At 44.1% G+C, this 117,429-nt stretch overlaps 6 protein-coding genes across 10 annotated transcripts in view; 1 reads left to right on the top strand and 5 right to left on the bottom strand.

Moving 5' to 3' along the window:
* The first annotated feature begins 3,353 nt into the window (after positions 1–3,353).
* rab3il1 (RAB3A interacting protein (rabin3)-like 1) lies at positions 3,354–21,770 on the top strand. Of its 5 annotated transcripts, XM_056281331.1 has the most exons (12): positions 3,354–3,530; positions 12,832–13,204; positions 15,793–15,991; positions 16,177–16,272; positions 16,519–16,596; positions 16,869–17,099; positions 17,673–17,801; positions 17,897–18,009; positions 18,252–18,275; positions 20,102–20,201; positions 20,308–20,374; positions 20,555–21,770. In XM_056281331.1, the coding sequence occupies exons 2-12, from the start codon at positions 12,993–12,995 to the stop codon at positions 20,638–20,640; spliced, it is 1,335 nt and encodes a 444-aa protein (XP_056137306.1). In that variant the 5' UTR covers positions 3,354–3,530; positions 12,832–12,992; the 3' UTR covers positions 20,641–21,770. The 5 variants fall into 5 exon arrangements, with proteins under 5 accessions (XP_056137306.1, XP_056137310.1, XP_056137307.1 ...); XM_056281335.1 differs by lacking the exon at positions 12,832–13,204; XM_056281332.1 differs by lacking the exon at positions 18,252–18,275.
* Positions 5,759–11,150, bottom strand: best1 (bestrophin 1). The gene is made up of 9 exons (XM_056282468.1): positions 10,999–11,150; positions 10,713–10,807; positions 10,181–10,414; positions 9,638–9,792; positions 9,436–9,513; positions 7,765–7,917; positions 7,574–7,654; positions 7,338–7,489; positions 5,759–6,842 (listed from the first exon to the last, which is right to left on the bottom strand). Exons 1-9 carry the CDS (start codon positions 11,148–11,150, stop codon positions 5,759–5,761), a joined length of 2,184 nt encoding a protein of 727 aa, XP_056138443.1.
* Positions 21,771–22,448: 678 nt separating the features above from the next.
* Positions 22,449–29,501, bottom strand: epx (eosinophil peroxidase). The gene is made up of 16 exons (XM_056282467.1): positions 29,492–29,501; positions 28,589–28,679; positions 28,309–28,484; positions 27,898–28,030; positions 27,679–27,808; positions 27,377–27,583; positions 26,795–27,170; positions 26,358–26,518; positions 26,001–26,253; positions 25,693–25,863; positions 25,107–25,344; positions 24,720–24,931; positions 23,817–23,981; positions 23,651–23,734; positions 23,407–23,503; positions 22,449–22,695 (listed from the first exon to the last, which is right to left on the bottom strand). The coding sequence occupies exons 1-16, from the start codon at positions 29,499–29,501 to the stop codon at positions 22,638–22,640; spliced, it is 2,562 nt and encodes an 853-aa protein (XP_056138442.1). The 3' UTR covers positions 22,449–22,637.
* Positions 29,502–30,774: 1,273 nt separating this feature from the next.
* Positions 30,775–50,361, bottom strand: hps5 (HPS5 biogenesis of lysosomal organelles complex 2 subunit 2). Its single transcript, XM_056281941.1, has 23 exons — positions 50,264–50,361; positions 43,533–43,662; positions 43,261–43,371; positions 43,029–43,093; positions 42,735–42,927; positions 41,585–41,715; positions 40,757–40,975; positions 40,579–40,650; positions 39,679–39,767; positions 39,072–39,250; positions 37,842–38,000; positions 37,549–37,708; positions 36,366–36,483; positions 35,741–35,887; positions 35,094–35,162; positions 34,380–34,987; positions 34,178–34,298; positions 33,925–34,074; positions 33,717–33,836; positions 33,510–33,623; positions 32,978–33,084; positions 32,563–32,848; positions 30,775–31,344 (listed from the first exon to the last, which is right to left on the bottom strand). Exons 2-23 carry the CDS (start codon positions 43,638–43,640, stop codon positions 31,284–31,286), a joined length of 3,387 nt encoding a protein of 1,128 aa, XP_056137916.1. The 5' UTR covers positions 43,641–43,662; positions 50,264–50,361; the 3' UTR covers positions 30,775–31,283.
* A 254-nt stretch (positions 50,362–50,615) lies between these two features.
* gtf2h1 (general transcription factor IIH, polypeptide 1) lies at positions 50,616–70,925 on the bottom strand. Its single transcript, XM_056282070.1, has 15 exons — positions 70,791–70,925; positions 70,163–70,318; positions 69,883–70,075; positions 69,453–69,615; positions 62,788–62,881; positions 62,495–62,644; positions 61,803–61,882; positions 59,449–59,579; positions 59,279–59,366; positions 59,099–59,187; positions 58,864–58,981; positions 55,334–55,424; positions 54,828–54,943; positions 51,910–52,002; positions 50,616–51,809 (listed from the first exon to the last, which is right to left on the bottom strand). The coding sequence occupies exons 2-15, from the start codon at positions 70,314–70,316 to the stop codon at positions 51,723–51,725; spliced, it is 1,647 nt and encodes a 548-aa protein (XP_056138045.1). The 5' UTR covers positions 70,317–70,318; positions 70,791–70,925; the 3' UTR covers positions 50,616–51,722.
* Positions 70,926–76,182: 5,257 nt separating this feature from the next.
* The window catches only part of LOC130114604 (mucin-2), a 44,612-nt gene continuing 3,365 nt past the window's right edge, over positions 76,183–117,429 (bottom strand). The window contains exons 4-52 of the mRNA XM_056282466.1: positions 108,728–108,818; positions 108,521–108,624; positions 108,214–108,427; positions 107,998–108,123; positions 107,700–107,817; positions 107,467–107,605; positions 107,176–107,280; positions 106,977–107,046; positions 106,687–106,824; positions 106,437–106,601; positions 106,218–106,312; positions 105,881–106,007; positions 105,509–105,764; positions 105,322–105,354; positions 105,091–105,214; positions 104,817–104,968; positions 102,942–103,080; positions 102,748–102,855; positions 102,454–102,633; positions 102,138–102,377; positions 101,380–101,536; positions 98,959–99,087; positions 98,698–98,848; positions 98,074–98,117; positions 97,711–97,917; positions 95,718–97,452; positions 94,906–95,097; positions 94,198–94,389; positions 93,490–93,681; positions 92,782–92,973; positions 91,498–92,498; positions 91,133–91,362; positions 89,091–89,262; positions 88,711–88,955; positions 88,202–88,385; positions 87,274–87,469; positions 86,999–87,177; positions 86,825–86,894; positions 86,497–86,636; positions 86,306–86,337; positions 86,022–86,190; positions 84,284–84,385; positions 84,113–84,153; positions 81,463–81,585; positions 80,806–80,904; positions 80,547–80,675; positions 77,823–77,862; positions 77,583–77,703; positions 76,183–77,406 (exon numbers count right to left, since the gene is read on the bottom strand). Coding sequence (XP_056138441.1) covers positions 77,235–77,406; positions 77,583–77,703; positions 77,823–77,862; positions 80,547–80,675; positions 80,806–80,904; positions 81,463–81,585; positions 84,113–84,153; positions 84,284–84,385; positions 86,022–86,190; positions 86,306–86,337; positions 86,497–86,636; positions 86,825–86,894; positions 86,999–87,177; positions 87,274–87,469; positions 88,202–88,385; positions 88,711–88,955; positions 89,091–89,262; positions 91,133–91,362; positions 91,498–92,498; positions 92,782–92,973; positions 93,490–93,681; positions 94,198–94,389; positions 94,906–95,097; positions 95,718–97,452; positions 97,711–97,917; positions 98,074–98,117; positions 98,698–98,848; positions 98,959–99,087; positions 101,380–101,536; positions 102,138–102,377; positions 102,454–102,633; positions 102,748–102,855; positions 102,942–103,080; positions 104,817–104,968; positions 105,091–105,214; positions 105,322–105,354; positions 105,509–105,764; positions 105,881–106,007; positions 106,218–106,312; positions 106,437–106,601; positions 106,687–106,824; positions 106,977–107,046; positions 107,176–107,280; positions 107,467–107,605; positions 107,700–107,817; positions 107,998–108,123; positions 108,214–108,427; positions 108,521–108,624; positions 108,728–108,818 — 9,360 coding nt within the window. The 3' untranslated portion in view covers positions 76,183–77,234. The remainder of the gene's footprint in view (positions 77,407–77,582; positions 77,704–77,822; positions 77,863–80,546; positions 80,676–80,805; positions 80,905–81,462; positions 81,586–84,112; positions 84,154–84,283; positions 84,386–86,021; positions 86,191–86,305; positions 86,338–86,496; positions 86,637–86,824; positions 86,895–86,998; positions 87,178–87,273; positions 87,470–88,201; positions 88,386–88,710; positions 88,956–89,090; positions 89,263–91,132; positions 91,363–91,497; positions 92,499–92,781; positions 92,974–93,489; positions 93,682–94,197; positions 94,390–94,905; positions 95,098–95,717; positions 97,453–97,710; positions 97,918–98,073; positions 98,118–98,697; positions 98,849–98,958; positions 99,088–101,379; positions 101,537–102,137; positions 102,378–102,453; positions 102,634–102,747; positions 102,856–102,941; positions 103,081–104,816; positions 104,969–105,090; positions 105,215–105,321; positions 105,355–105,508; positions 105,765–105,880; positions 106,008–106,217; positions 106,313–106,436; positions 106,602–106,686; positions 106,825–106,976; positions 107,047–107,175; positions 107,281–107,466; positions 107,606–107,699; positions 107,818–107,997; positions 108,124–108,213; positions 108,428–108,520; positions 108,625–108,727; positions 108,819–117,429) is intronic.

The raw sequence follows: 117,429 nt of genomic DNA, 5'->3' as shown, positions 1-117,429 counted from the left end.
GATTTCAATGACAAGACATCATTCATCTGCTATTAACTGTTGTGATTTATTCCTTATTGTCATGAAGGTCAGTACCTGTGAACAATGCCAGAAGTTTGAGAAGGTGAAGACGGAGTCACCAGAGTTGAAGCCAATCAAACCAGTAGCTCCATGGCACATGATCGGTAAGAAAGAACTTCACATGGATTTACTGGAGGAATGACTGGTTGCTTACAGAAATAACATTACCATCACCCCTCCTCTCTGTTCTCTACATTCCTATGAAGGTGTTGACCTTATTGGACCTCTGAAGGCGTCGCAGAAAGGTGGTAATACCTACTTGCTGACTGCCACCGATTATTTCACCAAATGGGTGGAGGCTAGACCCATTTTGGCGAAACAAGCTGAACTGACCTCTGCGGTATGTACCTAACCGTTTGTCAAACGTTATGATAGTTAGTGAGGCTAGTAAATAACCAATAAAGAACTAATCATTTCTACAATATTGTGTTGTAGGCAATGATGGACATATTCTACAGGCATGGATCTCCCGAGATCATCCTAACAGACCGCGGCCGGGAATTTTGGAACACGGTACAGTTTTGCTGTTGTAAATTCATACTTGTCTTTATTTGTTTAGTGAATTGCTCAGTTGATGATGACTGCTATGAATTGTTTTTTCTTTCAAAGGTGAATCAGACCATGTTCGAGAGATGCGGGATAAAGCACCGGATGTCATCAGCATACCACCCACAGACAAATGGTATGCATATGTTGTGGTAGTTACAGTCAATTACTTGACCGCACACCTGTTACTGTAATACAAATTTCATTGATATTTGTAGGACTTGATGAACGGACGAACCAGACCCTGAAGATGGCCATGGGTAAGACCTTGGAAGGCTTCCAGGAAAGGTGGGAGGATCAGTTACAAGAGATTTTGTTTGCACACAACTCTTCTTTCCAGTCTTCCACCAAGTACTCGCCTTTTCGTCTGATGTATGGACGAGAGCCACGGTTGTTTTCAGAGGTATGATATGTCTTTGTTATGCAGTCATTGGTTGTCATTCAACAGCCTGTCTTTGTGCCTCAGGCTAAGTCGCAGTTGTGGGTATATCCTTTACCAGTCTCATGTCATATTGCTTAAACTTGTTTTAACTTCTGCATTAAGTGACAACTTGAATCTACATGAATTTGTAAAAATGCAGATTGCAGGTGATGGTCCAGCTGCAGATGATCCAGTTGCAGAAGTAGAAGATGAGGACATCAAGGCCTTTGTTTGTGGGCGGGCTGAAGCGGATGCAGATGTCTTTGACAAAGTAATGTGCTTTAATACTGAATTCTCTTTCAATTAACAACATTAAAACTGTCTATGTAGAATCTTATTAAGCGCATGAATTTGTGCAGGTATGTCAGAACATAGAGAAGGCCCAGGAGAGACAGAAGGCAGCCTATCTTAGGAGGAAGAAGAAGAACACGAAGCGGTTCGACATCAGTCCTGGCATGGAGGTGCTCAAGAAGAATGAGCTGAAGCGTGGCAGGTCAGGCATGGCCATGCAACCAGACTGGCCAACCAAGTATAGGTAAGTTAACTTTCAAAACTTTGTGGCAACATTTTAAATATGTCAATATGTGTATAATAATTACATTTTCTTACAACTGTAAGGGTCATCGGTGTGGAGGACAATCTTGTCCAGTTGGAGACCATGGATGGAAAACCCCTGAGTACAAAGCTTTAACCCCTGAGTGTAAGCTTTAGCCTATTGTGTCTGTCCGAATGTGCTCATATACACAACAAACAACAAGAACGATTCCATGCAGAGGCTTCCCGTCAGAGGTTCATAAACAGATGAAGTCCAGTCCAGACTACCCAGACAAAATGTGCAGCTAAGAAGATGACTGAAAAGGATACTTGCTCTTGGCTGTTCCACCCAACCAATTTAATCAGACATGTTCTATTTTTGTGTTGGCTATTGAAAAATATTTCAGTTGTACTTGACATGAAAAAAAGGCGATACATGTTGTTGAAAGTGAAAACGTGTCTGTTCATTATTGCATTATTCAGATAACATACTCTTTACCGTATGACATTGTAAGTCAAAAGATGGCTTAATGTATAGTATAATAACACAAATGGCTTGATATAACAAGATTATTTTTTTAATGTTCTATTCAATATTGATGTCATGCTTCATGTCTATGACTGTAACTTTTATTTAGTATAAACTATTGTCGCCAGTAAATGATGAACATGACTCCAGTATTGACCAGGTGATAACAAAGTCTTGAATTAACGTTGGTTACCACAGCATGCTACTACTGTTAAGTACAGCACACGTTTTTGAAGTCAGACAAGTTTGAAGCCCTTGTGAGGGTTAAGCATTTGGAAGACTATAGCAATAGGCTACGACTAAGGCTAGATCTGAATACTTTGAAAAGGTAAGGGCTTATGTGACTAAGCGATTTTATCTCTAGGTCCATGCCTGTGATCTCAGAGAATAAGGGCATAGTTTTTGGTTGTCATCCATGAATAGACCTATACTTGACCAACGTTTCAAGGTGTCTTCATGTGCTGCTTGATCATCCTTACTATTATTTGCGTAAAATAAACCCACGTTATTAAGTTATATGTTCGTGTACCTGTACGGATATGGGGGGGGGATGTTCAGGGGTCAAACGTTAAGTATGGCATAGGTCTACTATGTGCCAGAAACTGGGAAGACATTTTCTGGGGGCTTACACTTCGGACCCCCCGCAAAGTTCTAGCTGCCTCCGATGATGGGCTGTTTAATCTGCAGGTAGGAGGTGGTAGGAAGCTACTGCTACACATTAAGTAGGCCTACAACTATAAGAGACGTCTTGAGATGACGTTTCACTCGGACTCCCCATTCATTTTTGCGTTTTGAAGCATGGTGTGTGTAAGTAAATACAATACTACGTAACGTAGACTGCTAACAACAAGTGATGGGTAGCCTATTCTGACTTCATTAGTGGCGGAATTATGTGCGTCCATTGGTTTTGCAAGAGCGCTATGACCCTTGTTACAGGCTATGACGTAACATGGAGTAGATCATCCAATATATTTAGAAAATCCCTTATTTTTATGTCTTTACTCGTTCCAGTGTCCTGTGATAGGGCTGGGATGGTTATTAGCGCGAGCGCAGGAGTGCAAATGTTATTAAAGTTCCAACAGCTGATTAGAACGCCATTGTCGCGTCATCCGGAACTTTTTTCCCCGGCCGGAACAAATTTACTGCGACAGGCAGTACATTTGTTCTGGTCGGGGGAAAAGTTCCGGATGACAGCACCATGCGATCAGCTGACTTTCTGCAGTTGTCGGGGGTGTGGGCAGCACACAGGGAATCCCCGGTCGCCATCATCTGACGCAATTTGGGAAGGACCCCGTTATAAACTCCAGACGTTGACTGCTGCTCCGTCCGTACACACCGAGACCAACGACGTCTTCCACTGAGCCCCTAAACCACAAGCATGGAAGAGCTGCCTGCTCCGGTCCGTTCATCCCCAAATTGACCAATCCAAGGAAACCTGAGGTAAGCTCTCCGTAGCTAGACGCAGACACAGTGTGCACAGTTTCCCGCCCCACTCGTGTTATGTCTTCTGATCCATGAAAGAGCACACCCCAAAATTCCGCTGGCTTTAATTTTTCACTCAGTTCTAAACTGACCATGCGATGCTCTGCACGGTGCGCCCCCCCCTCTCGTGAACGATATGCACTCCCGACATTAACTCCAAGCCTCTCGAAAAGGCGCAATACCCTCCTCATATGAACGCATCGGGCGTGCGTATGCGTGTGTGTGTGTCGCTGTGTGAAAAGCCAACAGACAAGTGTGATATCCAGCGTTTGACTCTTCTTCATTCAGCTTGTCCTGCCACGTGTCAGGAGCAGCGAGTGGGTTTGTGATCCTGCTGCACCTGTTGTCAGTAGTTTGTTGTCAGTAGTTTGCACCATGTCCATGTGCTCTTTACTCTGCTCATGCTTTTCAAAAGCTGGGTGACTGAAAATGTTTGTCCTTATATAAAGGGCGCTGCTTTTACCGCGGAACTGGGAGTTTCACGCAGCATGTTTTGCACCACGTCTTTGTGCGGTCGTCATCTGTTCGGAGCCAGGCTACTTCCTGCAGCCACCCCAGGTAGCGCACACATTAGGGTTACGGCACATACTATGTGGGCCAGACGTGGCCCAGATGTAATGAACCGGGCTTGACTTGGGTTACGGCACACACTATGTGGGCCAGACGTGGCCCAGATGTAATGAACCGGGCTTGACTTGGGTTACGGCACATACTATGTGGGCCAGACGTGGCCCAAGTGTGGCCGAGTTGCGGCAGCCACACCCACCCCGAGTCAGAGCCGTCATTCAAAGCCAAATGCGGGCCTCCGTGAGGTAACTGCAGATGTGCACCGTATTTGGGCCAAAGATCCTTTGCTATCTGGGACTTTTCCGCGAACACACGCTTTTTCATGTACGGGGTCAGTCTGGCATTTCTTTGGAGGTGGCGCAATACCAAATATTGTAGCGTGCTTCTTGGACATTTTGATGAATGGAAGAAAATCCTAAAACCAGAGAGAAAAAAACAAAAGGTAACGTTAAGCTAGTTGTGACGTAAACTGCTGGCTGGAGCTCAACAGGTAACCGTGCTGACTTGGGGGGGGGGCTCATCCACTTAATCAAGAACGAAGGCTAAAAGTTGCACGATGAACAACCGATTAAAACTGACACATTTCTCATAATGACTCCCTTAGTAGTGACACGCGGAGAAAAGCCTGTAGTTTCAGTAAGTAGCTGTGTCAGAAACACGTTGGCACGCAAAAGCGCCTCTCGTCACGTTATCGTCTGCGCGTCATTTATTTTGACCACGCATGCGCGCCAGTTATGCGTACCTTTGCGTGTAAATCAATCCTTGCGTGTGTGTATATACCTGAAGATTGTTGTGTTGTAGTGTTATTCTATGGTAAGTACACTGAGCCGGAGTCAAATTCCATGTTTGTGCAAACCTACATGGCCAATAAACATGATTCTTAGAATCCCCAGATTCTTGGCCTCGTCCAGACAAGGCATCGAAAGCGGTTTAGCGTACGCTCCGCTCCCAGAACTAGGCCAACAGTGACACCTGGTGGTGAACTCTGATAACACCGTAACAGTTCCAGGTACCCGCCCCACACTCGTTAGAGACAACAGCAACTATGAAATTAAATTAAACGAATACTGCTTTTCGGGCTATTTGGCTGGTGAGCTATTTTGAGTGTATTTACCAAACTACCGTAAACATAAATCACAATAATAAATGATAAATAATGTCAGGTTTAGCTTTCTGAAGTTTTCAAGGGATTCCTTGAAAGGTCGGTTCCAGGGTCACTATTTGTGAGATGGTGAGTATTGCGTCTTCTTTTGGCAATGGAAAAAGGGTAAAGAGAAACTCGTTTTACGTAAAGGGATGCGTTGATGCTGCTGTGTTTCAGAGAGAACCGGGCAAGAATACTTTTCATACTTTATATTTCATATTTAGAATACTTTTCAGATGTTGGTGGTAAAATACCATTAGGCGCTTGTAGCATCCTAATCAGGTTAAGTGTCCTGCAAACACCTAACTAGCTGGATTGCAACTGAATCTTCCCTAAAGACGCTTTTCATAGTGTGGGGCTACATAAATAGGAGACATTTCAACTACAATTCTTTTTATTCTCATCAAGTATCTTGTCAATGTGAAAGATTTTCAGTGAACAAAGATGGTAAACATGATAGAGAACAAACGGTTAATCATGCGTTGTCCTGCTCCCGTCCTCCAGCAGCCTTGTTCACGCCACTATCCACTAGAACACCCAGCAGGTCCCTTTCAGCCAATGAGATTCCTGAATCATTGGGTGAGTGCTGCTGATTGGCTATTTGCTGGGATGAGCCAGAAGTAGAAATTGTGTTCATGTTGTTGCTCATGCCTCCACTGATTCCCCCATTACTTGCTCGAATGCTGCTACTGAAATTCCCATGGTTAGTGAAGTTGTTGTGACTGGCACCATTGCAGAGACTGGCTGAGGTGTTAGTGCTGGTAGTGCCTGATGCGTTAATGTTGGTACAGCTGGTATTGGGATTACTGGCATTTGCTGCTGAAATACGAGAGGGAGGAGTAAACGAGAATACCCTCTCCCCTCCACTGCCCACCCCACGAGCACTTTGGGGTCCAGGCTGACTATCAGCCGAGGGCAGGGTATCTAGAGTAAGGTGAGGAGGCGGAGGGCGACGAGACAGCAGGCCATGCCCAGGTTTCAGTTTAGATATTGGACAGAGCTCAGGAGCAGGGTCAGGGAAGAAGAAGGCAGGGGCACTAGGCACCTCGCTATCTTCATCCAGCCATGGGAAAGCAGAGGATGGGGGTGGTGCCACATGGTTAGGGGTATCAGGAGGGAGCAACTGTGAACCCACTGTTGGAGGTGCCAGTGAACTGCAGCTACGGTCCCCATCACCTTGTGCTCGCCGGATTGGCCGAGGGCGAGGCACAGCAGGGGGTACACAATGGATTGGAGTTTGTGGGCAGCTGTAGAAACCAGGTCTCTCATACAAAGACATAGAGGAGAAGGCATAGTCTGGATCTCGCTCATGACTAGGAGGCTGGCGGACCTGGCTTGGGGTTGATGGCGCCTCTGGGTGCAGGTAAAGAGGGAAACGGCTAAGAGGAGCCCCAGGGCGCCGGCGCAGTAGAGATACTCGGGAGGAGCGAGGGAAACTCGGGGAGTGGACCCCCAGGAGCCGACCGAGCCCTCCTAGCAGAGGGGTGGAGTAGTTAGCCTCCTCATGTTCCCTGATCTGCTCCAAATTGGACTGGAACTCCATCTCTTCTTTGGGCACACTGGTTTAGATAAATGATAGTTTTGATGCATGCTCAATAATCCAGGTGAGGAAATCACAGGAGGTTGAATCAGTTCATCTGGACATAACGTTTACTGAGAGAAACGTTTCATCACTCATCTAAGTGACTTACTGCAGGTAAGCCACCCTTATAAACAGCACAGCCGCATAACGACCAAACCAATGATCGGTTTCATGTGCAATTTGCTGTGATCATTAACTAGAGGTACCACGCCCATGTGTGCTATTCACAGGAATTGGGGAATAGTTGCAATCACAGCATTGTAAGATCGTGACAGATGTACTTTTAGCCCCCCACCCCCCAGTTCAGGGATGGCCGTTCCCTCTGTGATAGACGAGTGACGAAACCTTTCTCCCAATAAACATTATGTCCAGATGAGCTGATTCAACTTTATGTGATAAATGATAGCTAGCGCTCGCTAGATAGCCACTGTAAGTGTTGTTCACTGTAGAAGAAAAATAAAGATAACTGAACCTAATATCAAGCGCTGATCCCATAAAGGAGGGTTTGCGGTGCTCAGCACTGGCTGCAGTATATGGCGGCTGGGGTTCTGATTCATTCCAGTATTTATCCTTCTGTAGCACTGGCAGGCTGTCATACATCTCATCCACGGACAACAAGGACACCTAAGGGAGAATATTTAGAACAACAGGTGGAACATGGTATGTACTTGAAACAACTGTGGCAAATATTTTGGCTTTGATATAAACCTGTAAATTGCGATCAACTAGCCAGTTGGTCTCAAAGTCGTCATCATCTTCACCGAAAGGATTTATAAGCTGCTCGGCCACCTGAAACCATGAAAAGAAATGGCACTACAGTCAGGCAAACCGGTGATCTCCTCATCCCCTCCAGGCAGATCCAATTTGATTTGATCCCATAATCAAATGGTTCCTCTCACCTTAAGCCAGCCAACATAGAAGAAGAACTGTAACAGGGTGAAAACCGGCAGGTAGAAGTCCAGATCATGACCAGGGTAACCTTGTGCTGGATCCAAGAACTGGCGACCAATCAGACAAGCCAGGAAGAAACTATAGACAGCCACTGTCACCACCTAATTAGAAACATTTGTGCCACAGAAGCTCACAAGTTCCTCTACAAGTCATCTACTTCCGTAGCAGCATCTAATATCAGACTGCTCTCAGTTTTGTGGATAATTTGTAGGTTTAACTGCATATTTTGATCTGAGTGACTGATTATTTCTTTTGCATCATGAATGTTGGTGGACACAGAACTATGTCATACTCTCAAATATAGGAAGAATATTTTAGTTTATTATCATTGTCATTAAAATATCATTGCTTATTTAATTGGCCAATCCTAAACGCCACCTAGCCTTTGTTACTGTTGCTATCTTGGTTATTTCGATATCCTTCAACATTGCCAAAGCCCATCTGCCACCCACCACCAGTGCTGGTGGACACACCAAGTTTCTGGGAGCCAGGGAGCTTTTCTTTTCGTTAAGAGGCTGACAGCTTGGCCTTCAGAATACCGTTGAACGATACTTACGAGACTTACAAGACCTATGAACACATGAGCGATGCACTGATAGCAGCAAACTAAAGATCAATTAGAGGCCAAGCTGATCCGCTTACAACAAATAAGGGAAAAACCTCATCAACTGACATTTGAGGCTGAAGATGATGCTATCATCAATCAATATTAATACTGGTGGCTGGTGTCCGGGTAGTGTAGCGGTCTATTCCGTTGTCTATCAACACGGGGCTCGCTGGTTCGAATCCCCATGTTACCTCTGGTTTGGTTGGGCGTCCCTGCAGACACGATTGGCCGTGTCTAAAGGTGGGGAGCCAGACGCGGGTATGTGTCCTGGTCGCTGCACTAGTGCCTCCTCTGGTCGGTCAGGGTGCCTGTTCGGGGGGGGGCTGAGGGGAAAGCTACCTCCCCCTGGCGAAACACCTCACTGTCAGGTGAAAAGAAGCGGCTGGCGACTCCACGTGTATCGGAGGAGGCATGTGGTAGTCTGCAGCCCTCCCCAGATTGGCAGAGGAGGTGGAGCAGTGGCCGGGATGGCTCGGAAGAGTGGAGTAATTGGCCGGGTACAATTGGGGAGAAAATGGGGGTGGGGGAAAAAATACTGGTGGCTAATTTAGTATCTAAAAGTTTATTTGTTTTAGGATAACCCCCTACTCCTCGTCTAGTGGCAGGATTAGTCTAGCTCTGTTGCAGCCTGCACTGGTACAAAACCTAGCACAGTCCTGCAACAGGTCTAAATTTGGTTTTAGTTTTCGAAATGGATAAAAATCATCCAACCACTCGACTGGGATACCAGGCGTCAGTTTTACATGTTCCCCCAGTCAAATCTTATAACCATCTCTAGCAAGTACGGGTTGGGTACACAGAACGTGGACTGAGGTTATGGCGGCTAGCAGGAGTTGCTCAGCTGTGAGTGGAACATTGGAGAAAAGGGGCGGTGTTTAGGATTGGCCAATAGGAATCACCCAGTTTTATCATTACCCAGAAAAACTACTAAGCATGTCTGAGATCTACTTCTAAGCTTTCAATTTGAACCATTCTCAAAATCCTATATATATATATATATCAAAAAAATAACCTGAGTATAGACAAGAGGCAGACTGATCCAGTCGTAACCGTACAGCTTCATACACTTTGTCCGAAAACTGTTTAGCTCCTAAACAGAAAGGAGAGAGTAGAGCATGCAACAGTATGTTGAAATAACGAGGCGGATATAAAAGATGTTGCGCAGAAAGATTTTGATTCTCCGATTGCCTGAAAACAGAGTTATGCAAACCTACAGTGAGAATGGCGGTGAGTGCCACGTCGTTGTTGATGCGGCCCTCCGTCCGCGCTCTCAGAGCAAGGCTAACAAACCACATGCACGGGACCCAGAACTTATTATGTGGGGAAGGCAAGTCCTGCAGTTGCCTCAGCTCCTCTGCTGTCATTAGGCCTGCGAGGAAGAGACGGCAACAGGTAAATAATCGAAAACCCTTGCGTGGAGATGAATTGACACAGAGAGTGAAGGTTCTGGGACTGAGAACGTCGGGTGTTTTCCAGAATAGACGGCGCCCTGAGGAGAACTTGGCCCCTAATCTCAGCTGTTGCATCACTAAGTATAACGCCAAGTAGGAAGAGTCGATTTCAATAGCAGTTCTCCAGAAGGTCACTCCACAAGAGGGGGACCTTCTTCCAGCTGGGCCAGACTTCTGAGCTGTCAGGCCAGCAAAGGAGTAGACCAGTATCGTTTGTCTTTTGTCTGTCCGCACCATTTGGATACCCGTGTGTTAGGACTGCTGGGGCTGTAGGCAGCAAGATCCTTGGTTTTCGCCACACCATACCTGCCTGCACCAGATGCTCCATGGTGGGGAACCTCTTATACACGGCTGTGCTGATGGAGCGGTAGATGAGCACACCAGAAAGGTTGGCGTATCGCATGAGGGTACGGCGGGTCAGCCTGGCAGCCTCATCAGCACCGCGGACGTGCCCGCCAATCAAGGCCGCAAGGCGGTCCGGCCAGGGCACACTTTCAAACTGGCCCCACCATCGGGATACTACTAAGGTCACGTAGAAACCTGGCACAAAAAGAAACGTAAAAAAAAAAATCAGATATAAACGGCAAGGGACTGTTCGTATTAACTTAATGGCAGTCTGTAACGACAGTTCCCCACTTAGAGTTATTCGATTATATTTAATTTTCTGTGTCAATAATCATCCTAAGGTTCATCTGAGAGTGAAATTCTCAAAAATTAGTACACATTTGCTGGCTTGGTTGACAAGATGTTTGCTACTTGGATGCCCCCCCACCAACTGTGAACAAAGAGGAGAGCAACTGAACTACACAAGGGGTGAAGCAAGCTCACCAAACCTCACCAAGCACAAAGGACACAGGGATGAGCTGTGCATAGCGGTCACAGTATATGGACAGCTTCTCAAACAGTCTCTTCTGATGCTCGTTTAGCACAAACCTGGAAAAACAACACATCTGCTCAATCCCTTCTTCAAAGGAGAAGCTACAGTTAAAAGATCAGCCACACTTATGAAGGAGGCTTAGATGACCCGGACGGCAGCCCGAAACTTAACGGCAGCCGTTCCTACACAGATCGGACGTCACACAGGGTAAACGATGGGATTTACATCGTCTCACATGGGAGGGTACCTGTAGACAACACTGAAGAAGTAGTAGAGAACGCTAAAGATGATGAGCTCTCTGTAGAGCAGCTTGTAGATGCTCCCCCTCCAGCGCAGAAGCAGGTGAGAGAAGGTGCCCAGACCTGCGTCGGCGACCCTACGGGAGTATGTCACCGTCATTGCTGCCGCTTGCTCGCCAGGCTCGCCGACTGCGGCCTGACATGAAGAAAGCCCACTAGTACTGTGATTACCGCAGCTCCAAAGTCACTGTCTTTTGTCCCACTCACAAGCACCGGTAAGCCTGGATTTTCAGGGCGGCTCGGTCACACATCTATAGTTAAGACAAAAAAAAAAAAGAAATCGAGGCATACAGTAGTTTGGATGGCAGCTGTGTTGGATCCTACCTGATATATTTTCGTCTGTCCACAAGTGATCATTCGACCGCTCACATCCCATATAGCAAAACCAATATAACTCCGTTTATTTGCCCTTCTTCTGAAGTTTCCCATCAACGTGAAAAGGAAAAACAAAATTGCGGTGCCTTGATTTTTTTTTTTTTTACCCCGAGGATCAGACAAAATGTTCAATTTCGAGTTCGCTATTTGCCTCGAGCTGTCAAACATTGACGGTGTTAGGTTTTCGACTTCCGAATGGACTCAGAAACTAGTGTCAAGAGAGACCGTTCATCGCACTCACCGGGGCTGCTGAAGCGTGCCGTGACGGCCTCCATCGAGAGTGTTGTTGAAAGGGGGAATGGGAAAGAGAAGGGGAGCGAGGGACACTTACACCTCCGGTCACTTGATGTGTTAATCTGTTCCCGCAACAAAGCTGCATTGTGAGTTGCAGGGCCTGTTAATCTGAACACGTCTTAGTGCAACAAATCAGGAAAAACCAAACGTTGGTTATGACACAAGCTCTGTAAATGTATATAAAGACTTAAACGCGTGACCTTTCTGTCTCACTGTCTCTCACTTTCTCTCGCAAGCACTCACTTTCTTACATGCACACACACACACACACGCGCACACACACACACACAGAAATACAAAACCTTACACCAAATTCCCATTTTAGGTCTCATCAAACCTGCCGTGTGACGATCCAATATTTTGTCCCTGACCTGTCATATTTTTCACGGGACCTGCAGTAATGGTACCTGCCGTGTTTGCCACCATGGAAAACCTTTATAAGGCGGTCCTGTGTGCAGACTCCCACGGCAAGAAATGTGCAGCCGAGGGAGTGAAGGCGTTAGTGATTAACCCTTTATGGCTAACCGAGAGGGCAAGAGAGCCGCAAAGGGTGAGGTTTTGAACAGAGAGCCCAACTTGCCGGACCTCAAGGATGCATATTTCTAAAATGAGGGACACCCTCTCTTGTCCGTACACATTTTGGATAAAGTCGCAGTAACTGGGAATCGAGTTTGGACCACCTCGGTGAGTTCAACATTCCATACTCATTGTTTCTGACATTCCATACTTTTGCAGCAGAGATTAGGGAGGTTGGGAATGGTTATGAAGTTTGGCCAGTAGCACTCGCTGAAGTTTTGTTTTTGTGACTAATATACACCACTTGTGAAATGCCTTGACGAGGCTATTTAGTGGCAGTGTAAACCCCCTCTGTGTGACTGCCGCCTAAGGAACAGCCCTGACCTCGGCTAGATCTGCGGTGATTTCAGAAAGAGGAAGTATGTAACTTGCATCTCAAGGGCAAACAAGGGGCAGTAGAAGTCACGGCTTGTCCACCGACTACCTGTCGGTGTTGGCTGTTAATGTCCTGTAATGGGTTTTGCAGGATTGTCATGCATCATTATCTGTTGCAGTAGATAACAGAAGACATTTTCCTGGTATGTGCGACTTAACAGGTGCATTGACGTACCGCTGAAAAGAGGTAAGAGTGGCATCTACATCAAAAGGAGACTCCGTTGACATAAGAGGAAGAGTAAAATCAATCCTCCAGCTGAAAGCAGAGCGGAGAGCTGCTGAGGGGTCTTCGCTCTGGGAGACTTGACAGTGCCTGAGACATATGGATGCTCTTGAGGGGATTCACAGAGTCCAGCTTTCCTCTTCGCCACCTGCATCCGTGGGGAGCCCAGGGTATAAAGTCCTGAGGGCAGGGAGATCTGGCATAGCCGTATATTCCTCTGACAGCTTCTTTGGAAAACCCAGTGTCCCGGGACAGCAAGCGGACAGACAGGCAGAGAGGGGAAGTGAAAATGAGACGTGTGCCGTTGGAAGGTAAGTGTCAAATCCCAAAGTACTGGAAAAAAAAGATTTTATTTTCTTCATTGTGAGTTAATGATGTGGTTCAAGTAGTTAAAATAGCTATTTGTGACCGCCCCCCCCCAAGCATCACATACTAATAAGTACAGGAAATGTTCTTATAACCATTTATACCTTTAAGGTGATGACATAAGGATCATTATAAGGGCATTTTGGACCCATTTGGGTCCCACTTTGTGGTTTTTGGTCTAGTGAAGTCTATGGCAGACAGCTGTTTCACAAGAAATGTAACAGTTTCATACCCACTATACAGTTTCTATTTGACTATATTATACCTCTGGGTGGAAATCAACTCTGGATCCCACCTGTTATCACTTATAGGCCAGATATTAAAATGGGGTTTTTAGCAAAGGAAACTGTTTTTCCGCTGCGGACGAGGAACACTTAGACACAGCATGCCATTCCATTTCAGTTCACGTAGAGTTGAAAATATATAACAAATACACCTAACATTTTGAAAAATATGTTCATAAATATCAAAATGAACATGCACGCCCGCTCATTTCTGATCAGACTTTCTCTCTAAAAATGTCCCTCATACTAACAAATTGAAAAACTACCAAAATTCAACATATAGACGTTGTCAACCCCGCGTTACCCAGCCAGGTGGTCGCTACACTCTTGAGGTTAAAAAGCCGAACAAAAGGAGAATCTCTCAGTTATCCGGGTCATGCATGAAGATACCGGGGTCATTGTGTCCAGTGTTTCCTGCTCTGAGGACTGGGGGTGGGTGGGATGGGGGGGGGGCAGCGAGTTGTCTGCGTCTTTGCAGTGCGTGTTTGTTACGTCATGCTGTTTTTGTTTGTGTATATTCTATCATTTTGTATTTGTCAATAGGACCCATTGAAAACGAGACGCTCCATCTCAAGGGGCTGTCCCTTCAACAGCTTGGAGTAATTGGTAGAGTTGAGTGCCACGACATGAGTGAAAACCAGCTTTCCCCCCCGGGAGAGAGATGTAGTTTCTTCAGCCAGAAAGGGATTTCCCCCCCTAATTCTTTCCAGTGTTGGGGCCGTGAACTGGGACCCCAGCAGGGTTTGGCAAGCCTTTCTGTGGGGATTGTAGAATGCAGCTGCAAGGCGTGGTGGACCCTGCTAACAAATAAATACATTTACAAACACGGGAAAGTGAACTTTGGTAATTCACAATATCGTCAGAATTGGGAATTTTTGGCAGGAAAATTCCACGGCACACATTGTAAAGCAGAATGACGAAGCTGATCCCCTTTAGACGGGATATGATCCAGTTTTAGCCCTCAATGTCTGGGCAAAACCAGTACACACACTGGAGAGGGGGGCAAATCCAGTACACACACTGGAGGGGGGGGCAAAACCAGTACACACACTGGAGAGGGGGGCAAATCCAGTACATGCACTGGAGGGGGGGGCAAAACCAGTACATGCACTAGAGAGGGGGGCAAAACCAGTACACACACTGTGGAGAGGGGGCAAAACCAGTACACACACTGGAGAGGGGGGCAAAACCAGTACACACACTAGAGAGGGGGGCAAGACCAGTACACACACTGGAGAGGGGGGCAAAACCAGTACACACACACTGTGGAGAGGGCTCACACACACTGCACAAACACACAGCCGCATGTGAAACACCACAGGAAGGCGTGTGTGTGTGTGTGTGTGTGTGTGTGTGCGTGTGTGTGTGTGTGTGGTGGGAGTTAATATGGCCAGATGTTAAAAAGCCATTACTTTCATCACACACACTTCAGTTAGCGACGTAACCTGGGAGGCTTTCCGAGTTCCTGCGCTGAACTTCTGGGCGTTGTGTGTGTGTGTGGGGGTGTGTGTGTGTGTGGGGTGTGTGGGGGGGGGGGTAAGGTTGTCATGTGACTTACGAGAGATTGACGACACAAACTCAGGTTTTTTGTTTTTTTTTTGAAACTTTTTTTTTAACCGTTGAAGTTGAAAAGCGGACGGGCGGGCAGACCGTCGTCGACGCTGAACGACGGTGACTCAGAAGTTGTGGTGAATCTACGTCACGGCCGCGTTGCGTCGTCAGCGTCCGCATTCCTGCGCTGCGCTGCCGCGGCGACCTGAATCGCTGACTGGGCTGAAACGCGCCGCACGGATTTGGCTGGACCCGGTTCGGTTCGGACCCCGATGCCGCGTCGCCATGGCGGTGAGGACAAACTCTGGCGTGCTGCGGACAGCGAGGGGGTAAGGGGCGGATGCGAGACTCCGCGTCTGGTCACTTTGATTCGCGGAAAAGCTTGTAACGTTACCCGGCTCTCGATTAAAGCGGTGGGTCGGATAGTCCGGTCCACTTCCCGCACCAGCCGACGGAACCGCTCTCGTTAGTTTCTCGCGGATTCGTTTATGTTTGGGCGAAATACGAAGCGTTAATGATGGTACCGACGCTCCTCTGACCCTCGGTGCCCTGACATCGCCGTCCCGCGCCTCACAGCCGCCCGCCCGGCCGCCCGGCTTCCGGCCGACGCCGGTTAAAGGGAAGTGAAAAGGAAACGCTTTGCCCCGTCACCTACCTTTACTGATTTACCCCCCCCCCCCATTTTGGTCCCTCCCAAGGTTGGTAGATCTGGATCCAGATCCGGAGCCCAGAGTGGAGGGGGTTGGCCAGACTACTAAGGCCATGCCTCAGGCTGAGGGGGGCTCCTCCACATCTGCCAAAGATCACGACGGCGTCTCTCGCCTGCGGAGCTCCTCCCTGGAAATCCGAGAGAAGGGCTCCGAAATCCTCAGGGAACAGCTGGATGCCGCCAAGAGGGTATTTCGGCCTGCTACACACACACACATGCACATACACACCAACCAACCACACACACACACACACACACACACACACACACACCAACCACACACGCGAGCAACATGTGGGCTGAAGGGAAGTGGTACTGACCCCTTTCTTGTCCTCCCCTACCCCCCTACCCCCACAACCCCCTATCCCTGCAGGAGCTGAAGCTTAAAGACAAGGAGTGTGAGCGTCTCTCCCAGGTCAGAGATCAGCTGGAGCGCGAGCTGGAGGAGCTGACAGCCAGTCTGTTCGAGGTAAAGCGGTAATGAACACTTCAGCAGATCCATGAAGATCCTTTGCCGTTGTGTGTGTGTGTGTGTGTGTGTGTGTGTGTTCAGTGGTTCTGACACATTCGGGTCCCGGTGGTCAGGCCCGAGTAATGTAATCGGCATTGTGCATGGGTTTTCAGAATCAGGATTTCCATGTGAGGATGCTGCTTTTAAAAACAAATTACTCATTGTAAAGATGAAACTGAACTGTCCCCCCCCCCCCCCGATCAGGAGGCTCACAAGATGGTGCGAGAAGCTAATGTCAAACAAGCGGCAGCGGAGAAACAGCTGAAGGAGGCCCAGGGGAAGGTGTGCACAAATATAATCCTCGCTTCACTTTTTTATTTTTTTAATATATATGCCTCCTTCAAGTGTAAACATTGTTTTGAGTGTGTGTGTGTGGCTGGTACAGAAAAGTTTATCGACTATCCTGATTTTTCTAAGATACAAGGTTTAACACTTGTTGGGAGTTGATATGATTATACCCCCTGCTGCTGTTCGTCTTCTTAATTCCCCATTTGTTGTCACAACTTGATCGCGCTGTCAATCTCGTCAACATTTCGTTTATATTTCACTCCCAGATTGACGTTCTACAAGCAGAAGTGACGGCCCTGAAGACTCTGGTGTTGACCTCCACGCCTGCCTCACCAAACCGCCAGCTCCATCCACAGTTGCTGTCCACAGGCACCAGGGGGTCGCACAAGGGGGGCCACACTCGCAACAAGAGTGCCAGCGGCGCCTTCCCACCTGCACCCGCAAAGCCAGATCCGCCATCTGTCTCCATACAGCCAGTGGCCCGAGAGGACCGGGAGGTAAATTGGTTGTCTTCCACATTTCGAGAAAAGAAAAACCTTGTGTTGTTGAGTGAAGTTTGTATTGTTACCTCTTCTAATGCTTCTGCTACCCTGGGTCTGTGCGTTCCTCTATTTCTCGTCCTCAGTCTTGTGCCTGGAACCACTCAGTTATCTTTGCCCTGCTCCATATTCCTCTTTTTTCCTGCTTCTGGGTTTCCTCTCTCACTCCTAATCTCTACCTGTCCTGTTCTTGTTCTCTCTCTGTCTCTGTCATTCTCTCCTCTCAGCCTGCTGTGCCAACTCTCCTCTCTCTGGTTCTGTGCCTGGTTCCTGGCCACTCTGTCAGTGTTACCTATTAGCCTTAAGGGCAAGATGGGGAGGAGGGGCCAGGTACTCGCACCAGCCAGGTAACTACATCTTCTGGCTGACTGCTACTCCTGCAGATTTTAGCTAATTGTTGATCAGCTTAGAGGTTTGTTGTAGTTTTACTCATTTCCCTACTGACAAGTCATTTAATCGCTGGATTTATGATGGAGCGGGCAAGCAGCTGCTTGACAGAATGAATGATAGTGCAATGTGTTCTCTTCACAGTTGGACTCCATTATGTATGCAGAATTTTTGGCGTGGAAAGAAAATCCAAGCCTCGACCGTTCCTCTGCTTTCCTGAGTCGCATCTATAGGGAAGACATTGGGCCCTGCCTCTCCTTTTCAAGATCTGAGGTCAGAATCTTAATGTTTCTCTGTGGAGCAGCCACACTGGTTTTTTTGTTTTTATTGTTTGAATGTAAAGTAAAATAAAATGCCCCCCCCCCCAGCTGTCCCAGTCGGTGCGAAGTGCGGTGGAGAATAACTCTTTGACTATCGAACCTGTGGCCATGTCGACGTTGCCCGTGGTTAAAGCTTCGGCAATAGAATGCGGAGGCCCGAAGTAAGTCATCCCATCTCATAACCACTGCTCAACCGTCTGTTTCTCCTGTCATTCGTCACAACCAATCACTGCACCCCCTCAGATTTCCTTTTACTGAGTTATGGTCTCTCACCCCCCCCCTTTTTTTTTAATGTTTGTCAAATATTTGTCATAAAGCATCTTCCTTTCTTGCAGTGTATCTTGGAAGGGTTGAATTAAAGACCCCACTTTTGTAATCGCTGATTTTTAAAATCTTTTCCCAGTGACTTTAGGGCAGCGATAGAAACGTAAGTCCTCTCAGGAACCAATCATTTACTAACTTTGGCACTAATAAGAATTGGCATGATATGAAGACTCCCCGTTTAATTTTCTAAATAATTAAAATTTCAATACTTGCACAGTTGCCTTCTTAATTGATCATTTGACTTGTGGTAAAGTGATATGCATGTTTTTTGGTATGCAGGAAATGACCTTTTCATATCTGCTCTTGCTGATTAACTCTTCGATCAAACTTATTATCCGTGTATCATTCGATCATTTCATATCTGATTTAGAATCCAAAATATGAAAACCAATAACGACCTGTTATTTCATTGTGCGTTTAAAAATCCAAAATCAGAAAACCAATAATGTTTTTTTTTTTTCTGAGGTTAAAAGTATAATGGGCATCCGGGTAGCGTAGCGGTCTATTCTGTTGCCGACCAACACAGGGATCGCCGGTTCAAATCCCCATGTAACCTCCAGCTTGGTCGGGCATCCCTACAGGCACAATTGGCCATGTCTGCGGGTGGGAAACTGGATGTGGGTATGTGTCCTGGTCGCTGCACTAGCGCTTCCTCTGGTCGGTCGGAGCACCTGTTTGGGGGGGGGGGGACTGGAGGGAATAGCATGATCCTCCCATGCGCTATGTCCCCCTGGCGAAACTCCTCACTGTCAGGTGAAAAGAAGCAGCTGGTGACTCCACATGTATCGGAGGAGGCATGTAGAGTCACCAGCCCTCCCCAGATCAGCAGAGGGGGATGGAGCAGCAACTGGGGACGGCTCAGAAGAGTGGGGTAAGTACAACTGGGGAGAAAAAGGGAGAAAATGTAAAAAAAAAATTTTTTTTTAAAAAGTATAACATGAGAAAATTGGATCTTTGTTGTCCTCGATTTTATTCAGATGGTAGAGTTTGGTAAAGTTGGGAAATATATTCACAGACTCGGACTACCTGGATCAATAACTCATGAGCGAAGCATTGTTAAAATACAAACGATGCCTCTTTCCTACTGTAGTAAGGTAGACGACGAGCTACAACCTAATTTTCACCAAAACAAACCGTCTTCCGAGCTGGAAAAATAACACTGGACTCTATGTACAGCTGGGTGTGCAGGGACCGTCTAAAAAGTGTAGCACTGAAAAGAGATACTACAAAAATATTCAACAACTTCACTCTTACACAGTGCAGTGTCCCCAAAATCACTCCACACATCAACGGTCTCCTGTTGGTATACTACAACACTTACTTTGGAAAATTTGGCTTTTGCATAATTTGGGGAATTTTTTTTTTAATTGGGAAAAATATTCAATAACTTCACCCTTATATACAGTGTAGTACCATCAAACATCTTAAGAGTTATTGACCTGGCAAGTTTGAATCTGAATATATTTCCAGCTTTACCGAACTCTCGTGTCTTTCCAGGCACGCAGGAAAAAAAGTAAATAACTTCCTGGTCACAACAAACCGGAAATGTTAGATGGTAAAATCGAAAGACAACAAATATTCAATTTTCCCATGATATACTTTTAACTTCAGAACAAAACCCAAACAGCGAAAAAGAGGTCATTATTGGTTTTCTGATTTTGGATTCTAAATTGGATATGAAATGAGCAAGTGATACGCGCATATTAATCCCGCTTTCCCTGCTCTGCTCTGCTCGCCATCATGAGACTTGTTTTTCCTTCCCCAATTAACATCTGGAATGAATTCTTTCGTCTTTGTGTCATGCAGCTGAATGTTGTGGTGTTGCTATCCGATGAATTCGTGGTCCTCTGCCCTGTTGTTCGCATTCATGGAAAACAACAGAAGTATGTCTGTAGGTCAGATATTTGACCCCCCCCCTCCACATTGCAGGAAATGTGCATTAAGTGGTCTGTCCCGGCTCTGCCACCATCGCATTAAACTCGGCGACAAGGGGAGCTACTATTACATCTCTCCCTCTAGCCGGGCACGGGTAACTATCACTTCATCTTCTGAAAGCTGCACAGCCTCGGTGGTTTCCTGCAGCATTGTTTGCTAATGCATATGATATGTGTCTTGTTCCCCTTCTACCCTTCCAGATCACCGCTGTGTGCAACTTTTTCACCTATATCCGCTATATTCAGCAGGGCCTTGTGAGACACGATGGTAAGATGGAAAAAGCTGATTTTTTTTTTCCATTTCAAGATAAGTGTGGTTTTGATGACAGAAGTAATAGACACCTCATCTGAGATTTCTCTCTTGCAATTCTCCCTGATTTTCGGGTAGGGGGGTTTGTCAGATGATTAAAGTGCTACATCCTGTCTTCTTGTCTTTGTCTCGGGCCAGCGGAGCAAATGTTCTGGGAGGTGTTGCGACTCCGCAAGGAGATGACGATGGTCAAGCTAGGCTTCAACATCACCGACCAGGGATAGAAGAGGGGACCCGCCGGTCCAAGCAAGCACGCACAACACTAACAAGAACAACATGCAAATTCCAGAAACCTGAGACTGTTGAAGTTTAGGTTTTACTGTGGTAACACGCAGATCCCGGGTCAGTTTTTGTATTAGAGGATTGCTTTCTGGGATTTGCTAACAATTAACAAGGGAAGCAAAAATGCCTTTGTGTCACTTTTTGGTAACGTGATTGGAAAAAAATACATTTATACCAACTTTTCTAGAATGAAGCAGAAATATAGTGGTGCCAACAAATCTTTTTCATATCAAACAGAGCAAGAAGCAAGCTAACCTCACATCCACTCTGGGGGACTTTTTACTTTTCCGTGGCTTTATAATCTCTGAAACCCCCGACCGGAATAGATGCAACTTCTCCTAATAAGAGATTAGAAAAGATTCCATGTACCTTGAGGCAGGCACGAGTCTGAGCCAATCAAAACACTAGACATAAGGACACACGCTATTTTCAGGATTTCAGGGAGATTTCTTTTCACATAAAAGCATATTCATTAGTACCTCCGTTACTCGCCTCAGAAACACTATAGCCAGACATTTTCTGCATGTTTTTTTTTATTACTATTTTGACCCACTCATTGCACTATGTATTCTACATACCTTGTATGGGTTATGGGACTATTCTGATTATCCTTAAGCTTGTGTGATTAGCCATGTGTTGTCGATGAAATATACTCCAAACCACACTCCCAAAGTAGCAAGAACGCTAACATGAAGTTGGACTGTGGACCATCTTTAATGATATAATTGTAAAATGAATGACATTTGCAACAGTAGTTTTGCACCTCTGCAATGCACAATATGTACATTTAAGTCTTTTAAAGACTTGGCATGAATGCAGCGCGTAGCCACAATATGCAATGCATAGTCATTTTACCTCATAGTATAGTGTTGATATTGGCAAAATTCATTGATATGTTTTGGCTGGTTAAAATGAAGGATATCAGGTGTTACAAAGTGCAATAATTGCTTCTTATCCTTATCTAGGACTTAGAGGCGCAATCTCAATGTACTGATTTCTAAATCTAGCCCCTCTCCCATGATATACACTCCATTAAAGAAAAGGTGTTAGAGCCTGACCATTTTACCTTTGTACTTTGTCTCGTTATAGGTCTGGTTTGAATAAAACCTGATGACCGATACATTCATGAGCTACTTCGAACTGCAACCGCGTTTCTGTTCTAAACCTTTGTTGAAAGTCATCGACAAACTTGGGCCGGGGTTCAGCAATAGTGAGTCGGCGTCATAATCCACAAGCAGCCTGTTTGAACCAGATGACACAAAGACCTTTTTAACCTCAGGCAGGCCTCTGATTTGTCAGTGGATTAAGGTCATCGCCAGGAACTGCTCGATCACCCTGATACAAAACACCCCGCTTTACACTCACAGCTGCTTAACAGGTTTATGAGGGGAAGTATAGTGCCGGCATCCGGCGTGAGATCCAGCCGAGAATGTGGCTCTCTGAGCGGCATTATGAAAATCGGTGGGTGAAGCCAGCGCTCGACTAAGACTTCGTTTCCTTGATCATTTGTGAGCCTTCTCACACCGGATACGACAAGACCATAACAACATTCGATGTGTTGATGAATGAGCAATATTTCCCTTTTGAGGATGGCATAACATGTAAGCACTGGAGCGAAACATGCTGCCACTCCCTGGGAGGACATGCCGTTCTGTAGAGTAGTGGTACGTAGTGTAGACCGATAGCCTGCGACGAGGTTACTGATTTAACTTAAGAACCAATTTTATTATTACATTAAATTTGCGTTGCGACCTGTTTTACATTGGTGGAAATACAGCCCAGTTTAGCACAACTCAAACACAAAGTCAGCAGGGCTCTGCTGCAGACTTTGAACTATGGAACAATAAACGTGTAAACGTGAAACACACTGAAGACAAGAAGATATTTATATGACGGGTAAAAACAAACAGTGCATCACATTTTTTTCCAAGATGGTTGATCAACGTTTCCCCTCGCAGCATCCACTATTCACCGGTTCTTGTTTCACTGGGAAATATCTGGTGGGGGGGGAAATCAGACTTGACTATTAATGATACCATTTTTTTTGGGGGGGGGGGGAATTTTCCCCCTTTTTCTCCCCAATTGTACTTGGCTAATCACCCCACTCTCTGGTCCGTCCCCGGTCGCTGCTCCACCCCCTCTGCCGACCCGGGGAGGGCTGCAGACTACCACATGCCTCCTCCGATACACATGGAGTCACCAGCCGCTTCTTTTCACCCGACAGTGAGGAGTTTCGCCAGGGGGACGTAGCACGTGGGAGGATCCCGCTATCCCCCCCAAGTCCCCCCCACCCGAACAAGCGTCCCGACTGACCAGAGGAGGTGCTAGTGCAGCGACCAGGACACATACCCACATCCAGCTTCCCACCCACAGACACGGCCAGTTGTGTCTGTAGGGACGCCTGACCAAGCTGGAGGTAACACGGGGATTCGAACCGGTGATCCCCATGCTGGTAGGCAACGGAATAGACCGCTACGCTACCCGGACGCCCCAGTGATACAATCTTAAACAATTTCAAAAGTGAATGACGACGTCATGAGCTTGATAATTTGCTGGATTTGTTTTGTCCGTTCTCAAGTCAAGGTTTTTGGAGCCAGCCCCTAAACTCAACTTTTGGCAAGAATTCAAGAACATGTACAAACAATAAGGTCTGTGTCAGCTTGAGAGACACCGTCCCTGGCTCACGTACTTTCAAAAAGGCCACCTACCTTTGATAACAAATCATGATCACAGCCAGCATGGCCGCGCCCCCAATCACTGCTGTGACTGCAGTGACAACCGAGACAACAGACAGCGGAGAGGGGTCTATGTTTGGATCAGAAAGAGGAAGAAATGTTCAAAAAAAGGTTTTACCCACACAGTGTGCAGATTAAGAGGTGTTTAAATGTGGTTAGATACACGGGCAGTGCATCAGAAATAACACACTAGCATGAATAAAAGCTGCTGTCCCACCTGAACAAATAAAGGACCCTGGTACATTATGACACTCCAGATCCTGGGCACAAGGGGACGTCAGTTCGTCACACTCGTTAATATCTGCAATATACGTCGAAGAACATGCAATTACTGCAGGAGGAAAAAATGCATTTTGACTTCATTGCAAGGTAAGGCTCGGTACCATGGCAGGAAGGGGGTGCAGGACTCCATTGCTGGCTGTCCGGATCACAGGTGACAGAAGAGGAGCCCAGGAGTTTGAAGCCAGACTGACACTGGTACAGGATCTGAGAATCACAGAGCTGAGAGTATCCAGACTGTATCCTGGGTATTGGACCACAACTGGAATCTGGGAAAAGAGTCAAATCAAAAACTTAATTTATATAGCATGTTTTGTGCATTAAAATGCAATGTAATGGGGCGCCCGGGTAGTGTAGCGGTCTAGTCCGTTGCCTACCAACACAGGGATCGCCGGATCGAATCCCCGTGTTACCTCCGGCTTGGTCAGGCGTCCCTACAGACACAATTGGCCGTGTTTGCGGGTGGGAAGCCGGATGTGGGTATGTGTCCTGGTCGCCGCACCAGCGCCTCCTCTGATCGGTCGAGGCACCTCTTCGGGGGGGGGAGTAGCGTGATCCTCCCACGCGCTACGTCCCCCTGGAGAAGCTCCTTACTGTCAGGTGAAAAGAAGCGGCTGACGACTCCACATGTATCAGAGGAGGCATGTGGTAGTCTGCAGCCCTCCCCGGATCAGCAGAGGGGGTGGAGCAGCGACCGGGACGGCTCGGGAGAGTGGGGCAATTGGCCAAGTACAATTGGGGAGAAAAAGAGAACCCCTCCCCCCCAAAAAAAGCAATGTAATGCATTAAACATAATGTTGAAGTGCACAGTCATAAATAAAGTAGGTAATAGTGGAGGAAAAACAGAATGGGAAAGTAAAGGGATGTGATATAGAGAAAATAAAATGAAAAAAAAACCCAACAAAACTGAAGAACAAGGACATACAATGACATGACAGAACTCGTAATACAGCAGATCAGCAGCCATTAAGCAAGCAGAAGTGTTTTCTTTTGCCATTTTGCTTTACCTGTGTCTGGTTCTTTCCAGGGCCTGAGGTCGACCTGGGGGAGGAGGGGGCTGGAGCAGGCCAGCATGTCCCCGGGCCTCTTCGTGCGGGAGAAGGGGTCAGCGGGGACATGCGTAATGTGGCTGTTATCACATATGATGCGTGAGAGAGATACTGTGTGAAGGCGTCTCCTCTGGCTGCTGGTGAACACCCCCTCTTTCTCCCACCAGAACCTTTGACAGTGACAAATTCAGGTTAAATAGTTCTGTGGATTTTTTATCTTCACATATTTTGATCAGATTCTTGCGTACAAATGCGCTGTGTACATTTTACAGACATCTTTACAATTTTGCAGTCACACTACCTAACTTAACTGTCTCACCAGTCAAATTTAAGATTTTGTTTTACCTGTCCCCATCCCTCAAGGCTCTGAACTGTCTGGCTAACAGACAAGACAGAAGCGGTCCGACCCGTCCTCCTGGCAGAGCGGGCTCGGCGATGGCCCCGACCCATAGGTCAATGTTGTGAGGCGTCCCGTACAGTGCCAGGACCTTGTGAGCCAGGGTGAGGTTTCCTATGGTGTCAGCCAGATCCGATGTCGTGTTTGGAACGGAGAGGCCGCAGAACTTTCGCCATGAGCTGTATCCTGCCCAGACACGGCAGACAGCAGGAGAGTCGAGTGAAAACTGGAGGAATTTTGAAGACTGACGTGAAATATGAAGATTGGTGAAATGAAATAGGATTTATGATTTGAAGAAATAGAAACAGAGATGTGACAATTTCTTACATTTGCTTTTAAATGTATTAATTTAGCGGATGCTTTTATCGAAAGTGGCTTACAGTAGAGCAGATGCATTTAAAATGTCACCAGCTTGCGTTGTAGAACGCCATACAGTAATCGTATCATGTCAGAGTCGAGTCGAGTACATTTAGAGCAGGTCTTAGTCTTATTGTCAGTATTCAATATTGTGCCCAGATGAAAGCAAGCTGTTACCAGGCAGGCCATGGTCTCGGCCCCTCTGAAGATTAAGGGCCCCGAGGTCCAAAGGCATCCCTCCTTGTGCCTGAAACAACCTCTCTGTTAGCTCCTCCACCATCATCTGGCCTGGTATCTGGAGCTTGGCTGGAGATAGCAGCAGACCACGCAACACGGGGTCTATACCACCTGATAAACCCCCCCCCCCGCCCGCCCAGAGAGCAGTAAAGAGCGAAAGAGAAAATAAACAGTAGAAAGAAAGCAGATTAACAGAAAGTGGATGACCTGTCAACTAAGTACAGGACAGTACGGTGGTTGTGCCTTACCCTCCTGCACAACCCTCCAAGAGGCAAACAGGGAATGATGCAGAGCCAGGGTTGGATGCTGGGGGTTAATGGTGTACCCAGGACCCAGCCTGGCCACTACTGGCTGAACGGTGACATGGGCAAAGCGAAATGCTGCAGCTGCAAAGACATTAGTGATGCTAGGGTTGACATCGGGGTTATAGCCTTCATAAGGCGGAATCAGATGGGAACTCTCCCCCAGGATCCGTGGTAAGTAGTGCTCCCACGTCAGGATCTGGAATAGTCAGTTTGAATTAGCAGGTCAGTGTGCTGTGAATGGCCATGCAAAGAGAGCTACGCATTGACAGCAACTGAAACAGTAGTAACTTTTGGAATTACCTGGTGGATTGCTCCCATTATCTTGCGGGCCTCCTGATACAGAGAGTCAGGGCTCCAGTGAGGGTTGAGCATGTGCAGCTCCTTCACCAGCCGGTTGTGTTCTCTCAGAAACAGAGTGTGTAGTGCAATCATTCCCAAATGCTCATTGGCTCTCGAATCCCCTGAAAAAAATACATTATTAACGGTGGGTTTTTTTTGTTGTTTTTTTTGTTTTTTTCCGGCCTAGTTGCCTACAGCAGGAGACTGACTGGTGATACTGGGCAGCTTCCAGGTGTGAATGTGTGTAACTGCGTGGGTGTGAAGCAGGGCATTGCTGATAAAGATCGTGCGTGCTTAGTGAAACTACCCTGGCTAAATAAAGGTTAAATAAATGAACACATATCAAATAAAGGTTGGAAGATTTGTAACATTTACGACATGTACTTGTGGTTGCTTACCTGCTTGAAAGCAGGACGTGGTGTTGTCATGGTGTGTGGATCTAGCTGGTGCCTCTGGGGTAGTGGAATTGTCTCTGTCCCGAGGGCCACAGGGGTCGAGGTGAGCCTGCAAGCGAGGCAGGAAGGGCATGTAGGCCAGGCCTTGGTCTGAGTACTGGGGGTTGATGGCCATTAATCCCAGGGGGGAGGAATGGTTTCGAAGGGCCGAGGCCAGGCTGGCCGAGCTGCCGTACACCATACTTGCATCCACAAATGAGGTGATGGCATTGAGCTGCTCCCGCTGACGACGGGGCGACGCCCCACCGGCACAGCTCGGGGCAGAGCGAAAGAAAGGCATGCAGCTCTGGATGCCGGCGCGAGGGTCTGAAGATGGGATCTGGGAGGAAAAAATCAAATATGAAGTAATTTATAAGGCACTAGTTGAATTAATAATGAAGGGGGTGTTTTACTTTAGAATAGTTGCAAGTTTGTATTTTGTTGATAAATACAGTAAGTAAAAAAAGAACGAAGGAATTGCTAAGGATTGCAGGAGAATGAGAGAATACTTAATCATAAAAACAGCTTATTGTTGGTAGGGTGCACCTGTATAGGGAAGCAGGGGGTTTCTCGGCTGCAAGTGCGGGTGCAGTCAGCTCCTGACCTGAAGGCAGATGTGCTGGGGCTCTGAGGAGTCAGGACCAGATCATGGTCTATCCACTGGCCCCACTCCACCAGCAAATGAGACAAAGTGGAGTCCAGAGAGATGTTGTCATTGTGAGTGTACAGTACTTCCTGGGACACCAGTCGTACCTGCAGGATAGGCGATGCTTAAGTCATGGTAAAGATATTGTGGTGTCGCTATTGGGGCTGGCAGGTGGAGAATAACCAACTGAATGGGCTCTTACCGGGGGCAGGCTGAAATTGTAATAAGTGTGTTCCGGGTCCCAACCTCTCGGCATCCCCCTATTGTCTTCATATTCTGGAGGCAGCCAGCGATAATATGGGATGTTTGCAGCCCCCCATCTCGGATGCTGTCTGAAGAGGGAAGCAAGTCAAATAGACCGTGGAATGAACTTACTCGTGCAATGGGGTTCAACCCAACATTTTTTGGGGCAGAAACTGACCGGTTGTTGCACTCCCCCGAGACGGATCTGTATCTTTCAGTTAGACAGTCGGTCTGACAGCGGGGGATCTGGAGTCCAGAGGAACAGCCTGTTGCCTGTAGCAGAGTCTCCATGGCTCCATCACTCAGCAACTCTTCAGGGACACACAGACAATGAAACAATAACATTGCTGTGGTCACAAGGCAGACATAAGGCAAACAGTGCATGCAAACAATTCCCTGGGTTTGAATACCAGCTAGGAAGGGTTTGCCACATGACTACAAGTGCAAGAGAGCAACGTTTATTTGACTGTGTTCTCTACAAAGAATTGTTGTACTTTTTGACACATACCTAATTACAGGTAGCTCCGTAAAACCGTCTAATTTTTTCTTTTTTTGGGGGGGGGGGTTCTCTCATGTTTATAATCAGTACCATCAGAGCTGGGCTGAGTCATGGTGTTGGTGTAGACCATCTCTCTGATCAGCTCCACTGTGTTGTCCAGCAGCTCGGCTGCCCGGATGTGAGCTCTGGTTCTGGGTCCAGTCTGTTTGAATTGGGCCAAGAGGTCACTGGGTCTCAGAGCCCCCTCCGACAGAGACTTCTTCACTCTGATAATGTAATAACATCCACAGAAGCTTTCTTTACCCCGCGAGCATGTGACCAAAACTAGAGAGGGGACAGGCACGAAAATACAATCAATAATCTCACTTACCTTTCACTTGTGTGGGCATAAGCTGCATCAGTCAGTTCAGCGGCTCTCTGAAGAGCCTCCTCTACATACGAGGATCCGAGATACACAGGTCCTGAGAGTAACACACACACAGAAAAAAAGTTATGTCTTTTCTCCACATGAATGGGACACATATGCCAACACTGCTGAACAGTAACACTTTCTATGACGCTTGCATCTATAATGCCCTATAAGCATCTATTGCATCTATAACGCCCATACTTTCCTATAATGTGTATTACAATGACTAACAGCTATGGCTGAAGACTGAAATAGCACTGAAGTCTCATTGTGCATCTCTGACACAAAACAAGTTGGCTATGATGCATTATGACATTTGACAGAAAAACAGGCTAATGATGACCTATTAATAATGCATAAATCCGTTTTAATGTATCATAAAGGTGGTTATGAGGTGTTGTGAGGGCGTATACATGGTTATAACAAATCTTACAATGACTTATGGCTACACTTACAGGCTGTTATAGATGGTTATAGGGCGTTATAGATGCAAGCTTCATAGAAAGTGTTACCAACAGTTTTAATTCTCAGTTCTTTTCCATCGTAACCTGACATAAACCCCAACCTGAGATATTGTGAAACGCCCCGTCTAGTGGAGCATGCTCAGGGAGAGACAGCAGGAACAGAGCCAGGCTAAGCAGAGAGAGGGACACCTGAAACAAGCCAAAAAAACCCAAAACAACAAACAACCACAATGACAGGAAGGCGTCTTGTTCCACCACATCAGCTCAAATGTGAAAAAACAAAACTTACCATGAGTGCTGTGTCAGTCGAGGGCTCTCTAAATTTCGTGTCCCCTTACTTCAGGTATACATATCGGAGCAGTAGATGCATTAAGTCTAGACTGAGGTATCCACTACACACCGCTGGTCATTTTGAGAGCCAACAGGTGTGTGTGTGTGTGTGCGCGTATGTGTCAGTATGTGTCTTGCTCTGAGCAACGATGTTGCCATTTATACACCGGTGATGAGGCCGACAGGTATGTGCAGAATCCTCTTATCAGTCGTTTGAGTGACAGGCGCCCAACATCAAACACTCCCACTGCCGCAGCCTAATCACATCTCACATAATCAAACGTACTTCTGCCTCCTTGCTCACGATGAAACGTTTCTGTCAGCTTTTACGTGATTTCAAATCAACGACACATTCTAATCATTTCTCTGGAGAATAGTAAAATGTTTCGTTGCTTTGTTGTGTTGCACTAATCCATACGTTATTTCTATGCCATTAACCAACGTGAACCAATAATGTGCAGTAATGTTAATATAACTTCATCTGATTTGATAATTTGAACAAAAAACAAAAACAAAAAAACCCCCCTCAAATTATCTAAAAAAACAAAAGTTCTTGCTCATTAAGGCATTTTATAAGAGATCACGTTGGTGGGAGACTCTTTCAAGAAAGGCTCGCTTATGATGAGAAACCAAAGGGAATTACAAAATGACATCACGCAGACTTTCAATGTAGGGTCTTTTTCATTGACAAGTGGGTCAGTGTCTTTACCACATGCCAAGACCCACAATCTGATTGTCCCTCTGCCAGGGCTTCCAATGACACCAGCAGGTGGGCTGCTGGGTGGACGGCGGGCGGGTGAGTTGTTGGTGTGATGAGGGTGGCAGGCGATAGGAGATGACAGAAGAGAGGATTATGGGAAATTCTGAGGGGTAGAGGATAGGGCTAGTAATTTAAAAAGCATAAAGGGTTTGAAAAAAAAAAGAGTTTAGGTAACCGATGCTCTCCGTCAGCACCGTAGGTCATAATAACAAGTGTGGCGTATGGCTGATTTTAGCCTTTTGAAAACGTGGCAAATGTGAAGCGCCACCACTTCCTTCTTCTCTCTTCCCCTTTGATGGTCCAGGTGTGTGATACCATCAGATGAGTCAACAGTCTCATTTCATTATGGCGTTAGTGTTATCTCTGCTGACCTACCACCAAATCCATTACACAACATCTGCGTGCTGGGAGAGGTGCGGCTATGTCGAGGGGGGGAAATGGAAATGTCTCTCGTACCAGAGGTGCTGTGACTGTGTGTACGGGCACGGCACGGTAGATACTACAGCAGTACGGACACAAACTTCTCTGGGTATGCGCTGTTGTTGGTGTTGACGTGCATTTCATTAAAACACAACACAGAAAATGACATAATTCATACAGTTTATTCACTTAAATATTCAGAGGCAAGCACACTCAGACACTTAATTTGTTCACAGTTTACTCCTTTTTTTTGTCACAGCCATTTAAGTCTAGCTATTCATTTGGCATTTTATTGCAAATATATAGGTATGTTTGCTTAACCTTACATGCCCTCCAAACATTGTTTAATTAGAAAACGTGATTTAAGTGATGTCAGAAAAAACGAGTTTTGGTTAATATAAAGCTTTCTCTCAAATTTCATGCTGATATGATTACAGATTAGTGAATATCCATCCATCCATTATTCAAACCGCCTATCCTGCCCTCAGGGTCGCGGGGTTTGTGAATAAAGGAGAAAAAAAAACTGTTTTCTCTCCTCACTGGGAAGACATTGTGCTTTTACCTGGATTTGAGAAGTTCGACTAATGACCTTTGAGTTTTGTCACATTGTCAACAGCAGGTAGCTTGCTTGGCTAAGCTAAGCAGATCTCCATGCAGTGCGTGCGAATGGCGTTCGCCTCGGTTAGGCGTGCTGAGACCAGAGGAATCGATCACAGCGCTCAAGCATGGTCTGAATCATAGCTCTGTAATGGAGAACAAAGACATCAAAACACATTGTTGACAAAATTACAGAAAATCAGGCTCCATTTCTCTAGTAATGGCTATTTAATGGATTCTTTTTCATTATTTGGGCTCTTAATCTTTATTTTCAAAACAATCACCATTTAATTAGATTGGATCGAGTTTTGTGGCACTCTAGTGATCTCTAAAGGAGAAATGAGTTGCTTTGACTGAAGAACTCAACAACTCAAGAGATGGAAATGGATGATCTGCTGTGGTTACCCCTAACGGGAACAGCCGAAAGTAGAAGTAGTAGTAGTAGTAGTAGTAGCAGTAGATTGAAGAACTCAACATAAGTCGGCTAAAGAACATGAGTGGGTAGGATGTTGTAGGGGGAACATGCTAGCCATCATAGATGTACCAACCCAGGCCTTCTGCTTGAAGAACAGTGTCCCTAATTGCAATGCCACCTCCCTTAAAACTTTGGCAAATAATAAACACTGAAATGAATGGCTTACTCATGATTATTGTTTCTTGTGTTTAGAATTTTCCTAGTCTTGTATAGATAAACAGAACTAAACCATGTTAGAGTATTTACCCCAACCAGTGGGGGAGCCTCCAAGACCCTTGAACTTTTTTTGGGGGGGTGGGGGTTTCCCACTTTTTCTCTCCAGTTGTACACGGTCAATTACCCCACTCCGAGCCATCCCAGTCGCTGCTCCACCCCCTCTGCCAATCCGGGGAGGGCTGCAGACTACCGCATGTCTCCTCCGATACACGTGGAGTCGCCAGCCGCCTCTTTTCAGTGAGGAGTTTCACTAGGGGGACGTAGCACATGGGAGGATCACGCTATTCTCCCCAGTTCCCCCTCCCCCCTGAACAGGTGCCTCGACTGACCAGAGGAGGCGCTAGTGCAGCGACCAGGACACATACCCACATCTGGCTTCCCTCCCGCAGATACGGCCAATTGTGTCGGTAGAGATGCCCAACCAAGCCAGAGGTAACACGGGGATTCGAACCAAAGATCCCTGTGTTGGTAGGCGATGGAATAGACTGCTACGCTACCCGGACGCCCGACCCTTGAACTTTTATGTCTAGTTTTGTTTGACTGTGACTGTACGTGGCATCCACATAGCAGATGTCAGAATATCAAACACTGAAAATACCTCCCTGTCTAGCTGAGTAAAAATTAGGAAGTTTATCTTAAGTTTAAGTACTTGGATGTGAGTACCCTGACTCACCTCTGCCTCTTCTCAGCCACTTTAAGCAGCTCACAAACCAGCGTGGATTGGGCTGGAAGGGCCAGCTGCACCCCGCATTCCTCCAAAGCTGCGAGGGCGCGGTCAGGTCCCATGGCTCGAGCTAGCCTCAGGGTCAGGTTCTCTGGGTTCACCTGGCGGCTGCAATCTTCCGAACTGTTAGGCGAGCCGCCGCCATTGGAGCTCGCAACGGTCTGTGACAAGTTACTGCACTGCTGGGACAGCTGGATGAGGAGCTTCCACTCGTCCAAGGTCTGAGGCACAACACCTGACAAAATAACAGAGATACAGGGAAACAAAACAGCCTACGTAATTAATTTGTGATGGTGAGACTTCTCAAATTTTAGGATACAGACCTTGGAGTCTGAAAGACAAATATTCTGGGAACCAATATTACCATGAGGTTCCTCCAGCAGACTAATGTCATCCAGCCGACAGATGGCAGAGAAAGCCTCAGTTCGATATTGCAGCTCAGAGCACAAATAAAGATAGCCAGTCCAGTACCTACATAAAGAACATACATATCATATAACTAATAATACTTATATTACAGTAGTAAGTTATCACAATTGCAACTGCAAATACAGCCATATTATTATTACCATTGTTGTAAGTGTTGTTGTTGTTGTTATTATGAAACAGTATACTTTATTATTCCCAATAAGGAAATTCTTTTTTGCTGCCCGTCTATGGAGAAGCCAGAATGTCGGGTCAGGTACACACTGCTACCTATAGAGCTGGTAGAGATTAGTTTCTAATCGAATTGCATGTCCGCAACATAGATGCTTTGCTAATATAAGGGCTTGAATTCTGGTTGCTGCAGTTCAAGGCCAAGCAGTCTCTAACTATCACACAACTATATCATTCATTCTTCTTCCCAAATTATTATTAAAACTTTCTCAAATGACAGAATGTTAAGTGAACAGTACCCATGGTTGCGGCAGGTTTCTGCCATCCTCTGTTTGGAGGACAAGTCTGCAGGAAGATGAACTAAGAGCCACAGGAGGCGTCCGTATCCCCAGCTGAAAAAATGGGAATGCCATCTACAATAACAGACACACAAAGCTAGCTTAAAGCAGTCAGATGAAGCAAAATGTCATTTTTATATTATGCTCAACTTGAGAAAAGCACCAGACCTGGGTTGTCCATCAGGGGCTTGGGTATCAGATAGTTTAGGCGCATCATGGGTCAGTGCCAGCTCAAGCCAGTCCTGTCGCAATGATTCTGGTTGAAGTAGGGACCCCAAAAATGACAGCCTACAAGAGGAGATAGTCACCAGATTCAGTAGTAAGGGTGATAATTTTTTTTCTCCTTTTGGTCAAAGAAAAGAAAATGAAGAGGTACCTTTGATCCTCAGCCTGTGAATGAACCAGATTATCCAGGTATGCTAAAAAGTGGCTTTGTTGAGCCATGGCCATTATGTCAGCAGGGGTAATTGTGGGATAGAACTGTGTAAAAGAGCGTACAGCCACTTCCCCGTGTTTTTCATACATCCTAGAAAATACCAAAGTGATCACTTTACATTGCATAGCTGCACAGCACCAACAATGTTTGTATTTATGCACAGAGGGGTTTTAAAGGAGATAAGGGTGCCAACCTGTGAAGGTGAGCGAGGAGTTGGGGAGCACTCCAGGGATGTAACTCTTTAAGGCTGCGCAGGGATTTCAGCAAATCCCCTCTCCGGATCACCTCCACCACCTTGCTAGACTGAGTGAGATCTACAGAGAAACAGGAAAAGTGTTTAATATTTCCTTCAATGATTACTTAGGATGATAGAAAACAACAAGGAAGCTTCTGACCTAGCATGGCCTCAATGAAGGAGCGCTGCACCTCAGGCTGCTGCTGGTAACGGAGCAGGCACATTCTTCTCACACGCTCCTGGTCTAGCAGGAAGAAGTAGCGGCGCAAGAACGTTGTTACCCCCACTGCTGTGACCCCTCCCGGCCCCACCTGTTTACTGAAGCAGCTAAGTTCCAGGTACAACATGGCCAACTGGCTGAGATCTGCTAGGAGGTCTGACGGTAGAGGCTTGGAAGACTCCAGTTGCACAGGTTCTGACTGGCCCCCATTTGAAGCTACAGCCACTTTCTCACAGGACTCAGATGTCAGGTGGCTTTCACTTGGATCCTCATTCTCTTCCAGGTCTAAGGAATTTTCTCTCCTCTCACCTTCAACACGTTCTGTTGGTTCCTCTAATGAGCAATTAGATTGCTCTAACTGCTCTGGAGCGGCTTCTGGATGGTCCCTCTCTAGCCTCTCCTCTCCTGATCTATCCAAAATTGAGCGATCCTCAGCTGATCCCAGCTCCACAGGCCCCAGAATTCTCTCTAGCACAGAGTGCCACTCAAACAGAACTTCTCTCAGACAATCTGGGTCCAACAGGATCAAAGGATCCGACATCTGGGAGCTGATAAAGGCAAAATCAATAATTCAATTCTCAGCTTGAAAAACAAAAGGAAAAATCTCGAGATCTAAAGAGTTTGAATGCTGACAAATTGTTGCCTTGTACTCACACAGCTTGCTGTGTTGCTTTTTCAAGCTCCTGCAGGTCGGTCTCTGTGTTTGATAATTCAATATAAACCCTGGACAAGATGAAACGTGTGGCACAAAAACAAAATAATGTCATTTTTGTGTCCAGGAAATGATTTTTGTGAATTACTTTACTTGGATGTCAGACATAATGGACATGTATAAATCATGTTCTCTGCATTTATTTGATTCTGAAACAAACCTTGTTCCACAGAAACAAATCAGTACCACTTGTTTTGTAAAAAATACAGTTCGGTGCTTCTGTTTGATCCGTTGTAAGAGGTCTACTGATAACAATAATGGTTTTGGGTGTAAGGAGACTGAAATAAGCACCAAGGTTAGAGCAAATTATGTGGGTGCATGCCAGATAACTAAATTATAAATATAACATTCCCTAGCTTCAACAGTGTGTACAGTTTGTCTGCAGATCATGTTCCTTGCAGTTCTCTGAGGCATAAAGTAACCATACTTTGAAACCACATTTCAAATAAAACGCTGGTGAATATCAAAATAAGTGCTCTCACCACACTGTATCTATAAGAACCCAAACGTAATTCTGAAGTTGGTCTACAATATTCTAACACATCAAGATATAAAGATATTAGTAAATCTTTATAGGCCCCGTACTCACTCATTTTCAGGGTCTGCAGGAGACGGTTCTGTGGTGGCTGAAATGTCAACCTGACTGGTCTCTCTAGGGTCAGGGCGTGGCCAGCGGTCAGTGTTCATCTGTAGGGTATTAATCTTTTCCGTTGTCTTCTTCACAAAGCTGGAGACACTGAGAAAAGAAAGTTAAAAACTTTTAAACCCTCATTTACTTTGCCAAGTACACAAAATAATCAACTCATCTTTCTATGAACAATGTGAATTATACAAACAAGCAGGGAAGTAGGCTTAAGACCAGCATACCACTTCACAAGTCAACACCAAGCGAACACTGTCTTCAGGTGAAACAGAACACATGCATTTACCATGATGAAAAATGCAAAAAGAAAAAAAAGTCACTCTGGGTTTTCAATGGAAAGAGGAAGTAAGGCATTAAAAACAGATAACAGATAAAAGTGGAACAGGAGTTTCACTTCCTATAAGAAAAGAAAAAAAAACCCTCTACAAATTGGACAAACCCAACAATTTCATTCCCACAACTCAAAGCGAGGCACTACAACTCAAAGCTAGGCTACTTCTATGGCACAGTGGTTATTAACACGTCATACTTCAGTTACTACGTCTGTTGTTCAACTCTGTGGGTGCGTCACCTGTCTTTGACAGCCTGCAACCCGATGCGGGGGGGTTTGGAGCGGAATGAGAGAGGGAGGTGGAATTGCAAGCCGGGCTCAGACCGCTCACTCTCCATGCGCTCACTGCTCGGGGGATCTGAATAAAGATGGAGGCAAGAGCCAAAGGAAGAATGGAGATGGATGGAGCTGTGAGGAGAAACGATGACAGGGATGGCACAAAATGCGAGCAGATGGTGCCAAGGTGCCAAACACCACTTAAGGTGTGACATAAATGAAATACTGCACAGGGAAACCAAAACACAAAACAGTGATGTGTACAGAATATGGTGAAACAGACAAGAATAGTGATATTAGTGGTGCCACAATGCTTTGGGCCAACAGAAAATTACTTATAGGTCCCCAGGATGTCATTTACCTCCCATCCTCACTCAAAGTGATTTGGACACCATTCAACATTTTTGCCCCGCAAGTATCATAGAGTATGTTGGTAAATCAAAGTTGAGAATTTCCCTGGAAGAAAGCGCACCAGTTTCATTTACAGTTTCATGTATAGAGAAAACAAATAAGTTTTTTCCCCCATACATGAAAACATACAAGCTGGAAACAGAAACTGTTTCATGGTATGAAGAATAGGAGGTAAATTTTGACATTACACTGATAAGCCCTCTGGCTAAGGTTGTACAAAATGTAAACCAATGTTATATCAATAATAAGACCCAAATTCTTTTCAAGACAATGATTAGTTTGAATATGAAGAAAATCTTTTTCCTGACAGTAATGTACAGTGAATTCAATGATGGTTAATCGTTGGAGTTGCAATTTCCCTCCTAACAGTCTTACCCGATCCAGTTGATAATATTTGACTATTTTCATTGCACACTAAACTCTTTAAGTGCTTATAATCTATAAACCATTCAACAAAGTTTACACAGAAATTCATGCAACAGCCTCTTGGAGGTACACTCAAGAGCTTGCAATGCTTGTTTATTAACATTGAAGGAACTGAATCGAAATATTGGCGTTACCAAACAAGAAGGATGACAGCTGAATGGATAAAATCCATTCTGGATATTTCCGAATGGTATTTACTTGTTCAGTTGGAATTTGTTTACAGTTTACTGAAATCTTGTTGTTTTTTTCCTTTGTTTCCCCCAATTCTCCTTTGGAAAAACGCAGATGGTACATTGCAGTAGCTATTTACCGTGTTCCATTTGATCTTCTTCCTGCCCAAAAGTAAAGTCCTTGAGCCGCTCCTCCACCGACATCGACTGGTTGACAAGAGAGCTCGTCTCCTCATCTGACTGGCTGCCCCTGCGGCTGATGACACGGTAGATTCCACAATCCAGAACATTGAAGCTCTCCTAAGTGGGATGTTGAAGTGAATGTGTATCAATTTGCTCATAATCTGCAGATACATCTATCCACATGCGAACCTACATGGCCAATAAACTTGATTCTGGTTCTGATACTATACAGAGAAGACATGAAACTTACATGTGAAGAAATACTGCTTCTGCGGCTGCTTGAGGCCGAATCTAAAGGCTCTAGCTTGGTAATTACTTCCTCCAACTGGCCAATCAGCTCCGTATGTGTGGCGGAAGTGAGCTGGGACCTCAGATGGTCTAGACGGTCGATGGGAATCACTTTCCTTGCCTGAATTTAGAGAGGAGCAATGAACAAAGCTAACTTTTAGGGAATGATCCATGATGGGTTGCCAGATGCTCGGTTTTGAGCTGGAACATCTGGTTTTCAAGTTATTTGTAAAGGTCCAGTTAGTGGGGTCGGCTGGACAATCTAAACATCCTGTTTGAATAGGTTGACTTGATTGAGATTTGACCACCGTATTTATTAACGTTGCAGTCTTTCTAAAACATTTCTTCCAAGACTACCCTAGTGTCTGTTTTCCCCCTTTACCTAACCAAACACAACATTAGATATTACCATCCATCATCTCATCAGAGATCCATGTTAATTCATTGAATGAACGTCATATTAGTGTAATGTTTTGAAAACCAATTTAGGGTAAAAACAGAAGAAAAGAGAGAAATTGTTTTGTCTTTCTAATGTGACCTTATTGGAATTTGGACATTATCAGCAGGTGTTTCATTCATCCCGGCGAATTATTAGACTCAACCCTTCAGAGGAGCATAAAATAAGGTATATCATCTCATTCATGCGGCGATTTCCAAGTCAGGAAACAAAGTAGACTATAACTTATGCAATCAGAATAAACAAACTCGTGATTTAGACTAGTCCGGCAGGCAGTGTGTGTCAGGTGCTTTTTTTTTTTTAATGCATACAGGGTTTTTTTTTAAAAATACATGTAAATGCAATTTGATGATTCTGATTTGACAGTTGTCAAGCTGTCATGTTCATCATTCAAAATGGTTGAATCACAGCCCAAGAAAGTCTGCCGGCTGTGTCATTTCAAAGATGAATGGCTAAAAGACCTACAACACAGCAGCGAGCTTTCAACACAAACTGAAGTGAGTGGCTACTGCGGAGTATACGGTCTACATAGGCCCCAAGCTGAATGACTTCATGGCACAGTTGTCTGTGAGTGCCATGGTAGAACATCTGAGCCCCAAACTCATACATGCACGACGACTGTGTGTGCTCACGTGCATGGTGTTTGGTTTTAACAGATTTTAAATTTGGCAACCCTATTCATGACCTTCTGATTGAGCGGTGTGCAAATACAGGGACCGTAACGGTTCACCTTACTCTGCTTGGGGTGATGGCGTGCTGGAACATACAGCAGACGGCAGCAGCCAGAGGCCAGGACTCCCTGCGCAACAGGCGCTCAATGCAACGCTCTGCAGACAACAAGGACAGCTGGGACAGATGTCCGTTGCCATGGAGACAGAAGAGCTCACTGCGGTAGACTCCAATGTCGACCACATCTGCGAAAGCAGAGAACGGGTTTGATTCGATTAGCGGCGATTCATTAAGAAGACAGATTAATAGTGCTACATGATTACGGCCAATGCTAATCATTAATCTGCGAAAAAATCCCAACAAATCATGATTACTAGTCTTGAATTTTTGAGAATAAAAATATTTTACTGCACTGTTAGTTTCTTATATGACTATAGGAGGGTATCATATCACTAATTACAATAAATTCTGATTGTAAATAAATGTTTCAGTTATAATAATCAAGTATTCCATACTTGTTCATCATGGAAACAGATTATGATAAATACACACTTTTGACTATACAGTACTAAAAGACATGCAGCATGAAGAGACTCTATAAAGACAATATTGCTCAGCTAAGAATTTGACCTCTCAATCTCTTGGAAGTGTTCCAAGTAAGTACTACTCATACCTTGGATTTCAGTCCAGAGAAGTACTTGACCACTTTGTGGTGTGAAGATATAAATAGCTGAATTAGTCCAGGAAAGCAAATGTTGGTCCCTACATGAAAAAGTAAAAACAAGACCATGTTTTTTTCCACATTGACAACTCACATAATTACAGGGTAGTTTCACTCTTTTATCCGAGACTTCCTTAAAACTTTTTTGGGTATAATTTAAATCATACTGACAAAATGTTTTGTGATTCTGTATTGAGAAACTCTTCACTTGCATCTTCATTTATTTTATTTTTATTCAGAACATATTTTGAATTGGAGCAAAACGCGATTTGGTTGGGAACTACTTTTTGCACCTGACGGTAAATCCCAGTTAGCTGAGAGTTTGTGCGCTTGTGATAGCAGAAAGTCCTGTAGCCCAGCATTCCCATAGCGTTAGCTATAGTCCAATACCTCCAGAGTGAACAAACTTGTAGTATGACAACTAATGGCACAAATGTAGCAGGAAAAACATTTTCAGAAGTGCAATATAAAGTTATTTAGCTTGATAGAGAGCATGATTTTTTGTGACTGGCACATACTACAACATGTCTGATCCTTGTGTGGGCTCCCTGTTTTTGAAAAGGAGATTGTGGTAGTGGGGTGCGGTTTAGCTTCGGCTGGAAGCGGAGAGAGGGGGCAGTGGTTCCTGGGAGAGCAGACGTAATAGGGAGGATCAGCCTCAAGTGTGCCTGATTAACGATCTGTGATCATATACCATAGTGAAACTGGGACCTGGACTGACACTGATGTGGACACAGAACCAGAGAAGGAGAGAAAAGGGAGTCAGAAGTGGCTCTGAGGGAGAGAGAGTGAGGCAGCAGCTCTAGCACCAGAGCAACATTCTTAAAATATAGAAAAGATGCTTAATATTACCCCATATGAAGCAGCTTTGGAAAAGCAATGGACTGGGAGGTCCTCTGTGTGGGGTTGTAATGTGGCTCCCTTCTGCAGGTATCAGACAAACCGAAGACAAATTAGGGTACTGGTCTATCCAGCAAATGATCAAAAGCAACAATAATGACCAAAAAAATCCACACAAAATGGAACATGCCTGTAACTGATGAGCGGTAATGGAGGGCAAGTCAGTAGCTGCTTGAATTGATGGGTGCTCAGGACTTCTCCATTAAAATTGGCCTCCCATATGCGAGACCCTGGGCGAGCACAATACAGCAGCGGAGGCTGACCCATTGTTGCTCCTCGGCTTTGAGGAAAAAAGCAGGCTCCGTACTCTCCATCACGCTCCTTGTTTCCAACACGCCAGAACTTCTCCCTGTTAGCCGGCAGACAAAGACACAGAATTACTGACAGAGGATTAACAAAAACCCTGGAATAGCACCATTAAAATGAGCACCAATAGAACATTTACATGTAGACATTCCAGGCACAGGGGTCCCAATTATAAAAATATGATTTTGTCCAATATGTATTTTTTTCCCCACCATGTGATAATTTACAGAATAAATAAAGTATTTTAAGCTTAAAAATACCATCCATTGTGAATAAAATCAGTTTTAGCTTTTCAGTTACCACTGCAAATTGGAGATAAAGCAATATAAACCATTAATTTTGGTCCCAAGTTGAAGTACAGACTTTGGATGTCATTTGATCAAAAGAAAGTGTATAAAAGATGACCCTTTCAGAATCATTACCAATGCCGTGTGTCCAGCAACAACAACAACAACAACAACAACAATACACTCATGGAACTTCAAGGGTTTCACTATTTAGCTCAAGCACACTTAAACCTTACAGATGTTCACAAACATGAGGACTTTAACCTACGTCTTCTGACTGAGAAAAAATGTCTTCTTCTTACTATGCTTCCTTGCTTTCCAATAGACTGATGGGGGTTTCTCTTGTCAATAGTGACCGTCCTCACCTCTCTGTGTCACACAGGTAACAGCGGCTCATAGAGGACACAAGCAGGCGGCCATCTTGGTATCCCAGCTGAACCACTCGAGAGTCAACAATGGTTACAGTCTGAACAGGGAAAATTACAAATGCTGACCCCTGGATATAAAAGAGAGAATCAAATTAAAGGGGTATGGCAAAAATTAATAATGGCAAGAGAAATGCATACAGCAAGTAGTAAAAGAGTTGGGAATGTATAGTGAAATAGGTTGTTTTTTCTGGAAACTCATGAAACTTAAAAGGATTCAAAAAGGTTCTTTTGAAGGTCTATGAGTGAATGAATTGGTAGTCAGTGGATGGATAATTTCATGGTTAGTTTTCTTTACTGTGCTATGGTATTTATCCTTTAATCCTTTAGTCATGTCAACTTAAATATATCTGTCGATCTTCTTACTATTTTGTTAACCTTTTGTACAATGAGAAATCAAGACTGTAAATGGCTGGACTAGTGTGCCCACACAAATGTTTACCTCCCTACCCAGATCCTTCAAAGGGTTACCTTTGGAGTCAGCTTAGCCTAACTTTTCCATATGGAATTCTTTGGGAAACTAGCTTCAAGGAATGCTACTGCTGAAGTGACCTTTAATAATTTTGTCATGGGTAGATGAAGATTTCTGGCAAGCACATTTGGCCAAGACACTGATTCATCAATATCATACATAGGTTCAATCAGAAACACATTACTGTAGAGAGATGTGAAAGTAAGATGCATATGGCTACAATTAGGAATTTCTGGGGTATATTTTGGGAAGGTATTACAATTTTGATAGTGCCCATTGGTTTGACGTCCCACTTCCCATTGAGTGATATGACCACATAAGGCATTTACACAATTTACACAAATGTCAAACACACACTGACTCTAGAGTTAGTGATAATCTTTTGTATTCTTAACATCACCTTGTGACTTAAGAGCCAATCTAAATTTTACACTTCTCTAAAATGTAAAATAAAATATTATGAGATTATGCATTTTCTGTATCTTGTAATTTTTCCTCACATGTACCTTGTAAGCTGACATACAAAATCCATGACTTCCACTAATCACAATACTGTCTTACTGCTAAGGGCACTACCTTTTTTGGAGGAAAGAGACAGTTTGCACAATAACTTAATACCTTGCCCAGCTTGGAGGATCCGGCACGGAGGAAGGACACCTTGCCCCCTGCATCCCCAGCAAAAACTCTGATAGAGCTTGTGTCCCAGCAGAGTGACGTGATGGCATGTTCCCTGTGCTCCCAAGACACACTAACTCTCTCTGGACGACCCCGGCGCTCCAGCTGGAGTTCCCACACTACCACCAGGCCCTGACTAGATCAGAAAAAAAGTACAATGCCGTCATGAGGTTGAATAACCCTTTCAATGCAAAACAATATAAAACATGTTTCCTCCATATATAGCCCCTCTCTAACCTTGTAGCAACAGCTATGAAGTCCTCGTCGTGTGGGCAACATGCCACCTGAGTGATAGATCCCTCCTGAAATGTAGCACGTTAGGTGAGAGTTGACAAGTATGCTAAAAAAATATATGCCTCGACAGATAAGAACTGAAACCTTTTCAGTGTATCATTCTACCGGTTATTACATCTATACAATATTAGCAAATACAATATTTCAGTCCAAAAGTCCCACAGTCGTGCAGTACCTTGTGAGTAAGAATGAGCCGCTGTTTCCAACCCTCCCTCTGAATGAGGTGCACCCCTCCTGCAGATGTTCCTAACGCGAGCCACTTCCTTGACACAGCTAAAGAGGTACACTGTGAAAGATGTACACATCAGAAAGACGGCATTATCTTTTGCATGAGGTTGCACAATCTTCTGCAAGGAATTTTTAAAGAACAACAAATAGCCACACCCAATCTTCCATAAAACATTTACTGACGAAAGCTGAATTTAGACACGCAGTAAAGAAGCCTACCTTGAGTCTGCCAGAGTCTAAGCGAAGAGCGGACAGAAGCGGATTCAGGCAGTCGAATTCAGCGAGTACATGACTCTGACTCTCTGGCACAACAGGTAGCACGGGCATTGTAAACTGTAGTCCTCCACAACTGAGGGAAAATAAAGAGTTATTGGACTGTAAAAAAGGAAATGCAAGACACAAAAATGTCTAAAAACTGGGCTGCGGTGACTACGCTCATGAAACAGTGGCCGTTTCTTTGCATACCACAGCTCTCATCCATCTAGTCTCATATGATTTCCAGTAGTATCTACTTACTTGCTCAAATTGAATAACCATGATTCCACTTAACATTGTTTCCCGTGGCTTCTTGGTCAAACAGTCCTGGCAAAAATCTTTGTAATAATCTTACCAGATTTAAGGTGACAAACAAGTGTTAAAACAGCCAAAGCTACAATTCGAAATTATTTTCTTTTAACTTATTGACAAGTAAGCATACAACGGTAATTGTGGTAGTGTTCGAGCACTTCAGATGGAAAGCTGCCAGTGTGGTTATGACAGCACCTTCTTTACTGCCAAGCAAATGAAACAAGGCTGAACCTGGAATTAGCTACTAATTAACGACAAAAGCCTGTTTTAAATGAGATGACTGATTTGGTTTAAAACCACAAAAGTCAGGAAATTCAAATTAGCAGTTTCAAAACAAACATCAGTCTCTCTATACTATGAGGTATTTCCAGTACTCTGTTTCTTTATATCTGTTGTACAGTGCTGTAGAATACTGTATTTCAAACAACATGTAGGCTTACTCATCAATAGGCACAGATCGCTTCAAACCTTCTCTCAAAGAGACGATTCATAGTCTTCAGAGTGGTAGAAAGTCACCTACAACTGCTACAAGATGGAAGTTGCTCTGTAGTGGATTTTAATGTAGGCTATATAATAAGGGTGGCTCCGCTAATATTGTTTGTTGGTAACCTGCTGCTAGCCACAACTTCCCTTCCTCTTCCAACTGGTCACTACCTACCTTCTTCAACTGCTTTTGGCTGCCAATCGGATATTATTAAAGCTTTAGTTTGTAAGAGTTGTTTTTTTTAATTTCACTCCAAAACGTATCAACATGTGGACAAACTGATGCACACTCTGCTGTGAGTGAGTTTCATAGACCAGTCCGGTAGCAGTGCAGACATGTTCACCTCTAGTTTCACAGCGAGCCTCACCATTCTGACCAACCAGAGAAGCTCAAAGGGAAGGACCTTCTGGTTGGCAATTTGACATGCTTGCTCAGCAATTCTCTGGTGAAGCCCGGTTAACAGTAGTATGGTCCCTCTTGGCTGGATGAAAATAGCGAGCTTCACCTCTTATAGGCTATAAGGACATCTACTTCACAGGTAAATTCATTCATTCATTCACTCACTCATCTTCAGCTGCTTCTCTGAGGTCAGGTCGCGGTGGCAACAAGCTAAGTAGGGCACTCCAGACGTCCCTCTCCCCAGCAACGCCCTCCAGCTCCTCCTGGGGGATCACAAGGCATTCCCTGGCCAGACTGGACATGTAGTGCCTCCAGCGAGTTCTAGGTCTACCCCAGGGTCTCCTCCCAGTTGGCCGTGCCCGGTAAACCTCCAAAGGAAGGTGCCCAGGAGGCATCCTAATCAGATGCCCGAACCGCCTCAATTGGCTCCTTTCGACGCAAAGGAGCAGCAGCTCTATACTCCAAGCTACCTCCGGATGTCCGAGCTCCTCACCCTATCTTTAAGGCTGAGCCCAGACACCCCACGGAGGAAACTCATTTCAGCCGCTTGTATCTGCTATCTCACCCTTTCGGTCACTACACAGGCACACTTCACAAGTACAACGGACCTAAAACAATCTTAGCCACAAACATGTTCCAAAAAACTTGCAGAGTTTTTAGCTCGCACGCTCGTCTCAGAGAGAAGATATAGATCCTGGGTAAACTCTCAATGCTTGTGCTGGTAAAAGAATGATTTTTACATGCATAGATTATATTCTGCATATACTACGGATCTTGTGGACAGACTAAGTGCCATTGTTTGAAAACAGCAATCTCTCTCTTTAGAAATACTTCACCTATATGTACAAAAGGGCTTCATGACAGTAATGATGGTGTAATTAACAGATTTGCTGATTTTTTTTTTACATGTGTAGCTTATCAATGACAATATGAGTTTTGCCAGGTATGACAAGCAGACTCACACAGACACATGAACTTGGTTTGGAGGGAAGTGTTACGGGAGGGAAGGAGGAAGCAGAGATGAGTGTGGATTCTCTGGTTGTGTTCTTTCAAAATCTTACATACTGTGGCTTTAAGCAGTATAGCAATTTTTCCAAATACGCCTATAGTAAATAATATTTACTAAATATTATTCAAAAGGACATCTGTTTGCATGTAAATCTTTAGGATTGTATTCTTAATGTATATGTGTTTTTCATTTGGCTGTCTTTACCCAAGTTCATATGGCTTTAAACAGACTAAAGTATGTTTTAGTTTAACAGCATACTTATGTTACCCTTCGGCTAATGAACAGTTTCATCATCATAGAAAATAAATTACTTAACACAGAGGCATGTTTGTATCCTGTTCTTTCATTTCAGGAACTGAAAGTGTCCCATCTATGATCGTTTTACTTAGCTCTCGAAATAAAGCATGCTATTTTTATTACTGCTATTTGCCTTTTACGCCTCATGTAACACCTGCTGGTTCTCATAGATGTTTTTAAAAAGTGAGCACAAACTATTTGAGAAATCTTGTGGTATCAACCAACTTTCCTAATTTTGGATTTGTGTGAGCAAGGGTGTCTGGGCTCGGCCTTAGAGATAGGGTGAGGAGCTCGAACATCTGGGGGGAGCTCGGAGTAGAGCTGCTGCTCCTTCACGTCGAAAGGAGCCAGTTGAGGTGGTTTGGGCATCTGATTAGGATGCCTCCTGGGCACCTTCCTTTGGAGGCTTACCGGGCATGGCGAACTGGGTGGAGACCCCTGGGTAGACCCAAAACTCGCTGGAGAGACTACATGTACAATCTGGCCTGGGAACGCCTTAGGATCCTGCAGGAGGAGCTGGAGGGCGTTGCTGGGGAGAGGGATGTCTGGAGTGCCCTACTTAACTTGCTACCACCGTGATCCGACCCCAGAGAAGCGGCTGAAGATGAATGAATGAATGATCAACATTTAAGAGGCGAGCTGCAGACCTTTCACTTGCAGATACACACACAAGATTCAAAATGCAGAATTTGTCACTCTCTCTTTAGGTGTCTCTCTTCCTCCTCCCAGGTGCCCCCGGTTTGGTGATTGCAGGTGACTGGCCTGCCCCTTTAAAAGAAGAGTGAAGGGTGGACGCACTCTCTCTCTCTCCAACATTGCAGCACTTTACCTTGTTTTTACTGACTTTTGTTTGTTCTTTCTCTTTGAGGATGGCGGTCTAGTGGTTTTGTTTTCCCAGCTTTGTTTGCTTGTTAGTTTAGTTTATGCTTGCTTTGGTAGTTATGGAGAAGTTCTGGGTCTGACGGCTCAACACATGGTTGGCCCAGGCTTCTCCTTTCTGGTGTTGTTTTTGGCCAGACCTTCTGACTCCCATAGTTTTTGTTAGAATGGTAATTTACGCTAAAATAAATCACTTCCTTTGATTCAAGTCAATTTTGATGTCCTTTATAAATTGTGGGCTGCAAGATACGAGCCTTGTTTTCATTGTGGCCCTAACAGTCACGGAGAAGACGGAAAATACATTTAGGTCTAAAAAAATATCAAAATAGTATGTCTACAAATAATACTGCATAGTTATGTTATTTTTGAGATAAGCTGCACATCCAGGGATGGAACCGTTGTGGATGGCCTCTTGGGAATTGTGTGCTTGCTCCCCTTGTGTCCCTAACTGACGTGGCCCTCTGCTTGGACCACATAGCAGCAGCCTGTTCCACTGATTACCATCATGCAAAAAGGACTGAAAAGCAGACACAGTTTGGGCTGAGCAGTGTTGAGGAACAGAGACCCGCCAATCTCCACATGAACATTAAGGAATATTGTGTTGGAAGACTATCTTTTAGTTTGTTATTCAGGCCTCCAACAGTCCAGTCATTGTAGGCTGGATTTTTTCAGTTTGCTTGATTTTGCTGTAGTTCACCTGTTTGGCCAATAAATGGGGCTGCCCTTGTTAAGAAAAAAAAAAAAACAACTTTAGGTTATGTAAATTTGGGCTGAGAACCACCTTAACATCTCCCACAGTGTCACAAATTACAGAGCAGGCCGCCATGTCATTAGCTGACTGGTTGTGGTGGAAACCTATGATGGCTGATGGTGTTGAGGATTTTACACAAGCTATCCCAGCAGCTCAATGGGAAGATTAATCTTTGGCAACAAAATGTCAAACCTTTACATGCACAACAAACTTGAAATGCCCTGGTAGCTGTTGCATTACAAAAAATGCAGGATGGAGATGGATCTCCAAATACATCCCCAAGATAACCAAAGGAGACGACTTGGAGGCAGATTTGCATGCTTTTCCGAAGTTTGCATGCATTTGGGAAGGGTGACCAAAAAACAATTTGGCTGGACTTATTGTACTTTTGCTGTCAGGTGAAGCACAAAATTGCACTTCACTTCTCAAAGAACAAATATAACTGAAACATAAGACAAATATAAGCGAATGTCAGAGAAACTTTAGAGAAAGGTTTAACAGCCCAAAAGATGATTTAGGGTGTACACTAGCAAAAGTGACAAGTACGCAATACTAAGATACCGTCAACCGCATGTCTATTACTGCACTGCAGCAAAAATTGGGCAAAGTAATGAAAAGAACAAAGTAGGCTGTGAAATAAGTCTACGTTGTTCTTTTTCGAAAAATGACTCGAAATACGAGGCCAATAAGAGGCCCTGGCACTCTTCTGTGGAGGACCAAAGTGCCAAAACTAGAGTAGAAGGGCTAAATGTTAAATGCTTTTTCTGTAACAAGCATTCCATTAAATTGGAATAATAAATAATAATGAGTAAATCGGGTTCAAAATATATTTTTTCCCCATATTTCTTTGTCCCATTTGGCATTAAACTGCCGTTTTGATTTTATGCTGTCTGATACAGTGCTACTTGTTTTTGTTCTTCTTTTTTTAAACTGTTCTGTAAGGTGTCCTCGAGTGCTCCGAAAGGCGCCCACAAATAAAATGTATTATTATTATTATATGAGGCAGTGTGGCCCCCGGTCCATCAGTTAGGTGGGGAGAACTTAGACTTAGACTTGTGCAGTGGTGGCTCAGACACCGCAGTTGGCAAACCAGGTTAAGCAGGTCACACTCGCAAGCAATCCAGGCATTCGTATTTAAAAGCTTTCACAAATTGTTTGTGAAGTGGGGGAAACACTCATTCTTAGACCTACTCATTTATTCATTTTAATCGGAATGAGGATTTAACCGCAAATCCAAAATCTATGATGGCTCTATGAATGGGACATCTACGATGCCCCATTTGGGGCAAACTACCATAGACCTTGTAGTGTAAGCACAATCTTTGTTTGCACCGTTGTACCAACGATCCCCCTCTACAGTGTTGATGGGCAGGGACCAAGTCTCACAGTTTAGATATGAATTGATGGAAAATGGAAATAGCCTCTATGCCTAACGCTAAACCCAAACACTAAATGGAACAAGGCGAAATAAAAAACAAGACATTCTCTTGGTCCCTTTCACACTTGAAAGTCCAAACCAAGGTCTGAACCAGAGTCTGGTTCTGGTGCTTTCACATCTGTCATTTTATAGTCATTAGGTTCAGGACTTTTGCTTTCATACCAGCGGACCTTGACTTGAACTTTTGGCTCGTTGTTGCCGCCAGGTGCGCTCGTTGCCGCCAGGTGCGCTCGTTGTTGCCAGGCGCGCTCGCTGTTGCCAGGTGTTACTGTTTGTGTTTGTTTTATCACTTCCTATGATTGATCCGAAAGTCCGAACCTTTGATTTCACATTAGACATTCATGAACCTTGGTCTGAACCGAGACTACCTCCTGAGCTTGGACCAAAGACCGAGTCTTTGATCCCTGTACCCTGGTCCAAGAGGTTTCGAACCTGGCAATCTGGTTCGGACTTTTCTGGAAAGTCTGAAAGTCCGGACTAAACAACATAAGTGTGGAAGGGCCCGTAATGTTTCGATTTACACCTTTTTTTTTATTGGTCTTTAGCTTTTTCAACTTGCACGATTATTCCAGGCACGAACGCCCTATGTACCTTAACCAGCGAACGAGTTTTGGCACATTCGGTCTTCCACCCTAGCAGGAGTTGACCATGTTGGAGCGCCTAATGACCAAAGCACCTCTAGGGCGCTGCGGCCAAGAACCCCGAGATTCCGCCCTCAAGTTCCACCAGGGAGCCTTCGGATGAATCGAATCAGTGCGACTTTATTATTTGTTTTTTCGACTTGTGGGCGAAATGTGGAGGGTGAGAGACCTGCCATTCACCACACCGGTAGCCGCACTGCTGAGCCGGTCACGACACAGCGCATCACAAGACCCCCGGTCCGCTGACACTGACGCTAACCTCGATCCACTCCAAATGTGGTGTCAGCTTTTCAGAAGTTACCCCCCCCCCCACCTTCCCTTAACCGTAAGCAAATTACACCCATGTGTGCGGACGGAAGTATCCAACGATGTATCGAAATAGCCGAAGCGCTGATTGGCGTTGGTGGCCGCAGTGATTATGCTAATGCTAGCAAACAAGCTAACGCGAGTAGCGGCTGCGGCGCCACCTTCTCCAGTCGACTCACCAGGTAAACCAGGTGACGGTTGCCGGTCCGTCTCAGGAAGACGCCTCACACGCCTGGTTTCCGTCTCGCTTTTTGGGTTGGCGACGCCGCCCGCAGCCCGTCGCAGGAGGGGTTGGTGGGTGTAGGCTCAGCGGAGACTTCCTGAAAGTAGCGCCACTTGTCATCGGCACGGGCTACAGCCACCTCTCGCGCGGCAAAGCCGTTACGACGAAAAGCGCCTATGTCGTGCTATGTACCTGTAAGGAATGTAAAGTCGACACTAGTTTGACCAAAACAAACAAACAAACAAACAAACAAACAAACAAACAAACAAACGAACTATCACTAGATGCCGTGGGTCGGGCGTGCCATGATCCGTTAAGCTCTTTATTGATTTAAATAAGATGCGGTACATGACGTTACCCATTATAACCCCCCCCCAAAAAAAGACAGTTTAAGCTGGGCAAGCCTCTGGAACAGCGTTTCTCAACCCAGTCCTCAAGGACCCCCTATCCTGCAGATTTTCATTGTAACCCTGCATAGGTAGCTCTGCTTGTACTTACTCAACCAATCATCTCACAGCACTTAATTATGCAAGGTGTGCAAACTCTGACATTCACTGCTGAATTACTACAAACAGGTACCTATTCAGGGTTGCAAAGAAAATCTGCAGGATAGGGGTTCCTTGAGGACTGGGTTGAGAAACACTGCTCTAGAAATTGGGACAATATGGATGATGCAAGATAAATCACCAGCTCGTGAAAAACATGCGCCGTATAAAATGTTTTAAGACAATGGTATTAAAAGTACTTTTGCTTCAGTTTAATTCCACGTAACATCTTTGTCTTCAGTGCAGATAGAAGATTCAGACATTACACACCAGCACGGTTTAAATGTGATGGGCCAGCACACCACTAAAGCGCTGAGTGTAACACGTCTGTACAGTATTGCTATATTCAATCCACTTTGTTGCCGAGGTTTACTGGAATTACACTCCCTGAAAAGACTTGGTGTTCAAAGGCCCATTGCATCTACAGGGTTTCTCTTCCACGTCTCTTGCTCCGTGCACTGGAAAAAAGCATCTCACATAGGCCTACTGGAAGTCCTCACTTTCCACCTCCTATCTCAGTCTGTGTTCTGGAGGGTGCCCCTCTCGTTTCCATCTTAAGTTTGGTCATACAACACCATTGTAAGAGTCCCATTCAACCGTTGTAGGAACCACAGCATTTCTCTCATCCGCCGAGAAAATGCAAACAATAGGGAAAGCCACTAATTACAGTTCAATGTGACTAAAATGCAGTAAGTCTCTGTTGAACATTTGGGCAGCACCCATATATATATATATATATATCCTCATCATAAGCCCACGTGAACTATGTCCTGTCAGGCTGTTTCTTCTGTTACAGCAGTCCGGAGGGCCTACGCTGGACATCTGTCCATTTTTTAGCTCCTCTGGTGTTTTCTGGTAAATCATCAGACCTCAGGATTTCCTCATCACTCGGCGGGTTTGCCAAGCATGGAACTTGTTATAAGCCATCTGCAACATCTCCTCCAAGTGGCCCGTAATCTGTGGAATAGGTTGACAGTGTTAAAAGAAATCTCATGTTTTTTCATTTGTATGCATGTCCTTTTAGGGGAAATACTGATATAAGACATGTGGAACCCACATTGGTACTTAAATACTGGCGCTGAATCTTTTCTTGAAATGGACGAAGCTTTGTCATCTGGAATCTCTCTAGATTTGATCTCATTTTCACCACCTAATTAAAAACAGATCACTGGTTAAATGGTTCTCAATTACATTACATGAGGATGAGACAGTTCAACGGACTCACATTTTTAATTACCCTTCAGACGGCAGTTGAGGTATATTAAACAGTATTAAAGGGGTAGTAAGCCCCCCCCCTTTTTTAAACATTTTTTGAACTGAAAACATTGGTACGGGCCGAAGACGGTAGAACTAACTGCCCTCACATGGTTGCTTTGAGGATGCTTTTGTCTTATGTCTGGAGGAAAACATACATTGTCAACCCCCTCCAAATTGCCAACTTCATATGGGGTCATTAAAAACACATATCCCTATGACGTAGGTGACGTGTGGTCTGGCGCATTAGCTCATTAAACTGAGATGAGTATAGAGCAATACGCCAACGTTAGCCAACTAAACACTAAGGATAGACTTGTAAGAAGGTGGGGTGTGGTGTTATACTAAAACACTACCACCTTCAAGCCCCCCAGACACCACCATCGCAGTCTTCTCCACCTACACTTTTTTTCCTCCCTTTTTCTCCCCAATTGTATCCAGCCAATTACCCCACTCTTGCGAGCTGTCCCGGTCACTGCTCCATCCCCTATGTCGATCTAGGGACGGCTGTAGACTACCACATCTCCTCCGATACATGTGGAGTCGCCAGCTGTTTCACGAGAACAACGTAGCGTGTGGGAGGATCACGCTATGTCATATGGCGAGCTATGTCATATGGTTTGGCGACAGTAGCACTGATGAAAAGACAGGAGGCGGAGCTGGAGGTGGCAGAGTTGAAGATGCTAAGATTTTCATTGGGAGTGACGAAGAAGGACAGGATTAGGAATGAGTATATTAGAGGGACAGAACAGGTTGGACAGTTTGGAGACAAAGCATGAGAGGTAAGATTGAGATACCTTGGACATGTGTGGAGGAGAGATGCTGGGTATATTGGGAGAAGGATGCTGAATATGGAGCTGCCAGGGAAGAGGAAAAAAGGAAGGCCAAAGAGGAGGTTTATGGATGTTGTGAGGGAGGACATGCAGGTGGCTGGTGTGACAGAGGAAGATGAAGAGGACAGGAAGAGATGGAAACGGATGATCCGCTGTGGCGACCCCTAACGGGAGCAGCCAAAAGCAGTAGTAGTTTTACGTCACCACATTAACAAGCGATAATTAGGACTGCCGGCAGTGGAGCATGATGTTGAATATTTGCTCATTAAAAAAGCTCAGTCAAAAACATATGTAAAATAAATCATTATATGCATATTTGGGAATGCAAAATCTAAAAAATCCATCACTAATTTTAGGCTAGGCAAAGCAAGTATATTGACATAGCACATTTCATACACAAAGGCAATCTGAGGTTGCAGCGATGTTATTTATCATACAAACATAACGTGATTTCTGTTTTGGACTTGCGCACAAATTTCTTTAGAAATTGAGATTCAACAAATCTTTCCAATTGTGTTAATTTTTTTTGACGTAAAAGGTGAGCACTACATATGACAAATGCAACCCAATGGAACTGTAAAGAGCAATGTGAGAGGTAGTGAATGGCAGAGTAAATTGTGTTAACACTAGAACGACTGGGATTTCACTCTTACCTAAAACGACCATGGGCGGTCAAAATGACGGTCAGTTTTAAACTCTATTCTGTCAAGATAAATACCCAATTGAGATATTAATGCATTGCATATGTTAGTATGTCTGTTAGGAAATGACTGACACCAAAATTAAAATTTTAACAACTATAATACTATTTTTAAACCATTTAAACTTCAGACAGACATGGTCGAACTTGAATAGCAAAATTGAAAAAGTGAAAATATTACCTGAAAAACAAAACGGAAAACACATATTGCTAATCTAACAAACGTAACAAGGCCTATAAAACGTAAAAAGTAAAAAAAAGAACTGAAAATAAATATTGAAACAGTCCCAAACAACTTAAAAACTACTAGAACGACCATTTTAACAACTTTAATACTATTTTTCAAACAAGTTAAAATCGCCGCTGTGCAATGCCGTAAATTCTGCAACACCTCAGTAGTAGTCATGGTGCATCTGAAACGGCGGCCGTACCCAGACATGTTGGCAATCATCAGAAATCAAGTTTAGACTATTACTCTGCACTGGAGATCACTAGTGTGTTTCTAGGACAGAGCAATGAACTTCACGAAGGAAATGACGTGACCAACACGTCTTAAATAGTGACATGACGTGCAAATTACGTGGGGTCATTTTGACTGGTCATGGTCGTTTTAGGTAGATCTTATCATAATTTTTTTGTGCAATTCATCTACAATTAATTTTAATGCAAATATATGCAATTTTATGAGCATTCAGGGAGCGGCAGGTCTGTATCTTCTTTTCACAAAGTTATTAAACCTTGAAAATCCAAAACGGTCATAGTGACCATCTTGGTCGTTCTAGTAAGGAAGCCATATGATGGAACAAGTCGCATGACACAGGCACAACTGTGAAATGTGCAGGTGTGTGTTACTTGTTGTCATGGAAATCACTCGGCACTGTATGGGCTATGAGTGATGCCTCCACTGCCATTTTTGCTCAGAATTTTGCCGAGTTGAGACTCAGCTACATAGCCCCTTAGGACCAGTCTCCATAGTTGTAAATATATAGGCTACATTTTGGATGGAGCCGTTTTAGAATTACTCCCAATGAAAATGAAGCTAAATCAAATCTCCACAGAAAGATTGATGTGATTGGTTTGCGAGATTAGTCTGGCTCATGACGCTTAATCTGCTGCTGCAGGAGGGAATGCTGAGTATGACACATACACTTCAAACCCCTTTGAAAAAGGGAGTAGAATAGTGGTCACCTTCTCCTCCAGGAACGGTGTGTTTACAGGAAAGCATGACCAGAAGTGCCTCAGCAACTCTCCAGCAGCTGTATAAAGATGTTTCAACTCCCCTTGAACCTCACTGGGTACCATTTCTGCAGGAAAAAAAAAGAAGAAAAAAAACTAGCATCAACATAAATAATGATCTGATGGGTGGAACCTGATAAATAGTTCAATACTGACATTTTTTAGGGCCTGCATTCAGGATAGAGCCCAAATTTCTAGTTTGCTGCAGTGTTTGTCAAGGTTTGTTTACCACTTTTAAAATAAAAAAAGCCATTTATTAATTCTACTGATATAACCAATTTGTGGCCCACACACATCCTATATAATCTACATATCTTGAGAGTTGGGACTAATCAAAGAGGAGTCCTACTGAATATAACTTGGGGCTTTGCGACAGCATCCTGTGCTTCCTCTAGTTCCTGACATGAACAAATAGTTCTACATATGGGGTTTATATGCAGTTGAAGAAACACACTCACGGTTTATGGCTTGCTGTGCTCCTGTCAGCATTAGGATGCCCCCTGGAGAGAGTGCTGCGATGGCAGAACTAGCTGTGCTGCTTGATAATGCCTTTAAGGAGAAATACAGTGATGACATGTAAAGGCACAATCCTTTACCAATATTCTAATAATCTCTGAGATTTGTCTCAAATATCAGTTTGTCTCAAATCTCTCTGACTGTTAAAGTCATTCGATTACGATCTTTTGCTAGCTGACCATCTTTGATGCTTCTCTCTGGTTTGTCTACCAGAGATGAAGTTCCACCTTATCCTCTATAGTGGACCAATTACTACTCGCTAGTTAAAAATCAGGAATCAGAATCAGAAACACTTTGTCATTCCATTTCATGCACTTGTGCACATGAAATGAAACAAAACATCGTTTCCCCCAGCCCACAGCAGTGCAACACAAAGAGAAAAACACATATCCAAAAACTACAAGTACACATATATCCAAACTAACACATATCTAAACTAAAAAAAAAAAAATCCCTGTCCAGGAGAATGAATGCCAACCAAGATGACTGTCAGAACTGCCGGTCTGCATGGGTTAGCAGTTAGCTTAGCCTGTCCCACTTTCGCGTCCTGTCAGACTGCTCTCGGTGTTTCCTCTTCGGGCACAGCTCCGGTCACGGCCATGGTCCTTGGGCCCACAGGACGCAGCAGACCAAGCTCCCTCAGCTGATCCAGTGCTAGCTCTCCCAGCCAGACACCTTTGACACACCTCCCTGCATTCCACATGACGACACTAAAAACACAGTCCACACAGACCGCCCTCAGTGCTATCGGAACTGCCAGTCTACATGGGCTAGCAGTTAGCTTAGCCTGCCCTGCTTCCGCGTCCTGTCAGACTGCCCTCGGTGTTACCTCTTCAGGCACAGCTACAGGAAGGGCCATGGTCCCTGGGCCCACAGGACGCAGCAGACCAAGCTCTCCCAGCCGATCCAGCACCAGCTCTGCCAGCCATCACAAATAAGTAATGGACACAAATAAGTCCATTACTATCTTGGGTTAATATGAGACTCCCTATTTGTATGCCATTTCACCTGGATGATGCCACCTCAATTATTTCCAACTTTATAATTTTTAATCCTAACCTCCACCCAACCCTAACCTTAACTTTAAACCCTTAACCCTAATCAAGTTTCAAGTTTCTTTTATTACCACACGGCTAGACTGGTGGAATTGGTTTTCAGACAGGTATTAAAGAGCTCATTACAATTCACTACACACAACAGCAGAAGTGCAAAGAAGACAGACAGGACAGTACTAAACAGTGAAAAGTAACATATATACATTTAAAATCACCAGACAAAGTACCAGTAGTCCACATCCTTTAGGTGGGGGGGGGGGGGGGTGGGGGGCTAGGGGGTAGAATTCAGTCTCTGAATTGCCTGGGGAAAGAAGGTTCTGTTAAGGCATTACATCCTTCCACCCAAGGATCTACAGTGCCTCCCAAAGGACACCAACTGGAAAAAGTGGTAAACTGGGTGGAGAGCTTCCTTGATTATAATCAAGGAAAATAAGTGTGCTGAGATTGAAGAGGTCATTTAGATGAGTGATGAAATATTTCTCTCTCAATAAACATTGTGTCCAGATGAACTGAATTCAACTTTCTGTGATTTTCTTACCTGGATTATTGAGCATGCATAAAGACAATGGTCTCTTATGATATTATGTCTCTCTTCACGTGAATTCCGATGACGACCCCACCCTTAGGACCACCCTTAACACTGAACCAAGTGTGTCTGCTCCTGAAGCTGTCTTCAGCCCACGTACTTCATATACAGGGGGCAGTACTATAGGCAGAGGCATGGGTGTTCTATGGGTTCCCTATGGGTTCCCCAGTCTCACCTATACTGGCCAACTTGTTTAAGGAGGAAGTGGAAAAGAGGGCTCTGATGTCCTATCCAGGGACACCACCTAGCCATGGGTTCAGATTTGTGAATAACAGCTCGGTTAAAACTAAATCTCGGGATGTACCACATTTCACCAACCACATTAACTCGGTGGACAACCATATCAAGTTCACCAGGGAGGGTGGTAAAAATGACAGGTAGCCTTTTTAGACTGTGAAATTGCAGTTGGTGATGAGGGACATTTGATTGTTGATGTTTACCATAAACCAACACATACTGATCAGTACTAAAGGTTTGACTCTCATCATCCACTGTAACACAAACAAGGAGTCATCAGAATGCTGTACCACCGAGCTGACAATGTCCCCACCGACAAAGCGGCCAGGGAAGGGGGAGAAATTCAACATTAAACAGGCCCTGGCTAAGTGTGGTTATTTGAACTGGGCGTTTGTCAAATCCAGGAAGATGCCCAAACAGTGCACCAGCCGATCGAAGAGAGTAGAAGGACAACAGCTGCCTAAGCGTAAACCAGTGGTGATTCCGTATGTGGTGGGAGTGTCGGAACAGCTGAGATGCGTATTTTCCAAACACCGTGTCTCAGTTGCTTTCAAACTCAAAAACACGCTGCGCTAGAAATTGGTTCAGCCCAAGGATTGGGTCCCCCGGCACAAACAGAGCAAGTGCCAGGAGGATTTGGTGACTTGTAAATCACATAAACCAGACAGACACTGGTGAAGAGGATGGCACAACACAGAAGAACTAGCATGTCAGGCCAGGACTCTGCAGACTCCACCCATCTACAGGCCAGTGGCCACTCTTTCAAGGATGAGAATGTGCACACTCTTGATAGGGAGGAATACTGGTTTGAATGGGGAGTCAAAGAGGCCATCTATCTAGAGAGGGAACGACAATCCCTGAACCGGGGGGGGGGGGGGTTACACCTGTCACCATCTTACAGTGCTGTGATTGCAACTATTCCCCCATCTTCTGTGAATAGTACAAATGGCCATTTTAAATCTAGTTAATGGTCTCAGCAATTTGCATATGAAACCGATGGTTGGTTTGGTCATTACGCAACTGTATTGTTTATAAGGGTGGGGATACCTGCAGTCAGTTGAGACTGAAGAAGTCACTTAGATGAGTGATGAAACGTTTCTCCCAATAAACGCTGTGTCCAGACGAACTGATTCAACTGTCTGTTACTAAGTGAGAAGACACAATCGCAAATACAATACATAACTTATAGGCTTGTGGGCAATGTCATGTAGCGGTTTCATAATGGTGTGTAGGTAACATTTGCTCCACAGATAACATTTCATTGGAAGGGCTTTTAACACAGAAGTAAACAAACCCCTCTAAGACGAGCGAGCAGCCACTGCTGTTGATGAGCCCAAATTTGCCTTTTGTCTAGAAAAAAGGCTTAAGTACGCATTCTGGAACTCAACTGATCCACAAAACTACACCATATATACCAAGTCCAGTTGCACTTGATTCAATTCCTTTGGATAACCATGACCTGGATGAATGAGAACATTCACAGACAAAACTACACTGAGTTTGAATCCTGTCAGCCAACACTACACACACCACATTTAACACTATATCTCAAGATAACAGGTTATCTGTGGTAACACAAGGTGGAATATCTAACCTGAGTGAGGTTGGGTCTGTAGTTGGCCATTTCATGCTGGATATAGTTGACAGAATTGATGATATCCTGACTTGTAGTGTACTGTTGAGACTGAACTGGCACAGGACCATGGGCATACCTTAGGGAACAAGGAGAATTAAAAGATGCAAAATTAAAAATCTGTACTGTGAATAAGAAAAGTTCTGTTGACTTATCAAAATAAATAAATAAAAACTTTGAATCTCTGGAAAACTACCTGTCAGATTTTTTGAGGTTTAAAGGAACCGTTTTGGTTCCATTTTCCCTTTGCAGATCTTCATATTCTATGGCCTCTTGCAATTTTACCTGAGATGTTTTACCAGAGGGACAGAGGAATTTCAATGAAACAGCAGCATTTTTGGAGGAGCACTCCAGATGGATGTCATTGCCACCATACCTTCTTAACAGGAGGCTGGAAGAAGTCAGAATCCCTCGAGTTTCCATCTGTACTGCTTGTCTCACTAGCGCCATCATATGGCATATCCCTTTAAAAGCATTGTCAAGTTAATACATATCAGCGTGCGCCAAGAAACTGACCATGGTTTTCTGAAATTGTAATTTGTTTACCCCTTCCGTGAGCCTGCAGCCAGAACCATGGCACTGTGATGGTTGAAACGCTTGATAATGGCTGAGTTGCTATTCTCTTTGACCGTTTTGTTAGAACTGGAAGTAGATGGTGCTGTGGAAACTCCATAACCCTGAATGACAAAAAAAGTCACCAATCACAAGCAAAAGTGAAAACCAAAAACCTGTAACATCCAGATGACCATTTAAGCCTCTTTCAGACAAAATCAGCAATTTTCCTGGATTTTAGATTAGATTTTGTGGAACTGCTGATAAAACCAGCTCACTATGTCAAAAAAAGCCCCTCCCCCGCTAATGTTTACTTTTGAATAAACCCAGGTAATCTACAGATGAAAGCCACTTTAGTCGACATCGTGTTCTTAACGAATGATATTCTTACAACGAATTATATTCTTACAATGAATTTGTTCTCTGCATTTAACCCATCCTATTGTATAGGACAGTGGTTTTCAAACTTTTTCTGTCATGCCCCCCTTTGGAGGAAGAACATTTTTCATGCCCCCCACCCCAACAACACGATGACAAAATGGGCCAAGTTTAACTTTATTTAAATAACATCAAGATCATGAAAATTTCTTTCACTTTTCTTTCAGTAATTTCTGTTTTGCAAATAACAAACACAAGTTCCACTTCAACTTTATCAAACCTCTTTGTGACATTTGTCACTAGAAAAAGGGGAAGCGTTTTGAGTGGCTGTTGCAGCCAGAAAAGCCCTATATAAAATGCAACTTGATTGATTGGCAGATGGCTCCATCAGTCTGTGTGCCTTTTCAAAAACAGGAGAAAAATTAAATAAAATTCAGAAATCACTTTGTTAGAACAATAACAATAAAGTTCAATCTGTGCAAAAAAAAAGAAAGAACAAATGCAGATATTTGGGGAAAAACAATGAGCAAGTCAATTTGTGAGAGCTCAAGTCTTATCACTGCATTAATGGCTGCAATGAGCCTGTTTTGCACTGCACATCTTTTCAAAACAAATTACTGCCACTCTCAAGTCATGCTCAATGTTTAACTTAGATCTGTACATTGTTTTAAGTGAGGCAACAGCAGAAAAGCTCATCTCACAGATAGGATGTAGCGAAGGGAAGCAGAACGCCCACAGGCCACAGCCCTCTGTCCTATAAGTGGATACGCCCTCTTCACACCAAGCCAGAATTCACTCAGTGTTTGAGCTGTAAAGCTCAGCCTCAGGGTGAAGTAAGATGTCATCTCGAGGAACTGGCCATCTTCAGCAGAGCTGAAATCAGCCGGTGCTGCTGCATTGAATGGATCTGTCACCCAGTCATACTGAGCACTGTTGTTTGGGAAGTATTTTTTGAAAGAATCCTCTCAAGAAGAGATGTGCTCCTTAAGACATGAAATCACTGTGGTGGCTCCAGAATCACTGCCCCACATCTCAAGCTTCAGAGTGAATGCACTGATCTTGTCTGCCAGGTAAGCGAGGTGCTTGTCTCTGCCTTGAAGCTGAAGATTTAATTCATTCAGCTTTCCAAATATATCGCTGAGATAGGCCAGTTTCATCAGAAGTTGTTCATCACTAAACTTGCTTGCAACTTCATGCATACCTCCTCCAGAAACACCCGAATTTCCTCCGAGCTCAAAGACTCACGACAACACTTTACCTCGCAACAGCCACCTAGCCTTGCTGTGAAACAACACAGCTGAATATCCAAAGGAATTGAATCGAGTGCAACTGGACTTGGTATATATCCGTGCACTCGATTCAATTCCTTTAGATAACCATGACCTGGATGAATGAGAACATTCACAGACAAGTTGCAACACAGCTGAATGTTCAGCTCCTATCTCTTCACAAAGTGAAGAGAACAGCCACACTCTCAGGGGACTTGTTTTAATGAAATTGACCATGCTAACAACATCAATCAAAACTTCGTTTAGGTCAGGTCTAATCTGTCTTGATGCTAGTGCTTCTCTGTGTATGACACAGTGCATCCATTGTGCATTTGGCAAGACCCTCTTGATTAGTGCCTGCAATCCCTTCGTTTTCCTGCCATGGTCTGTGCACCATCCGTGCAAACGTCCGCACAGTTCTCCGATTTCAGCCCATGTTCTGTCAGGTAAGACTGTTTAATGTGATGACACCAAACACAACATGTGGAACGTGTGAATATTGGGAGTTTGTGAGACCCATTCATACTGACAATACCAGGAAAATTGCTGTGCCTTACTCAGAAACAATTTCCTAGAATTCTGAGTAATGGACCGTTTCAGGCGAAAGGTGATCCCAGTAAAAACCAGGATTTCATTTAACTGTGAAAATGGTTTTAGTATAATGTGACTGCAACTGTCTGATTATATATTAGTACATCTCACCTCATATAAGGTTTTATCCTCCAATGAAAGTAGATCAACCAAAGGATTCTTTACGCCTTGAAACACCATAGATTTTAAACCTGTATGACAAAGACAATAATGGTTTACAACTAACAATACAGCACAAACTTGTAGCTCACAGGGCTAAAAAGTGGGAAAATCCCCCCCCCCTTCTCCCCAATTGTATCTGGCCAATTACCCCACTCCTCTGAGCCGTCTCGGTCACTGTTCCAGCCCCTCTGCTGATCTGGGGAGAGCTGCAGACTACCACGTCTCTTCTGATACATGTGGCGTCGCCAGCCTCTTCTTTTCACCTGACAGTGAGGAGTTTCACTAGGGGGACATGGCACGTGGGAGGATCACGCTATCCCCCCCAGTTCCCCCTCCCCCCTGAACAGGCGCCCCGACCGACCAGAGAAGGCGCTAGTGCAGCGACCAGGACACATACCCACATCTGGCTTCCCACCCGCAGACACGGCCAATTGTGTCTGTAGGGACGCCCGACCAAGCCGGAGGTAACACGGGGATTCGAACTGGTGATTCCTGTGTTGGTGGGCAACTGAACACACCGCTACACTACCTGGACGCCAAAAAGCGGGAAAACTAAACATTCCAACTGTCATGCCTACCAAAGATCTTTGTGGTTTATAAAAGAAGTTCCAACAGAAATGTTTTTTTTTTTTATATCCTACCCTTTTCATCCTGCTTGGCACACTCAGAGAATATATCCTGTACCCCTGTGTTGATCCGGTCTCTGTGAAAATAGTGGGATTGGAAAAAGCGGGTCCAGAACTCCTTCTCAGTCAGGTTATGAGGTACATTTTCGCCATACTTCTGTTTCACTGCAAGCACAACATGATAACAATATATGAAGCTCCATCTACTACACATCTGGTATGGATGACTAATTGCAGTTTGGGCAGTTCATTGTTACCATCAGTGTAACTAAATGTGGAATCACAAAAGCAAGTAGTAATGTTTTTACCTGTAGGGTATGTTCTGAAGATAGACTCAATGATGTCAGCTGTCAGATTGTACCTCAAGCCATTGCAGCCATCAGTCTGAGGCCGAATGTCTGCCTACAATGGACAGGCTACTTTGAGTAACAGAATGAGTCAAGAACATAAAGTCCGTAACTCTCGGGGATTTAAACTGAGTATATACCTCAATAAAAACTTGACCTGAGGTAATTTTCAGAATTTCAAGTGTTACCGTTTCTCATGCACATCTCTTAAGTTTCTCATTTCTTCCAAATTTGCTGTTGTGAGAAAGCAACAATAGATCACCAAACATTCTAAAATGCCCTTATTTGTTCTTATATGTGCCTTGTTTGTAAAAAATGTTATACCTGGAAACCTTCAGTTAGCAGTTAATCCCCCTTAAAATACCAATTAAATCAGATTTTGGGTTCTGTGTACAAATAAAGAAATATCAATAAAAAAAGCAATATGAAGAAATGTGAACAATTAATGAGATGCTACCCTTACTATATTGACATGACACATGCCACAAAAATAAATGAAAAAAAAAAAAACCTAAAAAAAAGCACACATACCCAGGGGGCAACCCCCCCCTTTTTTCTTCTTCTTTTTTTTTGGGAAATCAGACATGGACCTTCAAGGATCACAACCTGGGTGGACAACCTGGTCAACTAGCTACTGGAAAGCTACAGGGTGGGTCCAAACACTGCAACCCCTATTGCGAAATAGCGCCAGTTATGATGGCATGATCAGATTCCATCATTCTCTTTCCGACTGACTATCTCTATGATAGTTCATACTAGAAACAAACTGAGCCCCCCTATTGAAAGAGCAGAATACACTATTTGTACAAAAGTATTAGGACATCTGACCATTACACCTACAGGAGGTTTTATGACATCCCATTCTAAATCCATAGGCATTAATGTGGAGTTGGTCCCCCCTTTGCAGCTATAACAGCTTCCACTCTTCTGGGAAGGCTTTTCACAAGATTTTGGAGTGCGTCTGTGGGGATTTTTGCCCATTCATCCAGAAGAGCATTTGTGAGGTCACTGATGTTGGACGAGAAGACCTGGCTCACAAATCTCCGTTCTAGTTCATCCCAAAGGTGTTCGATGGGGTTGAGGTCAGGGCTCTGTGCGGGCCAGTCAAGTTCTTCCCCACCAAACTCACCCAACCATGTCTTAATGGACCTTGCTTTGTGCACTGGGGCACAGTCATGCTGGAACAGAAAAGGGCCCTCCCAAAACTGTTCCCACAACGTTGGAAGCATAAAATTGTCCAAAATGTCTTGGTATGCTGAAGCATTAAGATTTCCCTTCACCGGAACTAAGGGGCCTAGCCCAAACTCTGAAAAACAACCCCATACCATTATCCCTCCTCCACAAAGTTTTACAGTTGGCACAATGCAGTCAGTCAGGTAAAGTTCTCCTGGAATCCACCAAATCCAGACTCATCCATCAGACTGCCAGACAGAGAAGCATGATTCATCAACTCCACAGAACACGTTTCCACTGCTCCAGAGTCCAGTGGCAGTGTACTTTACACCACTCCATCTGACACTTGCCATTGTGCTTGACGATGTAAGGCTTGCATGCAGCAGCTCGGCCATGGAAACCCATTCCATGAAGCTCCCGGCCGCACAGTTTATGTGCTGATGTGAATGCCAGAGGAAGTTTGGAACTCTGCAGTTATTGAGTCAACAGAGCGTTGGCGACTTTTATGCACTATGTGCCTCAGCACTCATTGACCCTGCTGTGTGACTTTACGTGGTAGGCCACTTAGTGGCTCCGTTGCTGTTGTTCCTAAACGCTTCCACTTTCAATAATACCACTTACAGTTGACCGTGGAATATCAAGCAGGGAAGAAATTTCACGAACTGACTTATTGCAAAGGTGGCATCCTATGACAGTACCACGCTTGAATTCACTGAGCTCTTCAGAACGACCCATTCTTTCACAAATGTTTATAAATGCAGACTGCATGTCTAGTTGCTAGATTTTATACACCTGTGGCAATGGGTCTGAAGGAAACCCCTGAATTCAAGGATTAAGAAGTGTGTCCCAATACTTTTGTACATATAGTGTATAAGCTTTCAGATGATGCCTGCCAATGCATGGTTAAGCATGTTCCCACTAAAGCCACTAGACGGCACTGTGCAGGTTGAAACTGATGGTGTTTACGTCCCAGAGATTATGATGAAAAACGGCAAGATTCCCCATGTGTTTGCCAAGGACAATCTGGACTGGGAGAAGAAGACACTAGAGGGTGGGAGTTTCAATGCCACCACTGCAATCATATTTGAAAACCAAGAGATCGAGAGGGTGCAGGACGGTGCCAGACTCCCCACTTCCACTTCTGACAGAAGTAAGACTCTCTGATGTTGCTGACCCACCTGCTCCCATGTGTCACATCTCAGCTAAAGACAGGCAGAGGTCCAGGTCACTTGACCACATTGAGAAGCTAGAGAGTCTGGTGACTTCCTCAGATGGCATGGCTGAAGACATGTTGCTTAAGTGGTGCCTAGCGAGAATGGTTACAACTTGACAGTTGTTGGATGCTCCTCCAGATGCAGAAGCAGGACTGTCTGGCTTTTCTACCTTCTGTGCAGACCTCCACTCACATAGACAGGCCAGCATCTTTGGCTATCTTCCTCTCATCCCAGCATCTCCAACTGATCCTGCTATCCTGAAAGAAGAGATGAAACGGCTGGTCAAGACATCGCGTGCACTGGGAGACAAATATACCATTATCACTGGAGATCAGGCTACATATGAACTTGCAGTTGCCATCAGAGACAAGCACAGAGATGAGTTCTGCAGTGTAGTCTTCTACTGCTGGGGGCCTTCACCAAGCTCACAACTTCATGAAGGCTGTCTGCAAGATCATCAGGGATGCAGGTGCAGAGGATCTTCTTGTCGCAGCTGGTCTGTGTCAGGTAGGGACCGCCAAGAAGATGTTTGGTGAGAAGGCTGACTACTACAAACCATACATGCCCTCAGGATCATCAGTGAGGCCATGTGGCGTCTGTACTGGGAAGCATTTGAGGCATGGGTAGCAGACAGAGAAACAGAACACTGGGAGTCACAGGTAGAAAATGTCTTGAAGATGTTGTCTGAGAGAGACACCACTGCCACTCAGAAGTTAGAGATCATCCAGAGGACACGTCCAGTAATCAGTCCTACGAGAGCAGATGTTGCTTTTCCAGGAATCATTCAATGAGCAACCAACAGTAGTTTTCTGGTCAATCTTCCTGGGGATGTCAGACATTCTCTGCAGGTTTATCTACCACCAGTGGGAAGGTGACTGGGTAGGACGTCTCTGTGAATCAGCGCGAATGCTACTCTACCTCACTGCAACAGGCCACTACAGATATGGGCAGCAGTCTTTGCCTCCGTATTTGGTTGAGATGAAGAAACTGCCAGAAACAGCCCCAGAGATACATGAAGCACTGATGGCAGGTGCATTTCTTGGGAGGAGAGCAGATGGCAATCACAATGGCGTCTCTCCTGACATGCTTCTGGAGCAGACTTATAATGCAGATGCCAAGGATGCAAGTGGTCTGGATGGCATTACACTCAACCCTGCTGCCCGGATAAAGTGGGTCTACACACAACCAGTCACTGCAGCTATCTCTACAGAGCTCAAGTCTATGCTGCACCTCTATTCCTCCAACCCACACCATGAATCTGGTTGGAGTCGTGCCACCAGGGATGCAGAGATGGTAGTCGAGGTCACGGGAGCAGTAGAGACCAACCCGTTCACAGCAGCCACACCATCCCTGATCAACATATCAACTGGACAGTGTGCAGATTCCACAGTCAAGGGCAACCTGACGAGTGTGAACGTACTGGGTCTGAAGGCACTGTCTGAGTCACTGTCCAGTGATAAAAAAAGACAAGTATTGTGAAGCTTAACACCTTCCACACACAAAACATGAAACCAAAGAAGTCCGGGGGGAAAACTTCTGCACCTGGCAAGAGCAATAAAGTTACTGCTCTTCTGCGCATGACACAGATCATTGCCAGTGGTTGCCTTCATAGGCAACCACAAGTGCAGTGACTTTCCCTGATCCCTCTTCCAGGAAGATGGCAGTATGAGAACTGGTACCAAAGCATGCCTAGTGAAGATCCTGAAAGAGGAGACCAAAGTGACCAGCATCCCTGATCTGCCTCAAGATGACAAAAAGACAGCAATAGTCATTGATGCTATGTGCACCATATGACACTGGTCTTTTCACAAAGGTGAACACTTTGGACCCATCGCTGAGCGATACAAAAACCTGCTGCTGAATGATGTGCCTGCTGGCACTGAGATTATACACTTCTGTTGTGACAGGTACAGTGGACCCAGCCTTACGTCAGCTGAGCAGGAACAGAGATACACCTGATCAAAAAGATATGTCCGATCAAAACCAGCCAAAGTACGTGAAGTCAGTGAGCAGTACACAGCTCCTGATCCAAAGGAGTTTTTTGCAGTGTCTGCTAACAAAGCAAACCTTCTGAGCTTCCTCTGTGAGAAATGGTGTGAGAATGAGCAACTGGAGTCTGCTCTTGGCCCAACTCATCTCTACCTGGGTGGTGGATTCAAAGAAGAGATGAAGAGCGTTATGCTCATAGAAGGATCTGTTATGGATGATCCTGCTCTGGAATCCACACAGCAGGAGGCTGATACTAAGATAATACTCCACACCCTTTACAGTGTCCAGAATGAAGGAGTTGACAGAGTTGTCATCCATGCTAATGACACCGCCATCATTACCATGTGCCTGTACTATGGTGCAATGCACCTCAGCGATCTACCAGAGCTGTGGGTGATAACAGCCCAGAATGCATACCTGCCTATACATGAAATGGTTGTGGCAGTGGGACCTTCACAGTGTTGTGCCATGCCCTTCGTCCACAGTCTGAGTGGTATAGATACCACTAGTTATCCATATTTCACTGGAAAGAAGGCATGTTTCAAGAGCAACATGAGTCTAGACACAACTGCACTTGGAAGAGTTTGGTGAGAACCCCACCGATGCCATAACAGATGACCTCCTCAACCAGGCACAAGACCTCACCATAACTGTGTACACAACCACAGCTGATCAATTTGAGGATTCTGATCTGGGCAAACTGAGAGCATACAAGTTCCTGAACAACAGATCAACGCTCTTAAAGCTACTACCCCCAACAGAGAATGCATTTCTCCTGCACCTGAAAAGGGCTGCTCTGGCAACCATCATTGACAAGAATGCACACATTGTTCATCCAAAAATTCCCTCATGCACAGAATTTGGATGGTCTCTGGAAAATGGAAATACAGTTCCGTTTCCATCCACACAGCCAGCCTGGCCTGTGTCGATGAACAAGACAACCTCATGTGGATGTGTCAAAGGCTGCCAGAAGAACTGTTCCTCTGCAAAGAAGGCAGTCCCATGCTACATAGGGTGCCGTTGCCAGGGACTGGCAACAAAATGCAGCAGGATACACACTGCAACAATTGAAAGCAGTGACAGCAGCAGTGACTCAGAAAATGACTAGAAAGCAAAAACTTACTTAAAATAGCTGCTATGACACTACCATGGATATCAAAATTTGTTGTAACATTGGACGTTTATATTCAGTGTAGGTTACATGTTTAAAATGGCAATCCCGTTTTCTAGTTCTGGCCAAGTGGAGGATTAATTTGTGTTCAACTTCTGTTAATTCTGTGTCATATCTGCTGATGGGCAATGTCAATCTGTAGTTAATAACCAAGAAGAGAGTATTAAAGTGAAATACATTTTTTGCCACCCGGAATTGTGATGGCTGGGCAGCCTGTCCAGGGTGTCTCCCTGCCTGCCGCCAAATGACTGCTGGGATAGGCTCCAGCCTCCCTGCGACCCTGAGAGCAGGATAAGCGGTTTGGATAATGGATGGATGGATTATCAAAATAGGATATTTTTTGCAAAAACAGACATTGATTTGGACAAATAATAGCAGGGTATTAATTTGGCAGTAACAGCTTAACATTTCGATTATCAGATAAGTTTAACTCAGTTTGGTTTGACCTACAACACAGAATACCTTCAAGTAAAGGGTGGCGCGGAAACCATGGCGACGATTTGCAATTTTCGCTACCTGTAGCTTTCCAGTAGCTAGTTGACGAGGTTGTCCACCCAGGTTATGATCCTAGAAGGTCCTAGATATTATTTCTGGTGCACAACCTTTTACAACATTCCATGTCTGTAAAACATCTTTGCCCTCTGGGTAACACTTAGAAATCAAAGTGCAGCTTTGGAAATGACAAAAAGGAAGTCTTTTCCAAAATGAGGTCTTACTGGTTTTACTTTCCCTAAGCTGCCAATACCATTTTTGCCTTAATATGTATATAATTTTAAAAATATCCTAAGAAACATCTAAATATTACATTTTTTGGGCTAAATGTATTTTCTTATATACTCCAATATCAAAACTAGTCTATCTGTGTATTAGATGCACAGTTTATGGGCTCTCACTCTTCTGAAATTGTGGCTTGTGTGCACCAGACAAACAATTCCAAATTTAAGGGGAACTTGGTGAATTTCACAAGATGTCATGTAGTTCTTATGTAGTCTTTTAGACTAGATCTGTTCTGAAATGGAGGTTGCATGAATCCCATTGTGTTTCTTTTTTTTAAAGATGGGCATTCTTGGTTCACTCACCAGAAAAGCTGCAGATATACCGACTTCCTGTTTGTTATTGGATAATGATGGCTCTGCGTTGTTTACACTCAGTCGGTTGGCCCAGAATTCCTCTGCACTAATCACCTGACTTACCACCAGATCTTTATATAATTGGAAAAGCACTGGATCTTCTTGCAACATTCTACAGAGAGCAGAGTACAGACATTTATTCTTTTCCACAATCACATCTTAACTCTGGTGATGGCAGCCCACGCTGAGAAAAATAATGCACAGCTGACTGCAGTGTAGACAAAGAGCACAATAAGCATTTCCAACACTTCAGCTGATATTTGTTCAAACATATTGTGTTCGTGTGTGTGTGTGTGTGTGTGTGTGTGTAAAAGTGGGATTAAGACAGAATCTAGTAGAACAGAAAGGAAAATGTTAGAGGCGAAGAATTAAGTCTCACCTATTTTTTTCCTCCAACTCCTTGTTAGCCTTCTTCTTGAATTTAGGCAGTAGTTGCTGCAAGAGCTCCTTGGTGGTATCACGATCTTTCAGGGCACTGCTTTCATTGGAAAAATGGAATGTGGTACTCTCACCAGTGTGGAGGACCAACTGAAGCTGAATCTTGGCTTTACCATCTGGACTAATCTTCTGACCTGTACATCATAGTATTTAATCCAAGGAAGTGATCAGCATCATGTATAATTTCACCAATATCAAATTTTATGATATCAAGTACTCACAACGAATATCTGCATATAAATGGCTGACGGTGAAGCGGTCTTTGCCTTCTGGGCCCCAGGCTATACGTTCAGCCATTAGGTACAGGGTCCCGTCTTGTTTCCTCTGGCGAACCTTTTTAACCACCAAGAGCACCTCTTCTGACAGCGATGCCATGGCTGAAACAGAAAGCTAACAAAGGTCGATAAGGGGAATATTGCATCATATCAGCTAAAAGTCATAAAAGCATGACTCTAATCGAGGGAATAATTAGAAAAAGGGTATTTGATTACAACTACTGCAGCAATTGGTTTTAGAAATCTTGGTCATAACACGGTTGCTGCTTAACACAGGACTTAAGGTGCAACAGAAGTTTAGCAACGCTAGCCACATGTAAAAAGCCATTTAAGCCATCGTTATCAGCAAGCGAACTCTTCACTTGAATGAAATATAAGCATTAAAGCCTAGCTCTGTCGCTTCAGCCGGGTCTTCAGTTAATTCAGGCTAACTAGTTAGCTAAACACAAGCCAGTGACAAGCAAGCTTCTGGGTAGTCGTTTAACCGCACTATAATAACTTAGCTAGCGTCACGTTAGCTAGAACAGTTAGAAAAAAATAGTTAAGGGAGAGGTCGGCCACAAACGGCATTTACCTTTTCTGAGGTCAGTTTTTCAACACATAAGTCCGACTCTCTAATCAAACAAGATCCAGCTACTCTGAATTTGAATATGACACACAAATTATTTAAAACAAAATCATCCCAAGTTGAACGGTGCGCACCTTCTTCGTCCTTTCTATTTTCCGACCCACCAAATGCTCATTGGCGCACGGCTGCCACCTGCAGGTTTACTGGGGCACCTTCATGTTCATATTGTTGAATATAGAAAGTTAATTAGGTCATCTGGCGACAACGTTTATTGCCAGAAACGTTTCATCACTCATCCAAGTGACCTCTGATGTTGATGACTTTGTTGTTTTGTTCAATAAAGGTTACGTGACAAAACTGTGTCGATGCGTACATGTCTAACGTTCATTGAGAGAAACGTTTCTCTTAATAAACTTTGTGTCCAAATGAGCTGATTCAACTTTCTGTGATTTCCTTACCTGGATTATTGAGCGTGCATGAAGACAGGTTCATACAGTCTCGACAGGCCAGACCTCAATCCCGTTGCTGATTTGCCAAGTATTGTGTGTTCAGTTACCATTTACCCACCAGAGGTCAATGAAGAGCACAGGATACTGTACTGCACGTTTGGAAAGAAATTGTCGAAGAAGAAGCAGTAGCGTACCAGAGTCAAGTTCCTGCAAGAATCTCGCTCTTTTGACTTGATGCTTTGATTGATTGGGCCTTTAATTCCAAATTATGGCCTTGGAGAGTTAGTGGTGGAGGGGGGGGGGGGAGCCTTTCCGAAGCACTGGACTGTTTTGAAGTACTTGTGCCGAAAAAAGTTCACTGTTTCAGAGTCCAATACAGTCTAAGTGAGGACATCTGCTGGCCAGTATTTGCAATTGTATGGAAAGATTCGAGGTGACCTCATGAAACACTGAGGCAAAATATAAAAGAAGTCCCCACCGTAGACTTTGATGCTTTGTTCAGTAAAGGTTACGTGGAAAAACTGTGTCGATGCGTGTCTGGTGATAACAACTGGTTCGATGTAAGTAGCCCACAGTAATGACTGCTTAGTTCTTTCAGTGTGTAACTAAATGCTGCTATACAGTGATGATTTATGTGATGATTGTCTTTAGGTAGAAGTGTGAATTAAAGCAATAAACATAATTGATAATAAACATTATTATTATTATTGTTGTTGTTGTTGTTGTCATTGTTATTATTATTATTAATAGTACATTTTATTTATAGAGTGATTTTAACCCAGCTACTGAGGATGAACAAGCCAGTGCATTCTTAGTGCCGGTCCCAAGCCTGCACAAATGGGGAGGGTTACATCAAGAAAGGCATCCAGCTTAAAAACTTTGCCAACTCAAATATCCATCCATCCATCATCCAAACCGCTTATCCTGCTCTCAGGGTTGCGGAGATGCTGGAGCCTATCCCAGCAGTCATTGGGTGGCAGGTGGGGAGAGACACCCTGGACAGGCCGCCAGGCCATCACAGGGCCAACACACACACACACACACACACACACACACACACACACACACACACACACACACACACACACACACACACACACACACACACACACTCGACCTGACCTACATGTCTTTGGACTGTGGGAGGAAACCAGATCAAATATACAGATCATAAATCAGATTTCCATACCGGATTGGTCGAGACCCGGGTTACCAATGACCGCCACTGGTACTGTCGGCCAATGGGGTGCCAGTGGAAACTATGCTACTGTTGGGCGAAGGAGAAGGAAAGGGGGAAGGCATGTCCAGAGGCAGCGGGAGAGGAGGAAGGGTAGGAGTTTGGAGGGGAGTTGGTACTTTGACTGTTGGCATAATGACTGGTAAAGCGAGCTGGCTGATATGATGGAGAGAAGGAAGGTAGATACTGTGTGCAAGACCAGGTGGAAAGAGAGTAAGGCCAGGAGCATCAGAGGTGGTTCAAACTCTTCTACCATGGTGTGGATGGGAGGAGAAACAGGGTAGGGGTAATTCTGAAGGAAGAATATGTCAAAAGTGTGCTGGAGGTGAAGAGAGTGTCGGACAGAGTGATGAGTATGAAGCTGGAAATCGAAGGTGGGATGATGACTGTTATCAGCACATATTTTTTTGATTTTTGATTTTGATGTACGGTTTTAATTCCAGTGGGGAAATTCCTCTCTGCATTTAACCCATCCTAGCTGTGTAGCTAGGTGCAGTGGCCAAACATCATGCAGCGCCCGGGGACCAACTCCAGTTCGTCTTGCCATGCCTTGGTCAGGGGCACAGACAGGAGTATTAACCCTAACATACATGTCTTTTTGATGGTGGGGGAATCCGGAGCACCCGGAGAAAACCCACCGCAGACACAGGGAGAACATGCAAACTCCACCCAGAGGACAATCTGGGATGACCCCCAAGGTTGGACAACCCTGGGGTTCGAACCCAGGACCTTCTTGCTGTGAGGTGACAGCACTAACCACTGGGCCACTGTGCTGACAAGTTTGCCCTGCAAGTTGGGTGTGAGATGGAAGAGAAAGAATAATTCTGGAGTGAGTTGGATGAAGTAGTGGTGAATGTACCCAAGGAGGAGAGAGTGGTGATTGGAGCAGACTTAGATGGACATGTTGGTGAAGGGAACAAAGTTGATGAGGAGGTGATGGGCAGGTATGGTGTCAAGAGGAGGAATGTGGAAGGACAGATGGTGGTGGATTTTGTGAAAAGGATGGAAATGGCTGCGGTGAATATGTATTTCAAGAAGAGGGAGGAACACAGGGTGACATAAGAGTGGAGGAAGGTGCACACAGACCAAGAAGAGGAAGAGAGTGAAGGCAGAGCCAAGGATGAAATGGTGGAAGTTGAAGAAGGAAGACTGTTGTGTGGAGTTCAGGCAGGAGTTAAGACAGGCACTGGGTGGTAGTGAAGAGTTCCCGGATGGCTGGGCAACCACTGCAGAAATAGTGAGGGAGACAGCTAGGGAGGTACTTGGTGTGTCATCAGGACAGAGGAAGGAAGACAAGGAGACTTGGTGGTGGAATTAGGAAGTACAGCAAAGTATACAGTAGGAGAGGTTGGCAAAGAAGAAGTGTGGTAGCCAGATGAAGAAAGTAGACAGGAGTACAAGGAGATGTGGCATAAAGCGAAGAGAGAGGTGGCAAAGGCAAAGGTCTATGGTGAGTTGTATGAGAGGTTAGACACTAAGGAAGGAGAAAAGGACTTGTACCGATTGGCTAGACAGAGGGACCGAGCTGGGAATGATGTGCAGCAGGTAAGGGCGGTCAAGGATAGAGATGGAAATGTGCTGACAAGCGAGGAGAGTGTGCTGAGAAGGTGGAAGGAGTACTTTGAGGGGCTGATGAATGAAGAAAATGAGAGAGAGAGAAGGTTGGATGATGTAGGGATAGTGAATCAGGAAGTGCAGTGGATTAGCAAGGAGGAAGTGAGGGCAGCTATGAAGAGGATGAAGAGCAGAAAGGCGGTTTGTCCAGATGACATACCTGTGGAAGTATGGAGATGTTTAGGAGAGATGGCAGTGGAGTTTTTAACTAGATTGTTTAACGCAATCTGGGTAAGTGAGAGGATGCCTGAGGAGTGGAGAAGAAGCATACTGGTACAGATTTTCAAGAATAAGGGCGATGTGCAGAGCTGTAGTAACTACAGAGGTATAAAGTTGATCAGCCACAGCATGAAGATTTGGGAAAGAGTAATAGAAGCTAGGTTAAGAGGAGACGTGACGATTAACGAGCAGCAGTATGGTTTCATGCCATGAAAGAGCACCACAGATGCGATGTTTGCTTTGAGAATGTTGATTGAGAAGTATAGAGAAGGCCAGAAAGGAGTTACATTGTGTCTTTGTAGATTTAGAGAAAGCATACGACAGAGTGCCGAGAGAGGAGGTGTGGTATTATATGAGGGAGTCGGGAGTTGCAGAGAAGTATGCAGGAGTGGTGCAGGATACGTATGAGGGAAGTGTGACAATGGTGAGGTGTGCGGTTGGAATGACAGATGGGTTCAAGGTGGAGGTGGGATTACATCAAGGATCGGCTCTGAGCCCTTTCTTGTTTGCAGTGGTGATGGACAGGTTGACGGACCAGATCAGGCAGGAGTCTCCATGGACTATGATGTTCATGAATGACGTTATGATCTGTAGCGAGAGTAGGGTGCAGGTTGAGGAGAGCCTGGAGAGGTGGAGGTATGCACTGGAGAGAAGAGGAATGAAAGTCAGTAGGAGCAAGACAGAATACCTATGCATGAATGAGAGAGAGGACAGTGGAATGGTGAGGATGCAAGGAGTGGAGGTGACGAAGGCACATGAGTTTAAATACTTGGGGCCAACTGTTCAAAGTAACAGGGAGTGCAGAAGAGAGGTGAAGAAGAGAGTGCAGACAGGGTGGAGTGGGTGGAGAAGAGTGTCAGGAGTGATTTGTGACAGAAGGGTACCAGCAACAGTTAAAGGGAAGGTTTACAAGATGGTAGTGAGACCAGCTATGTTGTATGGACTGGAGACAGTGGCACTGATGAAAAGACAGGAGGTGGAGCTGGAGGTGGCAGAGTTGAATATGCTAAGATTTTCATTGGGAGTGGCGAAGAAGGACAGGATTAGGAACGATTATATTAGATCTCAGATTGGGCAGTTTGGAGACAAAACAAGAGAGACAAGATGGCTTGGACATGTGTGAAGGAGAGATGCTGGGTATATTGGGAGAAGGATGCTGAATATGGAGCTGCCAGGGAAGAGGAGAAGAGGAAGGCCAAAGAGGAGGTTTATGGATGTGGTGAGGGAGGACATGCAGGTGGCTGGTGTGACAGAGGAAGATGCAGAGGACAGGAAGAGATGGAAAAGGATGATCCGCTGTGGCGCCCCCTAACGGAAGCAGCCGAAAGTAGTAGATTTATAGAGTGATCTTCAATGTACCCAAAGAAGCTTTACGTAAGTTTAAATGAACATAAAAGCAACACACCAAAAACATAACACACCGCATTAATCACACATTAAAAGCAATTCTGAAGGGGGGGTTTGATTAATGATGTGAACGTGGGCAGATAGGTGCAGTCCCTGATGTGTTTGAGGAGGGGGTTCCAGAAGGAGGGGGCAACTATGGAGAAGGCTCTGTCACCTTGTTTATTGGAGATATGTTTGTGCAACTGGGAAACTTGTGTTTATAAGACAAAGGCTGTTTTTTCCCCCAAACAGGTTATTATTATTATTATTATTATTATTACAATTATTATGTAAATAAGTTTACTCTTACAAACCTATTTAAAATCATGGACTCATCTGCTTCTTAGTCCAACAAAAACAGATAAAATGTTCTAAATTGAGAGATCCCCTTGATAACCAAAGGACAGATATAAACTAACAGGAAAATGGAAAAAATTAAAAATATATCAAGGTAAAGGTACATCAAAAATGAATTAAAAAAAACAATCTTAGATAAGTCTGAAAATTTTATTGATATTAATTTGGACAAATGGCAAGTTTAATACACCACAGATAATGAAAGATAGACCAGATAACCTGCATACGATCTTCCTATAGACCGTATTCACATGATTAGGAGAGAATACAATATTGATGATGATGTTTATTTCTAAATCAATACACAATCAATTGCAAAATCTAAAAAAAGCAAATAAAATTATGATTAAGATGTACCTCAATTCATTTTCGCACCCCTTTCCATTCAAAGCAAAAGCAAAATAAAGCGAAAAAAATATTCAAAATAACACCAAGATATCAAAACGGTTATGCAAAATGTAAATATAATCTCAAAAAGTTCAATCTGCATTGTAGAATAATAAACAAGTCTTACCATAAGCTTATCAAGACATATGGCTGGGTCACAAATTTACGCTTTGTAGGGAACTGAGATCCCAGGGACATCCTCCAGAAGGGACGGTCCCTTGTTCAGTAATAATGACATCTGTTAAAATGAAGACCTTATGGTCATAAAAACCCAAACCAGCATTTTGTAAATTTTCAATTCACTTTCCACATTTAAATCAGAAAGCTTTTTTTGGGAGGGATTTTTCCCTTTTTGTCCCCAATTGTACCTTGTACTTGGCCAATTACCCCACTTTTACCCACATCTGACTTCCCACCCACAGACACGGCCAATTGTGTCTGTGGGGATGCCTGACTACGCCGGAGGTATTCAATCAGAAAGCTTTGGACCACGCCTTTTGGTGATGCTACATCACTGTAGCAGTGTTGGCTAGCTGTCAGTTAGCTAGCTAGACAACAGCACTGATCTCAAGGCTACAACCCGCTTGTTTCAAAAGCAAATACGTACCAATGCAACGTCACAGGCTGCTATAACAGGGCGTTATTCAGTGTTTACAATCAAAAAATTTTTTTCATTATTCTTGCTTTTTTTCTTCATTTCTACAATAAACAGAATTGCACAGGCACAGGAATGTTAAGTTCAAAATGGTAGAGTCGGTAGACTTGTTCTTTCAAGAAGCTAGCAATATGAACACATTTCAGTTACTCCCCGGTCTCACATTCAGCGACACGGCAACCACACTTGTCAACTGAAACGTAGGACTGCATTACTTTCTTGCCATTTGAGCAAACCATCTCCACTTCCTTCTTACTGGTGGACATTTCCCGACAGCAAGAGCACTTGTGCATCATGGTTTTCTTCTCGGCAGAGTACCTTTAAATGAAGATGAGGTAAAAGCAGTATTAAACCACAGGGTATTCAGAAGGGTGGGGCTAAGTTGTGTTCACCTGACCACCACTTTACCAGTTAAAACCTCAACAGGTAATCTTAGTTTGAGAGGGCGTTATATAGCTGCCCAGATATTCACTCAGAACAGTTGTGGTGCTTACATTGAGGATGATCCACATGATCCTTCACATTCTGTAAGTTCCACTGGTTCGACAGACGTGCAGTCCTTAATCTGCAAGTGGGTGGTGTTCCTCCTTATTTGACAACTGAAGCGAGGAGTGCCTGGGGATGGCAGACGAATTTTATTTTTTTTAACCATAGTGACATTATATAATTATGCATTAACCATGGCAGGTAATGTCAAGTTTTCATTTATTTATCTGCATTTTACTCTTACTCACAGGTTTTGCAACAGCCATTACGTTCAGTTTTTTCAGTTCCCTGTAAAACAGACATCATGGACTAAATGGTCACACTAATTCACACAAAGGTTCATGTTACTGGCACTTAAACCCCCCCCCCCCACTTAAAACAGTAACTAAATACTTGACCATTTAGTGAGTTTGCTAACCTCCACAGGTTAATAACCATCTAAAGGTTGAACCGTGAAAGGCTGGTCTTGGTGCTTTGTGATGTTAGCATATCAGAATAAACACAGCTGCATCTAGTAATATCAATAATAGATGTATTTGATTTTGGGTGTGCCAGCACATCTGTCATCGTTGGCAGGCAGGCAGACAGACAGAGCCACCATCAACAAATGTCAATAGCACTGCAAATGTTGGTTCTTTGTCACACCTACATCCAACAGACCCGTTATTAAAGTTACTAGCTACAGCTGTGTTTATCCGGCTACGCTGACATCACAGGGTACCAAGACCAGCCTGGCATGTTTTAACCATTATTAGATGGTTTGTAACCTGTGGATGTCAGCAAACTCACTAAATAGTCGAGGGTTTAGTTACTCTTTAAGCCAGGCTCAATTGTTTTGTTTATTTTAGGCTTTTCACTCTTTATTCATATTTTTCTCCCCAAACATCGACCCTTTCAGCTTGTTCACAGTCCATGTACAGTACTGGTTTCATTATTTGGTCAGGCTTACAGTACCTCACGCAAATGAATTCCTATCCGGTTCCTAAGTGTTTTCTAAACATCACCACTTGGGTTGGGCTGTATTACAACATATATTGTGCAACAGTAGATATTTGTCCAACAGTAGAGATTTGGCTTTATTGTGTCCTATACTTTTATGTATTTTGTTGTTTTATCTTGACTATGGGCGGCATGGTGGCGCAGAGGTTAGCGTGGTCGCCTCACAGCAAAACGGTTCTGGGTTCGAGCCCCAGGGTAGTCCAACCTTGGGGGTCGTCCCAGGTCGTCCTCTGTGTGGCGTTTGCATGTTCTCCCAGTGTCTGCGTGGGTTTCCTCCCACAGGCCAAAGACATGAAGGTCAGGTGAATTGGCCATACTAAATTGCTCCTAGGTATGAATGGCCTGTGATGGATGGCCTGGTGGCCTGTCCAGGGTGTCTCCCCGCCTGCCGCCCAATGACTGCTGGGATAGGCTCCAGCATCCCCGTCACCCTGAGAGCAGAATAAGCGGTTCGGGTGATGGATGGATGGATGGATGGATGGATGGATGGATGGATGGATGGATGGATGGATGGATGGATGGATCTTGACTATGTGCATTATTTTATCCTGTTATGTAAGGCACCTTGTAACGTTGTTCAGAAAGGTGTGATTATAAATAAAGTTTATCCATCCATCCATCCATTATCCAAGCTGCTTATCCCAACTGGGGTAGCAGGGTGCTGGAGTCTATCCCTGCAGTCATTGGGCGGCAGGCGGGGAGACACCCTGGACAGGCCGCCAGTCCATCACAGGGCCAACACATTCACAACTGGGACAATTTTAGTATGGCCGATTCACCTGACCTACATGTCTTTGGACTGTGGGAGGAAACAGGAGCACCCGGAGGGAATCCACGCACACACGGGGAGAACATGCAAACCCTACACAGAGGACGACCCGGGACGATCCCCAAGGTAGGACAACTGCAGGGTTCGAACCCAGGACCCTCTTGCTGTGAGACGACCGCGCTAACCACTGCGCCAACCCACTTTAATTCAGGTTGTTATGCAATTCTCTGTGATTGGATGTTTTTTGGTGAGTCATGCCCACTCATGAATTATTCATGGCATTCACCTTCCTAGGAAAAAATAAGTAGAGGAAATACGAGCAACCCTTTTTACACACTAAAGATGAAACAGTAAACCATTTCCTCACTGAATTTCTTGAAAATTTACTTTATGCTCTGTATATACTGTATATATTACTATATAACCAATATATACTCTTACCATGATATAAATTTACATATATTGTGATAACAGATTTTGGCCACATCGCCCACCCCTAACCACCACGAAGATCAAGACACATATGGATGCATTAAGGGATGGTTAGCCATTAGAGATGATACAAAAACAAAACATCGTTAAAAAATAGGGTCACTTTCTTAAACCCAGATGTCACAGCACAATCACACATATTTTAATGTATTCTATGTTTATTCCAAAAGTGTTCTGAATAAGAGCAAAATCAGATTTGATTCGGAACTACTTTGATGTACATCCCAAATATCTATACACTTCTGTACTTTTGAGAGCAGGAAGTCCTGTACTCAGCTGTCTTGTGGTTTTAGCAACAGCCGCGTACCTCTAGAGTAAACGGGTGTGGCTAGAACAAGAAAAACATATTTCACCAAAGTGCAAGATAACATCACTTTTCCTGGATGGAAAAGATGATTCGGGAAAATTTTTTTTCAATGCAACATATTAAGAAATGTCTGACTGTACTGTGAAGTGTACATCTTTGAAAAGGAGATAAATACATCATGGCTTTTGAAAGCTTAAACGATTGTCCCATTGGAATGTGCTGAAATGAGATTCAGCAAAGATGTAAGTTATTCAAAAGAGATCAGTGAAGTTTTGTCTGCATGACTCTAAATGATGCCCTGTAACATTTTACTGAGGTCTGGGTTACACACACAAAAAAACCAAAACCAAAACTGAACCCATCCTTTAAAGATTCCTTTACATAAAACAAGCTCCACATACTCACCGGAACGCAATTCTCTGGATCAAATTCCTGACACTGGATTTTAGATTCAAAGACTGAAACCTCCTCTTTCACCTTCCTGCATTCATACTTGGTACAGTTGTCATCTGGTGGTGACCAGGATTGTAGCGGCTATAAGAGCAGTAGAAAAACTGAACTGGTTAACATAAATGAATCAGGTGATAACACAATTTACATTTACAGACATTTTCAACATTGTTTCAAATACCAACTGTTGGCATTTTCATTAAAATAAACTCACCTCAATGATACGGGTTGTGTTGTCTGCGAGAACAACAACACACTTTGTCCTTTTACATTCTCCACAACATTGTCCTGGGAGAATTTTATACTCGAAGCCCTTTATGGAAGCACGACATTGGATTAACACAATAGTAAACCCATAACTTTATATACTGTAGCTTGATAAATAAACGACATAATTACAAAAAAAAAACAAAAAAAAAAAAGAGGAAAAAAAAGGTCCTTCCTACTTTGGAGAACATTTTACGCTTATTAGTTTAGCACAGCCAACATCTATTTTACACTGGGATTAGTAGTTTCTGCAAGTAATTCAGTGTTTTGTTTTATAAACTTTTTTTCAAGGACACCACAGTGAAAAGTGCCCTGCATCTTCTGGCTGTTACGTAATGTACATACGCTGTACAATTTTACTAAAGACATTTGGAAAAGAAAGAAAACAACATGATGTGACCTGATGATGAATTCTTGAACGAATACTTGGAACAAGAAATATGATGATTAACTGGTTATTAACCCATATTGTTGCTTGTCATCAAAAAGGTGAGAAAGTGCATTTATTTGCTAAACGAATAAACAATTCTACAACTCCTTTTAGATGTTATAATTGACGTTACAATAAAAAAAATCATAGCAATGCTTTAAAGCTACTATGTACCTGAGGACATTCGGTAGAACATGTGAAAGGATCACACTTGATGTTGTTCAGTTTGCTGCTGGAATTTTGAGTTCGACTACAATGGCATGTTTCGCAGGAGTTTGTAGGAACATCCACACCCGGCTGCAACAATGAAAATGTCATTACATTCTGTTATCGCACGGCACAATATGTAAGAGCCCTGCCAACAACTCCAGTCTACACTGCAAATACAGTATGGTCCATAGTATGTGGTTTAGTGGCGTAACCGTGAAGTGTAATCTTGCCTAAAATTAATCTAAATGTCATCTAATCCCCCCCGGTCCCAACTGGTGGCAGAGCTGTTCCAAATATTCAAAAGGTCTGTGACCAATGAGCTATTTATTCCTACACTGCAATTAAAGTCAGCCATACCAACTTGTTAACCTCCTTGCAAGAACAACGATCATGATGATTTGGTGCTTAACAGTGGTGGAACAAGTATCCAGATCTTTTACTTAAGTAAAAGTAGCAATACCACAGTGTAAAAATACTTTGTTACAAGTAAAAGTCCTGCATTCAAAATATTACTTGAGTAAAAGTACAAAGGTATTAGCATTAAAATATACTTAAAGTAGCAAAAGTAAAAGTACTCAATATGCAGAATGGCCCATTTCAGATCATATTATTGAACTATAATTATTGATGCATTAATGTTTTCATCACTTTAATGTTGCAGCTGGTAAAGGTGGAGCTAATTTTAACTACTTTATATACTGCTTAGCCTAAATTATATATATATAAAATGTATTAGTTGATTTATAATTTGTATTGATCTAAATCTGCAAAGTGACTAAAGCCATATCAATAAATGTAGCGGAACAAAAAGTACAATATTTCCCTCTGAAATGTAGAGTAAAAGTACATAGTAGCATAAAATGGAAATACTCAAGTAAAGTACAAGTAGCTCAAAACTGTACTTAAGTATAGTACTTGAGTAAAAGCACTTAGTTACATTCCATCACTGGTAGTTAATAGTTAAAAATTAGGGTCTCTGTTAACTTCTAGTCATTTAGCCCAACTAATTCTTCCCACTGCTATGAGATATACATTAAAGCTGCTGTATGTAACTTTGGAGAAATGAGCAATTTTGACATAACGCCCCTAAAAAAAATCTTCTCCCCCAACGCTCTGCTTCTTCCTTTCCGTAACCCCTCACTCAAAACCAGGTCCATGTGTGTGCATGAGTTTACACATTGTACCTGGCAAAATTTGTATCATCGTTAATAATCTTTTTTTTTCAGTGAATCTCTTAGTTACACTAATGTTGCTGTGAAACACTATGTGTGACAACCTCTGTCCAAGAGCCATATTAACGCCATGCAGACAGTAAAATGTATCAAAGTTGTTAAAGTGGCGGTAAATGATTGGTAAGCTAGCAAGAACTAGCTTTATTTTGAAAACATCCTGCAAAAAAATCCTTTCCCTTGCTTCTTCATAAGATCCAAGTGAGCAGGAAAACTGGTTGGCAGCAAGTAAGGACCAAGGGAGACGCCGGTGAGCAAACAACTCTCCTAATTGGCTGATAAGGATTGGGTATAGAGAATATGCCTGTCTCCACTTACAGCGTCTAGGACAGCCACAGAGACTAGATTTTTTTTTCTCAATGCATCTACCTACTTGATAGCTTTTGGGATGTGGACAGATTTTGACCAAATATCAAAAGGGTTTTAAATTAAAATTGCTGATAGTCACTTTAATCTATGCATGTACAGTTTTTTTTCCCTCAGTGAATCTCTTAGTTACACCGTCATTGTTGTTGTGAAAGCACTCTTTTATTTTGAGGTATTACAGTATTTGTAAAGATCACTGTTCCCTAAGTACCAGGATGTATCAATATTAGCATCCCTAACATTGGGTTAGCGGTGGTTGGTTGTTTCATTTGAACTGAATGTTTTTTTGCAAACCAGAATAAAACCCCAGGAGCAGCCAGAGAGACTGGATTTTTTTTCACAGGATACAGGACATATATAATAGGAATTTCACCAAATATGACAAAAATGATATGAAAAGAAAGTTACCTACAGCAGCTTTAAAATGCCAGACAGTAATGAAAATGATTAGCCAACAACCGTTGCTTTCGGGGGAGAGTCTATTGACAATATTGAATATTTTCCAGGGTTGGCGACTTCTGGAAATCATTATATTTTTATTTTCATGAGGTAAATGTATCTCACTACCTAAAGACATAAGATATTTGTCCTTAAAGTCATTAAACATTTCTTATATCTTATAATATTCTATTAGTTTCATATGAAATACATATAAAATTAAAATCTTTTTTCATTTCATTTCAAACACTTGGAAATTTGGATACAAACTTCATAAAAGTTCTGCAATCATTTTAACCTGTGTCATTTTTATATTTAGCATCAAGAAAATAAGAATAAAGGCAATAACTAAATAGATGGTGCCACAAAATCAGTGTCTTACTGTTTGATAATGTTCTCATGGAGCTGACTGCAGTATGTCCATCCCACACTAAACTGACCAAAATGTGCTAAATTTATAAATTTACCCCAAATTTTCCGCAACAAAGTTTCCTTTATTTGTTTTTCATATGCCCTATTGAGTAAATTTGTCTTACTTTAATGTCTTTCAGTGTTATTTACATTATGTGATCACGGCTTACCTTATATTCAGTATCGTTGGCGACACAGACACCTTTGGGTTCTGGATAAGAAAGTATGAACAATATTGACAGCATTAGAAGTGTATGCCCACTTTAGTTCTAGGTAAGGTAAAACCTTTTCACTCATCCAGAATACAAATCATTGTAATGGAAACCAGTTGAAGAGCTTACTGCAGGTGTAAGATGGGCAGCACTTGTTTGAGGTAGTCATGCTCAGCTCAAATCCCAGTGGGCACTTGTGTGTTTGCTCCAAGCAGCGTTTTATATCGCATTCTGTTGGTAAAATGCTGAGATATTACCAGGGTGCATGAAGCAATGCGTTTGATAGAAATCATCATGGTCATAAAGGACAACTATATAAATGAACAACTACATGCATACACTCATGGATTGCTTGTTAAAGAAATTTGAAGAAAAGGTAAAAAACAAACACTAGAAAAACAGGTGATTAGTTTATTAGATAAAGACAAAATAGAATACTTAGTTAATTAAAGCAAATTTGAATCTGATTTGGTAATGGTTCAACAAAAAAGAGGCCTGTTGATAGTGGAACTTTTGAGCCAAGTTTGACAGTTTCTTTTTTTTGGACCCCCCCCCCCCCTTCTCCCAAATTGTACTTGGCCAATTACCCCACTCTTCCGAGCCATCCCGGTCGCTGTTCCACCCCCTCTCCCAATCCAGGGAGGGCTGCAGACTACCACATGCCTCCTCCGATACATGTGGAGTCGCCAGCCCCTTCTTTTCACCTGACAGTGAGGAGTTTCGCCAGGGGGACGTAGCACATGGGAGGATCACGCTATTCCCGCCAGTTCCCCCTCCCCCCCGAACAGGCGCCCCGACCGACCAGGACACATACCCACATCCGGCTTCCAACGCGCAGACACGGCCAATTGTGTCTGCAGGGACGCCCGACCAAGCCGAAGGTAACACGAGGATTCGAACTGGTGATTCCCGTGTTGGTAGGCAACGGAATAGACCACTACGCTACCCGGACACCCAGTTTTGACAGTTTCTATCTTGAAATAATGTTTATTCATCAGTCCAGATTATGATCAGTATGCCATGCAATGTTTGTTTAACATATATATTTAATTTATTTTACAGAGATCATACTTAAAATAACTGCCTTACTTGGATTTTAAAGATAATAAATGTTAATGCTTTTGCCCAGTCTTGCTGAAGGTTCATGATAAAACCTTGGGATATACAGGTATGTTTCATGGTGAGACCAGTCATGTTGTATGGTTTGGAGACACGGCACTGAACAAAAGTAGAGGTGGCGAAGGTGGATAATTTTAAGTATGGGAAATGCGGAAGAGAGGTGAAGAAGAGAGTGCAGGCAGGGTGGAGTGGGTTGAGAAGAGTGTCAGGAGTGATTTGCGACAGAAGGGTACCAGCAAGAGTTAAAGGGAAGGCTTAAAAGATGGTAGTGAGACCAGCTATGTTATATGGTTTGGAGATGGTGGCACTAAAGAAAAGACAGGAGGTGGAGGTGGCAGAGTTGAAGATGCGAAAATTTTCATTGGGAGTGACGAAGAAGGACAGGATTAGGAATGAGTATATTAGAGGGACCGCTCAGGCTGGACGGTTTGGAGACAAAGCAAGAGAGACAAGATTGAGATGGTTTGGACATGTGTAAAGGAGAGATGCTGGGTATATTGGGGGAAGGATGCTGAATATGGAGCTGCCAGGGAAGAGGAAAAGAGGAAGGCCAAAGAGGACGTTTATGGTTGTGGTGAGGGAGGACATGCAGGTGGTTGGTGTGACAGAGGAAGATGCAGAGGACAGGAAGAGATGGAGATGGATGATCCGCTGTGGCGACCCCTAACGGCAGCAGCCAAAAGAAGATATACAGGTATGTTTCAGTTGCTGTTTAATGCTTTGCATTTTTGTTCTTTGCATTACTCACCACATTTTGATTTCTCACAACAGTTCTCTGTATAATTCACAAACACCTCCCCCTCCTTGTCACAGGTAATGGGTTTTGGTGCAGGGCATTTGATAGGCTTACACTGAACACTCCATGTGTCCACATCACAAACACACTCCTGACAGTTACTCTGCCAAACGTCACCAAGCTGTATTACAAGTGAGACATGGGGCATTAGTTGAAAAACAGTAAGGGATCCAACAGTCACAAACAACAAGAATAATAAACCATGAATAATAAGAAATGCTTTTTGTAGAATTTACTTGTTTGGGCTTGCCATCGGGTCCTGTGCAACCTTAAACAATTAAGAGAAACACGTGGGTACCTCCTCAGTTCATTTGCAACATCATTTGAGGATAATTAGAATTTTTAAACAGGACTGTCATATTAAAAAAACATGCTTCACGATCATTTTTTAAAACATTTCAGATAATGGATGGATGGATGTTCTTACAAGTAGAAACGCAGGTGTCAGAGCTTGAACTGAACAAGACTGTTCCCTTTGGGCAAAAACATCCCTCCATAAATTCATCCCTTGCCGGGTTCTGCTGGCTCTCTTCTTCCGAACTTGTTTTTACATAGTTCTCATTGTATCTAAATATCGAGAAAATTCAGAATTGACCAAAAAAAATAATTATTGGCAACACATATTACACTCTGACAAATGTCTTCACGAGGAGATGTCACTGTTCAGAGCAGCAGCAGCTAGAATAGCATGAATGTCATTTATATGGTTTAATAATTTGGTTTCTCTTGGTCTGTTGTTGAAACCACACCGGTACCTTGCATTACAAGTTGGTTGTACAGTTGGGCCACACGGCTTGTAGACTTGAGTTTCTGGACATTCAAACTCTGGAATAAGAGAATGAGTATTAAAGAAAAACGAAAAAGAAACTGGTGACCTTGAGCAACTCGGGGAGTGGAAAAAAAGAAAAAGAAAAAGAAAATCCTTGTACCACATGATCCGTTTGTTGATGCCCTCCAGTCTACACAGACAGCAGCACTGGCACACATCAAGGCATACGTTTCCAAACTAGAGCAACCGATTGTGGTGTTTGTCATGGTACACACGTCGAACTTGCAGGCCTCATAAAAGTTTTGTGGTTTGAAGTCTTTGTGGCATTTTTCAAAAACCCTTTGAGGTTCAAAGAGAGCACATCGTTATTAATCCCGGAATTTTAGAGCACAAATATATTATGGAATATTTGTTATGCTGTTTATTATTTCTTACTTGCTAAGAATAATTTCACAAATATCGAAGTTGCAAGGGCGTAAAGTTGGAGGTGGAGGCACGGTTGGTGGAACATTTTTACAGTATGGTTTGTTCTTATCTTGTATGCGCCAATCCTGTGCCATGCCAAGGCAAGAGGGATGGATCAGGCCGTTTCGTAATCTGCAGTCATTTCTTTGGTTATTATCACAAGTACCTAGGGTGGGTAAATAACAACATGAGTGTTAGAACAGTTAGTTAAAATGGCACAACAATTTGTTCTTTCACACTATATAAGGTAGCCTTGTGAGTTTATAACTGCTGTAGTCACCATGCTGTTATTCTAAAAGAAAGTCAACCACAGAAACGTTGAATCGGTTCATCTGGACACGGCGTTTATTGGGAGAAACGTTTCATCACTCTGACCATTAATTAGAGATACAATGGCAATGTGCATTTATTCACAGAGGGATGGGGAATCCACAGACCCATCTACAGGCCAGTGGCCACTCTTTCAAGGATGAGGATGTGCACATCCTTGATAGGAAGGAACACTGGTTTGAATGGGGAGTCAAAGAGGCCATCTATGTGAAGAGGGAACAACTGTCCCTGAACCAAGGGGCGGACTAAGAGTACATCTGTCATCCTCTTACAATGCTGTGATTGCAACTATTCCCCAGTCCTCTGTGAATAGTACACATGGCCATGTAACTCTAGTTACAATTTGCATATGAAATCGATCGTTTTTTTTGGTCATTATGCAACTGTATTGTTCATAAGGGTGGGGATACCTGCAGTCAGTTTAGACTGAAGAGGTCACTTAGATGAGTGATGAAACGTTTCTCTCTCAATAAACTGTGTCCAGATGAACTGACTCAACTTTCTGTGATTTCCTTACCTGGATCACTGAGCATGCATATAGACAAAAGAAAACAAAGTGTTGACTTACCACACTGGCCTTCTGTGTTGTTATGGAAAAGGGAGTATGGAAGGTCAACCATGAACTGAAGCCCTCTGAAAATCACAGTTGCCTTGATGGCAGGGATTTTCAACAGCAACTCAATACGAGTACTTGTGACAATGAAGTCTCTGTTGGAGAAGGTTGGGAATATCTGCTTGCCGTTGAGGTGCACCTGAAAAAAAAATTCAAGCATCTGTCAGTTCTTCTCAAACAGCGGCCTATTCGTTTGGTCAAGTTATAGAGAAAGGAAGCAATTCTTTGTCTTCATTTAAATGCCTAATTTTGTCACTACAAAGGAAACCCCATATCTGTTCATCACCCCTGAACTCACCCATGTATAAGAGTAACCATTAAACAACCTTTCCAGTTTTTGAGTTATGAGAGAGAGCTGGCAGGTAATGAATTTATCTTTTCCAATGATTGAAAACATAAGCAAAGCCGTTTGAAAAGCAAAATACTTAGTAATGTTTAGTTGAGATTATTATAGCGGTGCTTACCGTATTCACAGTCTTTGGAATTCTTTGCTGTGAAAGAATTATTTCATAGCCCTTGTAGTATACGATCAAGGCATGACTGCAAGTCACGGTTCCAGAGGCATCACAGTTCTCATTGTCAATAAGGACACTGAAATTATGTTGAGGAATTATCTCCTTAACCAGGACATAAGTGCAATTTTCCTGGAAACTGTAATATTTCCCATCAAATGTCACATAATGAGGGTCTCCCCAACCAATGCACATACCTGCAAAGATAAAATAGTGCCATTATTGATGACATTTAAACAAATCAACGTCAAATCAAAAATAAGCAAAATTTTTTCTAAATCCTTTAGGGCTTTTTTTTTTAAAATTCAAGTATTGTATTGATGTCAACTTACATTTACATTCATAGTGAAAACAACAGCCTGTTTCATCATACACCCTAACTGGTGGGTACCGATTTTCACAGACAGGTTCGGTCACCGATTCACATTTCACAAATTCTTTGATTACTTTGCCATCGTCACAGGTTTCAGTAGTACATTTGTTCAGCTTCCAGGATTGACCGTGCTATGAAGAATAAAGTGGCACATTTGGTTAACTGTTTGGGTGTGACACTTAAAAGATCCAGTCCAATGAAAATTTTGTTTTCCAATCTCACTGTATTCGTTAACTGAGGGTTTCTTAACGTAAAGCTACCCAAAATGTTAGAACTGCTGTTGATGTGAAAATATGAATATAAAGCCTCTTGAGAAACTATTCTTCTGGTTGTCACCACGTTCAAACCGTTTGGCAAAAGTTAACAGATCAGAGCAGTACTCGGTATCGGCTAATATTTAAAATATTCATACTGGGAATCATATCAGCAGTGAAAAAGTGTTATTGATGTATCCCAACTGCTAACATTAATATTCTACAATAAAACCTCATCTCATCTCATCATCAGCCGGTTCTCCGGGGTCGGGTGGCAGTGGCAGCAAGCTATGTAGGGCCCTCCAGACGTCCCTCTCCCCAGCAATGCCCTCCAGCTCCTCCTGGGGGATCCCAAGGCGTTCCCAGGCCAGATTGGCCACGTAGTCCCTCCAGCGAGTTCTGGGTCTCCTCCCAGTTGGATGTGCCCGAAAACCTCCAAAGGAAGATGTCCAGGAGGCATCCTAATTCGATGCCTGAACCACATCAACTGGCTCCTTTCGACGCGAAGGAGCAGCGGCTCTACTCCGAGCTCACTCTGGATGTCCGAGCTCCTCACCCTATTTCTAAGACTGAGCCCAGACACCCTACGGAGGAAACTCTTTTCAGCCGCTTGTATCCACAATCTCACCCTTTCGGTCACTATCCAAAGCTTATGACCATAGGTGAGGGTTGGAATGAAGCAGCATACTGCTGATGCTGTACCAATCCGCCTGTCAATTTTCTGCTCCATCCTACCCTCACTCGTGAACAAGACCCTGAGATACTGACATACTGCTGATTACCGCTTGTCTGTGAATTGTGTATGGTCTGGGTAGATTGTAGAACTGAATTGCCCTTCTGGGAAAAAGCTGTCTGAGTCTGAAACTTGAACTCCTTCCCTTGAGGCAACAACTCATCCCCAACCCAGAGAGGGAGCAATCCACTATTTCCCGATAGAGAACCATGGCCTCAGACTTGGAGGTGCTGACTCTCATCCCAGCCATTTCACACTCAGCTGCAAACTGACCCAGTGCACACTGGAGGTCGTGTTCTAATGAAGCCAACAAAACCACATCATCTGCAATGAGCAGAGATGCAATTCTGAGGTTCCATTATTTGGACACACTCTTCACCGCTGCTGCGCCTTGAGATCCTGTCCATGAATATCACAAACAGAATCAGAGACAAGGCACAACCTTGGCAGAGTCCGACACCCACCGAAAACATGTTTGACTTTGTGCCGAGAATGCGGACACAGCTCTCACTTTGGTTATACAAGGACTGGATGGCTTGGAGCAACTGCCCCCGTACCCCATACTCCCACAGTACCCCCTACAGAGTGCTCCAGGGTACACGGTCGTAAGCCTTCTCCAAGTCCACAAAACACATGTAGACTGGATGGTCAAACTCCCATGCCTCCCTCAGAACTTCCGCAATGGTAAAGAGTTGGTCCGTTGTTCCATGGCCAGGGTGAAACCTGCATTGTCCCTCCTGGCTCTAAGGTTTGACAATCGGTCGGAGCCTCCTTTCCAGCAGCCTAGAGTAGACTTTCCCAGGGAGGCTGAGCAGTGTGATGCCCCAGTAATTGGAGCATAACTTCCGGTACAATAAAACCTGTCTGACTGAATTAAAATCATTGGACTAGATCTTTAAATGCCATCAATGTCATATGGGATTTTCATTTAACATTTAATTGTATAATATATATCTCATATATCATATTCAATATATTTAATAACATAATATATTTCTGAATATATTTCAATACCTTCCTTGGTGGCTTGAGATTCTTGCAGTTTTCACGTGATTTGGTTGTTGTTGACATAGTAGATGTTGAGCCCATTTGTGTTGTGCTGCTCTTATTTGTGGTGGTTGCAGAAGTAATTGGTGGAGAAGTAACATGACATGGCCTAGAATGCTTTTCAATATCACATGTTGAATTGCAATAGGAAGTGAAACACCAGCCTTCTCCATCAGTCTGATTGTAGATGAAAGAACCTAGTGTAAAAGTAAAAAGCAAATTGTAGATCATAACTAGCAATGTTAATTGATTAAGGCATTGAAAAATATATAAAAAACAATAGATTGAATGAATGACACCTGAAGAAAGGAATGTAAACGTGTATCTCTTACCAGGAGAGTAAAACTGATCCATGTACTTGCAGAAACAGGAAGTCGTACTGCCTGGATGTGTTGATGTTATTGGTGGTTGAGTTTTAGTAAAACTTGTTGATTCAAATGAGGTTAATATTGTAGATGCCATTGATGAAGTGGAATTGACCTGCTTTTGTGTTGCACGTGAACTTGTGACTTCTGTATTTGTGATGACTTCATGGCTTGTTGTAGTATGTTTTCCTGTGGACTTTTCTGTGGTTTGAGAGGTGATTGGTTTCTCTGTTGTTGTGACAGGTGGACTTGTGGATGTAGTACTGGGCTTCTCTGTGGTTTGTGTGGATGTAATAGGCTCTTTAGTGGTTGTAATGGTTGTGGTTTTCTCTGTGGTTGTTGAAGTGGTGGATTTCTCTGTAGTTGTGGTGACTGCTAGACTTGTGGATGTAGTAGTGGGCTTCTCTGTTGTTGTTACAGGTGGACTTGTGGATGTAGTACTTGGCTTCCCTGTGGTTTGTGTGGTTGTAATAGGCTCTTTGGTGGTTGTTGTAATGGGTGTGGTTTTCTCTGTGGTTGTTGAAGTGGTGGATTTCTCTGTAATTGTGACAGGTGGACTTGTGGATATAGTACTGGGCTTCTCTGTTGTTGTGACAGGTGGACTTGTGGATGTAGTACTGGGCTTCTCTGTGGTTGTGACAGGTGGACTTGTGGACGTAGTGCCAGGCTTCTCTGTGGTTGTGACAGGTGGACTTGTGGATGTAGTACTGGGCTTCTCTGTTGTTGTGACAAGTGGACTTGTGGATGTACTACTTGGCTTCCCTGTGGTATGTGTGGTTGTAATAGGCTGTTTCGTGGTTGTTGTAATGGGTGTAGACTTCTCTGTAGTTGTTGTGACAGGCGGAGTTGTGGATGTAGTACTGGGCTTCTCTGTAGATTCACTTGAGATTATCGCTGTTGTCGTTGTGATTGGCTCTTCTGTGGGCGGTGTAGTTGTAATGGGCTCTCCTGTAGTTGTTTTTGCAGTGCTTGTGGTGGTTGTGCAAATGCAACATTTGACTCGTATTTCATAATCGTAACACGGAAATAGTCTTTGGTCTCGGTTGAAACAAGTCAGTCCAACCATAGGGTCACATTTAACATTAGTTTGGCCTACGTCAGCCAGCGATAGATGTCTGTAATTGACTGCTCTGCACTCTATTTCTAAAGGTTTGGTGCAAGTACTCAAGTCAGGTTCTTTAATTTTATCTAGGGTTTCAAAATCTCCTTTTTTACCAGGATAATCATTGTTAATCCAGTCTGACCATTTACAAGACTCTGGGCAGGGAGAAAGTGTGGTTGGTGTCGTTATCATTGTGGTTGATATGGCTGTGGACTTTTCTGTGGTTGTGGAAATGGGCTTCTCTGTTACTGACGTTGTTGTGACAGGAGGACTTGGGGATGTAGTGCTGGGCTTCTCTGTTGTTGTGACAGGTGGACTTGTGGATGTAGTACTTGGCTTCTCTGTGGTATGTGTGGTTGTAACGGGCTCTTTAGTGGTTGTTGTAATGGGTGTAGTTTTCTCTGTGGTTGTTGAAGTGGTGGATTTCTCTGTAGTTGTTGTGACAGGTGGACTTGTGACTGTAGTACTGGGCTTCTCTGTAGATTCACTTGAGATTATCGCTGTTGTCGTTGTGATTGGCTCTTCTGTGGGCGGTGTAGTTGTAATGGGCTCTCCTGTAGTTGTTTTTGCAGTGCTTGTAGTGGTTGTGCAAATGCAACATTTGACTCGTATTTCATAATCGTAACACGGAAATAGTCTTTGGTCTCGGTTGAAACAAGTCAGTCCAACCATAGGGTCACATTTAACATTAGTTTGGCCTACGTCAGCCAGCGATAGATGTCTGTATTTGACTGCTCTGCACTCTATTTCTAAAGGTTTGGTGCAAGCACTCAAGTCAGGTTCTTTAATTTTATCTAGGGTTTCAAAATCTCCTTTTTTATCAGGATAATCATTGTTAATCCAGTCTGACCATTTACAAGACTCTGGGCAGGGAGAAAGTGTGGTTGGTGTCGTTATCATTGTGGTTGATATGGCTGTGGACTTTTCTGTGGTTGTGGAAATGGGCTTCTCTGTTACTGACGTTGTTGTGACAGGAGGACTTGGGGATGTAGTGCTGGGCTTCTCTGTTGTTGTGACAGGTGGACTTGTGGATGTAGTACTTGGCTTCCCTGTGGTATGTGTGGTTGTAACGGGCTCTTTAGTGGTTGTTGTAATGGGTGTAGTTTTCTCTGTGGTTGTTGAAGTGGTGGATTTCTCTGTAGTTGTTGTGACAGGTGGACTTGTGACTGTAGTACTGGGCTTCTCTGTAGATTCACTTGAGATTATCGCTGTTGTCGTTGTGATTGGCTCTTCTGTGGGCGGTGTAGTTGTAATGGGCTCTCCTGTAGTTGTTTTTGCAGTGCTTGTGGTGGTTGTGCAAATGCAACATTTGACTCGTATTTCATAATCGTAACACGGAAATAGTCTTTGGTCTTGGTTGAAACAAGTCAGTCCAACCATAGGGTCACATTTAACATTAGTTTGGCCTACGTCAGCCAGCGATAGATGTCTGTAATTGACTGCTCTGCACTCTATTTCTAAAGGTTTGGTGCAAGTACTCAAGTCAGGTTCTTTAATTTTATCTAGGGTTTCAAAATCTCCTTTTTTACCAGGATAATCATTGTTAATCCAGTCTGACCATTTACAAGACTCTGGGCAGGGAGAAAGTGTGGTTGGTGTCGTTATCATTGTGGTTGATATGGCTGTGGACTTTTCTGTGGTTGTGGAAATGGGCTTCTCTGTTACTGACGTTGTTGTGACAGGAGGACTTGGGGATGTAGTGCTGGGCTTCTCTGTTGTTGTGACAGGTGGACTTGTGGATGTAGTACTTGGCTTCCCTGTGGTATGTGTGGTTGTAACGGGCTCTTTAGTGGTTGTTGTAATGGGTGTAGTTTTCTCTGTGGTTGTTGAAGTGGTGGATTTCTCTGTAGTTGTTGTGACAGGTGGACTTGTGACTGTAGTACTGGGCTTCTCTGTAGATTCACTTGAGATTATCGCTGTTGTCGTTGTGATTGGCTCTTCTGTGGGCGGTGTAGTTGTAATGGGCTCTCCTGTAGTTGTTTTTGCAGTGCTTGTAGTGGTTGTGCAAATGCAACATTTGACTCGTATTTCATAATCGTAACACGGAAATAGTCTTTGGTCTCGGTTGAAACAAGTCAGTCCAACCATAGGGTCACATTTAACATTAGTTTGGCCTACGTCAGCCAGCGATAGATGTCTGTATTTGACTGCTCTGCACTCTATTTCTAAAGGTTTGGTGCAAGCACTCAAGTCAGGTTCTTTAATTTTATCTAGGGTTTCAAAATCTCCTTTTTTATCAGGATAATCATTGTTAATCCAGTCTGACCATTTACAAGACTCTGGGCAGGGAGAAAGTGTGGTTGGTGTCGTTATCATTGTGGTTGATATGGCTGTGGACTTTTCTGTGGTTGTGGAAATGGGCTTCTCTGTTACTGACGTTGTTGTGACAGGAGGACTTGGGGATGTAGTGCTGGGCTTCTCTGTTGTTGTGACAGGTGGACTTGTGGATGTAGTACTTGGCTTCCCTGTGGTATGTGTGGTTGTAACGGGCTCTTTAGTGGTTGTTGTAATGGGTGTAGTTTTCTCTGTGGTTGTTGAAGTGGTGGATTTCTCTGTAGTTGTTGTGACAGGTGGACTTGTGACTGTAGTACTGGGCTTCTCTGTAGATTCACTTGAGATTATCGCTGTTGTCGTTGTGATTGGCTCTTCTGTGGGCGGTGTAGTTGTAATGGGCTCTCCTGTAGTTGTTTTTGCAGTGCTTGTAGTGGTTGTGCAAATGCAACATTTGACTCGTATTTCATAATCGTAACACGGAAATAGTCTTTGGTCTCGGTTGAAACAAGTCAGTCCAACCATAGGGTCACATTTAACATTAGTTTGGCCTACGTCAGCCAGCGATAGATGTCTGTATTTGACTGCTCTGCACTCTATTTCTAAAGGTTTGGTGCAAGCACTCAAGTCAGGTTCTTTAATTTTATCTAGGGTTTCAAAATCTCCTTTTTTATCAGGATAATCATTGTTAATCCAGTCTGACCATTTACAAGACTCTGGGCAGGGAGAAAGTGTGGTTGGTGTCGTTATCATTGTGGTTGATATGGCTGTGGACTTTTCTGTGGTTGTGGAAATGGGCTTCTCTGTTACTGACGTTGTTGTGACAGGAGGACTTGGGGATGTAGTGCTGGGCTTCTCTGTTGTTGTGACAGGTGGACTTGTGGATGTAGTACTTGGCTTCCCTGTGGTATGTGTGGTTGTAACGGGCTCTTTAGTGGTTGTTGTAATGGGTGTAGTTTTCTCTGTGGTTGTTGAAGTGGTGGATTTCTCTGTAGTTGTTGTGACAGGTGGACTTGTGACTGTAGTACTGGGCTTCTCTGTAGATTCACTTGAGATTATCGCTGTTGTCGTTGTGATTGGCTCTTCTGTGGGCGGTGTAGTTGTAATGGGCTCTCCTGTAGTTGTTTTTGCAGTGCTTGTAGTGGTTGTGCAAATGCAACATTTGACTCGTATTTCATAATCGTAACACGGAAATAGTCTTTGGTCTCGGTTGAAACAAGTCAGTCCAACCATAGGGTCACATTTAACATTAGTTTGGCCTACGTCAGCCAGCGATAGATGTCTGTATTTGACTGCTCTGCACTCTATTTCTAAAGGTTTGGTGCAAGCACTCAAGTCAGGTTCTTTAATTTTATCTAGGGTTTCAAAATCTCCTTTTTTATCAGGATAATCATTGTTAATCCAGTCTGACCATTTACAAGACTCTGGGCAGGGAGAAAGTGTGGTTGGTGTCGTTATCATTGTGGTTGATATGGCTGTGGACTTTTCTGTGGTTGTGGAAATGGGCTTCTCTGTTACTGACGTTGTTGTGACAGGAGGACTTGGGGATGTAGTGCTGGGCTTCTCTGTTGTTGTGGCAGGTGGACTTGTGGATGTAGTACTTGGCTTCCCTGTGGTATGTGTGGTTGTAACGGGCTCTTTAGTGGTTGTTGTAATGGGTGTAGTTTTCTCTGTGGTTGTTGAAGTGGTGGATTTCTCTGTAGTTGTTGTGACAGGTGGACTTGTGACTGTAGTACTGGGCTTCTCTGTAGATTCACTTGAGATTATCGCTGTTGTCGTTGTGATTGGCTCTTCTGTGGGCGGTGTAGTTGTAATGGGCTCTCCTGTAGTTGTTTTTGCAGTGCTTGTAGTGGTTGTGCAAATGCAACATTTGACTCGTATTTCATAATCGTAACACGGAAATAGTCTTTGGTCCCGGTTGAAACAAGTCAGTCCAACCATAGGGTCACATTTAACATTAGTTTGGCCTACGTCAGCCAGCGATAGATCTCTGTATTTGACTGCTCTGCACTCTATTTCTAAAGGTTTGGTGCAAGTACTCAAGTCAGGTTCTTTAATTTTATCTAGGGTTTCAAAATCTCCTTTTTTATCAGGATAATCATTGTTAATCCAGTCTGACCATTTACAAGACTCTGGGCAGGGAGAAAGTGTGGTTGGTGTCGTTATCATTGTGGTTGATATGGCTGTGGACTTTTCTGTGGTTGTGGACATGGGCTTCTCTGTTACTGACGTTGTTGTGACAGGAGGACTTGGGGATGTAGTGCTGGGCTTCTCTGTTGTTGTGACAGGTGGACTTGTGGATGTAGTACTTGGCTTCCCTGTGGTATGTGTGGTTGTAACGGGCTCTTTAGTGGTTGTTGTAATGGGTGTAGTTTTCTCTGTGGTTGTTGAAGGGGTGGATTTCTCTGTAGTTGTTGTGACAGGTGGACCTGTGGATGTTGTTGTAATACTAGTTGTAGTACTTGTAACATTAACAGTAGTAGAAGTGGCGGTTTTTGTTTGAGGGGATGTAACTGTCGACAGTGTTGTCTTTTCCTCCGTAGAAGTTCCTGTCAGTAAACAAGATTTTTTAAGTCTTATCTCATAATGTACATGACTTGAATTGACTTAAGGGCGAGAGAAACAAAAATAGCATGCCAATTCCTTTTAAATGACAGGGAGTCTAATGTAACCTCATTGCATTTCTGTGAATATCTTTTATTTGCTGAAAAGGCTTAATCATTTTGTAATTAATTGTTTATAAAAGTTCTAGGCAATATAATGGGATAAAATCGTTTGATGTGTGCTCTTTATTTTCGCATTCTTACCAGATGTTGTAAAAACAAACACTGTTGTAGTTGAAAATGGTGTTGAACTTGGGGTTGAAGTTGTTGTTGTGGGACAAGGTTCAGTGATCCTTATAATGGTTCCATTTTCTTTGCAAATAGCAGTCATACAATATCCATCCCCGTCATGTGTTTGGTAGATTGTAGCTTCATGTCGGTATATCCGTCCTTTGTATTTACAAGTACATTCTGAAACAGAAAATACGACTTTGCTAAGGGTTTGGCTTTTTCATTGAAATTTTACTTGGATCCATCTAATGAATTTTAATGAATAGAAAAAAAAATCACTCGGTCAATTGGTAAAGACAAATGCACATCCTAGTTACGATAAACTATGTTACTCACCACGTACGCTGTAGATGCACTTGGCTTTTGTTGATGAGCATTTACTTAAAAGAGAGCAGAAAACGTATTTTACTTTACTATAAATAACCTTTGGACCCCTCCACACACACACACACACACACACAGAATTTTTTTTGGGGGGGGGGGTTCCCCCTTTTTCTCCCAAATTGTACCCAGCCAATTACCCCATTCTTCTAAGCCGTCCCGGTCGCTGCTCCACCCCCTCTGCCGATCCGGGGTGGGCTGCAGACTACCACGTCTCCTCTGATACATGTGGTGTCGCCAGTTGCTTCTTTTCCCCTGACAGTGAGGAGTTTCACCATGGGGACGTAGCGCGTGGGAGGATCATGCTATTCCCCCCAGTTCCCCCTCCCCCTTGAACAGGCACCCCGACCAGCCACAGGAGGCGCTAGTGCAGCGACCAGGACACATACCCACATCTGGCTCCCCTCCCGCAGACATGGCCAATTGTGTCTGTACATCGTTACATCCGACCAAGCCGGATGTAACGCGGGGATTCGAACCGACGATCCCTGTATTGGTAGGCAACAGAATACGCTACTCAGATGCCCAAACACACACACACACACACACACACAACTTTAACACTGATAATCGACATACCACATCTGACAGTTTTCTTCAGCTGGCATGCTCTCTCCTTCCTTGTAATGTTTTCCTTCATCATTATAACAACCACATTCCTCTTCTGGCACACACTTCATGACAGTTTCTTCCAGATAAGGTTGTTCTGGAGGGCATCTTGGGTAACATCCTAGGAGCATTTAGTTCCAGCTCAATTCACACTCAGAGCTTTGTCAGAGAATATTTTAAAAACATAATTATTTGTATAAATATTATACAAGGTTCCCTGGCATAGTTTACCTTCTAGTGCTGGAATCTCATTGGAGCATATCCCTGAGGGATTCCTGCAAGTCTTTCTACATGGTTTTCCACAAGGCTCATAGTGCCATTCACATCCCCCTTCTGGGTTGTAATAATCACAAAATAGAGCTGTGTAGAAAAGAGATGTTAAAAAAAACAATATCAAAGATTAATTTGAATCTAGGTATGCTTTCATTTTAATCCCCCCCCTCCAAATGACTGTTGGAATAGGCTCCAGCATCCCTGCGACCCTGAGAGCAGGACTAGCGGTTTGGAGAATGGATGGATGGATGTTCATTAATATCTAGTGCGGTCCAAGCTTTACCTTTTCGCTTTAACATATGAGCTACATTATACTCATTACGTCTCATGTTAGGGCATATTGATGAACCTCTAATGTTTTCATTTCCTATTTGGTTTAATGTTGTCTGAGGTATTAAGCTTCAAGTATTTTTCTGGGTCAAAGCCACAGGTGGTGCTAGACCTGATTTGGCGGGCTTTAGCCACCCCAGAATTTACCCTCCCCAAATCATTTTTTTTTTATTAATTTTTTTTCAAGGAAAAAGAAACAAATCGAATAATTACAGCTGAAAGACTCGAATGTATGATTGGTTGGGGTTTCTACAGAGAGGGACCCTGAGTACAATGTCTATCCATCCATCCATCATCTGAACCTCTTATCCTGCTCTCAGGGTCGCAGGGATGCTGGAGCCTATTCCAGCAGTCACTGGGTGACAGGCGGGGAGACACCCTGGACAGGCTGCCGGGCCACCACAGGGCCGACACACACACACACACACACACACACACACACACACACACACACACACACACACACACACACACACACACACACACACACACACACACACACACACACACACACACACACACACATCCATACCTAAGGACAATTTAGTATGGCCGATTCACCTGACCTACATGTCTTTGGACTGTGGGAGGAAACCAGAGCCCTCGGAGGAAACCCACGCAGACACGGGTAGAACATGCAAACTCCGCACAGAGGACGACCCAGGATGACCCACCGAAGTTGGACTACCCCGGGGCTCGAACCCAGGACCTTCTTGCTGTGAGGCGACCACGCTAACCACTGTGCCACCATGCCACCTCAATGTCTATCCATTATAGATAATTATATTGATCTTATCAATGATAGTGGCTTGAGACCTGACTTGAGACTTGTGCCAAAGACTTAAACGCAGCCCTGGTTTTTACAGTCATCATAAAATACCTTAGAGGCTGTGCACTGTGTCACACCATTACAGACTTACTTTAGCTTGCTAACCACACATTTAAACCCCATTCACACATGCCATGTAAACTGTAAACCTTCCCTCAATTTTACGTGTCAAGGTTATGTGAGATTATTTGTGTACTTGATTAATCAATCATCAATTATAGAATGACAGAGATGTTGTGGTTCATGATAAAATAAAAAATATCTTGCAGGACCAGGGTGAAATGAAACAAAAGGCACTGTTTTATTATGTGTGAACAAACGGTATCTGCAAATCCTATGGACTGACAGCTATTACCAAAGTATGACATCACATCCTTTTTTTCTTCCTTTTTGTGAAGAAAAATTGCTGACCAAATTTAGCTTGCTTTTACCCCTCAGGCTAAAGTTCCATGAAATTCATTTTCCCTGAATCAGACTGACCAAGTGAGCTTATGACAGTGTGTAAGCCCCACTCACGTTTCCCTATTGCTTTCAAGTCTCCGTATTTGCATTTTTCAAAACGACTAGGTGGAAACAGACAGGAAACTATGTACAGTAGTCTTCAAGCTAGGACTGATTTCTTATCGACTTACTTGTTGCAAACAGTGGCATTCAGGTGAACCTCCCCTTTAAAATTAGGGCTGTGCAAATTAATTGATACAGCTCAGTACTGCAATATTTTTTTCGCGATACTTTATCGATTTTCCAGCCTCTTGTATCGATACATTAAAAACAATTATTCATGTTTTAAACAGATTTCAGTTCAATGTGTTCAGTGACAGTGAGAATACGTAATATGCACTTTATTTTCATATGATCTTATGGCATCTACATTTCAGTTCAGTGTGTTCAGTGACACAATGTGCACTGTGCAATACAAATACTGTTCTAATAAATTGGAATGGAAATTTTGCATTAAATAGTTTTGACTCAATTTTTCCACTGAGTTATCAAAATATAATGTGATGTAAATACTTGACTACTCATGTGGTACACAACAAGCTGTATTTTAAGCAATATTAATAACTATCAGTAAATTATGTAGAATATTGCAATGTATCGCAATATGTAATGTATCGCAGTGTATCATTATACAATCGTATCGTGGCCCATGTATCGGGGTACATATCATATCGTGAGGTCCTTGTCAATACCCAACCCTAATTAAAATAAAGACTCACGGCAGATTGTGGGAGTCCTCCATTTCACACACGCTCCAGCCTTACTACAGGCAGCTGCATAGGCTGCTACAGCAGAGCAGAAGCACTCACAGTTCCCTCCAGTATCGCAGGCACACGTGTCACTCACACAGGCATCATAGTAGTTTCGAGGCTCCACCTTTTCCAGAGAAATATATCATTTAATTCTACATATCCTACAGCACGTAACTCTAAAAGTGTAATGATTCACTATAATAGAGAATATACGGTAACACTTTAGTATGGGGAACATAAAAAAACTTAATTACTAGTGAATTAGTAATGATCAAGATGTCACTTTAGTATGGGGAACATATTCGAAGTAACAAAAACTTAATTTACAGTAATTTAACACTATTAACACTTGCAGTTTTGTGTTTTGTTATGCAAGAACAGACCATATTCATTAAGTGTTAGTAAGGGAGAATAACTCTTCTTGTGGTACTACCACCTTATAAAGTCCATACTAAGCAAAGCATATTGAGATGGTACTACTAATAAGCAATACTTCTGAGGTTATAGAGGGACAACTCATAGTTAATGGCTTACTGGTTGTATAATAAGGCCATGCAGAATAAGGCATTAATGAGTACGTAATAATGACCAATTAATAGCCAATATGTTGCTAATTTGCATGCTAATAAGCACCTAATTAATGGTGACTACATTCCCCATACTAAAGTGTTACCGAATATACTGCTTATGGAGTTGTCTAGTAATTTCATCAATGTATTTATTACCTGTAAGCGGCATGCAGCGAATACTTTACTGTTGATAATGCTGCAATGTTTTAGTGCCCATGCTTGTCTATGGGAGTATACACTGCAGGGGTTTTTCGAAGAATAATGATCAGGGCAACTGGGTGACACTCTCCAGCTGTGTCCAAACTCAGTGGCTTCAACCACTACTTCTTTGTTCCGGGCAGTGAAATCATTCTTGGCATTTCCATCGTAGTTTCCACACAGCCCGCAGACTTTTCCCTGGATGAACATAACATTTGGTTGGACAGGAAAATGACAGTACCTGTAATGTTCATTCTAAATCCTTCCAACTCACCTTGAATGCAGCGCTTAGTTTGATCATCAGCGTTGTCTTCCTATCCCAGATGAGAATCACACCATTTTCAGCTTCAATAACAAGATATATACCTATAGTGTGGACCTTATACAGCACATCTGCGCCACTGGTTTGTTTGATGACCTTGATGTTTTCTTCTGCCAGAACAATTTCTTGGTTCTAAAGGAAACAAAGCAGTTTGTGCTTTTTTAAACAGCCATCAAAGTTACAGTTTCTGTACTGTCTCTAATAACGTCTCTGTATTGCCTTTACATCTTTGCTAGTATTATGTACCCCTAAGAAGAGCTTGATAGCAGTGGAGCAGGTGTTTTCTGTAGCGCCACATGGAATTTTCTCAGCGAGAACCCTGAAGCTGCCCTTGGTATTGTTCCAACAGTAATCCTGTAGGGAAGACAGCTGTGTCATTTCCCCCCCCGAGAGTTAATTAGCATGAACAAATGACTCAAATTAGCTAACCCTAGTTGTACCTGAGTGAAGAAATATCCACAATCACCATCAAAAGAGAACCTCTTGTCATCAAAGGTAATGTAATGTCCTTCTCCGTATATAGTGCAAGTTCCAGCACATTCACGAACGGTACAGTTCCACCTTCTTCCTGTGCAAGTGCTGTGTTGACGAAGAGAGAACAAGGGGCCGTTCACATGTTGCATCTTTTGCGTGCTCAAATTCATTATATTTGTAACCGGTTATTTACTTGCCCGGTGCGGGATTCGATACGGGGTGTACTGCCACAAGGCCACATCACTAACCGCTCGACTAAAGGGTCAGGCCCGTCAGCTAGCGGCTAATGTGTCTTATTAGTAGTTTACATATTCAAGAGAGAAACCGAAAGCGACGCGCTTGTTTGTTTTCTTTTTTAAGATTTTTTTTAATCAATACTTCAAATATACAAACACATCAAACAAAGCCAGTATACTCTAACACAACAGAGTAGGCTAAGAACAGTACATCAAACATGTCAAAGACAATGAGAACAAAACAAGGAAACAGAAAAGGAAAAATAAAAAGAGATAAAATAAAATAAAATAGGACAACACAATATTCCGGGGGTTAAATCACATTAAATGGTTCAAATGCAAAGAATATTTTTTGGCCATTTCTGTTTTTCATACATTTTAGAGACTTGGACAAAGTTACTAATTCATTTTTAAAGGCTGCTAAACAGGGATGCGTTTTGCAATATTTACACTTGTGTATGAAATATTTTGCCGAAATAATTACATTATTCAACACGAACTCTATATTTCTATCCTCCACAAACATTCCAAATTTGACACTTAGTAGTAGAAATGGCAGTAAAGCACCAATGCTCGACTTCATACCAAAACGTATAAATAATGTTACAGTGGAAAAATAAATGATCCGTTGTTTCTATGCCTGTCTTGCAGAATTGGCAGAAATTATAGTCTACATTAAATTTCAATCTTATCAATTCACTGGAGCGACGTGCTTGTTTTTGTTCAGGCACGTCTGTGGCGCACCTAAATATCGCAACGTTTTCCAATGCAGCGAGTGGCACCGCAGGTCATGTGACAAGAATTAACCAATCAGCGCCACAGGACTTGCTTCACCCTTTCCGTCCAAGGACAAATCTAGCAGTAAAGCGACTGTGAGGAATTTACGGTGCTTGTAAATAGTTATCTTCGTTTGGACTTTTTTTTCTTCGTTAATTTAGTTAAGTCGGTGAGGCTTAGTGCTAAATTACCGCCATTTTCCCGCATGAAATGGCCAAATCAACAGACTGCCGCAGACCGCTGGTAATTTGGACCAACTTTTTTTTTCTTCTTTCCCAATTGCCCCCCTTTTTCTCCCCAATTTGTATCTGGCCAATTACCCCGCTCTTTTTGAGCCGTCTCGTTCGCTGCTCCACCCCCTCTCTGCCGATCTGGGGGCGCCCCGACCGACCAGAGGAGGCGCTAGTGCAGTGACCAGGACACATACCCACATCCGACTTTCCACCCGCAGACACGACCAATTGTGTCTGTAGGGACGCCCGACCAAGCCGGAGGCAACACGGGGATTCGACCCGGCGATCCCGTGTTGGTAGGCAATGGAATAGACCGTTGTGCTACCCGGGCGCCCTAATTTGAACAAACTGTCACATTTTGTGTCGTGATAACTTACGTCACCGCAACTTTTGGTTGCTTAGTAATGGCAGGCGCGACAATAGCGCAACCTCCCAAGCACCTTGGATAAAAGAATGTACGTGGCACGGCTGGCGTTTTCCACGCTGTCTTAGACGCAACATGTGAACGGCCAAAGGTGCGTTTTCACAATGGAGAATGTTTTAACAGCATATAACATGAAGCCCAACTAAATTAGAGTATGCAAAGATCACTTACCATGTATTGCAGTCCACTTTGATGGTCTTTCCAGGCTGATGGGAGACTCCATTGTATGAACAAGGACAGAGCTCCTCCTTGATGCAGTTTCCCTTACCGTCTGACAGCAAGCCAGCAGGACATCTGCAACCTGAGATACACTGTGCACGTATCTGTGAAACACAACAGTCATGGACTTGGTATTGGGTAGTACTGCATTAGGATCTAACCCTGAAGCCATTCTGTGTGTATTGCGCACACAAACTTTGAAAAATCCCACAGTATTTAAACTTACACACTCTGTGTCCAGCGTCTGGCAGGTTCTTTGGCAATCAGAGCCCTTGGCATCAAAATGTGCACTTGAGCAGTTGAAGTAAACCATTGGAGCAGAGCATGCTGAGGATAATAATAGTGATGTTAATAAAAACAGTAGGGTGTAGACATTGCATGGTGCATACCACACTTTGATGTGATTGAATAATACCGTAAACCTAATGCTCTGTACCCACATTCATGTTCTGGCTTTCCAATGCAGCTTAATCTTCCATTTCTGCAGTGGCTAGAATGCAGAGATAAATAAATAATTAGGTTGTCTTTATTATTTCTGGTAAATGAGTGAAAAGCTTTACTGTAAAGCTTAACTGAGATGATTGTTGACTCAACATATGCATAGTATACAGTTTTTTCCCCCATGTTACAAGTGAGATCCTTACCAAGTTCTTCCATGGAGCCTGGTGTTCTGTCCAGGATGGACTATCAGGTCCTCTTCATAGCAGGGGCACTTTGAGGCTGGCACACACTGCTCCTTCTCATTTAAATAAGTTCCTTCAGCACAGCCACAACCGTCAACTGGGGTAAATTCAGCCTTGCATGTTAAGTCAGGCAGACTAAGAGAGCGACACGTGCGACCGCAACTAGTCATACTGTAGCCATACACCAAGTTACCAGGGCAGGTGGTTTTGTATCCCTCTGGTAAAAAAAAAGAAAGAAAGTTATTTGCCTTAGTTAGCTTTTACATACATACACATACATATATACATGAATTAGTCCTTTGAAGCCAAACATGTCATTGCGGTAGAGCTTACTGCAAATATTGTCTCTCCATCCTTTCAATGAGACACCTGCAGCAGTGCATGCATGAAAATAGGAGGCTACTGCAGCGCACATGTACTCTTCACTTTTGTCAAAAACACAGGTGTCATGGATGCAGGACTGGGGAGAAGAGTAACCGCAAGACAAAGTGAAGTTAGTAAGTCACTTAACAAAACGTGTGTCGCAAAAACAATCACAAATGCAAGCTAACACATGCACACACAATCATTCACATGCACGGACATGTAGGCACAGAAAAAGGGAAAAATAAATAATACATTTTGATGTAATTTCATAATATGTGTAGAAACAAAAGAAGTTATTTCTTACAGCTTCATAGAAATCTGGGCTTGTCTCAGAATGGCATGGGGAGAAAACACCCTTAGGATCAGACAACTGCGAACACCAATGCTTTGCATATTTCTCTATAAAAAAAAAAGTAAACAGAAAAGAGTGTAATGTGATAGGGTGTTAAAAAGAATCAGTAAAAAAAATGTACCTGAAATCTTTGCTTCACTATTTATCCATGAACAAAGTTCAGTTGTCCACCTTTCTCCACACTCAGGCTACAGGGGTTCCCAAACACATTGGTTTTATCAAGGCAGCTTGATTTGGTCTTCCACGTGTTTGCAAATGTCACAGCGGTGCCATCGATCAATCCATTAATTGTTCTGAAGTCATCAGCTTCCATGTCATTATAGTTCCCACAAAGGCCTGGCATGAGAACGTAAGCATCAAACATCAGAAACACTACTCAAATGTAACAGCATCAACCAGTTGTCATTTAAAGAACTCGTACCATGGAGCCTTCCTTTTAATGAAGGTCTAGCTGTGATGAAGAGCTGCATTATGGGTATCAGTTGTATCTTGAGCTGAAGTCCATATGTCGTATGGACGACAATGTAGAATGTTGAAGGTTTGAAGATCGTCACGTGATCTGTAAAATGCAAACAGATATTTAAACACCTGCACATAAACCAGTCGTTATTATGACACATTCTCACAAGTGAGTAATGGTTGAATAACATAGACTGTGTTTGAAATTTTACGAAAGGACAAATGATGCATGGAAGATGAAGCCATCCTCACCCCGGAAAAGTGGCAACTGGGAAACCATTTTATCGTAAAGGACATTTCCCCTGGCCTCAACTACGATTACCTGCAATTTTGAAAAACGTCAACATGACTATTAACATTCGTTTATCTGACTTCTTAAATTTTTTTTATTAAACTGAAAACATTACAAATATTTCTTTTTCTTTTCAAAGAGTGCCCTAATTTAATTTACCGGGTGTCTTGGCAACACAAGCGTAACAGCATGCAGGCAAGACTCCTTATCCGTTTTCCCACATTTGATCAGGTCACCTAAAACTGTGAAAGTCCCATTGACTTCCTGAAAATGAAAACAGGGTTTGACACAGAGATACCTATCTCGTTTGAAGCTTGACACTTTGGCTCATTATGGTAATATGGCAATACCCTTTCTAAAAATTCTTACAATTACCAACTGATGATGTATTTGCTGTATTTCATTACTGAGGTTCCTTAATAAAGAAAACAGGCTTTTTGAATCCCTTACCTTGGAAAGGACATAGGTGCATTCTCCATGGAAGCTGTATGTTTTGTCATCGTAGGTTGAGAAATGAGAGCCACCTAATACTGAGCAGGTAGCCGGGCAGTCTATGTTTTCACAGCTCCACTGACCCTTGGTACAAGTACTGACAATGCAGTTTGGTCACTCTCTGCCCAGGCCACCTCAGTTATTAACAGTTTGACAATATACGATACCTAGATAAGTAAATTAATTGTTACCATTTATGACATGCCCGTGAGAATGACTCCCCAGGTTTGTACGACTTCCTGTTGTGAAGGCAGGAGCACTGGTGAACAGGAATGCACCCACTCTGTGTGATGTCATCAAAGACAGTTCCTTGGAAGATGCATTATAAAGTGTTTAGTCTGGACCTCACAATAAACAATGTATACAACGTAAAATAGCCCAATGCATCAGCATTTGCAGAACAGTTTTGAAATCTCAAAGAAAACGTGTTCTGTTGTTGCACACATGAATGTCAATTCAATGCTGAATTTAAGATATTTTTTTTTTTACCAGATGGACAAAAACAGCCATCTGTGCAATGCTCTTCACACAGCTGGCTTCTCTCGGTGTTGCTGCAGGTGTCAGTACAGGGTGTGCTGCATTCCCTGTACTCCATGTTGAAAGGGCAGGTTTTGGCTGCTCAAGATAAACAAGTGTTTGAATTTAAGAAGAGCAGTCTGTAAACATACCTACTGTTAAACAGCAAATTTCATTATGTGATCCTACCACAAAATTGCGCAGTCTTCCAGCTCTGTGGACTCCCACCCGCATGAGCGCACTGACGGGAGTATTCAGACATGGTTGGACACAGGCATGATGTACTGTTACTTTTGCAGCTGCACAGATCCTTCTCACAGGCTTTAATAAAGGAGTCAGTATCAATCAGGTCTTTACAGCTGTGGAAGGCAGGTCCTGACAGAAGCTGCTTGCAAAGGTCTGTCTGTGGGTGGAAGTGAGTATTTAAATATTGCATTTATTTATTGTAGAGTACATGCATTGTTAAGCAGTTACAGAGACATTTGTGCAAACATACCTGATTTTTACACTGCTGGCTTATCAGAGGGTCCTCCTGACAGTCATTATTTTGGTCACTGACTTTCCAACTATCCCTGTAGTCTTCAATGATTATCTCATCCCCTGATGATATAGGAAATTAGTTTATAGCAAGTGAGAATATCAATTTAGCATCTATCAATATAAAAGTTTGTATTATTGTTTTCTAGATGTATGAAGTGTTTACCATTTTGGATAAATTCATCATAACTCTGAACTCCATTGAAGTCGCCACATAGTCCACATGTTTGATTCTTGAATTTGTCATCAATCTCAACCTTTAATCAAATCGAAAATATAGTTTGAATGCAACAATGAAATATACAATTTCAATTCAATATTGTGAATTCTGTTGCCTGGGCCAGTTGTTTGTAAGATTCCTGTGTTGTTTTTGTGTTGGCTGCATTAGTTATAACCCCCCATTTGTTGTTTGCCTACATGATCCAAAATAATAACCTTGTGAGCCAGACAAAACTTGCAGTGACAAAATCTGCGTGATTCATCTAGCTTGTGAGGCTCACCAAAATGAAGTTTCATTATTATACACTGTAATCAAATACCTAGACATGCTTACAATGACCAAAAGAAACAGGACATTTTATGTTTGTCACCACAGCTTTAGTACATCTACTATGTATTTCAGGTCACTACAACCAAACCAATTAATTTACATGTGTGTATATTTGAGAAATTACATTTATTATACATGCGTTGAAACTACATACACAACATTAACTTGTATGTATTTACTTGTATTTATTGAACTAAGCAATGAAATTCATTAAAAATGCATTCAATAAATTTACTTATCCTTAATTCAATTGATATTACTGTAACGAATTAGTGGGACAACTCAACCACAGGAATTGCCGCTGCCGGGAGGCGAACCAGTATCGCCCGCACCGCGGGAGACATCGCTAACCGCTCGACTAAAGGATCAGACTCGCCAGCCAGCGGCCTGCGTGTCTTCTTATCCATGCACATTACAATACGTTTGTAGCAAGGCATTTTGGGTACATGTAGTGCCATCTACTTGCCTTCGATAGAGAACATACGTGATTTAGTCACAAACATTAAATCTGTTTATAAGGTTAGCACAAAAGGGCCCATTTTTCTTGAGTCAGAGTGCCGGATGTTGAAAATGATGCCACTCGTGATATTTGAACCATTTCCTTCAAACCTCAGTCAATAGGTAGTTGAGAGCCTTGCTAAACCCAAGGAAACGCAAGCACAAATGTAACGCAAAAAAAGGAGGGGGCATGGTGGACTGTTGTCGATTGTCAAACAAAAAGTTTTGGAATAAAGTATTTCTGTATGGGCATATTTTGGGGCATCTTAAGAGTGGGGAGGAATTTACAAATGACAGCGGGGCAGTAGATTTAAAGTGGCTGTAGACAACTTTTCAAGATCGTCTCCCTAGCGTTTCCAAGTAGTTTTTTTTTTGTTGCACCGCAGCGCAAAGACACCCGGATCACTTTCCGTTTATTGGTGGCCTGGCTACTGTCCAAAGCGAGAAACAACCGTAAGAACCCCAATTTGAACTAGAAACCCCGATCTCAGCGTTATGATAAAGGCAGAGTAAGAGTAAGTAGGCAAGTGTAACGGAGCTATTTTCTCGCCCGGTGCGGGATTCGATACGAATGTACTGCACCACAAGGCGACATCACTAACCGCTCGCCTTGTGGTGCAAGAAAATAACCGGTTACATTGGTGGCAGCGGTGGGATCCGGAAGTGTGCAGATCGTTAGTCCCTAGCTAAGCCGAGCGGTTAGTGATGTCGCCTTGTGGTGCAGTACACCTCGTATCGAATCCCGCACCGGGCAAGAAAATAACCGGTTACAGCAGTTTACATTAGAAAGAGCGCCAACTGAATGTGGGCTCGGAACCCTCTTAAGTCCCGGGTGTCGTTTCCCCCCAGCCACGCAACACCGGGAAGCTTGATTAACCTTAACCTTACCTCAACCTGTTTCCATGCCAACGCTTATGTCCGGCTAGGGGGGAACAGATCTCGACGGGTAAACAGAGTTCAGTACAACGTCGGAGCTCGCTCAATCACGACAGGTTCACGCTTGTTTTACTTCTTATCAGTCTCCCTCTGCCTCCTCCGTCATAGGGCTCTTCTTCACTTGTCGGGGAGAATTTCCACTGTCACTTCAGTTCGTCCACTGTCCGCCATTTCCGCTACTGAGGCTAGCTACCGTAGCTACCGGGGAAAACAAACGCGCGCTTCTCTTTCTATTTTGGTTCCGCAATGGTTGACACACTTCCTTCCTGCCGTAAATCGAGACTTCATTTCCCACCGACAATTTCTCTCTTTGACTACACGAACGCGTGTATAATTTATTCTTCCGTACAAAATCATCATCAACAACACGATGGCATTGCCCCAACCCCTACTCCTCGCTCCGCCCTTTCCACCCGGGAACCATTTCTTAAAGGGCCCGTGTCTACCAGTAATGGTGAATTGTGCCCGTATAGTTCGCTACACTATTTACATATTCAGCTACTAGCTAAAATTGGTACTACATGCCTTGTGTCTTAACACAGCTGTTCCCATGAAAGGAAAAACGTATTTTCATTCTTGTTACCTCGTCTGGTCTTAAAGAGAGACGATCCTGTTTTCTACATGATCTCTCTATATATGCTGCAGGGATAACACTCCATTAGCAGCCGTAATACAGAGAAGTCCTCTGTGTGTATCTGAAATCGCTGAAGCTGTGTCTGCCATTGACATCACTGGCAGACAATCTGTGAATGTGAAAACTTGCTTATCAATCAACCAACCAACCAACCAACCAACCAACCAATAAATCGACCAATTAATCAATCAATCAATCAATCAATCAATCAAGTTGCATTTTGTATAGTGCTTTCTAGCTTCAACAGCCACTCACAGCGCTTTACATTTCTGGTCAAATCTCAGTTTCAGACACCTGTTATAATAGAACACAAGCTGTTTTCTGTACAATTGCTTCCCATTTCTTACGCGTAAGGCCACCAAAATGTGACTTACATCAGTTAACTTATTCACATGTGCATCAACATGCATCCAAACAGCATCCGTAAATGTGAGGAGCTTTTATAGCCTCCAGGGATGTGCAACATGATCCAGAAAGGGTCAGCGCGGGAGCAGGTCTCCGCTCCAACCAAGCAGCCACACACCCAAGTCCATAAATCAAGGTCCTTAGCGAATACTATTGGTTGACTAATAGATTCAGTTGTGTAACTGCTTGGTTGGAACAAGACTATTGTTTGACTAGAATCAGGTGTGTGGTGTGTAACTGTTTGGGAAATTTTTAAGGCGATTTTCATGATCAGCAGCCCAAAATACATAGAATACACCAAAGTATTCAGGAAGCAAAATCTTTGTTGTCCAGTAACTATAGTTACTGACCTCCAGGCCCCTCCAGGACAAGATGTCACAACATCATTGAGCAAGTCAAGAGCTTTTCAATTTCACTATGCTTGGCAATCAGAGAATACCTATTGTCAAAAATGTGATTGGTTGCTGATGTGAACCAGCAAAAGCTAAGCGTTAACAGATGGCTTACTCTGATTCATTAACTATTTATAAAATAATTTATCAGAAGTTAATTAGCCGGTATGATTAAATCTCTTATCAAGAAGGATGTGACAAACTTATGCGAATAACAACTAGGTAGTCTTGTTATCTGTATCTTTACTTTTTTGTGTGAATATATCTGAATTACATATTTTCTTATTCTGTTAAGCCCACCACCAAACTAGGATGTTTTCACATTCACAGATTGTGCGCCAGGGACATGGCTCCTCGGTTAATTCTCTTTTTCGTTAAATCCAGTGATTTTTTTTTCCTGACACACCCTGGTGAGAAGCAGTGTAAATAGTATACTGTAGAGCCGAAGGAACGGAGAAGACCGTAGGTTCACACTTTAGCCGTGTAGGCAACTTTCTTTAATCCACGGTAAATCAGAGAGACAACCAAACCACAGCTCGACTGAGCGGAGGTGGCAAGAATAACCAGAAAACTGGCTGGACAACCATAACTTAACCCTGCGTTAACCTGCCAGGGCAACAATGACTTAACCCTTAGTTCCTGGGTTGAATTCTGTCCCCAATACGTGTCCACCACATGAGCCCCCCCAGAATTCGCCCTAGTAATTGAAGTCAGGCAGGCGCGGGGGGACGACAGGCCGTCCGCGGCGGCTCCGGATAACAGGGGCCGGAGTGTCTCTGGGAGGCATTGACGCGGGCCTGTGGAGGTCGGCCTGAGGAGCAGAAGAGGCAGCTGGGGCCTCCACGGGGGGAGGAGGCGGAGCCGGGGGACGACCGCGACGAGGAGGTTGGGCTAACTCCAACGGCTGCGTCAAGTCCAGGTGTGCGGGTTTAACTCGGTCCACTGAAACATGCTCGGCCGTGCCCCCAAAATCCACCACCAGGTGCTTAGTTCCCCGTTCCAGGACGCGGAAGGGGCCGTCATAAGGGGGTTGCAGAGGGGGGCGGTGTGCGTCGTGACGGATGAACACGTAGTCCGCTGACTGCAGACCTGGGGGCACCTGGGACACCGGAGCGCCGTGTTGGGCGGTAGGGATGGGTGTGAAAGCTCTGACCCCGTCCAGCAAGGAGGCTCGTTGGTCCACAGCTGACCAGGGACGCGTTGCATTGGGCATGAAATCGCCTGGGACTCGCAGCGGCGTGCCGTACACCAGCTCCGCAGAGGAGGCTTGTAGGTCTTCCTTCGGGGCGGTCCGCAGGCCCAGCATGACCCATGGGAGCTTGTCGACCCAGTTGCAGTCCTTGAGAGTAGCCCGAAGCGCAGCCTTCATGGACCGGTGGAAGCGCTCACATAGGCCGTTCGCCTGAGGGTGGTAGGCAGTAGTGCGATGACTTGACGCCCAGAGCCTCACCCACAGCACTCCATAGCTCTGAGGTAAACTGTGGCCCGCGGTCAGATGAAAGGTCGGAAGGCGTACCGAAACGTGAGACCCACGACCCAATAAAAGCCCGGGCCACATCAGCAGACGTCGTGGATGCCAGGGGAACAGCTTCAGGCCAGCGCGTAGTCCTGTCCACCACAGTGAAGAGGTAGGTGAACCCATGGGAGGGGGGTAGGGGACCAACCAGGTCGACGTGGACATGGTCAAATCGTCTCTCCGGCACTGCGAAGCGTTCCAGGGGCGCCTTAATGTGGCGGTGTATCTTAGCCCGTTGACAGGCAACACACGAGTCGGCCCACGCTTTCACGTCTCTCTTAAGTCCCTCCCACACAAACTTAGCAGAGGTCAGGCGCACGGATGGCTTACCGCCTGGATGAGAGAGGCCGTGCACAGCTTCAAATACGGGGCGTCTCCAGCTGTGCGGGACGATGGGCCTGGGCTGTCCTGTGGAGACGTCACACAGGAGGGTGACACCTGTGTCGCTGAAAGGAACGTCCTGCAGGCGGAGCCCCGTGTCGGAGGCCCGGAGACGGAGGATGCTCGGGTCCGTGGCCTGGTCAGCAGCCATCTGTGCATAGTCCAGGCCTAGGTGGACCGCTCCAATCACTGCCCTAGAGAGGCAGTCAGCTACCTGGTTAGACTTACCAGCGACGTGCTGGATGTCGGTAGAGAATTCCGAAATGTAGGAGAGTTGTCGCTGCTGGCGAGCGGACCATGGCTCGGCCGTCTTGGACATGGCAAACGTGAGGGGCTTGTGGTCCACGTACGCAGTAAACTCGCGGCCCTCTAGCAGGAAACGGAAATGCCAGACGGCGAGCCAGAGACCGAGGAGTTCCCTGTCAAAAGTACTATACTTGCACTCTCGGGGTGTAAGCTGGCGACTGAAAAAGGCCAAAGGCTGCCAAGCCCCCCCCACCCACTGTTCGTGAACCGCACCAACAGCATAGTCCGATGCATCCGTGGTTATGGAAATAGGCGCTGTAGGTGAAGGATGCGCTAGTAGGGTAGCCTGGGAGAGCGCAGCTTTAGTCTCGGTGAACGCACGGTCCCGCTCTGCTGTCCAGTCGACCGCCTGGTTGGGGGACATGCCTTTCAGCGCCTCGTACAGTGGCCGGATGATAAAGGCGGCTCGGGGAATGAAGCGGTGGTAGAATGTCACCATCCCGATGAACTCCCTGAGCGCACGAGCTGTTTGGGGGCGCGGAAAGGCCGCCACCGCTTCCACCTTTGAGGGCAGGGGGACTGCCCCGTCCCCAGTGATGCGGTGCCCGAGGAAATCAATGGCTGTCAGCCCGAACCGGCACTTCGCCGGGTTGACAATCAGCCCATGCTGGCTGAGGCATGTGAAGAGGGCATGAAGATGGGACAGGTGTTCTTCCTTGGAGGCGCTGGCGATGAGTATGTCGTCCAAATAGACGAAGATGAAAGGAAGGCCACGGAGCACTGAATCCATCAGCCGCTGAAAGGACTGGGCCGCGTTTTTGAGTCCAAATGGCATTCGTAGGAATTCAAATAGGCCGAATGGGGTAGTCACCGCTTTCTTGGGGATGTCGGAGGGGTGCACGGGAACTTGATGATAACCACGGACCAGGTCGACTTTTGAGAAGACGCATTTGCCAGACAGGTTTGCAGAAAAGTCCTGGATATGCGGGACAGGATAGCGGTCGGGCGTGGTGGCGTCATTTAGTCGGCGGTAGTCCCCGCATGGGCGCCAACCTCCATCAGGCTTAGCGACGATGTGGAGTGGGGACGCCCACGGGCTGTCAGAGCGGCGGATGATCCCCATGCGTTCCAGGTGCTCGAACTCAGACTTGGCAATGGCGAGTTTGGCGGGGTCGAGACGCCTGGCTCTGGCGTAGACCGGGGGCCCCTTCGTAGCATTGTGATGCTCCACCCCATGCTTAGCGGTGGGTGCCGAGAAGGTAGGCTGGGTGAGGTCAGGGAACTCAGCGAGGAGGCGGTTGAACTTGTCTGCCTCTGAGAGAGAGTTGGCTAGACCTGCATAGGCCGCTTCCCTCCGCGTACATGCGAAGGAGGAGAAGGTTAAGGCATCGACCAGACGGCTGTTCTGAATGTCCACTAGCAAACCGTAAGCGCACAAAAAATCAGCTCCGAGGAGGGGAAGCGTTACATTGGCCATGACGAACTCCCACGTGAAACGTTGTCCACCAAAACACAGTTCTACAGACCGCACGCCATAGGTGTGGATAGGGCTGCCGTCAGCCGTCGCCAACTGGGGGCCCCGCTCCCCGCCCATGATGTCGACGTCAGTAGCAGGGAGCACGCTTCTCTGTGCGCCCGTGTCACAAAGAAATCGCCGACCGGAGATGGTGTCGAGGATGAAGAGTAGCCTGCTCGTATCGCCAACACTCATGGCCACTACTGAGTGTTGGCCCTCTCGTTTCCCGTCGGCCGGTTGTTGCAGGGGGAACGGCACCGTTTAGCTTTCGCACCAAATCGAGCGTGGTACATACAGAGTCCAGAGGGCTTGTAGCGGTCTGATGCTGTGGCGCCACCGTCGGGCCACGCCCGCGATGTCGGCGGGGGGCCAGTGAAGGTAGGAGCCAGCACCCCGGCATGGGAGGAACGTTGTGTAGCGACGAAGAATCGGTCAGCCTCCTTTGCCAGCTCACGGGGATCAGTGATGGTGGAGTTAGCGAGCACAGTCTGGACGTGGGGCGGCATGTTGCGCAGAAACAGCTCCATGAACAGGAAACATGGCTTTTCTTGACCCAGTAGGTTTAACATCCTGCTCATTAGCTCCGATGGTTTGCCATCTCCCAAGCCCTGAATTGCGAAGAGGCGACGTGCTCTCTCCGTTGTTGACAGTTCAAAAGTTTCAAGGAGGAGATGTTTAAGTGCGGCGTATTTACCATCGGCCGGTGGGTTGGTTATGAAACCGCTTATCCTGGAAGCCGTAGCGCCCCCCAGCGCTGCCACTACGTAGTAGTACCTGGTCTCGTCTGCTGTTATGTCTCTGAGCGCGAACTGTGCCTCAGCCTGCGCGAACCATGTAGCCGCGGAAGACTCCCAAAACTCCGGCAGTTTAATTGCAACGGCGTTCGTAGCCATAATGTGTGTGGTTTCAGAAAACGTATCCGAAAACCGACGTCGGGGTCACCAGTGTAGAGCCGAAGGAACGGAGAAGACCGTAGGTTCACACTTTAGCCGTGTAGGCAACTTTCTTTAATCCACGGTAAATCAGAGAGACAACCACACAGCTCGACTGAGCGGAGGTGGCAAGAATAACCAGAAAACTGGCTGGACAACCATAACTTAACCCTGCGTTAACCTGCCAGGGCAACCATGACTTAACCCTTAGTTCCTGGGTTGAATTCTGTCCCCAATACGTGTCCACCACAATACCATGTTTTAACAGTACTGTAGCGAATTTGGGGGACAACGCAACCACAGGAACTGCCGCGGCAGGAAAGCGAACCTGTATCGCCCACACCGCAGGAGACATCGCTAACCGCTAGACTAAAGGGTCAGACCCGCCAGTCAGCGACCAGCGTGTCCGCTTATCCATGCACGTTACAGTACATAATGCGCCATCCATGGCAAAACAAGGGAAACGCTGTTCCCTGGAACAGGACTAGAACGACCAAGGCAGTCATTTTGCCCGTTTTGGATTTTCAAAGTTTATAACTTTGTGAGGAAAAAAAAAGAGATACAGCCCTGCCGCTCTCCGAATGCTCCTAAAATTGGATATATTTGTATTAAAATGAGTTTTGGATCAATTGCACAAACAAGTTATAAGATCTAACTAAAACGATCATGAGCGGTCAAAATGATCGCGCGTAATTTGCGCGTCATCGTGCGCGTCATGTCACTATTTATGACGTGTGTTGGTGGCGTCATTTCCTTCGCGAAGTTCACTGCTCTGTCCTAGAAACACGCTAGCGCTCTCCGGTGCAGAGAAATAATCTAAACTTGATTTCTGATTATTTCCAACATGTCTGGTGACAGACGC

This window comes from Lampris incognitus, chromosome 6 (assembly GCF_029633865.1).
Source record: "Lampris incognitus isolate fLamInc1 chromosome 6, fLamInc1.hap2, whole genome shotgun sequence".
Taxonomy (NCBI): domain Eukaryota; kingdom Metazoa; phylum Chordata; class Actinopteri; order Lampriformes; family Lampridae; genus Lampris; species Lampris incognitus.
The sequence above is the reverse complement of the archived record's forward strand: the minus strand, read 5'-3'. Positions and strand labels throughout refer to the sequence as shown.

What these genes read in the sequence shown, in the direction of transcription:
- rab3il1 (XM_056281331.1), top strand. Translation starts at nt 12,993, where the DNA reads ATGGATGCTCTTGAGGGGATTCACAGAGTCCAGCTTTCCTCTTCGCCA. An exon ending in AGCTGGATGCCGCCAAGAGG is followed by an intron (nt 15,992 to 16,176) that starts GTATTTCGGCCT and finishes CTATCCCTGCAG; the next exon opens with GAGCTGAAGCTTAAAGACAA. An exon ending in TGGCCCGAGAGGACCGGGAG is followed by an intron (nt 17,100 to 17,672) that starts GTAAATTGGTTG and finishes TTCTCTTCACAG; the next exon opens with TTGGACTCCATTATGTATGC.
- gtf2h1 (XM_056282070.1), bottom strand. Translation starts at nt 70,316, where the DNA reads ATGGCATCGCTGTCAGAAGAGGTGCTCTTGGTGGTTAAAAAGGTTCGC. An exon ending in TCCAGCCTCCTGTTAAGAAG is followed by an intron (nt 59,188 to 59,278) that starts GTATGGTGGCAA and finishes AAAACATCTCAG; the next exon opens with GTAAAATTGCAAGAGGCCAT. An exon ending in CACCGTTCCTGGAGGAGAAG is followed by an intron (nt 52,003 to 54,827) that starts GTGACCACTATT and finishes GTTTTTAATTAG; the next exon opens with GTGGTGAAAATGAGATCAAA.
- hps5 (XM_056281941.1), bottom strand. Translation starts at nt 43,640, where the DNA reads ATGCCCGTGCTACCTGTTGTGCCAGAGAGTCAGAGTCATGTACTCGCT. An exon ending in GGCTCATTCTTACTCACAAG is followed by an intron (nt 43,094 to 43,260) that starts GTACTGCACGAC and finishes GCTACATTTCAG; the next exon opens with GAGGGATCTATCACTCAGGT. An exon ending in AGAAGATCAAATGGAACACG is followed by an intron (nt 36,484 to 37,548) that starts GTAAATAGCTAC and finishes ATCTTTATTCAG; the next exon opens with ATCCCCCGAGCAGTGAGCGC.
- best1 (XM_056282468.1), bottom strand. Translation starts at nt 11,150, where the DNA reads ATGACGGTGACATACTCCCGTAGGGTCGCCGACGCAGGTCTGGGCACC. An exon ending in CACTCACCGCCATTCTCACT is followed by an intron (nt 9,514 to 9,637) that starts GTAGGTTTGCAT and finishes CTTTCTGTTTAG; the next exon opens with GAGCTAAACAGTTTTCGGAC. An exon ending in TAGTTGATCGCAATTTACAG is followed by an intron (nt 7,490 to 7,573) that starts GTTTATATCAAA and finishes ATTCTCCCTTAG; the next exon opens with GTGTCCTTGTTGTCCGTGGA.
- epx (XM_056282467.1), bottom strand. An exon ending in CCCCCTGCTTCCCTATACAG is followed by an intron (nt 27,171 to 27,376) that starts GTGCACCCTACC and finishes TTTTCCTCCCAG; the next exon opens with ATCCCATCTTCAGACCCTCG. An exon ending in CACGTCCTGCTTTCAAGCAG is followed by an intron (nt 26,519 to 26,794) that starts GTAAGCAACCAC and finishes TATTTTTTTCAG; the next exon opens with GGGATTCGAGAGCCAATGAG.